The sequence below is a fragment of the Salvelinus namaycush genome, chromosome 13, assembly GCF_016432855.1.
Source record: "Salvelinus namaycush isolate Seneca chromosome 13, SaNama_1.0, whole genome shotgun sequence".
NCBI lineage: Eukaryota > Metazoa > Chordata > Actinopteri > Salmoniformes > Salmonidae > Salvelinus > Salvelinus namaycush.
The window spans coordinates 16,339,183-16,483,361 of NC_052319.1; the positions used below are offsets into that span (position 1 = coordinate 16,339,183).

Below are 144,179 nucleotides of genomic sequence, written 5' to 3' on the forward strand. Positions count from 1 at the left end.
TAGGCGCTACAGTCTGTCTTTGGAGTTGCTTTGGCGGTGAACTCCATCATGATTAAAAAGAGTAAGAATGAGATGCATGGAAAATAAGTGTCTTTGGAATCCTTTCTATGAACCAACCATGTATAACGCATTATTAATCAATGTATAATGCTTTATATCACACACAATGCTATAAGCATTCACTTCATTACATCCTTTATTGGTTAGTATAGGCTACACATGCTTTCATAATATATTACACACATATAAGATTAATTGAATAGGTTACCAAGTGTTTAAAGATATCAAATTATCATTTTTTTCTCTTCAATCCAGCAGTTGTTTTAATGGCATTCTGATTAGAATGGTGTTAGTCTGGTACTAGTATCTGAATTATTTATCTTGCTCCACTTCAGCCAACACATTTTATCATCATGGCCCGTATCGCTGTTACCATGTCCTGGTTTGGCTCCCATCCAGCATGTTTCACAGCTCTACATTAGGCTACCTCTCAGAATGAGGTAAAAGTGCTTTCATTAATCCACAGATGATTACATGATTCATTCTTCTGGTTTTGAGGCAGCACAGTCTGATTATAACTATTATAATTATGGGGATAGGTTACAATTTGCATTTGAATTAGGCCTGCATGGAATCTTAATCATGTCAACAACTGAGAAAGCACCCGTAGCTATCTAACAAAAATAACAAATGTATTTTGTGTATGGCAATATCATGAACAGAAGATGCTATTTGGTTCCTATAATGCCAGTTCAACAACTTGATCCAGTTTGTTAAATGTGATGTTCTAACACTAGAGGGCAGTAAAGATGGTCAAACTGAGGCTTCTCTAAATAGTGTGCCATCCAAAATTGCCACTAGAGTGTAGTAGAGCTTAAGGTGTGAGAGGCATAAACGTCCTACCTGTATACCAGGAGCTAGTTGTTTTTCACGTCCTTGATTATTCTGTTGTTACTACCTTGTAATTACGAGATGATCCAGATCAAGTGATTTCAGAGTTGGACCATTATCCATCTTTTTGTCAAGACCTGTAAAACAAACAACCAAGGGTTTAACCACTGTAGTGGGCACATTACCAACATGATTCCCCATTCACAACAGACACAACAACAACACTCAGATAAGACCCTAAAGGCCATTCAGCTCAGACTCTGTACTTGTCTCCCAAATGACATGAGGGAAGTAAGGATGACTGATAAGGGAAGTAAGGATGACTGATCAGGGGAGTAAGGATGACTGATCAGGGAAGTACGATGTCTGAGAGAGGATGTGAAATGGACAGACATGCCGGATTGAATGTTGTCTCTAAGATTATGATTGAAGCAAACACAAGGGAAATCAGTGAGAAACGCCATCAATGTATCTGAATTTGTCTAACAAATGACTTGTGCATAATATTTCAAAATGCATCACTGGAGGCTTTCTGTGTGTTTCATTCCATGCAACTGCTAAATGATTGCCAATCATGCAAAGTTACTCAAATGCATTCATGGGTTGCTTATTCAAAAGAAGACTATTTATGCAAAGAATATAAATTGTGAGACTGTGTGATATTTGAGATGACTCAGATAGATAGATCAACCTTTTGTGGTTGCGCATGGATGTTGAAAAACGAGCAGTTAGTGTTTTCCATTTCGTATTGCAAAATGCCATTTTCTGTCTGAGATATTGAGAGAGAATACAATATACCAACTGTGGAGTCACCTAGAAAGGACAAGAAAATCCACAATGTAATAAAGTCACCTGGTATATCGTCTTACTCTGAGGTACAGCAATAGCTAGAAGAAAGAGAGAAGTCACACATAAAGAATAGTACATGAATGTCTACACAGGGCCAACAGACAACCACAAGACCAGACTAATGAGCCTTTAGATTTTTCCCTTAAGTCTATAATAAGTCCAGTTAAGCCATTCAATTAGATTTATCTGGCTATAAAAGGCCCCTCACTCTTGCGTTAGTTAAATGGACAAGTGTCCCATTCAGCAGAATCCACCACAACAACGTCCCAGGGATCAGAATCAAATGGTGGGTAGAAAGCATCAATAAGCATGCCCCATTCAAAAAATGTAGAACCAGGAACAGATATAGCCCGTGGTTCACTCCTGACCTGACTGCCCTTGACCAGCACAAAAACATTCTGTGGCGTACTGCATTAGCATCGAATAGCCCCCGCGATATGCAACTTTTCAGGGAAGTTAGGAACCAAAATACACAGGCAGTTAGGAAAGCAAAGGCTAGCTTTTTCAAGCAGAAATTTGCATCCTGCAGCACAAACTCCAAAAAGTTCTGGGACACTGTAAAGTCCATGGAGAATAAGAGCACCTCCTCCCAGCTACCCACTGCACTGAGGCTAGGAAACACTGTCACCACCCATAAATCCACAATAATTGAGAATTTCAATAAGCATTTTTCTACGGCTGGCCATGCTTTCCACCTGGCCACCCCTACCCTGGTCAACAGCCCTGTACCCCCCACAGTAACTTGCCAAAAACTCCCCAGCTTCTCCTTCACCCAAATCCAGAATAGCTGATGTTCTGAAAGAGCTGTAAAATCTGGACCCCTACAAATCAGCAGGGCTAGACAATCTGGGCCCTCTCTTTCTAAAATTATCAGCCGAAATTGTTGCAACAACTATTACTAGCCTGTTCAACCTCTCTTTCGTATCGTCTGAGATCCCCAAAGATTGGAAAGCTGCAGCGGCCATCCCCCTCTTCAAAGGGGGAGACACTCTAGACCCAAACTGCTACAGACCTATATCTATCCTACCCTGCCTTTCTATGGTCTTCGAAAGCCATTTTAACAAACAGATCACCGACCATTTCGAATCCCACCGTACCTTCTCCGCTATGCAATCTGGTTTCAGAGCTGGTCATGGGTGCACCTCAGCCACGCTCAAGGTCCTAAACGATATCATAACCGCCATCGATACGAGACAATACTTTGCAGCTGTATTCATCAACCTGGCCAAGGCTTTCGACTCTGTCTCACCACATTCTTATCGGCAGACTCAACAGCCTTGGTTTCTCAAATGACTGCCTCGCCTGGTTCACCAACTACTTCTCAGACAGAGTTCAGTGTGTCAAATCGGAGGGCCTGTTGTCCGGACCTCTGGCAGTCTCTATGGGGGTGCCACAGGGTCAATTCTCGGGCCGACTCTTTTCTCTGTATACATCAATGATGTCACTCTTGCTGCTGGTGATTCTCTGATCCACCTCTACGCAGATGACACCATTCTGTATACTTCTGGCCATTCTTTGGACACTGTGTTAACTAACCTCCAGACGAGCTTCAATGCCATACAACTCTCCTTCCATGGCCTCCAACTGCTCTTAAATGCAAGTAAAACTAAATGCATGCTCTTCAACCTGGACGGGCACCTGCCTGCCCGTCAAGCACCACTACTCTGGACGGTTCTGACTTAGAATATGTGGACAACTACAAATACCTAGGTGTCTGGTTAGACTGTAAAATCTCCTTCCAGACTCACATTAAGGATCTCCAATCCAAAATTAAATCTAGAATCGGCTTCCTATTTGGCAACAAACCATCCTTCAGTCATGCTGCCAAACATACCCTCGTAAAGCTGAGTATCCTGCCGATCCTTGACTTCGGCGATGTAATTTACAAAATAGCCTCCAACACTCTACTCAGCAAATTGGATGCAATCTATCACAGTGCCATCTGTTTTGTCACCAAAGCACCATATACTACCCACCACTGCGACCTGTATGCTCTCGTTGGCTGGTTCTCGCTTCATATTCGTCGCCAAAACCCACTGGCTCCAGGTCATCTATAGGTCTTTGCTAGGTAAAGCCCTGCCTTATCTCAGCTCACTGGTCACCATAGCAGCACCCACCCGTAGCACGCGCTCCAGCAGGTATATTTCACTGGTCACCCCCAAAGCGAATTCCTCCTTTGGCCGCCTTTCCTTCCAGTTCTCTGCTGCCAATGACTGGAACGAATTGCAAAAATCACTGAAGCTGGAGACTCATATCTCCCTCACTAACTTTAAGCACCAGCGGTCAGAGCAGCTCACAGATCACTACACCTGTACATAGCCCATCTGTAAATAGCCCATCCAACTACCTCATCTCCATACTGTTATTTATTTTTGCTTTTTTTCTATTGTGTTATTGACTGTATGTTTGTTTATTCCATGTTTAACTCTGTGTTGTTGTTTGTGTCTCACTGCTTTGCTTTATCTTGGCCAGGTCGCAGTTGTAAATGAGAACTTGTTCTCAACTAGCCTACCTGGTTAAATAAAGGTCAAATAAAAAATAAAAAAATAAAGAAATCAACACCCTCTGAAGCCTGGCCAAGCTCATTGCAATTAGGACCAATAATTCTCTCAGGGCATTTACCTCAACTGCAGCCAGCAAGCATGGCACTAACTCAGAAGATGGATACGAGGAGGGAAATGCCCACCCAATAGACAGAAGTGGCATGGCCCCTATCGAGCAGGCCCTACTGATTGACCTGAAGAGCACCACACACATCTCTGCTCAACTAGACTGGAGTGAAAGATAGTTACTAATTTTGGCATGCACACACGCACACACCCTTCCGTAGATGAAAATGACACCTGAAGAAAAGTGTACTTTAAATGGTCATGTACTTCATCCTACACAGCCTATTGTTTGCATTGAGATTAACACCATGCAATGTCATTCCATGACATTCCTAGGCTGTGAAGTATGGTTTAATGTAGTTTTCTTCCTGCTTTGTCCACTCCCAAGCCACCAGTATGGCACTTTAATCACTATTTCCCCATTCTTCTCTCATCCTCATGTTCTGCGTCTGGCTGTGGGATCCCTCTTTCTAAATCCTGTATCTTGGCCACCAATCTGACACTTTAATTACACTAAGCTGTCACTGTCACCATGCACGGTGGGATAGCTCTGTTGTTGTTGTTATTGTTGTTATTGTGTTGGTTGGGTTGTTTCTTTGCCTGGCTGGGAGCATATTGGCCTGCTGTGTTCTGCCTGGCTGGGAAACCTACGATTCAGCACAATTGTTTGTACCAAGACATTGGACAAACACATTGTTGGAATAAACTACTTTCACATTATGTTACAATGCAGAACAAGGTTCAAATGCTCAAAGACTTGAGTCAGAGGTTTGAGTGTTAAAACTTCTTTCATCTCCATAAACCAGACTGTTTTCTTGCTCTGATTCTTCCCTGAATGTCTTGAGGTGCCTTAAGGATTGGTTCCATGACAATCTAATCGGCCACCTGTCCCACAGTAACCTTTAGATCTGTGCAAAACATTGTGGTGACTGGTGAGTCTCTCTTTTGACTTTTACACGGTGGTCTATTCCCTCTGAACTTGTCAGGCAAACAGAAGAGAAGGGAGGATGAAGACAAGTGGTTCAAAGCGTTCAAACGATTTTACTTCTCACCAAGACGGGTTCTCAGCCTGGGTCTGGGAACTTCTATTGTCAGGCATTGTCAAAAAGAAATGTCACACCCCCGAAGCCACATGCAGCCTGAGTGTAACTGACATCAAGCCATAGGCTGAATATCGACTCAGTTAGCCCCTTGGCTCCCGTGTCCGTAGCAACAGCCGAGGAGGTAGTTGTCACAGCCTGTTCAGCTTCAGTGGGCTAACATGATTAATCTGAAAGGCCATTTCTTCCACAGCGGGTCAGAGAGAGCATTGAGGAGTGGAGTTAAGATTGAATGCCCTTGTGTACAGTGACTGAGAAGTATACTCTTGTTTGCTATTGTATTCCTATTGATGTCATTTTACATGACCCAAACATCAGGTGTGTATTCATTTTTGTTTGTATTGTATATTTACTGTTGTTTATTACCTTGAAGATGAGGTTTGTAAATAATATGTACTCTTTTCTCCCAATAAGCCTTCTCAGGATGTCTTTTAATAGTGCATTTATTTGTAAGTCAGAAAGTTAACATTTGGCCCAAGAAACCTAACTAAATATTCTGCCACTGTAGAGTCCCACAGATTTGCCACCAATGCTCCTTGTAGGATACATCACTGCACTCTATACTCCTATGTAAACTGGTCATCTCTGTATACCCGTCACAAGACCCACTGGTGGATGCTTATTTATAAACCCTCTTAGGCCTCATTCCCCTTATCTGAGATACCTCATGCAGCCCTCATCCTCCACATACAACATCCATTCTGCCAGTCACACACATCCCTGGGTCGCTCCTCTTTCCAGTTCGCTGCAGCTAGCGACTGGAACGAGCTGCAAAAAAACACTCAAAATCTCTTCATTCAAAGACTCAATCATGGACCCTCTTACTGACAGTTGTGGCTGCTTTGCATGATGAATTGTTTTCTCTACCTTCTTGCCTTTGTTCTGTTGTCTGTGCCCAATAATGTTTGTACCATGTTTTGTGCTGCTACCATGTTGTGCTGCTGCCATGTTGTGTTGCTACCATGTTGTTGTCATGTGGTGTTGCTACCATGTTGTGTTGTCATGTGTTGCTGCCATGCTATGTTGTTGTCTTAGGTCTCTCTTTATGTAATGTTGTGTTGTCTCTCTTGTCGTGATGTGTGTTTTGTCCTATATTTTTATTTTTAATCCCAGCCCCCGTCCCCGCAGGAGGCCTTTTGCCTTTTGGTAGGTCGTCATTGTAAATAAGAATTTGTTCTTAACTTACTTGCCTAGTTAAATAAAGGTTAAATAAAAAATAAATAAATTAAAGACCATGCTTGATCTATAATCACAATCTACTAGCAGGACTTCCCACATATCTCTAACCTTTTCTTTTAAAGCGCTCAGCAAATAGTCCTAATGCCGCTCACTTATCAGGCTTCTCAGTGGTTTGGATAGAGTGCCTGTCTCATTTTGATGACACTCAAATGTGTCTTCTTTGTTGGGCTGATGGCCGTGACTAACTCCATCAGAGTCTGGGAGGGAGAAGAAGGGCCCACCACAGCCAGGATCATAATAATTGGATGTGCATAAGAGCCAATCTGTTTGCAGATGATTGCGGATGTCATTAGCTCTTTCGCTTTTATCACCCAGGCTAAAACTCTTCAGGGTAAACTAAGTGTTTTTAGTAGAATGGAGGATGGAGGAAATAAGAAACGACTCATCTTCTGTATAGAAATAATACATCAATAGGTGTTTATTCTACAAGGAGTACTGTACGTGTGTGTGTGCATGTATTTGCATGTGTCTCCTTGTAGTAGAGGTCCCTGAACAGATCCCGGGCCTGTGAGACTCCTGGAATCGTGAGGAGTTTGAGCTCTTTCCATCTCCCTTGAGAGTGCTTGAACTCCTATTTCCTGAGAGACATGACGCACTTCTGATAGTCCTGTGAGAAGAATTTCAATTATTTTGGCCTTGCTGAGAGCACGGAGATGTCTCATATCACCTCTCACAGTGAGTGTCTTAAGCTATATCCACAAAATGAACAGACTGGGACTGGTGTCGAGGGATGGATACAGACAATGTTAAATTTATACATATGCTTTTACTGCAAGATGAGATTGAACTATCAAGGGTAAACACTGATCTGATGATGCTTCCCCTTGCAGAGTTAACATCCATCAGTATTTCCTTGAAATGTATTATGTCATGTATCAAGCTAAAGTATACCATTCCTATATGAAAGTGTTGTTTATCTGCAACATAAAAATGTGTTAAACCCTTTTGTCCTCACTGTCCTTCATGGTATTTTACAGTAATACCTCCATTACATATCTGTGACAATACCACATTTTTCATTGAAGTACATTACAGACTGAAACTCTTCTAAAATGTACACTATTTTCAGTTAAAACTGAAGAAGTCTATTATCTTTATATTTTCTAAATGTAATAGAAAACAAATTAATTGTCTCCTCTGTGGATTTTGCTGTCATTAAACATAGGTTATTCTTTGTATATTTTCTCCATCTCTGTGGCTGATGAGATGTTTATGGAATGAAACCATTATTTTTCTCTAACTCCCCAAGGTGAGGTTTGATGGCTCTCCATCCTCTTTATGTCCAACACTGAATATAATTTGAATGTGTTTATGCCTTTTTATATTCATGAATTCCCATGTTATCCTCTTGGACCTATTTTATTGAAATTGCAGTGGAGAAGAGTATGGGGATATTTTGGTAAAAAAATTAAAATAAGTCTGACTTCAAATATTTTGTGCAGACAGGCTTTGCTGTATGTTGTTATTCACAGACTATGAATGTTAAGCTACTAGCTAGCTGTAATGATATTGGTTCCTCATCATTGTAAAGAACATCTACTGAAATGTGAAACCAAGCAAACAAATGATATTTCTGTAAGAAATAAACAAGCCAGAGACTGATGAGAGACCTTCTCTTTCACGCTTTGTATTTGTGTGTGGATGTTTTAATATTATTATTATTTGGGGGGTATTTTACTAGGATCCCCATTAGTTGTTGCAAAAGCAGCAGCTACTCTTCCCAGGGTCCATACAAAACATGAAACATAATACAGAATGACATAATACAGAACATCATTAGACAAGAACAGCTCAAGGACAGAACTACATACATTTTGGGTGGTGCTGGTGAGGAGTGCCTCTCAACTAAACCAAGTCCTGATGTTCAATCCAGAATACTGATCAGTTTGGGGATGAGAAAGGAGGTGTGTTTGAGGGGTGGGTGTGTGGGGTTTGCCATTGCTCGCCATGGAAACACAGTCAAAAGAGATCTAGGTGTATGATAAGTTAATTTGGAGATGATATTAAAGCGTTATATCAAATATCCAATAGCTGCATGAGGGACGTCTCAGAAACATTTGCATTTCTAAAACTCGATACTGTGTGAGGAGAAGTGAATGATCAGGACTCCTAAGTGTGTTGACTCTCTCCTTGCTTCATAGGGGGGCATGCAAAGACTTGGGTTTACTCAATCAATATTTAATGTTGTTTTTCAGAATTTCTCCCAATGCAGACATTTTCTTTTCATTGCAAAGCATGAACTGCTTTTATTACCATTTTTTAATTTTTAAAAGTCGCCCAAAATCATCTGATTTAAAGCATGTCGACTGTCTCGCAGACTACTTAGAAGAGAGGACACATAAAGAAGCCTTTGGAGGTTGTAGAATGTTTTACACTGGTGTGTGTGTGTGTGTGTGTGTGTGTGTGTGTGTGTGTGTGTGTGTGTGTGTGTGTGTGTGTGTGTGTGTGTGTGTGTGTGTGTGTGTGTGTGTGTGTGTGTGTGTGTGTGTGTGTGTGTGTGTGTGTGCGCACATGTGTGAGTGTGTGTGGCTAGATATATTTTATTCTACAATACCTTTTAAATGACCTAATTCAATTTGAGTAAACCAGGAAGTGGAGGAATGCATAATGTGTGTTGCTTATCAATGGCTGTGAAGAAATTGGTGTTCCTGTTCTTTGTGTTGCTGCTTCCACCTTTTCTTTCAGAGGTGGTGCAGTAGTTGGCCCTCTTGGGTTGTGCCAAATGTAATCGTTTTTTGAAAGGGCCATGTTTATGGTTGTTTTGAAGGTAAACATTTTCCTGTCTGGCAAAACACATTTTGACCTTTTTAAATGTCCTCAAACTCCGAAAGGCCTGAAATGCTGTTGTGAATAGATTAGTCTGACTGTCTTGCAACAGTTGACCAATTTTACACCAAAAACACATTCATCTGTAAAAGCTCGCTTGGATGATAATAACCGATACTGTAAACAGCTACAAGTCAAAGACTTAGACATGCATGGTGATGACACACCCAGTCTATGCTCCAACATGAGCAAACACCACAACCCACTGTCACGCATAGGAAACATGACACAGCATGTGCTCCTCACTACATTGCGTAATTCTAAATATGTGCCCAACACACGTTGCCCCTCAACAGTCCCACCTACTTGCAAGGATCACAAGACAGCAGTAAATATGTATTACATTTATAATAGACATTGCTTACAACTTTGTTAGTCATGAGGCCTTCATTCCAGTTGCTTACATTTGACTAAATCTGTATCATGGCTTTATACCAAGAGTAGGGGTGTTAACTCCGGTGTCCTGGCTTTATTCCCAATCTGGCCCTCAAACCATCACGGTCACCTAATAATCCCCAGTTTACGATTGGCTCATGCACCCCCCTCCTCTCCCCTGTAACTATTCCCCAGGTCCTTGCTGTAAATGAGAACGTGTTCTCAGTCAACTTACCTGGTAAAATAACGGATAAATAAAGAAATAAATATGTTAAAAAATACCTAATTAATCACACAACTTCTATTAGTTTCATCTGAAATGCAACATGCAACATTTTACTCTGTGAAACAAGACTAAAATCAACGGGATATCAACTTGAATAACACACACTGTCTCTATCAAGGAAGACAGTTGTCTTGCTCCACCCAGAAACGGTTTGATTGAATTGAATTTGGATTGAATTGGGCCCTCCATAGAAATGAAATAATGATATTTATACGCCTCAGACTTTACACAGGCTGCATCACGTGTCTTTCTCTCTGTTCTGTGAGCACAGTGTCATCTTGCTTCATTACCTTATTGCTGCTGACCTGCAACTATTGTATGTCTATGTAACAGCTCTGTCACTCATGATGTAGAATCGAATAGGCAGCCAGGCCCCACTCTCTAAATTGAAACACTGTCTCCCAAAGCCAATAACTCAACACACCCATTACTTATCATCTATCAACCGAGACAACTGATTTAAGGAGTTAATAATGATAATACAGAACACATAAATCAGTTGGTGCCTCACTTTCCATTTTTTTATGAGAATGATTTGAAACTTCTGAAATGACTAACCTGACTTAATTTTCTTGGCCCCCTTGGGAGCATAGGGCATCCACCATGGGTCGATCTCCACCGCACTATCTTCTGTGCGAGGGCTTTTGCTTCTTACCAGGAGATCCCAGGAGATCTTCTGAAATGAACATATGAAATGACATGATACAAGGCATCATGACATGGTACGATATGAAATGATTTGATCCAATATGATTTCATGTGTTACAACTTAAGTCAATAGAACACAGCAATACAATACGCCCACTGTGCAGTTTGATATGAGACACCATACAATAGAATTAGGATTCATAAGCTTGTATGCAATCTTGTTGAAATCATATTATGCTATTCATGCAATTTCTGGAAAATGTCTAGGGCTGTATGTGAACTCTGGTGTAGGCTACACCAGGCACGTTTTTCAAAAGCTTCTGAACCAAATTATGTAAATAGAATTAATTATTTATTTGAGCAATGAAATCAAATAATGATAGAAAATAATTCCGAATATTTACAGTATTTTATAGAACCCTTTTCACCATAATGAAACCTTTAATTATGAATGATAGTTCAGGAGCATTGTGCAAAGACCCATATGAGTGTATCCAATTAGAAATGCCTTTATTACTGCAATTAGAATTTGCATCTTATGGCGGCAAAAACAGACCTAGTAAAGAATGCTTGCCTGACAACTCAAACTGAATTCTTCCGCTGCCCTAATGTTCGCTACATACTTCAGTCTGAGACTTCCATCTTTGAAGTAATTTGTGGTGATGTCAAAATGAGGGGTGTTGTACAAAACCAAGTCATCTGCGATCGAATCATCTCAAACCAATAAGAGTTTCAAACACAGGAGGTTGGTGGCAACTTAATTGGGGGAGAACGGGCTCGCGGCAATGACTGGAGCGGGATTAATGGAATGGTAAAAAATAAAACGCTGCTTTACCCACATGTTTTCTGTCTCTGGCTCAACCCATCTGGTACCAATCAGAATGGTTAGAATGTGCATGCGTTCTAGAAATAGTTGGGGAGGTACTCAGATCCAGACCAAAGATTGTCTATTATATTGACAAGATAGTCAGGTGACCGTTCTAATAATGGAAATGCGTGTCCTCAAAGATGGAAGGCAGGCGGGAGGAGGCGAGATCAGGTGGGACTATTCTAGCCAATGAGAGGGCAGATACGCAAGTGAATGGGCCATAGAGATAGACATTGAACTCATCTTTGTATTTGCGCCATTATAGCTCCTGTGACAGCATGTGCAGTGCCATTGAGGCTATTTCCATTTTAAAGTACTACATTTTCTTCTTCTTCATTGACTGATTGCTCCCAACTCATAGGAATCCCCTCCCAGTTGACTACTTTAAATTTGTGGAAGCCCCATAGCTCCCGAAAACACTTCTCTGTAGGGTTTTCAGCAGTTAGCTTTGCTCACAGTTAGCAGCGTGTGAACTATTCATTCCGCCGCTGTTTTAACATGAAGAAACGTAAAAAAATCATTACTTGCATGTGCTGATATGCCCCTTATATTTCACATCGAGAAAGAATCTTTCAAATCCAAAATGTACACTTACTGTAGGAGTTTTGTACAGATCCATGTGATGTGTGTGCCTCCAGTTGACGAACTACACTTCCTCGCCAGTTACACTTACACACAGGTGTTGGAGCAAACAAGATAGCTAATTAGCACAGGTTGCGACCTCTGTCTTCTGTAAAAAGGCACTGTAACATGGAGATATGGCCGTGTGGGAACACTAACCCTAACCATATTAAAGGTGTGTCGTAATTGAACCTTTTTTTTCTGAAAATTACATCTCGCTGTTATGAAAGATATGATCCTTATGTTTTCAAAACTGTACCGCAAGCGATGTATTTCAACATTCAGAATGAACGTCGGGGCTCTTAACAAAATTCCCCCGGCCAGAAGATACATCGTCAATAGGCACTAAAGGGAGTTAGCATCTATGCATGACTTAGGAAGCCCTCACTGGCAATATCCATGCTAAAATGGGTAACGTCCATGAGTCCTCTATCTATTTTCATGACAAAAGGCACAACTCTGATCTCAAGTTTGGTTTTTCGAAGTTGCCGGAATGCCATTTACATCAGTGCATTCGTAACAACCTAACCTGTTGTGTCATCGGCAAATGTAACACCATCGTTAAATTTTCCGATGACACAACAGTGGTAGGCCTGATCACCGACAACAACGAGACAGCCTATAGGGAGGAGGTCAGAGACCTGGCCATGTGTTGCCAAGACAACAACCTCTCCCTCAACGTGATCAAGACAAAGGAGATGATTGTGGACTACAGGTAAACGAGGACAGAGCACGCCCCCATTCTCATCTACGGGGCTGCAGTGGAGCAGGTTGAGAGCTTCAAATTCCTTGCTGTCCACATCACCAACAAACTAACATGGTCCAAGCACATCATGACAGTCGTGAAGCGGGCACGACAAAACCTATCCCCCCTCAAGAGACTGAAAAGATTTGGCATCGGTCCTCAGATCCTCAAAGAGTTCTACAGCTGCACCATTGAGAGCCTCCTGACTGGCTGCATCACTACCTAGAATGGCAACTGCTCGACCTCCAACCGCAAGGCACTACAGAGGGTAGTGCGAACGGCCCAGTACATCACTGGGGCCAAACTTCCTGCCATCCAGGACCTCTATACAAGGCGGTGTCAGAGGAAGGCCCTAAAAATTGTCAAAGACTCCAGCCACCCTAGTCATAGAGTGTTCTTTCTGCTACCACACGGCAAGCGGTACCGGAGCGCCAAGTCTAGGTCCAAGAGGATTCTAAACAGCTTCTACCCAAAGCCATAAGACTCCTGAACATCTAGTCAAATGGCTACCCAGACTATTTGCATTGCCCCTCTCCTCTCCACACCACTGCCACTCTCTGTTGTCATCTACGCATAATCACTTTAATTAACTCTACCTACATGTATATACTACCTCAACTAACCGATGCCCCTGCACATTGACTCTGTATAGGCATTGTTATTTTATTTATAATTTTTTACTGCTGTTCTTTAATTTCTTGTTACTTGTATCTCTTATTCTTATCTGTACTTTTTTAAGCTGCACTGTTGGTTAGGGGCACGTAAGTAAGCATTTCACTGTAAGGTCTACACCTGTTGTATTCGGCTCATGTGACTAATAACATTTGATTTGATTTGATTTTGAATCATTACGAAACTTCTATTTGATCAAATAAGCCCCACGTAGCAAATTAGAAATTACATTTTTTGGTTGACCAAATTTGACACTCTCACTGACCTCCATACACAAATTCCTCACTTTGTGGGCTTATTTGTGGTAGACAGATTTTGGGCCGAGTAAAACCTCTCGCTTTGCCTCTACCTTTCTGTCCAGACTCAATGAGGACAAGAAACTAACATATGTGGGCATGGAGTAGCATTTGGGGAGCCAGGCAAACAGAATGCACCAAGGTAACAATGAGGGGAGATGGAAGATTGAGCACATTGTACATGAGACATGTAATACTCTTGCTGATTATGTTTAAAGTAATTTTTTGTGTCTGGCAGCATTATTGGCACAAGGAGTAGGAGACGTGTAGCAGCCCTAGAGCTAATGTGGGGGTAACCTCCAAACTGGTCAAGTTAAAATATCATTTTATTCAACAGTATGGTCTGTAGAGGTCATGAGAGGAAACTTTCCTTATTCAAACTGTCATTTATTAATGATGTAGAAGGTTCTTTTTGAATCAGGAAAGTTTCCTATCACGACCTTTACAGGCCAGAATGTTGAAAAAAAAATGATATTTTTACTTTACCAGTAATCGGTGAGGTTGGTCATTTTGCAGGTAGAAATGTGAGACACAGAAGGATGCTGAGGGGAGGACAGCTCATAAGAATGGCCCGGAACGGAGCAAATGGAATGTTTGATGTAATTTATTTTTTTAAATGTACCATTCCATTCCGCTCCAGTATTGCCACGAGCCCGTTTTCCCCAATTAAGGTGCAGCCAACCTCCTGTGATGTGAGACAATATATACACAGGAAAGTATAATTAAATCAACTTTCAAAGCACTGGTAGTGCATTCGGATTTCTATCACCTGAAGCATGCGCAGAACCATGTAAACACATGTACGAGCTTGGCAAGTAAACACGTAGTTGTACTTTCCTGTGCATATCAGTTTCCTTAAACTGTTTAACGACACTCTGAACCTCCACAGGCTGTGTGGCATCCACTGCAATATCTTCAGCTCCACTCGCTCCTTCAGCTACTTCTCGTGCCTCCGTGTAGGAGACCTGCTGTATGTCCCTGACCCTTACCACTTCAAACTTCATTACCCTAAACGGGCACTCAGGGGAATTGGGAATGTGATTTCCAGCACAATTGCAACACCGTACATCCTCAGATTCTTCAACAGCATTCCAGCATAATTGTTAGTGAATCGTACTTTAACCAAAAACCATTTACAACTTTACCCCTTTTTGTTCCATTTTCCTTTATTACCGCCTTCCACTGCTTTTCAGTATATTTGCTCAACACTCCTCAAATTCAAGTTTGTCCATCCACCTTCCATATTCATCCAAACTGTCATCCTTCTCGTCCTCTCGTTGTATCTAGCTAGCTTCTCCATTCCGTCTACCAACCTTGCTGTCTTGACACTTCTCTTTGTGATCTTCGCCCCATTAATTATTAAGCAAATGCAGAGCTTTTGTATGGGGACCAATGAGAGAGTGTTGAATTTATTTAAGATAAAAATGTATTGCAATTTCAATACGTGAGGCTTATTTGATCTAATAGAAGTTTAATTATGCTTAGGTTGTTACGAGTGTACTGATGTAAGTGTGATGTGCGTTGGCCCAGAACAGAGCAGCACGGCTGGCCTGTACACAGAGGGCGAATATCAATAACATGCATGTCAATCTATCCTGGCTCAAAGTAGAGGAGAGATTTACTGCATCACAACTTGTCTTTGTGAGAGGTATTGACATGTTTAAAGCACCAAAGTGTCTGTTCAAACAGGTAACACAGCTCAGACCCCCATATATACCCCACAAGACATGACACCAGGGGTTTCCCAGAGACTGTAGAGCCATAACTACATTGAACTCTATCCACATCAAGTATTATATATGTAGATGCAGTAGCATAATCCACTAGCCCAGGATTCCTGGTTGTAAGGAGTGTATTTTAGATGAGTTCGACAGTGAAGGAGGGGAACAGATGTGTACGGTGCATAATTTGAAGTTTGGGCTGGGCCAATATATTTTGCTACAAGTACACAGAAGTTTATTTTCTTGTAAATACGTTTTTATTTTGTCTTAAACATATGAATGCAGTCGTCAGTCTGGAAATCATCTTTCCTCCTGTGCCTGCCTAGCCCAAGATATACTGCTAAAGGGAGTCAGATGAACTCTTGTATACTATGTTCATGTCTCTGCGTCCAGAAATTTGCAAAGACTGTAAGTCTTTTGGTACAGCCACCCAAAGACTTCCAGTATTTGTGCTATGCTAGCGCTAACGCTAATTACATTGGCTCGCGAAACTACCTCTAACTTCCATCATACTGGACGCAGGGACATAAAAATGGTATCCACAAATTCATAAGACTCTAGGGAAGGATTCACTGACAAAATAACTTCTCCATTAACGTCCAAAGACTAGAGGTAAACTGGCACTGGCAGCCAAAACAGCCAAATACTCCATGTAAACGTGAATCGATTCTCAATTGCAATACGGTTCTAGTAACATAAACCCATCTACTTTCATCACATCAAAATAATTTTAGAAATGCAAATATACAGTACACTGTTTTAACACAGTTGCAGCTGACAGTATTTTTCTGTTATAAGTCCTTCTTCCGTTACACACAGGTTAGGGTTGCAAAGGGAGGGTAGGCCTAGTTCGAAGTTTACCAGCAAACTACCAGAATTTTGGTAACTTTCAAGTTTTGGGGGGAATTATATCACATGACACAGGTGTCTGTAATTATCTCTGGCCCTCTGTGTGGCCTTATCCATAGGGATGTGTATAGATCGCAACATTGTTTCTGTCCCATTATGGTGTCTATGAGCGTACGAGCAGCACTATTGAGGCCATCTCAATTTTGAAGTAGTCAATTTTCTTCATCTACAACATAAATGGGTTTGTCAACAAACTGAAAGGATGCATACTGCCACCTGGAGTGTGTTGTTTGAACAGGTATAAAGCCAAGGTTGGCAATTTACTGCCACCTGTAGTTGTGGAATATTTGCTCACAAGTATAACCCTGTGGCTGATTTCTCGTTAGGGCAAAAGTCCATCCTCCGTCCTCTTTCCTCCGTGACCTGGAAACCGATAAGTGGTCGAGTGGTCGAGGAGTGTGTCAATTTGTTAGTAGGCAAACGGAAGACGGTCCTACCCTCCTCGATAGCCTCCTTTTGGCAAAGAAGCACAATTGTATCCTACCTCGGTTGTTTTGATATCTGCCACACCTCCTTTGAATCAGCTGTATTGTCGGAGGAGAAAACCATGCACACACTTATAAACAATATGCTACTTCTATAAAATGTTGTGCACAACTAACTTAATGTGTTTTTATCACTTTACACATTTATTTTGTGATCCACTCCTGTAAACGTCATTTGATGACGCACGAGTGGAGAAGGAGCTTCTCATTTCATACAAGCGTACTTTCTTCCACATTCACACTCCTCGCTGCCTCTCTACCTTTGACCCTGGATAGAATTATGTGATCCTTCCTTAACCCATAGGAAGTCCCACCCAGTTAACTACTTCAAAATGGTGAAAGTCCTCAAGGGCCCTACCGATGCTAAAACGGGCTTTTGGGCACTAGACTCCTCTATACATCTCCTCTATACATGTAAAATATATCAAATCAAATAAGATGATTTTAAAATAAAAAATTGAATGACATAGTTGTAAAACATTATCCTAAAAATAAACCTTAAACTTGGTGGATACCATTGGTGCTTATTATGAGGGCTTCAGCATGAAATATCATTATATATATTTTTTTATACACTTTTACTTATTTTATCATCTCAATATGTCATTGTTGTAAATATTTTGTCCCCAAAATGGTGGCAGTTTTGAAAAAAGTAAGTAGTTGGAAGAAGTTTGGGGAAATCATTTCATTGTTGATTAGGGGGCAGTCCTTCCCTGAGCAATACATTAAGCACAAGCACAGCCTACATTGCGAACAAATATATATATTTTAGTGTGTGTGTGTGTGTGTGTTATCTGATGGAATTACTTTCAATTATGTTGTAATGTCACATACGTTTACATTGACATTTTCGTCATTTAGTAGTGTACTTTTTCATATATACACAAGTGAAATCAAATTGTTTTTCACATGCGCCAAATACAACTGGTGTAGACTTTACTGTTAAATGATTGCTTACGAGCCCTTCCCTGCGATGTAGAGTTTTAAATTAATCATAAAAATAAAATAGTAACACAGGAATAAAATAAACAAGAATGGAGCTATGTATAGAGAGGACAAGTACCACATCAATGTGCAGAGCAGTTGTGGGAAAAGTACCCAATTGTCATACTTGAGTAAAAGGAAAGATAACTTACTGTCACGACTGCCGCCGAAGTCGGTCCCTCTCCTTGTTCTGGCGGTGTTTGGCGGTCGACGTCACCGGTCTTCTAGCCATCGCTGATCCACCTTTCATTTTCCATTTGTTTTGTCTTTGTTTTCTACACACCTGGTTTTATTCCCCAATGACATGTTCATGTATTTAACCCTCTGTTTCCCCCATGTTTTTGTGCGTGATTGTTTCTTTTTTTTTGAATATTTTATTTTTGCATTTTCCAATTAACAACATTCAAGACAAACGTGAAAAGATATTAGACAACAATAGGACAAAGTGACAGTGACAGATGAGCGTAACAAAGAAAGAAAAAATAAAACAAATTATAATTATATATACAAACATACAATAAAAAAAAATTATAATGAGACATTGGATCATATGGTCACCTGCTGTAGGCTACATATTATACATTACGTGTGAAACATTATATAAGGATAATATAGAGATTCATTCAATGTGATGTGGGGGGAGATTCTCCATATAGTCAATAAAAGGTTGCCAAATTCTGTAAAATGTATTTAACTTATTCCTCAAGCGGTAAGTAATTTTCTCCAGTGGGATACAACTATTAACTTCTGATAGCCACATTGCAACTGGCAGGGGGAATCCAATTTCCATTTCAAGGCGATACATTTCTTGGCAATCGCTAGCAATATTTCTGTTAGCTTTATAGTATGGCTTTGCCTAAGATTGGTGTTAGTAAAGTTGCCCAGTAGACAGACCTCCGGGTCTAAAGGGAATGCAACCCCATGAATTGAGGATATGGTATCGCATACCCCCTGCCAGAAACCGTGTAGTTTTGAACACTGCCAAGTGGAATGGAGGAATGTTCCTTCATCTGAGCCACATCTAAAACATAGGGAGGAGATATCAGGGTTGAACTTGTGCAGTCTAGATGGGGTGATATAGAGCTGATGGAGGAAATTCAACTGGATCAGTCTGTATCTGGAGTTCAATGTGGATGTAACACCATCCCTGCATAGGTCACTCCATAGACCCTCATCAAGATCAATACCCAGATCTTTTTCCCATCTAAGTCGGGGTTTATCTAGCCCAGGCAGTGTTAGTCCTGACATAAGAGCATCGTAAACACGGGAAATGGTCTTGAACAGTGGTTGGTCTGCGTGGCAGAGTTGTTCAATAGGTGACATCTTAGGTAGGTTCCATTGTCCCTTGAGAGACACCCTAATAAAGTTTCGTAGTTGTAGGTAGCTAAAGAAGTCCCTGTTAGGCAAGTGGTATTTCTGTTTCAGCTGATCAAAAGACATAAGAACTCCCTCCTCGTAACAATGTTCCAGAAGAGTGATCCCCTTATCAGACCATGGTCTAAAGTTACTATTCTGGAAAAACATAGGAATCAATCTATTGTTCCATAAAGGGGTTTTAGTGGAAAGTAATCCCCCTCGTCCGAACAGCTCATGCAGTTTGCACCATGCCAGGACAGAATGTATGATTAAAGGGTTGTCTGTGATGGTTTTTATAGATTTTCTGTCCCATTTGTAAAACAATTCTGCCCCAGTGTCATCATTTACCTCAAGCTTTTCAATGTTCAACCATGAGGGAGAGGGACCCTTGTCAAACCTCTGAGCCAGAAACCTAGACTGTGCTGCCCAGTAGTACATTCTAAAATTGGGGAGGTTTAAGCCCCCTTGACTGTAATCCAGGGTCAGTTTATCCAGGCCAACCCTAGGGGTTTTGCCGTGCCAGATAAACCGTCTGGTCATCTTGTCGAGAGAGGAAAAGAATGCTGCGGGAACAGGGATAGGGAGAGATTGAAACCGATATAAAAATCTGGGCAGGACATTCATTTTAATTACATTGATTCTACCCAGTAGAGTGAGAGGTAGGTCCATCCATTTACAAAGGTCACCCTCCACCTTTTGCAACAAACTGGCCAGATTGAGTTTATAGAGGTTGTTCAGGTTACCATCCACCATTATGCCCAAATATGTGAAGCCCATAGGCGACCATCTAAAAGGAAACTTGTGCTTGATGGTATGATGGTCAAAGACAGACAACGGTAAGATTTCGCTTTTATCTAAATTGACCTTATATCCAGAGAAAGAACTATAACACTGTAGTAGGATCTGCAAGTGAGAGAGGGAGTGTTCTGGGTTTGTTAGAAATAAGATAAGGTCGTCCGCAAAGAGTGATAATTTATATGTATGGGGGCCCACCTCAAAGCCATGTATGTCAGGGCACGTTCTAATAGCCTCAGCCAACGGTTCGATGGCGAGGGCAAAGAGGTGGGGGCTAATTGGGCAACCTTGTCTGTTCCCCCTATAGAGAGGGAAAGAGGAGGAAGTAATCCCATTGGTAGCAATCCTAGCTTTAGGAGATTTGTAGAGTGATTTTATCAAATTTACAAACACGGTACCTAAACCAAACTTTTCCAAGACGCGAAAGAGGTATGGCCATTCAACCCTATCAAAGGCCTTTTCAGCGTCGAGGGAGACTGCGACACTAGGTATTTTGTTTTTGTTAGCAAGGTGAATTATATCAAAGAACCTTCTGAGATTATTGGAGGACAATCTATTAATTATGAAGCCAGTCTGATCTGGGTTGACCAACAGGGGAAGACATGACTCCAGTCTCTTAGATAGCATCTTGGTGACCAGTTTACAATCTGTGTTAAGGAGACAGATTGGTCTATATGAGGCGCACGGATATTACTACGTCTGCTCTGGTTCTCCATCTGATCTACCTTGTTTTTGAGGTAGGCATTGTCCTTTTGCAGTTGTATCAAGACCTGGTCATGTCGAGCGATGGTGTCTTCAACTGTGCTAATGCGCAACTCTGCCTCAGTCGTTCTCAAAAGGAGATCATTCATGGAGGATTTCAGGTCGTCAATGGAAGAATGGAGTTCAGCCGTTTTCTTATCGATTTTCATAGAAAGACCTTTGTTACCATCCTGAATTTCCCGGAGGAGAGTAGCCAGCATGTCGGCAGGCTCGCAAGAGGCCGAGAGCAACAGTCTGGAACTGTCGTTTGAGTTATGAGGGCTAATGCTAATCTTGCTAGCTGTAGCGTTATCGTTATCTTGGTTATCAACGACGTTTTGGTCGTCCTTCTTGCCTCTCGGTCGGAGGTCCATGGCTCTTTGGGAAGGTAAGTACTTGACAATTTATCAGCCGATGTTAGAATATTGTTTCAACGTTGTTGTTTAGGTAATAATAGAATAACTTTGAAGAGCTCGGTTTGTCAACGTCTGCTCAGCTCCGCGGCATCACGTGCTCCCCTGCGTGATTGTTTCTATGTTCATTCGGTACGTTATGGCTGGTTTTCGACGGGTGCTGTTTTCACCCGTGCGTAATTGATTACCGTTTATTGTTGGTCAAGTCTATTGTTACCTTGTGCCTTTATTTTGAGTAAAGTACGTTGCTCACTCATTCTGCTCTCCTGCGCCTGACTTCATGCACCAGCTACACCCACCTTCTGACACTTACTCATTACTCAAGTAAAAGTGAAAGTCACCCAGTAAAATACTACTTGAGTAAAAGTCTAAAAGTATTTGATTTTAAATATACTTAAGTATCAAAAGTAAATGTAATTTCAAAAATATACTTAAGTATCAAAAGTGAAAGTATAAATCATAAAGAAATCCTTAAATATGGCAAACCAGACGACACGATTTTCTTGTTTTTTAAATTTACGGATAGTCAGGGGCACACTCCAACAATCAGACATAATTTACAAATGAATTGTATTTAGTGAGTGCCAAATCAGAGGAGGTAGGGATGACCAGGGATGTTCTCTTGATAAGTGTGTGATTTGGACCACTTTCCTGTCCTGTTAAGCATTCAAAATGTAACGAGTACTTTTGGGTGTGTCACGGCCGTCGTATGAAGAGGACCAAAGCGCAACGTGTACAAATTCCTTTTTATTAGGATGACGCCGACAAAAACAATAAACAATACAAAAATGACCGTGAAGCTTAAGGCTATAGAGCCACAAACAAAGACAACTTCCCACCCTGAAAGGAGGGAAAGGGCTACCTAAGTACGGTTCCCAATCAGAGACAACAATAGACAGCTGTCCCTGATTGAGAACCATACCCGGCCAAAACATAGAAATACAAAATCATAGAAAACAAAAACATAGAATGCCCACCCCAAATCACACCCTGACCAAACCAAAATAGAGACATAAAAAGGCTCTCTAAGGTCAGGGCGTGACAGGGTGTCAGGGAAAATGTATGGAGTAAAAAGTACATTATTTTATTTAGTAATGTAGTGGAGTAAAAGTAAAAGTTGTCAAAAATAGAAATAGTAAAGTAAATCAATCAATCAATCAAGTTTATTTTATATAGCCCTTCGTACATCAGCTAATATCTCGAAGTGCTGTACAGAAACCCAGCCTAAAACCCCAAACAGCTAGTAATGCAGGTGTAGAAGCACGGTGGCTAGGAAAAACTCCCTAGAAAAGCCAAAACCTAGGAAGAAACCTAGAGAGGAACCAGGCTATGAGGGGTGGCCAGTCCTCTTCTGGCTGGTAAAGTAAAGTACAGTAAAGTAAAGTACAGATACCCCAAAAAACTACTTAAGTAGTACTTTAAAGTATTTTTACTTAAGTATTTTACACCACTGGTGCAGAGCTACATAATATTTGAAGTAGATACTGTATGTACATGAAGGCAGGGTAAAGTGGCTGCGCATCAGGATAGATAATAATAAGAGTAAAATAAAGAACAGAGTAGCAGCAGAAAATTATGAGTGTAAAAGTGTGTGAGTGTGCGTGTGTAATGTGTATGAATGTGTGTTTGTGTTTTGTCGGTATGCGTATGTGTATAATGAATGTGTGTGGGAGTGTCAATGTAGTGTGTGTGAATGATTGTGTATATGGTGTGTATACATAGTCTATTGATTGTGCGTAGGGTCAGTGCAAGATCGAGTCAGTGCAGACAGATTGAGTACCATTAATTGACTATTTAGCAGTCTGGCTATTTGCAGTCTTATGGCTTGGGGGTAGAAGCTGTCTAGGAGCCTGTTGGTCTGAGAGTCGATGCTCCGGTACCCCCTGTATATAGCCTCGCTATTGTTATTTTACTGGTGCTCTTTAATTATTTGTTACTTTTATTTTTTATTTTTTTATAGATATTTTTCTTCACTGCATTGTTGGTTAAGGGCTTGTAAGTAAGCATTTCACTGTAAGGTGAAATGTTGTATTTGTTGTACCTGTTGTATTTGGCGCATGTGACAAATAAAATTGTATTTGATTTGATTTGTTCAGAGAATACTGGATGAATCAGGCCTTCGTGGTCGAATTTCTGCAAAGAAACCACTACTAAACGACACCAATAAGAAGAAGAGACTTACTTGAGCCAAGAAACAGGAGCAATGGACATTAGACCGGTGGAAATCTGTCCTTTTTGAGACTCAGAGTAGGTCAACAGATGATCTCCGCATGTGTGATTCCCACCTTGAAGCATGGAGGAGGAGGTGTGATGGTGTGGGGCTGGTTTGCTGGTGATACTGTCTGTGATTTATTTAGAATTCAAGGCATTCTGCAGCAATACGCTATCCCATCTGGTTAGCTTTTAGTGGGACTATAATTTGTTTTTCAACAGGACAATGACCCAACACACCTCCAGGCTGAGTAAGTGCTGTTTGACCAAGAAAGAGAGTGGTTTGGGATGAGTTGGACAGCAGAGTGAAGGAAAAGCATCCAACAAGTGCTCAGCATATGTGGGAACTCCTTCAAGACTGTTGGAAAAGCATTCCAGGTGAAGCTGGTTAAGAGAATGCCAAGATTGTGCAAAGGTGTCTAATTTGAAGAATCTCAAATCTAAAATATATTTAGATTTTTTTCACACTTTTTTGGTTACTACGTGATTCCATATGTGCTTTTTAATAGTTTGATGTCCTCACTAGTATTCTACAATGTAGAAAATAGTAAAAATAAAGAAAAAACTGGTACTGTACATATTACATCGACTAACCTGTACCCCACCATGTATATAGCTTCGTTATTGTTATTTTATTATTGCTCTTTTATTTTTTACTTTAGTTTATTTAGTAAATATTTTTCATTGTAAATAAGCATTTCACGGTAAGGTCTACAACTGTTGTATTCGACGTATGTAACAAATAACATTTGATTTGATTTCACACATTTGATTTTCACATCAGTTTGAGAACTCTGCGTATTGACCTTACGTATCTGTTATGCGGTATTTTCAAGCAAGGTTGTAGTATGGTGAGAATGAGAATAGTAGGCCAGCCTATTATCATATTTCTTCTTTATACTAAAGCCAAGACAGTGAAAAGTTCTCACTCCTAATGACATCGTTTCCATATGAAACTCCTCAGATCCTCGACCCTCCCTCTCGCCATGACGTCACCTGGGTCCTGCTCTCGCTCTCTCTTCCCATCGCGAAGTCATTCGCCAAAGACTGTGGACTCACACTAGGCTACAACTGGATAATCGGAGCTCGCAAAACTACGCCCATTTGATGCATTTATTTCAATGGACTTATTCACAGGACTTTTGCCAGGTGAGCTAAGATTGTAAAGTTCTTACATGTTTTCAAATGTTAAACGTATTCTCTCATCCAAACAGAAGTGCTCACGTCGACAAAACCGTTTGCATCATCTAGGTGCGTTCCCGTAATTTATGCCGCGTTCAAAACAACACGGAACTGGAAATTATCTGACTTCAATGTGTTCAAGACAACAGGGAACTCTCGAAAAAACGATACCGATTGGGAAAAAATCGTGTTGAACGGTCATCCAACTCGAAATTCCAAGTTTGAAACTCGGACATCTTTCTAGTGCAACGACTTTCCGACCTGTCTTGAAAGTACAATTAGATTCAGGTTATTACCACATTCTATGAATAACTTTAGATAAATTCAGATTGTGGACCATATAGTTGTAATGCTCTATCAATGGGAATTGTTGTCGTTTTTAATGCTTGGACATTTTTAGGAGCTGTGTTCGGTGAGGGGTAATGCCGCGTTCATAGCTAGTCGGGAACTAGAAAACTCGGTTATTTGAGACTTTCTAACTGGTTGTAGTTATACACGTGCCGCGTTCAACCAGTTATCGAGTGTGAAATGTCCGAGTTACCTAGCTCCGACTATCACATGAACGCAGCATTATTCCCAGAGCAGCCACTTTACTGCGCAAAGGTGGGTGGGCTTTTCTGTCTTTGCGGTCCTAATTTGTAACAATTTATGACTAGCTCTAGCTACATTGTTGCTTATTTTGTTTTTACCAGGACATGCATCCTATACGTTACTAATACAATGTCTGTCTACCACCGCTCAAGTTTAGCTCCCATCAGTTAGAAAACCAGTTTTGCCTTCTTGAGTAGAATTGACTCCACTCAGCATCACCTATTGAACACAACTTACAATGTTTTATGAGTGGTGCATATGCAACATTGATGTAGCTTAATCAAGTCTCTCCCCGCCATGTAAAGTTGGTATAACGGCACTGGGCTTGCATGCGTGACATTCGTTTGCAATTGCCATGGTTTCAAACAATCCAACTCACCCAGATTAAGAGTTTGAACCATGAAGCAGTGATTTTATGTTGTGTGGATATGGTGCGCTTTCTGCTGTTCATGTTACATTTTCCCAAATTGCATTCAATTTCCTTTGTGAGTCACTGAGTTCTATTCTAAAACCTTGATAGCAGAGAAAGCTTCATTGGTCAGAATGTTAATGTGTGCATTGGATGCTAAGAGGGAAATCTCACAACCTTTTTAAACAGCAAGCCTATTTATCTGTTCGTTCCTCTATGCTCTTTTGCCAGTGGTGGAAAAAGTACCCAATTGTCATACTTGCGTAAAAGTAAAGATACCTTAATAGAAAACGACTCAAGTAAAAGTGAAAGGAACCCAGTAAAATACTACTTGAGTAAAAGTCTAAAAGTATTTCGTTTTGAATATACTTAAGTATTAAAAGTAGAAGTATAAATCGTTTCCAATTCCTTATATTAAGCAAAACAGATGGCACAATTAAACAATATATATATTAATATTTACGGATAGCCAGGGGCACACTCCAACACTCAGACATAATTTATAAAGGAAGCTTGTGTTTAGTGAGTACGCCAGAGGCAGTAGGGATGACCAGGGATGTTCTCTTGATACAGTGCATTCGTAAAGTATTCAGACCCCTTGACCTTTTCCACATTTTGTTACGTTACAGCCTTATTCTAAAAAAATATGAAATAGTTTCCCCCCCTTCATCAATCCACACACAATACCTCATAATGACAAAGCAAAAACTGTTTTTTTTTATAAATGTATGCAAATGTATACAAATACTAAACATAAATATCACATTTACATAAGTATTCAGACCATTTACTCAGGACTTTGTTGAAGCACCTTTGGCAGCGATTGGCACACCTCTGCAGATCCTCTCAAGCTCTGTCAGGTTGGATAGGGAGCATCGCTGCACAGCTATTTTCAGCTCTCTCCAGAGATGTTCGATCGGGTTCAAGTCCAGGCTCTGGCTGGGCCACTCAAGGACCTTCAGAGACTTGTCCCAAAGCCACTCCTGCGTTGTTTTAGCTGTGTGCTTAGGGTCGTTGTCCTGTCGGACGCTGAACCTTCGTCCCAGTCTGAGGTCCTGAGCGTTCTGGAGCAGGTTTTCATCAAGGATCTCTGTACTTCGCGCCGTTCATCTTTCCCTCGATCCTGACTAGTATCGCAGTCCCTGCTGCTGAAAAACATCCCCACAGCATTATGCTGCCACCACCATGCTTCACAATAGGGCTGGTGCCAGGTGACACTTGGCATTCAGGCCAAAGAGTTCAATCTTGGTTTCATCAGACCAGAGACTCTTGTTTCTCATGGTCTGAGAGTCCTTCACGTGCGTTTTGTCTACACAATCTCTACTGCACTCCACACTGCCTTTCCCACCTGGACAAAAGGAACACCTATGTGAGAATGCTGTTCATTGACTACAGCTCAGCGTTCAACACCATAGTGCCCACAAAGCTCATCACTAAGCTAAGGACCCTGGGACTAAACACGTCCCTCTGCAGCTGGTTCCGGAACTTCCTGATTGGCCGCCCCCAGGTGGTAAGGGTAGGCAACAACACATTTGCCACGTTGATCCTCAACACGGGGTCTCCTCAGGGGTGCGTACTTAGTCTCCTCCTGTACTCCCTATTCACCCACGACTGCATGACCAAGCACGACTCCAATTCCATCATTTAAGTTTGCTGACAACACAACAGAGGTAGGCCTGATCACTGACAACGATGAGACAGCCTATATGGAGGAGGTCAGAGACCTGGCAGTGTGGTGCCAGGACAACAACTTCTCCCTCAACGTGAGCAAGACAAAGGAGATGATTGTGGATTACAGGAAAAGGAGGACCGAACATGCCCTCATTCACATCGATGGGGCTGTAGTGAAGCGGGTCGAGAGTTTCAAGTTCCTTGGTGTCCATATCATCAACAAACTAACAAACTATCATGGTCCAAACACACCAAGAAAATCATGAAAGGGGCACGACAATGCCTTTTCCTCCTCGAGACTGAAAGGATTTGACATTGGTCCTCAGATCCTCAAACATTTCCAGAGCTGCACAATCAAGAGCATTGTGACTGGTTGCATCACCGCCTGGTATGGCAACTGCTCGGCATCCGATCGTAAGGTGCTACAGAGGGTAGTGCCTACAGCCCAGTACATAATTGGGGCCAAGCTTCTTGCCATCCAGGACCTATATACTAGGCATGTCAGAGGAAGGTCCAAAAAAATTGTCAAAGACTCCAGTCACCCTAGTCATATGTAACAGTTTAACTTTAGTCTGTCCCCTCGCCCCAACCCGGTCGCGAACCAGGGACCCTCTGCACACATCAACAACAGTCACCCACGAAGCATCGTTACCCATCGCTCCACAAAAGCCGCAGCCCTTGCAGAGCAAGGGGAACCACTACTTCAAGGTCTCAGAGCAAGTGACGTCACCGATTGAAAGGCTATTAGCGCGCACCACCGCTAACTAGCTAGCCATTTCACATCCGTTACACATAGACTGTTCTCTCTGCTACCGCACGGCAAGTGGTATCGGAGTGCCAAGTCTTGGTCCAAAAGGCTCCTTAACAGCTTCTACCCCCAAGACATAAGACTGCTGAACATTAATGAAATGGCCACCCGGACTATTTGAATTGACCCCCCCCATTTGTTTTTACATTGCTGCTACTCACTGTTTATTATCTATGCATAGTCACTTTACCCCTACCTACATGTACAAATTACCTCGACTAACATCTACCCCTGCACATTGACTTGGTACCGGTACCGCTGTATATATCCTCATTGATGTTATTTTATTGTGGTATTATTTTTGACTTTAGTTTATTTAGTAAATATTTTCTTAACTGCATTATTGGTTAAGTGCTTGTAAGTAAGCATTTCACGGTAAGGTCTACAGCTATTGTATTCGGTGCATGTGACAAATTCAATTTGATTTGATTTTGGCAAACTCCAAGCGGGCAGTCGTGCCTTTTACTGAGGAGTGGCTTCCGTCTGGTCTCTCTACCATAAATGCCTGATTGGTGGAGTGCTGCAGAGATGGTTGTCTTTCTGGACCATGCAGAGATGGTTGTCTTTCTCCACAGAGGAACTCTGGAGCTCTGTCGGATTGACCATCGGGTTCTTGGTCAAATAAACAAAAAATGTATTGGTCACATACACATGGTTAGCAGATGTTAATGCGAGTGTAGCGAAATGCTTATGCCACTAGTTCTGACAGTGAAGTAATTTAACAAATTCACAACGACTACCTTATACACACAAATGTAAAGGGATGAATAAGAATATGTACATATAAATATATGATTGAGCGATGGCCGTGCAGCATAGGCAAGATGCAGTAGATGGTATAGAATACAGTATATACATATGAGATGAGTAATGTAGGATATGTAAACATCATTAAAGTGGCGTTATTTAAAGTGACTAGTGATACCTTTATTAAATCCATTTATTAAAGTGGCCAGAGATTCGAGTCTGTATGTTGGCAGCAGCCTCATGGCTGTTTAACAGTCTGATGGCCTTGAGATAGGAGCTGTTTTTCACTCTCGGTCCCAGCTTTGATGCACCTGTACTGACCTCGCCTTCTGGATGATAGCAGGGTGAACAGGCAGTGGCTCGGGTGGTTGTTGTCCTTGATGATCTTTTTTGGCCTTCCTGTGACATCGGGTGTTGTAGGTGTCCTGGAGGGCAGGTAATTTGCCCCTGGTGATGCGCTGTGCAGACCGCACTACCCTCTGGAGAGCCTTGCGGTTGAGGGCGGTGCAGTTGCTGTACCAGGCCGTGATACAGCCCGACAGGATGCTCTCGATTGTGCATCTGTAAAAGTGTTTTAGGTGACAAGCCAAATTTCTTCAGCCTCCTGAGGTTGAAGAGGCACTGTTGCACCTTCTTCACCATGCTGTCTGTGTGGGTGGACCATTTCAGTTTGTCCGTGATGTGTACGCCGAGGAACTTATAACTTTCCACCTTCTCAACTATTGTCCTGTCGGGGCGATAGTAATTTAGTTCACCTCCCTTCACCAAGGCCCTTCTCCCCCGATTGCTCAGTTTGGCCAGGGGGCCTGCTCTAGGAAGAGTCTTGGTGGTTCCAAACTTCTTCAATTTAAGAATGGGGACCTTCTATGCTGCACTTTGTCATTATGGGGTATTGTGTGTAGATTAATTTTGGACAAAAAATATTTTATTCATTTTAGAATAAGGCTGTAACGTAACAAAATGTGGAACAGGTCAAGGGGTCTGAGTACTTTCTGAATGCAGTGTAAGTGTGTGAATTAGACAATTATCCTGTCCTGCTAAGCATTCAAAATGTAGTAAGTACTTTTGGGTGTCAGGGAAAATATATGTAGTGAAAAGTACAATATTTTCTTTAGGAATGTAGTGAAGTAAAAGTTGTCACAAATATAAATAGTAAACTACTTAAGTCGTACTTTCAAGTTTTTTTTACTTAAGTACTTTGCACCTCTGTCTTTTGGTCTCTCCTCACTGAGCAAGGCTACAATTGAAGGTGCTACATGTTCAATCGGACGTCTGCATTGTCCGCATTTACGGCGATATGACCTCTGCAGAAGTCATTCATACTTCTTGACCTTCGCCGAGCAGCGCAGAGCTGTTGTGAAAGAAGTTGTCATGGAAATTGGTTTGTGTTCGTACAGGACCTCCCGCCCTCACCTATGGTTAACCAATCATTTCACTGCGGAGCTATATGGAGCCCTCCGCATTGTTATAACATTTGAGAGGCTCACAGCCATGTGGTACAGAGCTCAATTTGGCCTCTGCGTGCCTTGCTTCAAATATCCATATGGTGCCTCCGACCACATTTTGGATCAAGCAAAAATTGGCTCTTACTGTGCTTCTAAACAAGGTATGGTGTGATTCTGCAAACTGGGGTAGATGTTGTCCATTCGTAGATGCTAATAACCTTTGGTGACTATTGACGATAGTATCTTCTGGTCAGGGGAGTTTTGTTAAGAGCCCTGACACTGTCGGTATGGTTTTGGAAACGTAAGGAATTTATCTTCCATATCAGCAAGAAATTAAAAAAGGTAAAATTACTTCACATCTTTTTATAGAGTTCCCACAGAGCCATATTTCCATGTTACAGGGCTTGTTAATGGAAAACAGACGGAAGACAGAGTCGACTATCTGTGCAAATTAGTTATCTGCGTTTCCGAACACCTGTGTGTAAATGGAAGACTGACGCCACAAACGTGTTGTCACTGAAAAATACTGCCGCTGCATCTGTGTTAAAAGCTGGTTAAAACCATGTACAGCAGTGGAGGCTGCTGAGGGAATGGCATCAAACACATGGAAACCATGTGTTTGATGTATTTGATTCCATTCCACTTATTCTGCTCCAGCCATTACCACGAGCCCGTCCTCCCCAATTAAGGTGCCAGCAACCTCCTGTGGTGTACAGTAAGTATATATTTTGCATTTGTGATTTTATTTTAATGTGATATGAAAATAGAGGGCTCTATGTTTCTAGAACCGTACCGCAATTGAGAATCGATTCACGTTTGGATGGAGTATTTAGCTGTTTTGGCTGCCAGAGCCAATTCGCTTCTAAACAGAACATGTATGGTTCTTGGACTATAAGGAGTAACGTTAGCCTCCTTTAGTCCATTATTGGGTTAGGGTAGGCGTAACATGGTAAACAAAAATATGGTACACTCAAATGAGTATGTGTTACATTTGGTATGGTATGTATTAATTTGTGGATGTTCATCATTCATTTCGTGTGATATGTTACGAATTACAATTCGTATGATATGTTACAAATTCCAATTTGTTGTGGCTAATGTTAGCTAGGTGGCTAATGTTAGCTAGGCTAGGAGATAGGGGTAAAGCTTAGGATAAGGAGTTGGGTTAAGGTTATTGGAAGGGTTAGCTAACATGCTATGTAGCTGCAAAGAAGCTAAAAAGTAGTTAACACCCACCCATCCAACCCCACCAACCACCATCATTAGTTTTTTGCCTTAAGTAACCTTCTGTCTTATATAACCATACCAAACAAAACATATACAAATTTGAGTGTCCCGGGTTTTCGATAATACATATCTGCATTAGAGGGACACCTTGGAGAATAATAATCAGTGTGGATAATTCATTTGCCAGGCCTACAGCAATCTAAAATGCTTGCCTTTTCCCATCATAATGTTAGTCACCTTCAAGCTTTATAATTGGAACAAAATCTCTACAAAACTAGTTTACACAGCAGTTTCTTCAAATGACCATTTATAGATAAATAACTTACAACTTTGTGCAACGGGTCCTGTGTGGCTCAGTTGGTAGAGCAGAGCCCTTATAATGCCAGGGTTGTGTGTTCAAGTCCCACAGGTGACCAGTATGGAAATGTATGCACTCACTGCTGTAAAAACATGACTGTAAATTACTAATATGTTGGTAACACTTTACTTGACACCCAGTGTCATAACACATTATGACAGTCATAATATGTCATGACTGTTATATATTTAGACCTTTTGTGACATATATTGCGTTAATTTGTTGCTGGTTAAGACAAATTATATTTTTCCCGGCAAAGAACTTTCCTTTCGTTTGAAAGTTTTTCTTAAATCCTTTGTTGTTGTAATGAATTATTTACAGCCATGTTTTTTTCATCGTATTTTAAATAGCTTGTATAAAATACACCTTATGACACTGTCAGGAAGAATTATGACCATCATAATCACATAAGCCAGATAGGCCTATCATGTACATGCCCTTATATCAGTCATCAGTCTAAAAGAGGGTGTCTTGTCCTGCTCCTGAAATCTGCTCCTGCATTCATCCCAGTCATCAACAAAAGAGCATTGGGTAGGTGCATGTCTGACATCACTGTGTGCGCAATTACAATGATAATTGAATATGGTTAATAATACAAAAATTAGATAACAAACATACTGTTGACAGGTAGGCTATGTTGTAATGGAACGTTTTTCCCTGTGTGGTAGGTTTTGAGGTTTTTGACACTCTTGTGTCATAACCAGCCATAAAATAACGCAATATATGTCAAAACAGGTCTAAATATAAAGCACTCCCAATTGAAATGGTTTGGGATGAGTTGGACCGCAGAGGGAAGAGGGAAGGAGGGAAGGAAAAGCAGCCAACAAGTGCTCAGCATATGTGGGAACTCCTTCAAGACTGTTGGAAAAATCATTCCAGGTGAAGCTGGTTGAGAGAATGTCAAGAGTGTGCAAAGCTGTCATCAAGGCAAAGGGTGGCTACTTTGAAGAATCTCAAATATAAAATATATTTAGATTTTTTCAACACTTTTTTGGTTAATACGTGATTCCATATGTGTTATTTCATAGTTTTGATGTCTTAACTATTATTCTACAATGTAGAAATAGTTAAAATAAATAAAAACCGTTGAATGAGTAGGTGTGTCCAAACTTTTGACTGGTACTGTATGTGTCATGACAGTGGTAAGATCATATTATAACAGGTTATGTTTGATATGACATGGTTATGACTGTGTCATAACGTGTTATGGCATTGGGTGTCAAGTAAAGATATCTGAAGACATGTATCAGTCAACAGACAGACATATTAATATCAATGGAGGCTCCTCGCAGGAGGAAGTGGAGGACCATCCTACTCAGTAATTTAAATATATTCACGTCACCAAATAACTGGTTAAAACACTGTTTTGCAGTGAAGGCCTCCAGAAGCCTCCTCTAGGGTAGCACCATGGTGAAGCCAGGACAGCTATTTTCTTCCTCTGGGATACATTGACTTCATTTTTTAAAACCTTTATTTAACTAGGCAAGCCAGTTAAGAATAAATTCTTATTTACAATTACGGCCTAGGAACAGTGGGTTAACTGCCTTGTTCATGGGCAGAACGACAGATTTTTAACTTGTCAGCTCGGGGATTCAACCTAGCAACCTTTCGGTTACAGGCCCAACGCTCTAACCACTAGGCTACCTGGCACCCCAATGCAAAACCTAGGAGACTGACTCATGGTTCTCACCCCCTTCCATAGACTTACACAATAAATATGATGCGTTCCAGAGGACGTCCACCAATCTATTCAATCTCTTGCAGTATGAACTGACATGTTGTCCAGCCAATCAAAGGATTGGAGAATAAATCTACTGCTGAAAGGAAAAGCTAAAGCTAGCTAGCACTACAGTGCATACAGTGTGGTGAGTAGTTGACTCAGAGAGAGAAAGACAATAGTTCAAAAGTTTTAAACAAAGTAATTTCTTAAATAATGAAATTTGTCGAGTGGTTGAAAAACGAGATTTAATGACTCCAACCTAAGTGTATGTAAACTTCCGACTTCACCTGTATATCCACAGTAAAATGAGTCCTATATTGACGTAACCTGAAAGTCCGCTCAGCAAGGAAGAAGCCACTGCTCCAAAACCACCATAAAAAAGCCAGAATACGGTTTTCAACTGCACATGGGGACAAAGATCGTACTTTTTGGAGAAATGTCAACTGTATATTGTCTAAATATGCAGCCATTGTCAATGGTAGAGGATGTCTGCTTCAAAACCCTAATGACATACAGTTGAAGTCGGAAGTTTACATACACTTGGAGTCATTAAAACTCGTTTTTCAACCACTCCACAAATTTCTTGTTAACAAACTATAGTTTTGGCAAGTCGGTTGGACATCTACTTTGTGCATGACACAAGTAATTTTTCCAACAATTGCTTACAGACAGATTATATAACTTATAATTCACTGTATCACAATTCCAGTGGGTCAGAAGTTTATATTCAATAAGTTGTCTGTGCCTTTAAACAGCTTGGAAAATTCCAGAAAATTATGTCATGGCTTTAGAAGCTTCTGATAGGCTAATTGCCATCATTTGAGTCAATTGGAGGTGTAGTTGTGGATGTATATCAAGGCCTACCTTCAAACGCAGTGCCTCTTTGCTTAACATCATGGGAAAATCAAAAGAAATCAGCCAAGACCTCAGAAAAAAAATGGTAGACTTCCACAAGTCTGGTTCATCCTTGGGAGCAATTTCCAAATGCCTGAAGGTACCACGTTCATCGGTACAAACAATAGTACGCAAGTATAAACACCATGGAACCACGCAGCCGTCATACCGCTCAGGAAGGAGACGCGTTCTGTCTCCGAGAGATGAACGTACTTTGGTGTGAAAAGTGCAAATCAATCCCGGAACAACAGCAAAGGACCTTGTGAAGATGCTGGAGGAAACAGGTACTAAAGTATCTATATCCACAGTAAAACAGGTCCTATATCGACATAAACTGAAAGTCCGCTCAGCAAGGAAGAAGCCACTGCTCCAAAACCGCCATAAAAAAGCCAGACTACGGTTTGCAACTGCACATGGGGTCAAAGATCGTACTTTTTGGAGAAATGTCCTCTGGTCTGATGAAACAAAAATATAACTGCTTGGCCATAATGACCATCGTTATGTTTGGAGGAAAAAGGGGGAGGCTTGCAAGCCAAAGAACACCATTCCAACCGTGAGGCACCAGGGTCGCAGCATCATGTTGTGGCGGTGCTTTGCTGCAGGAGGGACTGGTGCACTTCACAAAATAGATGGCATCATGAGGGAGGAAAATTATGCGGATATATTGAAGCAACATCTCAAGACATCAGTCAAGAAGTTATAGCTTGGTCGCAAATGGGTCTTCCAGATGGACAATGACCCCAAGCATACTTCGAAAGTTGTGGCAAAATGGCTTAAGGACAACAAAGTCAAGGTATTGGAGTGGCCATCACAAAGCCCTGACCTCAATCCTATAGAACATTTGTGGGCAGATCTGAAAAAGCGTGTGCGAGCAAGGAGGCCTACAAACCTGTCTCAGTTACACCAGCTCTGTCAGGAGGAATGGGCCAAAATTCACCCAACTTATTGTGGGAAGCTTGTGGAAGGCTACCCGAAAAGTTTGACCCAAGTTAAACAATTTAAAGGCAATGCTACCAAATCCTAATTGAGTGTATGTGAACTTCTGACCCACTGCGAATGTGATGAAAGAAATAAAAGCTGAAATAAATCGTTCTCTCTACTATTATTCTGACATTTCACATTGTTAAAATAAAGTGGTGATCCTAACTGACCTAAGACAGGGATTTTTTACGAGGATTAAATGTCAGGAATTGTGAAATACTGAGTTTAAATATATTTGGCTACGGTGTATGTAAACTTCTGACTTCAACTTTAGGCCTAAAGGCAGAGACAATAAGAAGACACAGTGGTAGAATAAATTCAACCACACCTTTGTTACATCACAAAACTGGAGAGCAGCATTTGTCCGGTGAAGTCCACAAAGCATATTGCATGTAACAAACAGTTACTTGACCTACATCATGGTCACGCAATTTCCTGTTTCCGACATTGTCGGACCACTAAACAACTATTGATTTAGAACCACATTGAGTTACCGCAAGTCACAAAGAAAACAGGAACTGTGTCAATTATTCCAGCACCATTTCAACTTCAACATTTCAACATCATCAAATCACCAATGCTTTGTCTAATACAGTGATATACCAAAATGTACCAAAAGCTATTTAGTCCAATCAACATTAGCTAAATATGATGTGGCTCTCCATGGTTCTGATTATGTGTGTGCACATTCAAGCAAGTAGAAAAAACATGTTGACTCACCCCACTTGTAGAGAAATGCCAATGCCATCCTCTTTCATTTTGACGAAAAGGTCTATCACTCTGTCATATAGTACATGCTTTTATTTTGTTTTGTCCTAGGCTACCTGGCTAAAATGCTTGCTCACTAGCCTAACTTCCTTTCTACATATAGCTACATATTGAACTTCCATCCTCTCAGGCCAGGGGCACAATGTATGAATTAATGGTTGGATCAGAATTGCCATAATAATTGCTATAATCATTGGCCAGTAGAGAATTAAGTAAAACCACAAGTCCCAATCCCTATTTCCATCCATTGCTAATTACAGAAAGGGACAATTTTAGATAGCTGGCTAGCCAACGGAGGACAACAACACAACGAGATGCAACAATTCAAGTTGTTTCTGTCAATGACGTATGTTCTCAATGCGATTTGATAGGAGTGATGCCAAATCCAAACTGGATTCCCTTGAAACCTTTTTTGGTGCGCCAGGACCATTCACAGTTGAGTTCACTCAGTTTAGCTCAACGCTGATTGGCTATTTATTTAATACTTTTTTTAACAAGAGAGGCCAGATGCTCACTGGCTTCCCTTGCATTCAACGCTACGGTCGGCAACAATGTCATACACTTTTGGACCAGACAGCATCACATAGATGGCCTACAGAGACAGAGGGGCTCTGTTTCACTCACTTGGGTGCTTTCTCTGGTGACGTACATTCAGCCTCTTGCGAATTTAAGGAAAATTATGAAACACAGAGAGACGAAAGATACATTATTTCATATATTTATTTTTGCTTGGTCAATTATTTGGGGTAGCCTGGCTTCCCTTGGCATCCATGAATACACGCCACTGGGAATATGAAAGACTGTAATGGAAATAAGGCCATGCTCATTAACAAAATTGTCCTCCCTAATCTTAAATGGCACTGACCGCCACTGATTGATACACGATATCAATGGCAACATAGTGCAACCAATAATGAGTAGATGAGGACGTTTGTTCTGTATGACATTTGAAATTGTAATCTGGTGATACCATTTAATTTCTGATGGATGGAATTTATCTCCATCTCCCATCTCCCATCTTCAGCCTACTGTCTGATGTTCTGTTCAGGTCATCTGTTTAATGCCAAAGTCTCTGCCCAAGCATAACTTATTTTTCCTTCTCTCAGTTCGCTCTTGAGTGAAATCTGGATTTAAATGGAGTTCATTGTGTGAATGAATGTGCATGTGATTCCAGATAATATGCTCCCACAGTGAGAACGTGCCACAGTCTCTTGGTGTACGTTAGTGCTGAGCCGAGAGTCCAGTTGGTTAGTTACATGCATGCATTACAACATAGAGGGCACACTGGCACAATTGGCATGAGACAGTGCAGCTGCGTTGGCCCCAGGGCACCCTGGCACTCTGACACATTGGACTATAGCCAATTATTACCAGGTGTGACTCATGCTAGAGGTTAGGTTGGCTCATTCTGTATCGTGGGTTTTAAGTGGACGTGTTCTCCCAAGTGTTGAACAGTTTTAATCAACATTGATTGCTGAAGAGGGAGCAGACCAACCTTCCCTGTAGCTTCTGTTTTTTATTTGTTCCAATATTTTGAATGCCCATCTCCACAGGGATTTATAAACTATATTAACTGGAGAACTTTTTCTCTCCGCTTTATTTGTGTAGCCTCTGAAATTCTGGGTCTTTGTGCACAAACAGAGTGTTATCAACCTGGAACATGCAGAGCGGGTTGTTGAAAGTGAGATTAGGAAGAGAAACCAGAGGATACATTTTCCCTTTCATTCCAATGTTTCTATACCGTTTGTCATACTCCATGCATGGCAAGACTGGCGTTGTGATGAGAAGTCCACTGACATGTCTGAAATGACAGTGGGAACACACCCTCTAACCCTGACCTTGTTATTGAAAAAAATATATGTTTTCCCCGACTTCTCCTCTTTACATGATTAAGGCATGGTATATCTTTGAGTCCAGACATTCTTGGCATTCCTTTTCACTTCTTCCCTTGCACAAATGTACAATGATGTGTTTATGTTCAAAGCTTGCAAGTGGATTGAATGAAGTGGAGAGGGATTGCCAAAGCTAACAGGAAACAATGTCCCTCAGTTTTCCACAACCATTTAAGGAATAATGCCAGTTTTAGACTCTGCAATGTAATACACAACCACAACATAGTTTTAATGCATTTTTTGTAAAGTTTTGGAAGGAAATTGTATTACCATGTCTGATTTGCAAGACAGGTGTTTGCATGTAGATAGATGTTGGGCTATTAGTCAAATGATTACCAACCTAGTAAAATCTCTTCACTGTCTGTAAAATTATCTCAGTAGGGTACTAAGGGGTAACTAGCCCCCTCTAAGAACAATGTCTAATTGCTGACACAAAAAAGCAACGTTTGTAGAAAATAAATGCTATGTGGATGAAGGTCATGCTTAGGCGAATAAACTATAAAAGGAAATAAATGGCTACAGTTTACACTTTTTTAGTTATTTCATTAAATTTTGTTTTTTTAGAAAAGGGTGGTTTTTTAAAAGCACCGAGGTAACTCCCAGCAGTCTTTAAAATTACATTCAGGAGCAAAAGGTTTTCAATGGTTGTTTTTTAGTTCCCCCCAAAAAATATGAATTGGAATTGAATATAACTAATAGCATGACATAACATTGGAATATAACATTTGATAAAAATAACTTAACTAATTCATTCAGTGTAACATTGTGACAATTCTCTTATGTTCTGCTATTGCACAATTGTAATTTGTACATAGGTCACAAATAAAGCTATCCCCAGTACATAGGTCACAAATAAAGCTATCCCCAGTACATAGGTCACAAATAAAGCTATCCCCAGTACATAGGTCACAAATAAAGCTATCCCCAGTACATAGGTCACAAATAAAGCTATCCCCAGTAAAATTGGAGTACAACTCATGAGCCCAACTCCTGCACTGCTCACACCTAATCCAGTCCCCACCTTTGAGAGATGCCAATTGAAAAGCTCTCTCTTAAAAATGTCGCTATCTATCTAGCTTCGGGCGGCAGCGTAGCCTAGTGGTTAGAGCGTTGGACTAGTAACCGAAACTAATGACAAATCTGTCATTCTGCCCCTGAACAAGGCAGTTAACCCACTGCTCCTAGGCCATCATTGAAAATAAGAATTTGTTCTTAACTGACTTGCCTAGTTAAATAAAGATTAAATCAAATAGAAAATAAAACATGTTATGTAAAATAGCTAAAAGGCTATAAAGTAACATTAACTGTAACGCTATCAGTCACTAGTGGAAACATTTACAACTGCAATTAAGTTATGTTAAGTTATGTTATCTTTTTTATATATTTTACCATAGACGATCTGGTGGTAAGGTTGCTAGCTAGCACTTCTAGCAGCTTATGCTAACTAGTTAGCTGGCTAGCATTTACTGCTAGTGAAGTTGCTAGCTAGCAAGTTAGCATAAACTAGCTCTAACTGGGCTAGGCATTGTCTAAATGACAGGTAGAAACACATTCATAACCATAAAGGGGTAACTAACCCCCAGGGGCCAGTTACCCCCTCTCTCTAAACAGGTGGATTATTTCTCTTAAGGCCTTCCCACTTGTATATTTTTAAAAACAATTATAGATCTAACGTCATTGGAATATATCTACAACATTTTGAAAATGTCCCAAAAATGGATCAACTTGCCACAAAATCGTTTTGTTGAAGTATCTACACAAGTTGTGATGACACAGACAAAACATTTTGTTGAGCAAGAGCAGTGGGAAAGTGTTCGGAAAATTATTTGGTCACATCTTGTGGTCTTAATGTGAATTACAGAGAGGGGGTGAGGAGGGGGCAGTTACACCAGGTGGCTAGTTACCCCCTATTTCTCTACCATGTAAGACTGAGATGTCACTGAAGAATCCAGATACTGAAGCTGTCAGAGCTCGCAGACAAAATCAGTCAATGTGCACAGTGAGGTGTCTGTTATGGTTCTCATCAACATGTCTTGGATTACATTATCTTTATTAAAGACTTGCCAATGGTCAATATAGCCCCACATAGTACCATGAAGAGTGTATGTCTGTATTGTGTTAGAGCTCTATTTTTCTGCAGACTATAAGGACCACAGGCTGGTTATAAAACTTACAACACAGAGGAGTCTAGACACATACGAAACGTTTACACCTATTCTTTAGTGCATGCTTTTAGTACATTTGAGGCTCAGTGGAAGCCACAGATATTCAGGCCTCAAAGGTAGTAAAATTGTTTACACAACAGCTTATTATTAGCTAAGACTACCCTCAGAACTGATACTGAGGTCTGGTTTTGACCAGCCAGGGTGAGGTGAACAACACTATCTGTTTCCTGGGATATGTGTCATCAGCACTATTTGGTCAATATCATATTCCCGTGAATTTAGCTTATAGGACTGTATCCATTTAATTCCCATATTCCATTGGTTTTTAAAGTGCTTGAATTTCTGTTTAATCACAATAACTGAGTACAATGCACAAGTCAAGAACAAGTCAAGCTGAGTCACAGTTGAAGTTAGGGGATTGGAGGGATGGGAGGGAGGCAGTGGGAGGCATGGGGGATCTTGTTGCCACTCATCAGAAAGGCATTTCCTCCTTGTTGCTGCTCCTCAGGCACTTTCTGTTCACGAACAACCCTCAAACACAGAGGCAAGAACCTCCTCAGTTCCTCTGTACTGTGCGCCAAAGAGAACATGAACCCAAATCTCTCAGCTATCAATGTCCTGCTCTCAACAGGGTGCTAGCATGTACTGTCTGTGTATTTTAGGCCTTGAACACAGATTTACTACAACTGTAATGACAATAACTGTCAGTGTTCGTCCTTTGTTTTTTCATGTACACAGACTGATTAATGTTCTGAGAATGTTTTTCCAGTCTTACATACAGACAGTTAGCCTTCCTCTTGTGTGGAACAGTGTCATTACTCAAAGTGATCTGCAGTACAACAGAAAGGAAATCATAATCTATTTTCATGATATTCAAACTAGCATTTTGAAATTGTTGCTCATTGCTCACTCATTTTTACAGCTGTGATGACAAGTGATGTCAGGCAACTTCATCAAGCCAGCATTGTTCCACACATGTCTGATGTGCACTTTTATTGCCAAAATAGGTCAGCAGTATCTCAAGCCTAGAGTTGAAATGAATAACAACGGCACATAACCAAATATGCTGTATGACATATTTATTACAAATGGGTTGGAACCTAAATTAATTTCCCATCGTTTCGTTCCGAACAGATTCATTATTCTTTTTTGTTCCTCTGTTCCGACCAGCAAAATATAGTTCTGAACCGGTTCGAACACCAAAAAAATTACAGTTTATATCCATCGTTTCTGCACATTTTTTTTAAATGTGCAGAGCGGCACCAGAATGCTTCCGAGGGGGAGGGTCAGGGGCAGATTGCCTACAAAAGCCTTGGCCTAGCCTTGGCCTAGGCTACTGTTGATTACGAAGATGGAGGCCTTTTTCATTGAAGTAAAACACATGTTAGAGGAAAAAAGAGTAGGCCTATGCCTACAGTGAAAAGCCTACAAGAGAAGTGTCCTCCATGTGGACAAGTTTTAATATAGTAGTGGACTAAGATGAGAAGAACTTTGGCGTGGCCAAATGCAGGATACTGTGCAACTCGCTATTAAGGTAGAATGATCATTTGTTTTATCATTATTATTGTATATCATTGTTATTACTGTAAGCCTATTTATTTATCGAAACCAGTTCTTTAAATATGCTAAATTGAAACAATTTTGTTGGCTAAATTAAGGTTGATTTATAAGTAGGCATATAGTACCAAAAATCTCAAATTTGGACTCATCAGACCTAAGAACAGATTTCCACCACTCTAATGTCAATTGCTCGTGTTTCTTGGCCCAAGCAAGTCTATTCTTCTTATTGGTGTCCTTTAGTAGTGATTTCTTTGCAGCAATTCGATCATGAAGGCCTGATTCACCACAGTCCCCTCTGAACAGTAGATGTTGAGATGTGTCTGTTACTTGAACTCTGTGAAGCATTTATTTGGGCTGCCATTTCTGAGGCTGGTAACTCTAATCAACTTATCCTATGCAGCAGAGGTAACTCTGGGTCTTCCTTTCCTGTGGTGGTCCTCATGAGAGCCAGTTTCATCATAGCGCTTGATGGTTTTTGCGACTCCTGAAATTTTCCGTATTGACTGACCTTAATGTCTTAAAGTAATGGTAGACTGTCGTTTCTTTTGCTTATTTAAGCTGTTCTTGCCATGATATTGACTTGGTCGTTTACCAAATAGGGCTATCTTCTGTGATGTTGGCTTTCGCCAACTGGTCGAGCACCGGTACACACTGCCAAGTATCTTGTCACATATACAGTATATATTAGTGATGCACTAATAGTATTATTAGTGATGCACGTCTAAGCCTATAGGCCCTATGCATGCAATGCCTTAATGCATCTAGTGCTCAAATCTGACAGCTGAACCGGGAGGTGGGAAATTATTGCTTTAGGAAAGTAAAAAACAAAACATAAAATAGGCTATAAAGTTTTACATATCCTACACATCAAAATACAAGAAAGTGTTTTTGCAATTTGTTATATGCTGTTTTTAAGGACACGTAAATGTGGCTCATTTGGCCAATATCCCTCGTTTATTGATGGCGCTGGCTGCACCAGATCGGATCTGAATGCATATGGATGTGTCAGGATTTGGCCAGGATTGTTCCGGTTTTGGTCACTAGATGCCCCCATTGTGCTTTTTTGACCCTTTTGTTTTTCCCTTGTTTCCAGTTATTATTTGCACCTGTGCCTCTTTTCCCTTGAATGTATTTAAACCCTTAGTTTTCCTCAGTTCTTTGCTCTGTGTTTGAATGTTAGCACCCAGCCATGCTGTGATCATTTGTTACTCCAGTTGGATTCTCTTGAGGTACTCTGGTTTTGTTCTCGTTTATTTATTTTTTGTTTATTCTTTTGAGGTTGTTTCCCTGCTGTACTTTCCACTTTGTGGATTTACCTTGTGACTTGGAGGATTTACCTTTTTTCTCTTGGAATTACTTTTGACGTTGTGGATTTATATTTTTGCCTGAAGAACTTTCCTTTTTACTTTATTAAAACGCCGTCTCAAGTACTGCTGTGTCTGCCTCATCTTCTGGGTTGTGCCGACTATTAGTGGCTCAGTTTGTTAAGTGACTGTTTCTCACACCGGAGACCTGAGTTCGTAACCGGGTCCTGACAGGATGTTCGGTACATTTCTCAAATGTCTGGTAAATGTAAATCTTCCCGGTCACGTGTCTGGTGATACATTTTCCTTAGGAAACCCTGGCACACACGCTTGCAAAGATTTTCTGGTAGGCAGGCACAAAGTGGAACAGGCGTTTTATTTATTGTGGTACGGGGGAAAAATGTTGGGAACGTAAAAGCACATTATTAACCGGTTCCCATGATTTTAAAAGAATGTTTCTGTTTCACAACATTATAGATCACTTTCGTTCGCGGTTCTGATTCTGTTCCTCGTCAAATTACATTATTTTCAGGTTTTCGGTTCTTTTCCCTGAACCGGTTCCAACCCCTGATTTTAGAAACGCGGTACACACCAGTGAAATCTCATCATAGGACTGCTCGGTCCATCTGGTGTCAGTAAACATTTCAATGTAATTAATCATGCTAGTAAATTTATCAGCTTCATTCTTTAATCAGATCTGGAGTACAATGTGCACAGTCAGTCAGGAATGCAATGCCACTGTCTATAGGGAGACAACACAATGCCCAGTACTGTCCTACAGAGGGACGACTCTACATTGAACATTAATCACATCACCTTGGTGTCTGAGTCCATATCCTGTGTGGAGGATGATGGTGGATTGAGAATATCTTGAAAAAGTAGAGGCAATTAGCAAATGACAGTGGTTTTGATGTAGATGGCTGATAGGGTTCTCATTGTTTTGACTGTTGGAGCTATTACACAATACACAATGTCCTTTGTAGGCATTGTTTTACTTGGGAACTCTTTCCCTTTGAAACTTGAAAGAAGGGTCACTTGAGTTCCACACTAATTCTCAACTTCACACCAAAACAATGAAAACTGTAGAGCCCTTTTTCAATTTTCAAATTCAGCAGATTGTCTGATAACAGAGAGTAGCCAAGATTTTTGCAGTAGAGTGGAGAATAAAGTGCCAATTAAAGAAACACACTTTCTGGGATTATTTTAATTATGCAGCCTGTCTCTTCTTGCACTTGCATGGTAGGACAGATATACTGTACTACTGTTGGGCGGTATACCGTATTTTGAAAAACCCCACAGGAATATTTCAATAAATGTGAATATTTGTAGCAATCTTTTAAGTTAATACCTGCAGTCAACTTGTGCAATACATTAGGCAATAAAGCAGATTGCGTTCTTAATTTCACCTGTCACAAATGTTTTACATTATTAAGCTTACCATAGTGCCCCAGAACAGTTGAGCCAGTCACGTGTTCGCTTTAAAGAGCACAACAAGAGAAGCATGAGCCGGTGAGTCGATAGCGTTCTATTGGAGAATGTCTGTTGTGTGGCAGTAAAGAGGTAATGAGGTTGCACTTGTATGCAATTCACAACTAAATGTTTGCCATCAGATATCTTATATCTGCTTTCTGCCATGTTTTAGAAGTCAGAGAGCTCTGTTAAAGGCACAGCTGCCATTTTTTCCCTGTGCTTCCTACTAGCGTTTTTTCCTCCGTTCTTCTCCCCTGTTCTTGGTGTACACATATGGCTCTTTCTTCAGAAAAGCATGCATCAAAACTTTGTTCATGTGTACAATTTCTCTCATTCACTTTCGCTTGTAAAATGTCCACACTCACCGAAAATGACATTCGTAGCTACTAGATATGCTTGTATAACTTTATGAGCTGGATTTGCCTATCTTAGCAATTATTTAATGTTAGTTTTCGCTTGTTAGCATTTAGCTAACAGTATCTTTGGGATTTTTCTATTACTTGTGCTAATTATTAGCATTTTAGTAATAGAGGCCCAATAGGATTTTTTTGCTGTTTTTAGCACCCCCTTGTGTGCGATGTCAGTGATACCGTAAATCCCGGGGTGGCAGAAGAACGGTATGAAAATCTCAATACCGCCCAAGCCTATTAACTGTACTGTATTTAATTACCAAAGCCCATTCATTTACATTTCAGTGAACATATTGATTGCTTTTGTGTTTTTGCAGGATGTATTTAGTGACATGTTACACCTTAGATGAGGATTATGAGCACATGTATCTGACCTGGACGTAAAAGACAGGTGTAGCATTGTCATCTGCTCCTCTGTAATAAAACCCATTTGCACCAGCCTTCCCCTGGGGGGCCTGAACACAGTAGGAACCAAATCACTGCATATAAGGAGTGGTGTGGATGATAGATTCATTGTGCATTTCCCCTGTAGGGATTTAGAAAAGGGCATTTCGGTTGTTCTGTCATGGCCTCAGCACTCTTTCAGAGTGTGATAGGCTAATCCGCTGACACTGCCTGGTGCTGCAGTTGAGTTACATGCCACCAACTAGCTGCCTGCCTGCATGGTGATGGTAGGCTCCTTGGAGCAGCAGAGGTTGAACTTATAACTGATGTAGTGTTTATATTCATGCTGTGGTGTGTCTATGCCAGGATCTGCGTATGTGGGCAAGTTGCACTAAAATCAGCCTATCCTCTGCTGATTGCACCCCCATCTTTCTCTCTCTCTCTCTCTGCCTCGCTCTCTCTTTCTCTCTCTCTCTCTCTCTGCCTCTCTCTCTCTCTGCCTCACTGTCTCTCTCTCTCTCTGCCTCACTCTGTATCTCTCTCGCTCTCTCTCTGCATCTCTCTTTCTCTCTCTGCCTCTGCCTCTCTCTTTCTCTCTCTGCCTCTCTCTCTCTCTGCCTCTGTCTCTCGCGCTGCCTCTCTCTCGCTACCTCTCTCGCTGCCTCTGTCTGTCTGCCTCTGTCTCTCTCTGCCTCTCTCTCTCTCTCTGCCTCGCTCTGTCTCTGTCTCTTTCTGCCTCGCTCTGTATCTCTCTCGCTCTCTCTCTGCATCTCTCTTTCTCTCTCTGCCTCTTTGCCTCTCTCTTTCTCTCTCTGCCTCTCTCTCTCTCTGCCTCTGTCTCTCGCTCTGCCTCTCTCTCGCTACCTCTCTCGCTGCCTCTGTCTGTCTGCCTCTGTCTCTCTCTGCCGCTCTCTGCCTTGCTCTCTCTCTCTCTTTGCCTGTCTCTCGCTCTGCCTTTCTCTTGCTGCCTCTCTCTCGCTTTCTCTGCCTCTCTGCCTCACGCTCTCTCTCTGCCTCTCTCTCTCTGCCGCTCTCTTTCTCTCTCTGCCTCTCTCTCTCTCTTGCTACATCTCTCTCTCGCTGCCCCTCTCTCTCTCTCCCTCTCTCTCTCTCTGCCTCTCTCTGCCTCCCTGAAGTGGAGAATGCTGACAGGAAGTATGGGTAAAAGTACGAGTCAAATTAGGGCAGCACACAAGGGACCATCTGATTCATATAACCAGCAGCCACGTAGACTAACCAACCCAACCACCCATAATATTATGGCAGTTTGTCACTCATAAATAATTATGTTGTTCATTGTTTCTTTATGTGACTTTAATGATGTAATTAATTTGGCAGGAGAGGTTTAGAAATAGATGGCCTGTAGTAATGGTACTTATCAGGGTTTAATTAAAGGTACCACCTGTAGGTTGATTGATTTGGTTTAACCCGTTTTTAAAGACAGATGAAGAAACCTCATGAATGCAAACCTCACACCCCCATTTGTCATTCATTAGTCTAATGGAACCATCAGCAGTGGCAAAAAATATTTGCTTTTTGTTTGGTTTACATTGGCTTCTTCCACTGTTTTTGAGAGATATTTTCGGTGATAGCAAGACCGTGTTTCCCCCCTTCAACCCCCTTCTGGAAACACATATCTTTATGTTGTCATCCATTTTTCACATGTATTACATTTTACAAAAAAGTTTGCTTTGCTTCGTGTTTTCCTTTTTGCCATGGAAAAAAATGGTGATACTAGTGTCATCACAGCCCTACTGATGATTGTGTAATATCCTGCTAAAGCATCTGTGTTTGTTCGATACCACCAAAAACTAGACACATTTTTGTGGGATTTGCATGGAATTTCATCGATAGAAGGGTCCTTTGGAGGAAGGATAGTTGACAGCTATCTGACATTTGTATCATAAAGCTTAATTGAGAAATAATTAATTGAAGTTGGAACATTTGACATTTTGGTCTTACCAAGGTCTCCTTTAAGACTCCATAATGTTTCATCTGTAGGTGCTACAAAGCAAAATATGGGGTCATATGACGCTTTACACCTTGCTCTATAATATGAGTAGTATTTTTATTTCAATAAAAAACATTCTTACATTTATTTATGAATATGAAAAAATATGAATATTGAAAATAAACCATTTTTAATTTGCCAAATGTTTCAATATATTGTTGAACATAGTATACTCTATGGACATGTCAAAGTTCCAGTGTGGGATCTCTGCTAGTTACTTTATACAGAGAAATTGGCATTATAGGCAATGTACCCAACCACAGCCCTCCTTTTACTTGCATCATTGCACATCCTGCAAATCACCAGCAGAGGTTGATCATTTTGAATACATTTAACTCTGTTGACAATGCTTACAAATTGGATCATAACTCTAAAAGTAGCAGATATCCCACTCTGGAACATTGATATAGAGTGCCTTCGGAAAGTATTCAGACCCCTTGACTTTTTACACATTTTGGTACGTTACAGCCTTATTCTAAAATTGATTAATTTGTTTTTTTCCCTCATCAATCTATACACAATACCCCATAATGACAATGCAGAAACAGGTTTTTAGAAATGTTTTCTAATAAATAAATAAATAATGAAATATCACATTTACATAAGTATTCAGACTCTTTACTCAGTACTTTATTGAAGCACCTTTGGCAGTGATTACAGCCTTGAGTCTTCTTGGGTATGATGCTACAAGCTTGGGACACCTGTATTTGTGGAGGTTCTCCCATTCTTCTCTGCAGATCCTCTCAAGCTCTGTCAGGTTGGATGGGGAGCGTCGCTGCACCGCAATTTTCAGGTCTCTCCAGAGATGTTTGATTGGATTCAAGTCCTTGCTCTGGCTGGCCACTCAAGGACATTCAAAGACTTGTCCCGAAGCCACTCCTGCATTGTCTTGGCTGTGTGCTTAGGGTCGTTGTCCTGTTGGATGGTGAACCGTTGCTCCAGTCTGAGGTCCTGAGCACTCTGGAGCAGGTTTTCTCTGTACTTTGCTCCATTCATCTTTCTTTCTATCCTGACTAGTCTCCCAGTCCCTGCCACTGAAAAACATCTCCACAGAATGATGCTGCCACCAACATGCTTCACCATAGGGATGGTGCTAGGTTTCCTCCAGACGTGACGCTTGGCATTCAGGCCAAAGAGTTCAATCTTGGTTTCATCAGACTAGAGAATCTTGTTTCTCATGGTCTGAGAGTCTTTAGGAGCCTTTTGGCAAACTCCAAGCGGGCTGTCATGTGCCTTTTACTGAGGAGTGGCTTCCGTCTGGCCACTCCACCATAAAAGCCTGATTGGTGGAGTGCTGCAGAAATGATTGTCCTTCTGGAAGATTCTCCCATCTCCACAGAGGAACTCTGGTGCTCTGTCAGAGTGACCATGAGGAGTTGGGGGGTGAGGGGGTTCTTGGTCACCTCCCTGACCAAGGCCCTTCTCCCCCGATTGCTCAGTTTGGCCGGGCGGCCAGCTCTAGGAAGAGTCATGGTTCCAAGCTTCTTCCATTTAACTTCTCTAGGGTACGTGAGACGGTAGCGTCCCACCTCTTCAACAGCCAGTGAAACTGCAGGGCGCTAAATTCAAATACAGAAATACTCATTATAAAAATTCAGAAAACAAAACATATTTTACATAGGTTTAAAGATTAACTTCTTGTGAATCCAACCACGGTGTCAGATTTAAAAAATGCTTTACGGCGAAAGCATACCTTACGATTATTTGAGAACATAGCCCAGCAGACAAATCATTACAAACAGCCAAGTAGAAGAGTTACACAAGTCAGAAATAGAGATAAAATGAATCCCTTACCTTTGATGATCTTCATATGGTTGCACTCAGCAGACATTAATTTACTCAGTAAATGTTCCTTTTGTTCGATAAAGTCTCTTTATATCCAAAAACCTCCGTTTTGTTCGTGCGTTATCTTCAGTAATCCACAGGCTCAAACACAGTCAAAACAGGCAGATAAAAAATCCAAATTGTATCCGTAAAGTTCATAGAAACATGTCAAACGATGTTTATATTCAAACCTCATGTTGTTTTTAGCCTAAATAATCGATAATATTTCAACCGGACAATAACGTTGTCAATATAAAAGGTAAACGAGAAAGGCACTCTCTCGGTCGCACGCATGAAAAAGCTCTGTGACACTTTAGGGTCCACTCATTCAGACTGCTCTTACTTCCTAATTTTTCAGAATACAAGCCTGAAACAATTTCTAAAGACTGTTGACATCTAGTGGAAGGCACAGGAACTGCAATTTGAGTCCTAAGTCAATGGATACTGTAATGGCATTGAATAGAAAACTACAAAACCAACAAAAAAAACGACTTCCTGAATGGATTTTTCTCAGGTTTTCGCCTGCCAAATCAATTCTGTTATACTCACAGACACCATTTTAACAGTTTTGGAAACTTTAGAGTGTTTTCTATCCAAATCTACCAGTTATATGCATATCATATCTTCTGGGCCCGAGTAGCAGGCAGTTTAATTTGGGCATGCTTTTCATACAAAATTCCGAATGCTGCCCCCTACCCTAGAGAAGTTAAGAATGATGGAGGCCACTGTGTTCTTGGGGACCTTCAATGCTGCAGACATTTTTTGGTACCCTTCCCCAGATCTGTGCCTTGACACAATACTGTCTCGGAACTCTAAGGACAATTCCTTTGCCTCATGGCTTGGTTTTAGCTCTGATATGCACTGTCAACGGTGGGACCTTATATAGACAGGCATGTGCCTTTCCAAATCATGTCCAATCAATTGAATTTACCACAGTTGGACTCCAATCAAGTTGTAGAAACATCTCAAGGATGATCGATGGAAACAGGATGCACCTGAGCTCAATTTCAAGTCTCATAGCAAAGGGCCTGAATACTTACGTAAATAAGATATTTCTGTTTTTTATATTTAATGCATTTGCTAATATTTCTAAATACCCATTTTCTCTTTGTCATTAGGGGGCATTGTGTGTAGATTGCTGAGGATTTTTTATTAATTTAATACATTTTAGAGTAAGGCTGTAACGTAACAAAATGTGGAAAATGTCAAGGGGTCTGAATATTTTCTGAAGGCACTGTACATATGTATTTGTAAGGGATAATCAATGAGGGGCTATGCATTCTATGGAAAATAATGAACAACGTGGAAGATGTGTTCCACGATCTGCTAGCGGAGTGGAACCCACCTTCCACGGAGTTGCATTATTTTACTGAGAATGCATAGAGACCTGAGTTCATTATCCCTTTAATAACATGGCTATAATTTAACACATTTTCCGTTAGAAAAGTAGAAATGTGCTCAACATCCACTGAAGTAGCTAGCAAGTTTACTAGATATAGAGTAGTTGCCTTTGTAACCAAACAAATAGACTTGCTAGTTTAGCTAAACAAACTATCAGTCCTAGCTTGCTATTATGAAAATTGAATTCAACAATGCCAATAATGTCGACTTTTGCTTTCAAAGCAGCTCAAACATGTAAGAATGAACTAAAGCTATTGAATGCCGATATACCGTGCGTTCTAGGAAAATAATGCACACTCTAGAATGCCCTTCAAGCCAATCAGAAACGAGTATCCAACAAGGCCATGGTATGAATTATTTTGAACAATATATTGAAAATTATTCCTAATCAAAAATGGTTGATTTTCAATATTCATGTATATATTTGACACTGTTGTATTCGGGCTCATGTGACAAATAAAGTTTGATTTGATTTATAGTATTCATATATAAATGTAAGAAAATTGAAATTGATATCAAAATACTACTCATTACAGAGCAAGCAGCAAAGCTTCATATGACACCAATTTTGTTTGTAGCACCTACAATGCTAGGGCCAAATTGAAATGTTTCTAACTGAACAACTACAAAATGAATATGCATGATTATGGTAGTAATTGAAAGAACACTTAGGAGATTATGGAAAAATGATCAGACCTAAGGTGAGGACACAACAGTTCACCTGACACAAGACTGAATCCAAACATTACAGTGTTGACATTGTGCATTTTACATTTACTGTACTTTTTACTGTACTTTTCAATAACGGAATCTGAAAATACTCTAGAAGCATTCAGTAACAGTAACAATATCAGTAACAATATTCATTTGACATTTTGGAGTAGGTCCAAGATAAGACGAAAAACATCACAATGGTTTGAGTGAGAGGTCTAAGTGGTGTTTCCAAGTGGCCACACACCTCTTCAAACTGTGCACAGTTCCTAAGTCATTTAAATGAAATTTTATTACTCAAGGAAAGACCCGTCAACATTAAGGAACTGAAGCAGCACACTTTTTGTTTTTTATTTGGAACAGAGCCCTGTCTCCCCACCATCACACAATTACTGTTGTTATTTACGCAATCCAAAAACGTTCCATTATAAATCGCAATCTGGGACATTTGAAAGCGTATTCTGTTGTCAACATGTCTATCTATGTTATAAAATACCATCTTACAGTGTCAGGCTTTTAAAAGGCACTTCAGACAAACAGATTGTAATTTTGGTACGCATTGAATGGGGAGTTATGAATGCTTTCAAGCCTGTGGTCCACAGCAAATTTTCTTCACAATACAATACACCTTGGCTCATTCTGTTCAGAACAACCCAGGGTATATATCGCATGTCATCCTTCTAACTGTGGATCAAACAAGCGATCATAAACATTGATGCTCTAAATTACATGAGTTTTCAAATGTGGAAATGTAAAGTGCACATTTTGGACTCATGGGTGTGTGGTTTGCTGTATGACATCAAAGCGGTATGTATTATAATCCTCAATGTCTCATCTTTCAGAACTTACTGACTCCTCTCGATTTACAGCATTTCCCTCACTCAGACAACAAAACATTTCCATAATTAGCGGGAGAGATGGTGGCATCTTCTTGTCGTGAGCGGCGCTCAAGTTTTGTAATGGCTGTCAATTAAAACCCATACAGCGCATAGAACTGGAGAACCTGAGCTCTAACCTCATGTATAGCATGTTACTGTACAGCCACTGGGTTCCAATTTAGGCGCTTATCAATTACAAAATCTGCCATTTTCAACCCGTATGTATACCAATGTTTTCCACAAGCACATGGAGTAGCCAGCCAAAGAGAAAAAGTAGCCAGCCAGGATCCCCCGAATGCCTCTGGGACATTCTAATGCCTTGATTCCTTCAGAAATACACAGCTAAATTATTGAATAGAAACATTTGTTGTGGTATTGATTACAATTGAAATGACTGATTATGTATGAATTCAGTGTATTTTAGGGATATTGTCTATGGATATTGTCCCTTGAGATTGAATTATTTTACTGGATGATATGAATTGCCACAATTATGTTTGTTCTTCAAATTAGGTATTTTATTAAATCAGAAAATTGTTGTAAATAGTCCAAATTAATTTGACAAAATGTTTTAAAGGTTACATTTCAAATCAAACAAATTGTGTGATGGGCACCTTTTCAAATAAAAAAATGGGTCTCTAAAATAAACAGAACAGATGCTCCATTAAGTTCTGGGTCCATACGTGTTAAGAGAAGAGGTCTGTTACATTAGTGAAAGAATTTCAACAAGTGTTTGCAACTCTCTTTTTGAATTGCAGTATATCATCTATTAAAAAAAGACTTGTTTAACAACTGACCCACAGATTTCTTCTTAAAGAATCTTGTAAGAGTCTGCGGACTTCCACAGCCTTCACGCTTCCTTTTAAGAGGCCTTTTCTCAGCAAACTGCAATTCATGTATGATCGAAGAATGAAGCAGGTGTTAATCATGAGCTTTGCTACACAGAAAGCAGCAGTTGACTACTCCGTTGTCAACACGTTGATTAAATCAGTAGACCTATATCATTATATCAAATTAGGGAGACAAATTAAGGTTTCTCTTAACAATGCGATTCAGTATGCTACAGACGAGTCACTCACTTTATAGATACAGTTTGGCAAGTTCTAATGGACTTCATAAAAAAAATACAAACTACATCTTTAGTTTACTTCTCTTGATGCGATACCATGTATGATTTATGAAGGATATACAGTGCCCTGATGCGATACCATGTATGATTTCTGAAGGATATACAGTGCCTTCAGAAAGTATTCATGCCCCTTATTTTTCTCACCCAGCTACACACAATACCCCATCATGACAATGTGAGAACATGTTTTTAGACATTTTAGAAAATATATTGAAAATCAAATACAGAAAAAAGCATTCACATACAGTTGAAGACGGAAGTTGGCTAGGCTGGAGTCATTAAATCTCGTTTTTCAACCACTCCACAAATGTTTTGTTAACAAACTATAGTTTTGGCAAGTCGGTTAGGACATCTACTTTATGCATAACACAAGTCATTTTTCCAACAATTGCTTACAGACAGATTATTTAACTTATAATTCACTGTATCACAATTCCAGTGGGTCAGAAGTTAACATACACTAAGTTGACTGTGCCTTTAAACAGCTTGGAAAATTCCAGAAAATGATGTCATGGCTTTAGAAGCTTCTGATAGGATAATTGACATAATTTGAGTCAATTAGAGGTGTAGCTGTGGATGTATTTCAAGGCTTACTTTCAAACTCAGTGCCTCTTTGCTTGACATCATGGGAAAATCAAAAGAAATCAGCCAAAACCTCAGAAAATAAATTGTAGACTTCCACAAGTCTGGTTCATCCTTGGGAGCAAATTTCAAATGCCTGAAGGTACCACGTTCATCTGTACAAACAATAGTACGCAAGTATAAACACCATGGGACCACGCAGCCGTCATATCGCTCAGGAAGGAGACGGCAAAGGACCTTGTGAAGATGCTAGAGGAAACAGGTACAAAAGTATCTATATCCACAGTAAAAACGAGTCCTATATCGACATAACCTGAAAGGCTGCTCAGCAAGGAAGAAGCCACTGCTCCAAAACTGCCATGAAAAAGCCAAACTACATTTTGCAACTGCACATGGGGACAAAGATCGTACTTTTTGGAGAAATGTCCTCTGGTCTGATGAAACAAGAATAGAACTGTTTGGCCATAATGACCATTGTTATGTGTGGAGGAAAAAGGGGGAGGCTTGCAAGCCGAAGAGCACTATCCCAACCGTGAAGCACAGGGGTGGCAGCATCATGTTTTGGGGGTGCTTTGCTGCAGGAGGGACTGGTGCACTTCACAAAATAGATGGCTTCATGAGGGGGGGAAATGATGTGGCAAAATCTCAAGACATCAGTCAGGAAGTTAAAGCTTGGTCGCAAATGGGTCTTCCAAATGGACAATGACCCCAAGCATACTTCCAAAGTTGTGGCAAAATGGCTTAAGGACAACAAAGTCAAGTTATTGGAGTGGCCATCACAAAGCCCTGACCTCAATCCTATAGAAAATGTGTGGGCAGAACTGAAAGCGTGTGCGAGCAAGGAGGCCTACAAACCTGACTCAGTTACTCCAACTCTGTCAGGAGGAATGGGCCAAAATTCACCCAACTTATTGTGGGAAGCTTGTGGAAGGCTACCCGAAACGTTTGACCCAAGTTAAACAATTTAGAGGCAATGCTACCAAATACTAATCGAGTGTGTGTAAACTTCTGACCCACTGGGAATATGATGAAAGAAATAAAAGCTGAAATAAATCATTCTCCCTACTATTATTCTGACATTTCACATTCTTAAAATAAAGTGGTGATCCTAACTGACCTAAGACAGGGAATTGTTACTAGGATTAAATGTCAGGAATTGTGAATAACGGAGTTAAAATGTATTTGACTAAGGTGTATGTAAACTTCTGACTTCAACTGTAAGTATTTATACACTGAGTCAATACATGTTAGAATCACCTTTGGCAGGGATTTCTGGACATGTCTCTAAGAGCTTTGCACTTAGATTGTACAATATTTGCCCGTTTTTCTTTTCAACATTTTCAAAATTCGCCCCTACCTATTTTTTTACGTTATCCGTGACCAACATATGTATATCTGTATTCCCAGTCATGTGAAATCCATAGATTAGGGTCTAATGAATTTTTTTCAATTGACTGATTTCCTTATTTGAACTGTAACATATTGAATTTTTATTTTTGATCAGTGTAATTATTTTTTAAATTATGATTAAGGATACTCATGTCAAATACAGTGGGATCACTGTATATGTCTACAGTCCTTCCTCCAAAGGAGCCTTCTATGTATTACATTTTGTGAAAACTCACCAAAAATCTTGGCCTTTTGTTCTCGTTTTTGAGGAATCACCCTACTGGAATAAATCCCTGACTAGTTATCTTCCCATTATGTGAACCAACGAGGCAGAGATTATGGCTGAGCAGCTAAGCAGAGCAGAAAGGGCTTCTGAGATGTGAAGTGAGACTCTAAATGACATGCCATTGTTAGTGACGTTGGCTTGAAACCTAATTTAGCTTCCTCTCTCAAAACGCTTTGTTAATGTGCTACTTTTGCATCCAGATTTACATATTGGGTATCAACCTCTCTACAAATTTGATTCTGTGTGTTACATTCCAGATGTAACTTTCCGCTATTGTCCTTCTTGATCTGCTGCTGTGAGGTTAAGTAAGTACTGACTGGTCAGGGTCAGGGGATAGGTCAGAGAGATGTAGACCACCCAGGGGTAGTGTCAAAGCAAATGGTCAAAGTAGAGTAGTCCTGCCTGGAGAGGTGGATATACTCCCAAACGGCCCACCTGGCGAAGGAAAGACTCGCTGTGTGAAAAATTGTAAACTCTGAAAAAAGGTGCAATCTAGAACCTTAAAGGGTTCTTCGGCTGTCCCCATAGGAGAACCCTTTGAATAACCCTTGTTGATTGCAGGCAGAACCCTTTTGGTTCCAGGTAGAACCCTTTTGGGTTCCATGTAGAACCCTTTCTACAGAGGGAGACAGCCGAAGAACCCTTTTTGAACCCTTTTTTCTAAGTGTATCAGAAACGGTGACATACACTCTGAATTACATACAATTATTTATCCCATATTGGTCTTTCACAGTCAGGACAAACCAAGCTGTACTGTGCAAGTACGCTAATAGTAGGCTTACTATTGAAACAGATAAAGGAGGCAGAAATTCATGCACAGGTTTCTGCCAGGTAAGCGCAGGCTATTTTGTAGCTAGTTAACATTTTAATTGCGAAAGTTTTTTGGATGAGGCCTATCATTAGCGTCACTTTATTTTTCCTGTTCCTTAATTGTTTGAAACCTCTTGTTTTACTTCATATTATGAGGGATGTCTTACCTCGCTTCAAAGTAGCCTATAGCCCACCATAGAAACGTGAGGCGATTATTTTATAAAGACGTCCTCATATGCGTTCTCCTGTTCTATTGGTTTTCTTTCATCTTTCTTTCCTTGTCTAGCAGCTGAAGGCATTATCCTAGTCATATTAGCAACCCATGATAGTGGTTGCGTCTTTAGATCTCCCTCTTTCAAAATGTCTAATGGATATATCCTCCTCTGTCATTGAAACCACTGGAATGTGCAAAGAAATAATAGTTTATCAACATTTTAAGCTGAACATTTTGATCTGTTCCGTCAGCCTTATTAATTGATACGGCATATCCCTCCACTACTCTGCTTTGATATCCATTGTGGGGATTTTTATTAATTTAACTATGCAAGTCAGTTAAGAACAAATTCTTATTTACAATGATGGCGGGTGGGGTAACTGCCTTGTTCAGAGGCAGAACAACACATTTCTACCTTGTCAGCTTGGGGATTTGATCTAGCAACCTTTCGGTTATTGGCCCAACGCTCTAACCATTAGGCTACCTGCTGTGGTTAAGAAGTGGGTAAACACAACGCCGACTGAAAAATAAGTGTGCTTACGGCATATACCCTCCACTACACCACTGCATGGACAGCTACATTTGACAATCAAATTCCCCCATACTCTTTATCAATGGCTCGTGTTGGCAGTCTTAAGGACAGAGGAGTTCATCTTCACCACTTTGTGAAGCAATGTTGTATTCCTCACATCATACCTTTTTTTTCTCTTGCTGGTGCCTGGCGGAGCACCCTTAGAATCACTCATGCTCTAGTAAAAACATTTCAGTGGTGTCATAAGACCTTTCCTCCATGAACACCCCTTCCCCAGAACCTATGAAGTTACTGAATTATAGATGAATTGTAGTTGGTTGTGTATCAAGAAACAGTGCTGTGTTCTACTGACCCACATCTGGTTACCAGAATAGGGCAAAAGAGTTGAGATGGTTTATTGTATTCTGCTGCATTTTGACCTCTTCAGTCTGGTTTTTCAAAGAGGTTTTAGAGTTTGGTGTTATTGGTACATCATCTCTTTGTCAGGAGAGCATCTATAATAGTCACAACTGAAAGCCAGTGGTCACCAACCGGTCGACCATTCCTAGTCGATCACCAAACATTTCAGTGGAAAAGCCAACGATAAAGGCTGTGAAAAAGGCTTGCGCTCCTTTTATTTTATCATTCATGTTGCACTGTTGGCGGTAGGTGCACTTGATTCAGAAGCCTTGCGCACCTGGTAAGCAAAGTATTTTCTATTTTGAACCATTGAATTTGTCTGAAAAGAGGAACTCTGCCTACCAGGCGGACCGGAGGATCTGTGGCTAAATCAAGTGCGTCTACTGCGCTGGCCAATCGGATAGCTCAAATCACAGTGCCTACAGAGCTTCTACGACCCCGGCCACAACAAAGTTTGACACTAGCCTAAGTAAGATTTAATAACTTTTAAAACCATGACCACAGAGAGACTGTCTAAGAATACAGCAAAGAGCTGCTGTTTTTATGAGTGAGTTCATGTCAAATTTTTTATTCAGCCTTTTTAAAACCATGACCACAGCGAGACTGTCAAAGAATACAGCAAAGAGCTGCTGTTTTTCTAAGAGAGTTCATGTAAAAACAAATATTCAGCACTGTCAACACTGTTTTTATTCAACACTTTATTTTATTGTTTTATTTATTTATTTGTATTTAACCTTTATTTAAGTAGGCAAGTCAGTTAAGAACAAATTCTTATTTACAATGACGGCCTACCCCGGCCAAACCCTAACCCCAACGACGCTGGGCCATTTGTGCGCAGCCCTATGGGACTCCCAATTCCAAGCTGGATACTCTGGCATCTTTCTAGACCCCTGACTTTCCGACCTGAAGATCACTGACGTCCCAGTTGTCTTGAAAGCACCATGACCATCAGATGAAGGCAAACCAGTAACATAAAAAATCGAATTATTTCAATTCATGATCCGCTGTGCTTTGCAAGTGCTACTCCAACTGATCTATTTTGTAATCAAAGCTCAAGTTTTTAAATATAATATGGTCTGAGAAGAACAATATTGGCAGGCCAGGCATATAGCCAATATGCAGTGATAATATATTAGGCCTACTGCACAAACCTAATTCTTACAGAACTGTTTTTATTAGGTTAATGTTACATCTTTTAAGTCATGTTTAAAAATAATCCTGAGGGGTAGATCTTGACTCAGAAAAGGTTGTTGACCACTGCTCTAAGTCATATTACAGTTCAAATTGTATACTTTGCCACAAGCCTATTTATTTGTCAGAAACCACTGTGTGCTGTTGCCTTCATACTGCACAGGAGAGTAGGCAGGGGGTTTTGGCACTTTACACAAACCACCTCTCCTTGAGTTTGGGAGAAGCAGCAGATGTGACTGTTTTTTTGATGTGTGTTGCCATTGGGTCATCAAAAAAATATGCGGAAAGAGAATGGAGACTAGCTGAGATAAGGTCTGGATTTTCCCATAAGACATCAGCGAGTAGCAACACCTGGTCTGTTGTTTTGTTAAAAGCAGTAATAAATATAAGGCTTCGTGTAGGTTGTCTTGACCAAAACGTTGTTCTTAGCCAAAAAGTATGCTATAATAAAAGTTGTTATGTTGTGATTCACGCCTATTTTGTCAGATTATTTTGGGCTGCAGCTCAAAGTGCTGTCTACTCTCCCGTCTGAAGTATCTGAGTCTGTGGGCTAAAATGTTTACTTGAATTCAAATTGAGCTTTTTGGATATACACTTCATTTATCATTCTGTTTCCGTATGGGTCTTTAGCTACCCCCTTTCTTCCTCCAGGTCCTTTTTGATGGCCCTCAGTGCAGAACTATCCTCTCCAAAGGATGATCAAGGATAAAAAAGTTTCACAGGGAAGGGAATGGATATGGAAATGAGCTCTACACGCTATTTGTAACATACATATTCTAGAAATTGCTTTCACTGATATCTCCTTGATGGTTCGATTTTTTTTCAAAGTACAGGAGAACTAACTGAGTGGAGTGAAACCCACAAACGCTTCAAAGTTAAAACAACATTTGGAGGACCCAAGGGTTTACTATTTCAAGCATAGCGTAATGAAGGGCCCTGCTAACATCAACAGGATCTATTTCAAAGACGAGAGGAGGCAAAAAAAGTTATTAAGCTGTCAGTTGCATTCTGTCAGGGCGACCTGCCTTTGGTATAGTATAACATAATGTAGAATGTCAAGGTTGTAGACCAAAGAGAGATGAGGTTAATACAATTCAGTGTCTATAGGGTTTCACATGAAATTCCAATAATAGCAATGCATACCTTGAAATCTTACGTTGAATGTCCTCTCCACCCACCTCGAGGTAGAGGAATTTGTGTTTTGTGTGTGCAGAAATTACATGGTCAGACCCACCCCCAACCACACACACACAGAGACACTAGGGATTTGTGTTTTTCTTGTAATTGCCACATCCAAAATCCTATCTTCTGGGATGTGGAACTTGTAAATATCTGGGGGATATTTACATTCTGTCACCATTTGGCAATCCATTATTTGTGCCTCTTAATTATATTAGTGAGCAGGTTGCAAGTCTGATATATTGTTCTAATCAGAATGCATCAGGCCCATTTAATGAGATTGTCAAGTGTCGCTAAAAGCTAATTAGATATAAATAAGCCATTAGTTAATCCTGTTTTTTTCTATTTCATCTCCAGAGACTATGAAAGGCTGTTGACGACTAACTCTGCCATTGGCTGAAAGGGAACCCAGGAGAGCAGCCTGAGCACATAGGCTGTGTGTGCAGGGAAAGAACCAACAATGGCCGCCCATCGAATCAGGGCGACCAACAACATTGCACTGCCACGCTGCAAGTCAGAGGGGACACTCATTGATCTCAGTGATGGAGTCTCTGAATCTAACTGCCTCACAGATGTCAAAGGTACGCTAATGAAGTTGATTCATATTTGAGATATTTTGTTGTAGTATAGATTACCTGATAACAGATTGACTTTTTTGGTGTTCTTTTTTTGCAGTGCCTTCTCCCAGTGCCTTAAGACTGGATGCCACTGCCTCCTTTGGCACTGCCAGGGAAGTCATTGCAATTAAGGATTACTGTCCCTCCAGCTTTACCACCCTCAAGTTTTCCAAGGGAGAACATCTCTTTGTGCTGGACACATCGGGTGGAGAGTGGTGGTACGCCCACAACAAAACTGAGATGGGTTACATCCCTGCGGCATACGTCCAATCCATCAACTACCGGGACTCCTCCTTCAGTGACAGCGGTATGATCGACAGCTTAGGAGACTGCTCTGTTGAGGAGGGAGCCAAGGAGCTGGACCTCCTTGAAGATTGGACCGGGGTGATCCTGAAACCCACTGCCCCCCAAAACGGGAACCCCTTTGCCCCCCATCACCAGCCCCTTAGTCGTAGCGCCACCAACCCGTTCCTCAATGGAGCCCTTCAGAGTTCGCTGGATCAGAACAGTAATGAGAACAGTAAGTCAGTGGATCTTCTTCTTTTTGACACAGCACCCTCTGTCCCACCAAACTCCACCAGCAGCACTGTCAACATCAATGGCTTTGGCAGTAGCATCTTTGATCTGAACCACATCAGCCCCAGCCTGGGAGTGGGCCAGACCTTACGCAGGGACAACCCATTCTTCAGGAGCAAGCGATCCTATAGTCTCTCAGAACTTTCCATCCTGCAGGCTCAGAATGACGCCCCAAAGGCATCCTCCAGTTTCTTTGGAGGCCTGAAAGCCCCTGCGCCTGAGCAGTTCCAGAGCCGAGAGGATTTCCGGGAAGCATGGCTCAATCACCGCAAGCAAGCCAGGTCCTGCCATGACCTGGACTCCATGGGCCAGAACCCAGGCTGGGGCCAAACGCAGCCGGTAGAGACCAACATTGTCTGCCGTCTAGACAGTTCTGGAGGAGCTGTCCAGCTACCAGACACCAGCATCAGCATTCACATCCCTGAGGGCCACGTGGCCCCTGGAGACACCCAGCAGATCTCCATGAAGGCCCTGCTGGACCCGCCTCTGGAACTCAACAACGACCGCTGCACCACTGTGAGCCCAGTTGTGGAGATCAAACTCAGCAACATGGAGACCAAAACCACAGTCACCCTTGAGATGAACGTGTCAGTTGTGGTGAAGAAGGAGAGCAGACAGACGACAGAGGTCATGTGTGTGAGGAGTGACTGCAAGGAGGGCCCCTACACACCAATCTCACAGGCGTACATGTATGGGGACACCGTCCAGGTCTGTCTGGATAACCTTGAGCCCTGTATGTATGTGTCTGTTGTGGCCCAGGCACAGTCTGTTGCTCCAGACACCACAGTTTGGGATAACGTGGTGAAAAAGGTCACCCTGGGCGTCTATGGGCCTAAGCACATTCACCCATCCTTTAAGACTGTGGTGGCTATCTTCGGCCATGACTGTGCCCCAAAGACATTACTGGTGAGTGAGGTGGGGAGGCAGGCCCACTCTGCTCCTCCAGTGGCCCTTCAGCTCTGGGGGAAGCACCAGTTTGTCCTGGCTAGACCACAGGATCTTCGGGTCGGGGTTTACTCCAATATGGCCAACTATGAGGTCAAGGACAGTGAGCAGGCCAGGGTGGTCAGGGGGTTCCAGGTCAAACTAGGAAAGGTTAGCCGGCTTGTCTATGTGATCGCCTCACGCACTGCTGACGATGTCTCAGATTTCACATTGCGGGTCCAGGTCAAGGATGACCAGGACTGTATTCTCGCCCAGTTCTGCGTTCAAACACCAACACCTCCACCCAAGACTGGTCCACGGACGTCTGCGCAGAGGCGCTTCCTGAAGAAGAAGGAAGTAGGGAAAATTGTTTTGTCCCCTCTGGCCATCACTAACAAGTACCCTGTGTTCCATGACCGACGAATCCACAACCTGAAGTTTGGTAAATTTATCAAAACAGTCATCCGTCAGACCAAGAACCAATACTTACTGGAGTACAAAAAGGGGGATTACGTTGCCCTTCTGAGCGAGGAGAAAATCAAACTGAAGGGACAGTTGTGGACTAAGGAATGGTACATTGGTTACTATCATGGTAGGACAGGACTTGTCCATGCAAAAAATGTTCTGGTGGTGGGGAAAGTGAAGCCCATTTACTTCAGCGGTGCTGAACTTACCACTACACTCTTACTGGAGCAGATACTTAAGCCCAGCAAGTTCCTGACGTACATCTATGCCTCTGTAAGGACTATACTGATGGAGAACGTAGGAAGCTGGAGGGCGTTTGCTGATGCCCTGGGTTACGTCAACCTACCACTGACACATTTCTGCCGTACAGAGCCCGACAGTGAGCCTGAGAGGGTGGCGTCTGTTCTGGAGAAGCTGAAGGAGGACTGCAACAATGCAGAGGGCAAGGAGAGGAAGTCCTTCCAGAAGGAACTGATGACTGTAAGTAATGGCCTAGGGCAGGGTTCCCCAACTGGAGGCCCGCAAACCGAATTTGGCTCATGAGTGGTGTTATTCCCCCCCTCCACCCCAAAGTTTTCTGAGCAAAAAAATATAAAAATATACAGTACTAGCCAAAAGTTTGGACACGTACTCATTCCAGGGTTTTTCTTTAGTTTTACTATTCATGTGGTAACTAAAAAAGTGTTAAACAAAAAAATATATAGTATCCAACCTTTGCCTTGATGAAGCTTTGCACACTCTTGTCATTCTCTCAACCAGCTTCATGAGGTAGTCACCTGGAATGAATTTCAATGAACAGGTTTCCCTTGTTAAAAGTTAATTTGTGGAATTTCTTTCCTTAATGCGTTTGAGCCAATCAGTTGTGTTTTGACATGGTAGGGGTGGTATACAGAAGATAGCCCTATTAAGTCCATATTATGGCAAGAACAGCTCAAATAAGCAAAGAGACATGACAGTTCATCATTACTTTAAGACATGTAGATCAGTCAATACGGAAAATGTCAAGAACTTTTAAAGTTTCTTCAAGTGCAGTCGCAAAAACCATCAAGTGCTATGATGTAACTGGCTCTCATGAGGAACGCCACAGGAAAGGAAGACTCAGCGTTACCTCTGCTGCAGAGGATAAGTTCATTAGAGTTACCAGCCTCAGAAATTGCAGCCCAAATAAATGCGTCACAGAGTTCAAGTAACAAACACATCTCAACATCAACTATTCAGAGGAGACTATGTGAATCAGGCCTTCATGGTCTAATTGCTGCAAATAAATCACTAGTAAAGGACACCAATAAGAAGAATAGACTTGTTTGGGCCAAGAAACACTTGCAATGGACATTAGAACGGTGGAAATCTATCCTTTGTCTTTGATCTGATGAGTCCAAATTTGAGATTTTTGGTTCCAACCGCCATGCCTTTGCGAGACGCATAGTAGGTGAACGGATGATCTCCACATATGTGGTTCCCACCGTGAAGCATTGAGGAGGAGGTGTGATGGTGTTGGGGGTGCTTTGCTCGTGACACTCTCTGTGATTAAATTTGGAATGTATTTAGAATTCAAGGCACACTTAACCAGCATGCTACCACAACATTCTGCAGCGATACACCATCCCATCTGGTTTGAGCTTAGTGGGACTATCATTGGTTTTTCCACAAAACAATGATTCAACACACCTCTAGGCTGTGTAAGGGCTATTTGACCAAGAAGGAGAGTGATGGAGTGCTGCATCAGATGATCTGGCCTCCACAATTACCTGACCTCAACCCAATTCAGGTGGTTTGGGATGAGTTGGACTGCAGAGTGAAGGAAAAGCAGCCAACAAGTGCTCAGTATGTGTGGGAACTCCTTCAAGACTGTTGGAAAAGCATTCCAGGTGAAGCTAGTTGAGAGAATGCCAAGAGTGTGCAAAACTGTCATCAAGGCAAAGGGTGGCTACTTTGAAGAATCTAAAATCTTAAATATATTTAAATTTGTTTAACACTTTTTTTGGTTACAACATGATTCCATATGTGTTATTTCATAGTTTTCGATGTCTTCACTATTATTCTACAATATAGTACAAATAAAGAAAAATCCCGGAATGAGTAGGTGTTCAAACTTTTGACTGGTACTGTGTGTGTGTGTGTGTGTGTGTGTGTGTGTGTGTGTGTGTGTGTGTGTGTGTGTGTGTGTGTGTGTGTGTGTGTGTGTGTGTGTGTGTGTGTGTGTGTGTGTGTGTGTATGTATGTATGCATGTATGTATGTATGTATATATATACAGTACATACAGTTGATGTCGGAAATTTACATACACCTTAGTCAAATACATTTAAACTCAGTTTTTCATAATTCCCACCATTTAGTCCTAAGAAAAATTCCCTGTCTTACGTCAGTTAGGATCACCACTTTATTTTAAGAATGTGAAATGTCAGAATAATAGTAGAGAGAATTATTTATTTCAACTGTTATTTCTTTCATCACATTCCCAGTGGGTCAGAAGTTTCATACACTCAATTAGTATTTGGTAGCATTGCCTTTAAATTGTTTAACTTGGGTCAAACGTTTCGGGTAGCCTTCCACAAGCTTCCCACAATAAATCGGGTGAATTTTGGCCCATTCCTCCTGACAGAGCTGGTGTAACTGAGTCAGGTTTGTAGGCCTCCTTGCTCGCACATGCTTTTTCAGTTCTGCCCACACATTTTCTATGGGATTGAGGTCAGGGCTTTGTGATGGCCACTCCAATACCTTGACTTTGTTGTCCTTAAGCCATTTTGCCACAACTTTGGAAGTATGCTTGGGGTCATTGTCCATTTGGAAGACCCATTTGCGACCAAGCTTTAACTTCCTGACTGATGTCTTGAGATGTTGCTTCAATATATCCACATAATTTCCCCCCCTCATGATGCCATCTATTTTGTGAAGTGCACCAGTCCCTCCTGCAGCAAAGCACACCCACAAAATGATGCTGCCACCCCTGTGCTTCACGGTTGGGATGGTCTTCTTCGGCTTGCAAGCCTCCCCCTTTTTCCTCCACACATAACGATGGCCATTATGGCCAAACAGTTCTAAAATAAATAAAAGCTGAAATAAATCTCTCTACTATTATTCTGACATTTCACATTCTTAAAATAAAGTGGTGATCCTAACTGACGTAAGACAGGGAATTTTTACTAGGATTACATTTCAGGAATTATGAAAAACCGAGTTTAAATGTATTTGGCTATGGTGTATGTAAACTTTCGACTTCAACTGTATGTAGATATTCCATTAAAAATCAGCCGTTTCCAGCTACAATAGTCATTTACAACATTAATAATGTCTACGCTGTATTTCTGATCAATTTGATGTTATTTTAATGGACAAAAATGTGCTTTTCTTTAAAAAACAAGGACATTTCTAAGTGACCCCAAACTTTTGAATGGTAGTGTATATATTATATATAAATACACACACACAACTTTTTTGTATTATTGTTGGACATAAAATACTTTTAAAAACACCAGCAAATCAGCATTAAGGGATTTACATTTTGGAAATCTGTTCCCAAGTATTCCCACGCATAATAGAGAGACGTGATCATATACGAATGTAAGCAACGTTTGAAATTATTATATTTTAGTTAAATGTTATCTGTTTGGGCTTCAGTCTTAAATGGTTGTCTGTATCTGTCAATCTTTTTTTTGCGTGATTAACTTTTTTGTTTGCTTATAACCAGGTTTCCATCCAACCTTTTTATGCGAGTCAAGTACATGTCTGAAAGAAAAATGTCACAACAGGCCTGATGGAAACAACTAATTTGCCGGTAAACTTTCCAAATGTCAACAACACAAAATACTCTCGTCAAGGTCGAATATTTTTGTGCCGGTAAAATTAATTATACGAGAAATGGTAGTGGTAACGCTTTTATGCTCAAATATTGATAAAATAACCATCATATCAAAGTAAAGTTGGAGTCAAGCAATGATATTGTGTGGTCCTCCCACTACGACTCGGGAAAGCATGCAGTTTATTAGTCTACAGATTAAATAAGTTCTGATGAACTTCACAGGGTGATGAAAGTGCATGGTGAATAGGTTGATGAGTCTTTCAAATAAATATTGAGTGTCTTATTCTGATGACATGATGATTGATGCTTGGCTGCCATTTGACATTAAAAAAATCTTGCTCTATTTGTCCACAAATAATCTCATTATGTAGTCCGGTGTTTCCCAACTCCAGCCCTCAAGTATCCCCAACAGCTCACATTTTTGTTGTTGCCCTCGACAAGCACACCTGATTCAACTTGTCAACTAATCATCAAGCCGTCAATGAGTTGAATCAGGTGAGTTTGTCTGTGGCTACAACAAAAATGTGTGCTGTTGAGAATACTGGAGGACTGGAGTTGGGAAACACAGATGTAGGCTTTACCCACACTGTATCTGCAAGTTGTTGGCTAGAGTGCACGTGCCAAGACCAGAGTGGGCACGTTTGCTATATAACACATTTTTTGGGGACAAAACCATCAGTAGAGTTGAAAATGTGATGGAAACCCATTTAACTAGTATTTGTTATTCCGTACATGGGAATTTAACCACAAAAGTAACTTCATGTGCACTTCATCATCACGCACAGCTTTTTATCCGCAACAAGGCGGTTTGATAAAAACGCTTCGCTGGTGGGAAAATGCGCATATTTATAATATTTACATGAAAATCTGTTGCCAATTGGATGGAAACCTAGGTTATGTGTTTAGCACTTTCGTTTCTTTTGTTTGTTCTAGTGTGCATATTTGTGTCTTGTGTTTGGTCTTGTGTGTGCGCTGTGCCTGCATCTGTCTCTATACTTGTGTGTCTAGCTTAGGTCTTTTTCAGGTCAGTCGTGGCTTTGGCTCCTTATCTACTTACAGCTGCCTGAGGCTATGGTCCAGTGGGCTAATTCTATTGAGTGTGCAGTCAATAAGTGCTGCGTGGGCATCAGGGTCTTATGGGGACTAGGGAGTTGTGGAGAGCAGCAGAATATTTTGGCACAGCACAAACCCACACCTCTGTCTCGAATACATTGAGTTAGAGATACTGTATGTGCTGCATTTGTAAATCTAAATGATGGCTCAGCCTGCGTTGATAATGCTCGGTCTTCATTTCTAGTCATAATGTGTAAATCAAAACCTACAGGAATACAACAATACTGTCCAAAAAATTATGAAAAAGTCCTTGGTTTGATTTTGGAAGTCATAATCAGTGTTTTGACCATTGTAGATGGTGTCGAGCAGTGCCTGCTGAGGCTAGGAAGGCTCATCATAATGGCTGGAATTGAGTGTAATGGCTGGAATGGATTGGATGGAATGGTATCAAACATATTAAAACCATGTGTTTGATACCATTCCATTCACTCCATTATGAGCCGTCCTCACCTCAGCAGCCTCCGCTGGTGTCGAGAATGCTACGTGACATAACATGAGTGTTTCCCCTAGGATGTTTTTCAGCAGCAGTTGCAAAGTTAGCGGGGAGGTCGTGGTAGTGGGCATGGCCAATGGCGTGGTTTTAGAAGCCCTCTTGGACGCAAACACAAAATGTTGCTTTTTTAAAGCTTATTTTCTTGCAATTCTACACATTTTGCTATGGGGTGGAGAGAACATTTTACAGGTTTAAAGCTAATTTCCTACAATTCTACACATTTTACCATGGCTTGCAATGTTCTTATGCTTTCTGAGTGACTCAAACATTATAACAAAAATCAATATGTATCTGCCATGACATTTTTTGAATTTTAGATTCTCCCTGAATGTCTAGTTTTTATTTTGGTGATTGTTAGTTCTTAAAGATGATCTTATTTAAAAAATATATACTGTAGCTCCATTATCTTTTTCTACATCCTTTATATCATGTTTTAGTCGTCCCTGACGCTTTTAGATGAATATAGAGGAAACACTGAACATGATTGAAGAATAGAGCCATAGAAGCATGTCATACTGTATGGATTAGCAGTATATCTGAGGAACATTCTTTACCTCATGTTGCTGAGGGAGTGCAGAGAGTATCACTTTGCTCTCTGTTCTCTTTGATAGGTGAAATTCATGTCACACCGTAACAATGACATTGATATTAAGTGAGACGGTTTCCCCTCAAATGTGTCTGACTGAGACGGAAGAGAGGGCACACACCAGATATAACTTTTGTTGTCATCTTTAAACATCTGCATTATTCAGTCGGCTCTGTCCCCATTGGTGACCCTGGCGTGTCAAGACTCTCATTAACACTGTAGCCTCGCCCCACCCACCAATAGACCAGAAACCATCTGGTTTGGGCCTGACTTGGAAACTTTCCTGCAAACCCAACCCTTGTCTGTCTGTTTCCCTTTCTCACATTATTGTGTGCAAAGATGTTGTCCTCAAGACAGGTTCATTCAGTATTTCCCAGTATTGCTTTTGGCAAAATTGGCAGCAGGCCCTGCAATAAGTTTCTATACAGACCAAAATTGAATTTATTTTTTATATGTAGTCTCTCCTTCATGTTTCAAAGTGTTGACAACCTCTGAGATGTGATGTTGATTTGAAATCATCGATTTTTGTCATCTGCGTGTCAATATCATTCCAAGTTCGAAACAGTATGTGTTGTGTAAGAACGTTCACAAACTTAAAGAGAAAGAATACGCAACGTCAGCCTCACTCGTTGCCTCACTCGCTCTCAGTGCCAATATAATTATTTTCTTTTTTTCAATAACATTCCTTTGTTGAAGTCTCTTAGAGGTCATGGTCATAATAGAACAGGCTCTGAGGTAAGATGGAACATAAGCACTATATAATTTACATCGAGTTGTAAACACCAATTACAACCATTTATAGACATGGGAGAGCTTCAGTGTGGAGAAGAACTATATATAAAGACGAGTCCGTTGTGGATAAAGACATGTCCTCCACAACACTTCCCATTTCTCAGACTCAGTTGTTTGATGTACACTTTGTTATGATGTGATACAATCAGTACTATTAATTGGGTGTGTTTTCCCTTTTCAAATGTACATAGAACATCTTGGCAAATAGGATGCACTTCATTGGATGGACCTTTGGAAGCGATGGTGCAGCAACCAGTAATACTGATATCATTACAGAATTCAAAAGTATTCACAAATGAAGTGGCATACTTAGAGCAAACTCATCCAGCATGCATAGATTGTACCACTCCTGATGAATAACTACCAAAGACATTAACAAACACTCTTTTAGTTTATTTATGGGAAATACTGCTATCTAAACAACTTCACACAAGGTTATTTGGTACTTATGCAACAAGAGTTGAAATGGGCAGTATAAAGTTAGAATCCACTTCCTTCCACTGAGAGGATGTTAGTGTTATTTAAACCTGGCTAAGATATCCTCACATTCCACGGCAGGCTAGAAGGGAACCAACGCATACCGGATGGATAACTGTTAGCAACCAGTGTGTCTACACCAACCCACCTATCCAGCTTCACAAATGAGGAAAGATGTCTAGGTTAGGCTAATCCAATGTAGGTCACCTCTGTTCCTGTCTGCACAACAATAACAAAACAGTTGCTGCTTGTTCACCCTGGTTTTTCTAGAGGAGTTTTGTGTGCTGATTTTTTTTGCAACTGTTTATCCCCCAAACAATAGATTACTTACACTGTGGTGGGCTTCAATTGCGGTCTTCTGGGGCTTAGTATGTGGCTGTCAATTGAATTACCGTCTTCTACGTCTCTCGGCAATTAAGTGTTTTCTCTGACACTGAAAATAATCCCTCCTGATTCGCTTGCATACCATTTGACGGAGAGCTAAGAGTGTATTTTTAGATGCAAAGGAAATCAACAATATTGTGTGCGCCTCAAAGAGGGAGATGACAGCATTTGTGCTTGAGCATCTGAAGGCATGCACATTTTCTCTCATTGTTCAGGAAGAAAGGAATTATCAGCAGTGTTAGGCATGGGCCTATATCCACACATCCCAAATAGAGAGAGATTCCTCTAATTTGCCCCCTCCACATCCCCCTTTTGTCCCTTTCTTAGTTAGTAGAACTGCATTGCCTGTAGTAATTGCCTATTGAGGCATAATCACAATTAATTAACACTTTCTATTTCAAAACAAATATATGGAAAATGATTTTGCATATGGTAATGGTGAACACATTGAACTCTACTGCGAAACCACAAAACAGCAGTGCCCATGTTAAATCCAACTCTAGCAGCGAGCTTGTGAATTGAACTTTGTTTTAATGAAACATGCAATGCCTATGATGTTATCTAATCACCACATATGATAAAGTATGTCTTGTACATTCTGTTAATTGTGCATTTTTATTTCATTCAAGACTCAGCCCTGATATGCTTTTGTGATCTAGCTAATTTGCCCATGACTGATTGTGTAGAAGTTGAGCTATGGATGTATAATTCAGCGCTGGGTTAATCAAGTACTAATTGTAGTTCAGTCTAATCTACATTTGACAACAAAAAAACAGAACAGATTTTGAGCCTGATAATGAAGCCGACCACAACCAGAAAGTATTCTCTTCCTGTTACATACATACAATCCTCTAGGCTTTGGAGAACACGCCTGTAACAGGTGCGTTGGGAGTCGGGAAGCAAGTTCAGGGAGTGAATCATTTAATCAATAAACGAAACATAATAGAAAACAAGAAACACGAACAACGCACAGACATGAAACTGAAACCGAAACAATAACACCTGGGGAAGGAACCAAAGGGAGTGACATATATAGGGAAGGTAATCAGGGAGGTGATGGAGTCCAGATGAGTCTGATGACATGCTGGTGCGCGTAACGATGGTGACGGGTGTCCGCCATAATGAGCAGCCTGGTGACCTAGAGCGCCGGAGAGGGAGTATACTTGACAAAGACCCCAGATTCACAGTAGACTTTGGTGGTGAAATACAGAGCACGCATTCTTATCCAATTCTGAGGTGCATATTGAAGATTTTGGAAGAACTGTCCACATTTACTTTTCGTCAGCCAAAAAGATGAGTAGGCCTAACGAACAGCTAAACCACTAGCCTATGTCAATCTACTATCCCCCATAGTACAAAGGTTGTCCTATTCTATTCTGTGCGAGAAATAGATATTCCAAACATAGTCTGGGACAGTTGTGGTATGGAATTAGTCCCAGATTAATACATCCACTAGCATCAACACCGTTTTTGTGCAAAGTGGCTGACGCAACAGATCAGAACGTTTGTCTTAAAATGTTTATTTGGGTATTTCTTCACATTATAAGCGCAGCAATGCACACATGGTAGTACAGTATAACCGCAAATGTTTCATTAGCGGGAAAAAACATTATCAAAAGTGAACGCAAATGCAATTATGCCTGTAATGCTTTTATTATAAAGGTGCATTTTTATGGTGAAAATTATCTTCCCCAAACTTGAAACTCACGTGCTGCTTATGCATGCCAGTTGGGCTCTACACCCCTTGTAAAGTGGATTAATGTGCTTAAATTTTAAGAAGTTATTTTGCCATTTTAGTTGTGATACAAATCTTATTAAAACATATAGGGCTATAGGCTAGGCTACATGAGGTGTGTGACAATGATTCAAACAAGTCGCAAAAAAAGCCATTGTTTCTTATGCTTGGCATCATTCACAAGGGATAATATATAATTCATAGGCTAGTATTGTTACCCATCAGACTATTCTTGATTTCATCTTGATTTTTCATATACTAAATAATATATGTGTGAAATTTGTTTTGATTCAGAATGGACCGTTATCATGCACCTGTCTCGAAACGGGGGAAGCGGGAAAAAATACATGTCATCTATGCACTTAAATAGCGAATGGGAGACGCTTTTCCCGGTGGTTTATTTTCATGCCAGCCAGGTAGACTATACTCCTGTTGTAAATATAAGCAATGTGCTTAATATTACGTAAGTTGAGAAAAAAATATGCAGTGTATTCGGAAAGTATTCAGACCCCTTGACTTTTTCCATGTTTTGTTACGTTACAGCCTTATTCTAAAATGGATTAAATAGTTTTTCCCCCTCGTCAATCTACACACAAAACTCCCTAATGAAAAAAACTAAATTTATAAAAACAAAAAAACTGAAATCGCATATACATAAGTATTCAGAACCTTTACTCAGTACTTTGTTGAAGCACCTTTGGCAGGGATTACAGCCTCAAATCTTCTTGGGTATGACACTACAAGCTTGGCACACCTGTATTTGGGGAGTTTCTCCCATTCTCTGCAGATCCTATCAAGCTATTTTCAGGTCCCTCAAGAGATGTTAAATCGGGTTCAACTCCAGGTTCTGGCTGGGCCACTCAAGGACATTCAGAGACTTGCCCCGAAGCCACTCCTGCATTTTCTTGGCTGTGTGCTTAGGGTCGTTGTCCTGTTGGATGGTGAACCGTTGCCCCAGTCTGAGGTCCTGAGCGCTCTGGAGTAGGTTTTCATCAAGGATCGCTCTGTACTTTGCTCCGTTCCTCTTTCCTTCTATCTTCACTAGTCTCCCTGTCGCTGAAAAACATCCCCACAGCATAATGCTACCATCACCATGCTTTACCGTAGGGATGGTGCCAGGTGTCCTCCAGACGTGACGCTTGGCATTCAGGCCAAAGAGTTCAATATTGGTTTCATCAGACCAGATCATTTTGTTTCTCATGATCTAAGAGTCTTTAGGTGTCTTTGCGAAACTCCAAGCGTTCTGTCATGTTCCTTTTACTGAGGAGTGACTTCCGTCAAGCCACTCTACCATAAAGGCCTGATTGGTGGAGTGCTGCAGAGATGGTTGTCCATCTGGAAGATTCTCCCATCTCCACAGAGGAACTCTGGAGCCATGTCAGAGTGACCATCGGGTTCTTGGTTACCTCCCTGACCAAGGCCCTTCTCCCCCGATTGTTCAGTTTGGCCGGGCAGCCAGGTCTAGGAAGAGTCTTGGTGGTTCCAAACTTCTTCCATTTAAGGTGGATGGCGGCCACTGTGTTCTTGGGGACCTTTAATACTGCAGAAATGTTTTGGTACCCTTCCTACGTACAATTCCTTAAACCTCATGGCTGGGTCTTTGCTCTGACATGCACTGTCAATTTTAGAACAAGGCTGTAATGTAACAAAATGTGGACAAAGTCAAGGGGTCTGAATACTTTCCGAATGCACTGTAATAGGCCTAGCCTAAAGAAAGCTCATCCTCCTCTTTTTAGTAGAGGCCATCACTCTGTTATCTCGCGCAATTGCATAGCATATTGAAATGTTGCGCAGCATTAAGTGTTTAATTAGATGTTAGAGTACATTTGTATTGATGTCAAAGTGATTAGAGGGACAATAGAGTGCTGAGTACCATGAAGTTACCAAGTTTGGTAGGCTACTAATGACCGTCAGCAGCATCAGAGCTTGGAGAAGCCTAATTACCGTGACTAAACGGTCACGTGGAATTTGACTGCCTTCATAACTCGTGACCACCGCTGTGGCGGTAATACGGTCACCACAACAGCCCTAGCCACTGCTTTTTGCACATATTTGCGTGTCTGGCTGTGTGCATAGTGAATGTGTGTGTGTATGTAGGCACCTGCTGTAACCCAGTCTAAGTTCATATTTGTGCCCTGCTTTTAACAATGTATTGTATTCCTTTCGCTGTGTAATTTGTTATATTACTGACTCACACATAGGAAGGAAATGACAAAGCCTCTAAATCAGTTTACTAACCTGTCCCTTATCCCCCTCATCCTTGTAAGGTTTAAGGCCCTTGTAAGTCCTAACATTATGGAAGCATTTAAACTGCACATGCATCCTGTGTTTACAAAGAGGCCACTTGCATAGTATGTGTGCAATAATCACCACATTAACGCTTGGCGGTCAGTGAGCTCTATTGATTTCACCATTTCAGCCAAATGCACTTGAGTCTAGATGAAATGAAATGTCACGGCCGTCGTTGGAAGGAGACCAAGGTGCAGCGTGGTGAGCGTACATTTTCTTTTATTACAGTAAATGTCGCCAACAAAATAAGAAAACAAAGAAACAACCGTGAAGCTTAACAGGGCATTAGTGCCACTAACAAAGATAACTACCGACAAACACCAAAGGAAAAAAGGCTGCCTAAGTATGATTCCCAATCAGAGACAATGATAGACAGCTGTCCCTGATTGAGAACCATACCCGGCCAAACATAGAAATGCAAAACATAGAAATAAAGAACATAGAATGCCCACCCAAATCACACCCTGACCAAACCAAATAGAGACATAAAAAGGCTCTCTAAGGTCAGGGCGTGACAGTACCCCCCCCCCCCCCCCCAAGGTGCGGACTCCGGCCGCAAAACCTGAACCTATAGGGGAGGGTCCGAGTGGCCATCTATCCGCGGTGGCGGCTCTGGTGCGGGGACCTTAGTCGCCGACCCTGGACTGGGGACCCTCGCTGCAGGCCCCGGACTGGGAACCCTCGCTGGAGGCTCCTGACTGGATGCCGTCGTTGGAGGCTCCGGACTGGGGACCGTCGCTGGAGGCTCCGGACTGGAGACCGTCGCTGGAGGCTCCAGACTGGAGACCGTCGCTGGAGGCTCCGGACTGGGGGCCGTCGCTGAATGCTCCGAACTGGGGAACGTCGCTGGAGGCCCCGGACTGGAGGCCATCGTTGGAGGCTTCGTGCCATGACTCATCACTGGAGGCTTCGTGCCATGGATCATAACTGGAGGCTTCGTGCCATGGATCATCACTGGAGACTTCGTGCCATGGATCATCACTGGAGGCTTCGTGCCATGGATCATCACTGGAGGCTTCGTGCCATGGATCATCACTGGAGGCTTGGAGAGCAGAGCTGGCACAACCCGTCCTGGCTGGATGCTCACCCTAGCCCGGCAACTGCGGGGCGTTGGCACAGGACGCACTGGGCTGTGAGAGCGCACCGGAGACACTGTGCATAGAGCCGGCGCAGGATATACTGGGCCGAGGAGGCGCACTGGAGGTCTGGAGCGTAGAGCCGGCACCACCCTTCCTGGCTGGATGCTCACCCTAGCCCGGCAGCTGCGGGGTGCTGTCACAGGACGTACTGGGCTGTGAACACTCACCGGAGACACAGTGCGCAGAGCCGGCGCAGGATATCCTGGACCGAAGAGACGCACTGGAGGCCAGATGCGCTGAGCCGGCACCATCCGTCCTGGCTGGATGCCCACTCTAGCCCGGCCGATGCGGGGATATGGAATATAGCGCACCGGGCTATGAGTGCGCACTGGAGACACTCTGCGCAGAGCCGCATAACATGGGGCCTGACTAGTCACACTCTCCCCACGGTAAGCACGAGGAGTTGGCTCAAGTCTCCAACCTGACTCAGCCAATCTCCTCGTGTGCCCCCCAAAATGTTTTTGGGGGAGTGGCTTCTCGGGCTTCCGTGCTAGCCGTGTCCCCTCGTAACGCTGGGCCCCCTTTCTAGCTGCCTCCGTCTTCCTTGCTGCTTCCACCTGTTCCCATGGGAGGCGATCCCTTCCGGCCAGGATCTCCTCCCACGTCCAGGATCCTTTGCCGTCCAGGATGTCCTCCCATATCCAGTCCTCCTTACCACGCTGCTTGGTTTGTTTGTGGTGGGTAGTTCTGTCACCGCCGTCGTTGGAAGGAGACCAAGGTGCAGCGTGGTGAGCGTACATTTTCTTTTATTATAGTAAATGTCGCCAACAAAACAAGAAAACAAAGAAACGACCGTGAAGCTTAACAGGGCATTAGTGCCACTAACAAAGATAACTACCCACAAACACCAAAGGAAAAAAGGCTGCCTAAGTATGATTCCCAATCAGAGACAACGATAGACAGCTGTCCCTGATTGAGAACCAAAACATAGAAATAAAGAACATAGAATGCCCACCCAAATCACACCCTGACCAAACCAAATAGAGACATAAAAAGGCTCTCTAAGGTCAGGGCGTGACATTAAAACTGTAAATTGTCCTCAGCATTAAGCTTCTTCAGCTATGTCTCCCAACATTTTTAACATTCAGGGCAGGACAAGATCATCAGCACAATAATAATCCCTAAACAATTCCCAAGGGTTGACTTGACACATACTCTCTTTTGCTTTGTTTTGTCTGGCAGTTTTATGTAATCCCAAATAGAAAGAACCCAATATTCTGTGAGATAGAGAGATGGAGGTTCTCACTCATACTTTGTCAGACCTGCCTTACTGTATGTATGAAATCAAGCCCCAGCTTTGGAATCTCTGCTCTGACATCAAACATCCAGCCCTGTCACTGACTGAGAGACTAAAATAAGCAGAAACACCATATTGTTGTTTATTGTGTGTATTGAGTCTTTTAGACTCTTAGTGGGATTGTATCAACCCCAGTCTGAGGACTACAGGTCTGTGTGTAATGGCCGTCGCGTTTGGCGTCTGATGGATGTGGGCAAAGACATGTCTCTGTGGAGGATCATTGCCCCACAGATGTTTCCTATCTCATTGTTGAGACTAAACAGAAGTGCCAGTTATGGACCAAGAGGCGCCTGCATTCCACACCACCTCCCCTTGCCCCTCACATAGCCCCTCTACCTCAACTCAGCTATGACCAGACAACTATGCAGAAACACTCTACAGAGCTGCCTGTTCTGTCTGGTGTTGTTGGGCCGTGAGTGTGCTATGTACTGTGTTGTGTATATATACTGACTTAAGTTTTAAGATGGGTTCTGAGCCACCATTGCACCCATTCCTCAAATAGGATTTGGAAAAAGAGGAAAAATCTGGAGGAGGTTCTAAAGTGCGCGGGTGGGCACCCCACTGTGTCCTGCACTAAGAGGGATTTAGTTCGCACTCACGCACACAACTCTGTAGCAGACCCTCCCGAGTCCTAATCCTCATCCTACGCTTTGAATTATTTGCGGAGAGAGAGAGCGAGAGATCCCTGCAGTTGATAGCACTTGGGAGTAATAATAACAATCTATTTCTGGAAGATGACTTTGAAAGCGGCCATCGGGATGATCATGTGCAGTTAGCTCTGTGTTGCCATTTTTTAACACAGACCCCGTTTTTTTTTTTGCATCCCTAGACTCCTTCATCTTCTGTTCTTCACTTCCTGCTCAACACTCTCCCTTCCTCCTTCCTTCAGCAGTAGGGTGTGGCCAACTGCTGTGCTGGTACAGTTGACAGCACTACATATCTGTCTCTCTCTGGAGACACGTTGTTTGTGTGTTTTTCGTCTTCTGCCAGTCTGGGTAGAATGGGCGAGGCTCACACAGAGGGCGGATTGTCACGAAAAGAACCCAGAATTCTCTCATCTCAGCTCAGCAGACTGTTTGGTTGAGGGTATAAAGGCGATCAGGTGGATTTGTGTATCCAGAACAGGAAAACAGTAAGAGTAGCACACGTTGAAAGGGAAAAGTAGAACTTAGTAGAGCAGGGGTTCTCAAACTTTTTGGGTCCGGGGACCCCTTTTGTAATAGCTAATTCACCAGGGACCCCCTCATAACTCCAGTGAGAAAGAAATAGCATACAAGGAGTTTTACTATGACTTTGGCAGTGCATGGCAGGACAAACCAAGTCTTGGGCGCTGCGAAGGAACATTTTAATGGCCCACCTCTTGGCATTGGAGTTAACATTTAGCAGTTTAAGCTAATTCTACACGCCTCTGTTTTGAAAAAAGCTGAGGGATGGGCCTGGAGAAATGTAACCACTCTCAAATTCATAGACAGGGTTATGGATGCAAGGACTGACCATCCATAATATCAAAATTATAGTTTTAGCAATGTTTCAGGTATTGCTAAATGTTATTGTTTGTTTACATTTACATTGTTTACAAACATTGGGTTATATTTTTGGTTCTGCTTAGGGGGTTCTGATTGGGTAGGACAGTTGAACTAAGCTCATGAGGCATTTATAAATCATGTTCTTCAAGAATAAATGGGCTATATCATGGTATGCCATACCAAAAATGGATGTAGCAACTAAGGATTCTAGCTTTAAATTACAGTGCATTTAGGTAAAAAAATATCTAATAACTGGTTGAAAAATGTATAATTGGTGAAGAACTGTGGATACCAATATCCCATGTGACCCTCCCAGTCCCATGTTTCCCAAGGTTAAGAGTATATGAGTAGATTAATAATATTACATTGTATTTCATTGTATTTTATTACAACCTCAAATTATTCTACGGATCCTTTAGCCAAAATGTGTTTCGTCTGTTGGTAGAATAGATATGAAATGTTATTTTGAGATCTGGCCGCGGACCCCTGCAGTAGAACCCCTGAAGTAGAGGGCAAGACTGTGACTGAGATACAGATTAGAGTGAGTGGCTAAGATGGGAAGAGCGACACGGGAACCTTTCAGACATAAATGGAGATGGAGAGCGAGATGATAGAAGAGAGGGGGAAAAGATGGAAGTATAGAGAAAGCCAAGGAATGGGAGGATGAGGAGGCTGGAGAGACAATATATTGCTATTCTTCAAGAAGCATCACATTTATCAAATGAACTCCCTCAGTTCTCAGCCTGACAATGATCACTCTGAGCTATCCTTAGATCTTGCTTTCATACACTTTGTTTTCAGCTAGAAGACGATACCTCGAAGACTGATTCACACTGTGTAAAGACGCACACCGCAGAGATCCAACCCCGCACGCCCGCCCCTTTCAGAAATATGCCTGACAGAGTTGCATTCTCACTTTGACAGTGAGATGATTTATGGAGTTGAGAAGATGCAGTGTCTCTATGCACTGATGTCTGCATTGATGTCTTTGTGACATTTAGCTAAACCAGTCGCATGCAGACACACCCACACACACAAACACCAATCCCTTGTGCCTCAGTGACATTTTGAGAATAAAAGCACAGCATATACACTGAGTATACCAAACACTGGGAACACTTTCCTAATTTTGAGTCGCGCCACTCCCCCTTTACCCTCAGAACAGCCTCAATTCGTCGGGCATGGACTCTACAAGGTGTCGAAAGTGTTCCACAGGGATGCTGGCCCATGTTGACTCCAATGCTTCCCACAGTTGTGTCAAGTTGACTGGATATCCTTTGGGTGGTGGACCAGTCTTGATACACACGGGAAACTGTTGAGAGTAAAAAAAATAACAGCAGTATTGCAGTTCTTGACACAAACGGGTGCGCATGGCACGTACTACCATACCCCTTTCAAAGGCACTTAAATTTGTTGTCTTGCCCATTCACCCTCTTTTTATTTTATTTAACTAGGCAAGTCAGTTAAGAACAAATTCTTATTTACAATGATGGCCTATCCAAACCCGGACGACGCTGGGCCAATTGTGCACCGCCCCGTAGTGACACCTCTAGTACTGAGATGCAGTGCCTTAGACCGCTGTGCCACCGCTGTGGAGCCCTCTGAATGGCACACATACACAATCCGTCTCAAGGCTTAGGAATCCTTCTTTAACCTGTCATTTCCTCTTAATCTACACTGATTTGAAGTGGATTTAAATAGTAATACCAATTAGGGACCATAGCTTTCAACTGAATTCACCTGGTCAGTCTATGTCATGAATCAAGTTTTGTTCATATTTTGTATACTCAGTGTGTAATTAAGCAATATGGCACGAGGGGGTGTGGTATATGGCCAATATACCACAGCTAAGGGCTGTTCTTATGCACGACGCAATGCAGAGTACCTGGACACAGCCCTTAGCCGTGGTATATTGGCCATATATCACAAACCCCCGAGGTGCCTTATTGCTATTATAAACTGGTTACCAACGTAATTAGAGCAGTAAAAATAGATGTTTTGTCATACCCGTGGTATATGGTCTCATATACCACAGCTGTCAGCCAATCAGCATTCAGGGCTCGAACCACCCAGTTTATAATTCCTCTTCAGCTGTCTGTGATGGTCTTTGGCCTAAAGCTGTGTAAATGGCAGTTAGCTCAAACTTCCTTGAATCCGGTCACAATGCCGACGTGGTTATCATACGACTCCTGACAGCATGAATTTATGACATGTCAAGTGTCTCATGCGTCATTACAGTAGTAACACTGCGTCTCCTATTCAGTCTTAAAGCCTTTTTCTATATTCATTATATTCTGTGATCATAAACGCTCACCCCACATCCATGCAGCCCCTCACCCCTCAACAGTGGACATATTGACGACTACATCCAACCCTTAGTGTGAATAGATGTCATTTCTGGATCTCCACTCTTGCCCTCATAATCTTTGGTAATACTTGGCAGCAGCCTTCACAGTTCAGCACCAAGTCACAGTGAAGGGGAGGGATCAGGCACAGATTACCCTGTAATTTGACTGGAGCTTGCAGTATTAACAGTGCGAGGTGAACAAAGAGGCACATGGGAGCGGAGAATGGTGGAATGGGCTTACTGGCTCTGTCAATGATTTATCCATCTCTCAGTTCTAACAAGGACGAGCGACGTGTTTATAATGTGATGGCGCAGTTGTGTGGCGGGAGTTCAACTCACGAATATAAACCTAATAAGAATGTCATTAAGAATGTTTGTTTTGTTCCTGACTGTTTCCTTAATGAACCAGTAACAGGCTGTTAGCTTTGTGGTCAGAAGAGGGCCTTCACCTAGATCTTAAGAAGTATTTGCTTTTGTCAACCCAGGCAGACAGTGTAGTAGGTCAGCACTGAACTACTCTCTGTGTGCGCTGTTTGTACAGTCAACTGGTTTTATATGTGGAGCATTGTCTGTCTGTCTGTTAGCACGACTCCTAGCTGTGTCGGGATCTAACTGGAGGTGACATGGGAAGTACTCTCCTTGATTTCTGCAGGGAGTTCCTGTTGCTGTTATCCGGAGAGGAAGCAGGTGCTTGTCTGAAGCCTTATCTTTCAGTAGGACTCTTCCTTCCACAACATACACAAGCACACAGAAACACAAGTACGGAAATACATACTAACAAATGCACACAGATGGGATCGTTCAATGTCCTTATTCTAAATCATTCTGCATAAGAATGTCTGCATAGTTACTAAAATGGAAATTAACTCCATGTTGCTTTAGCAGAAATAATCAGATTATATAATGTAGTCTGGGCTGAAGTGGAAATCCCCTCTGCTTTTTTACTCTGATCTGGGCCGAAACGGTGCATTCCTGGCTAACTGTTAACAGGAGCTCCAGGCATCCAGCACACTATCTCATCCTCCTGTGTATGTGTGCGCATGTGTGTGCGCACGCATGTGTGTGTGTGTGTATGTGTGTATGTGTAAGAGAGACAAGCATCACCACATTCCTTCACCTCCTCAACCCCCCTCCCTGCCCGTTTCCTGTCATTCCATGCATTCCCTGCCCATGGAACTAAAGCCCCAATCAGAGCTTTAGTTGGCTGCACTTTAATATCCCATTTATTCTCCCTGGCTCTGTTGAGTCTGCTAGTCAGAGAGAAGCTCACTGTGTTTATCCATGTATTCTGTGGTTGCCGAGTATCATTTACGGGAAGGCTCTTTGGTATGCGCATGGGTTTGTTGTGAGTTCATGTATTTGCATTTGTTTGTGTGGCTGCATTTGACTTTGCAAATGTACACGTGTGCAGCACTTCAGTCCTGCCCTATGATTCTCTTCATTTTCAATGTAAGGTTGTGCTTACATTGAAAATATTCCATAGTGTTTTCAGATTCAATGAGCACACAGGCATAGTTTAGTTTCACTCCAACTTGACAAGACATGGTGGGGGGGGGGGGTTAAAGGTTGAAGGATTGGTCTGGATGACACTCCAAACAAACTAGACATACAGAAACATAAGCCACACGAGCCAGTCAAATGTCTCTCTTTCTCCTTTTGAAGTAGTGTAGTTTTGGTTCCCTGCTGTTAGCTGTGCTCCATAATGGCACGTAGTCCCCTGCTCAGCTCCCCTGCCTATCGCTGAGTTAATCAAACAGCTAGCTAGCTGGAGCCAGAGAGTTGGAGCCTGCATGGCCTTGGAATGCTGTAGCACTCCTGGTGAGGTGGTGCTTAGCGGCTCAGTTCCCGTCAGGCCTTCTAGAATACGTCTGAAGAAATGACACAGACTTGAGATTATGGAAAATAGGATGTTTTGGGAACCATGTGAAGCATAGCCAAGAAACAAAATGCAGAGGAGAAAGTCATGGAATTTCATGGGCTCTTATTCTTGTGTTCTTGTGTGTTTGTTTATGTGGGTTTTGTATGTTATCCTGTCCTGACCAGCGTCTCCTTGTCTAGGAGCCAGTCATTTCATGGAATTGTATTGACAAGAATGTACAGTGTGTTTATTTTTTTATCCTGACCAGTCTGTCTCTCTGTCTTCCTTCTCAGGCATTGCTGAAGATGGACTGCCAGGGCCTGGTGGCCAGGCTGGTGATGGACTTTGTCCTGCTGACCACAGCAGTGGAGGTGGCTGGTCGATGGAGGGAGCTGGCTGAGAGGTTGGCCAAGGTGTCCCGTCTGCAGATGGATGCATATGAGGCACCCCACAGAAACAAGAATGGAGTAGTGGACAATGAGGTAAGTGGTTTGGCTGGCACGATCCTACTGAAACTTTGTTGGCAACCAAATTGAAAAATGGAACACTAGACATAGCTGTTTGAAATTATATTACCTGCGATCTATAGATAGTGACATGCTTATTCATTTTTTAATTATACTTTTGGAATGATATACAGTGAATGTCAGCCATATAACCATGACCATTGTAAATTAAACTGTCAGAACATGGCATGAGATTTATTGTCACACTGTTCAATACGTTGTCTTCAATTGCCACCCCTCATTCTCCTCTGACCTTATCTCTCCCTGTACTGTGTGTTCTACAACGGGTTGGTCAAAACAAGCATTGTGATTGGTTGAGACGTGTTCTAAACCATACAAAAAAATCTGTTTAGTACGAGTAGGCCTATGACGCAAAAATGTTTTCTGTTCCATCTGAGAAATCCCTGCGCAGCTATTGTCCCATCAGCCCTGCCAGTCAATTCATTATCTTGATCTACACTGTAAAAAGCATCTACACATTATTTCCCCTTGCGTCTAGCCTAACATTTGGTTTGCAACAACGGGGGGGTTGTACAAACGATGCTGTCTGTCTCTCGACATTTGCATCATTGTTTCAATATTGACATTCGATCTCCACTGTCCTATTGAGAATGAATGTCAGGACGAGACGGACATCTTTTCTCATCCAGTCGAAATCATGAATCAGCATACTTTTTATGGATATATACAAATAAATGTCAATAGAAAAACAGGTCAAATGACATGAAATGCAGCTAGTTTGCTGTCTTACCAGTTTCAGTTTGAAGTGATTGCGTTAGCTTTGTAGCTGGCTAGCTCCTCTGAACAGTGTCCCGACGAGAGGCGAAATCGCGCATCATTAGCTCGTTGTTATACATGTATCCAAAACAGCTTCAACAAACGCAAATGCAGCTACTTTGCGGTTATTCTAGCTGTTTGACCTAACCATAGTTAGCTAGCTAGCAAGGGATAAGAGCATTGCCCGCCAGCATGGCAATGGAACATTTAGAATGAACGACTGGATATAGAACAAAAAATACTTTACGACTGGGTCAAGTCTTTGGCAACCTAACCTATAGAATGAAAGGCCAGCTAGCAACCATAGATGTGTCGGGACTAGGCCTATATTTTCATTGAGCTGTTTAGCAAGCTCTCTCATGTGCAATTGCTTTACTTTAACCTTTATTTAACTTGGCAAGTCAGTTAAGAACAAATTCTTATTTTCAATGACGGACTAGGAACAGTGGGTTAACTGCCTTGTTCAGGGGCAGAACGACACATATTTTTGTTTTTTTACCTTGTCAGCTCAGGGATTTGATCTTGCAACCTTTTGGTTACAAGTTCAACACTCTAACCACTAGGCTATACGCCAACAACATAATTATGACCATAGAAACATCAGGAAACAGCATGGAAGTCCCATGTGATCTACTTTCAGTTAAATATGCTCGCTTCAATCTCCACCTCTTTCTGTTTCACTCTCTCCCTGTGTAGGCCATGTGGAAGCCAGCCTATGACTTCCTGCTGACGTGGGCGGCCCAAATCGGGGACAGCTACCGGGACGTGATCCAGGAGCTGCACATGGGCCTAGACAAGATGAAGAGCCCCATCACCAAGCGCTGGAAACACCTGACGGGCACGCTCATCCTCGTCAACTGCTTGGATATGCTCCGGAGCTCCGCCTTCAGCTCCGCCTCTCAGGACGACTGTGCCATCTAGACCAAACTGGCCATCATCATCACCATCGTCATCCCTCACAGGTTGCAACTTGTCTCCTCCCCTTTCAATCTCTTTCCCATCAGTATAGATAAAAGAACGAGGAAGAGAGAAAGCCCCTTTATACTGTTGAGTTGGACCTATAGACTCCGTCTTCTGCTGTCCTTCCAACGTCGATCACAATCCTAACCCAACCCCTGACCCCACCCCTCTGGATCATTTTGCATATCTACCTAAAATGTAGAACATACCTTATTCCCTGTTTGTATTGGAGATTATGCACAACAGCTGCCTGTCTGTCTGCTCTCTCTGTGTCCTGCTTCCTCCGAATCTGCCTTCAGTCTCTCACCCCCAGGAGGACGAGAGCACTAGACTGCCCCCCTCACTTCGTATTGCCACCAGCCAAACTACACAATGCTACAGTCTCAGTATTCACAAATACTATTTTAATTGTCACTGCCTGGCATAGTATGTATTTTTTTACTCTAAATATGGCACCACATTTTTTTAAGACTCTTTGACACCTTCCGTTCATAACTGTGGACTCGACCCATTACTAAGAGAATAAACTTTTGAAATGGTATCCGTGTTCTTTAGTCTTGTCACGTGTGTCAAACAAGCTGAATATGTTTATTTATAAAGCTTTGTAATTGTTAAGATGAACGTGCACTCTTATTGTTCAGGGTTTCCTCCAGCTGTGGTCCATTTTTTTATTTCAACTCATTTGTTTGAGAACTGTGTATATTTCAAATAGTCTTTCTGCTTCTTCTCTCACCTCTTTATCACCTCTTTAACGCTCTTTTAAAAGGAACCTTAAATGCCTGCCGTTGTTTTTTTTTACTCCTTTTTTAAGATATTTTGTACCAAAGCTTGTCAGCAGTTAATATGGATCTACATATAGCTACTGTAGATGGCCTCATTCAATGTCCAACCACTGTTGTGCAATGCTAACTCTATGTTAAAGATTATGTATATGTTTTGACCCCTGTATGTGTTATGTTCAGTGATGAGTACTGTATAGCTAGCTTCATGTTCATCCACATTTTGCATCCGTTTTGACTGCATACTTTTGTGGAGAATAATATGAATAAAATGTAAATATTTATACACAATTCATTATGCTGATTTCTGAATAATTGGATTTATTACCGCAGTATCCATATTTTATCTTCATGTCAGATTTGTTTGCATTTTTTTATTTACATTTTGCCTTACAAGCACGCAAATAATGTTAAAGAGACAGAAAATTACAAGAAAGGTATGTGACAGGTTCTGTTTAGTTTCTAATCAGCATTCAGTTTGCGCAGACCACCCAACAACATCCCAGAGAATACAGCATGTTCTGCTGAGAACAAAATAAATGTACTGGTACACAGGGAGATCATTTCTCACCTCATCTTCCCTTTGTCTAATGGCTAACTGGGTGATACAAAACGCTGTGCGTTTTGTTGCTGTGCGTTTTGTTGCCAACCTTACTTTGCTAGGTGACAACTTTACGTTTTTTTCTTTTTACTTTTTAATTATCGTTTATATTTTTAGTTTTTCCATCACAACTTTTTTCCCTCATTCAACTTTTTCACTCCGGACGCTTTATCTGGACATGGTTCGTCAGTACTTTCAACAGCCGAAGCTAAGTAGTAACATTAACATGATGTCTTTTAATTGCAGTCGCTGTACTCATAATATACAGGAGAACGATCGCCTTATGGCGAGGATAGCTGTGCTACAAGCCCAGCTTCAGACGCAATCGTTAGGCAAGGGTAATTTCAGTGTAGGAAAGGAAGAAACAGCGTCTGTGCCACCAGTAAGTACAGATACTAACGTTAGTATAAACCCCCCCGCACGGTCCCCGCAGCCGGACAACTTTCTCATGGCTTCTGGAGGGAAATGCTGTAGGAATGCTCAACTGGTGTCGCTCATTCAGCCGACAGAAACTTTAAACCGGTTTTCCCCATTAAGTAGCGAGTCGGAGTCTGAGGCCGAGTCTTCTCTTGTCTCTACTCCTCCCGTTACGGGGTCTGAGACGCCGAAGGCTCCCACCATTAGCTCTGACAAATTGAAAACCCTAGTCATTGGCGACTCCATTACCCGCAGTATTAGACTTAAAACGAATCACCCAGCGATCATACACTGTTTACCAGGGGGCAGGGCTACCGACGTTAAGGCTAATCTGAAGATGGTGCTGGCTAAAGCTAAAACTGGCGAGTGTAGAGAGTATAGAGATATTGTTATCCACGTCGGCACCAACGATGTTAGGATGAAACAGTCAGAGGTCACCAAGCGCAACATAGCTTCAGCGTGTAAATCAGCTAGAAAGATGTGTCGGCATCGAGTAATTGTCTCTGGCCTCCTCCCAGTTAGGGGGAGTGACGAGCTCTACAGCAGAGTCTCACAACTCAATCGCTGGTTGAAAACTGTTTTCTGCCCCTCCCAAAAGATAGAATTTGTAGATAATTGGCCCTCTTTCTGGGACTCACCCACAAACAGGACCAAGCCTGACCTGCTGAGGAGTGACGGACTCCATCCTAGCTGGAGGGGTGCTCTCATCTTATCTACCAACATAGACAGGGCTCTAACTCCACAATGAAATAGGGTGCAGGCCAGGCAGCAGGCTGTTAGCCAACCTGCCAGCTTAGTGGAGTCTGACACTAGCATAGTGAGTGTAGTCAGCTCAGCCATCCCCATTGAGACTGTGTCTGTGCCTCGACCTAGGTTGGGCAAAACTAAACATGGCGGTGTTCGCCTTAGCAATCTCATTAGGATAAAGTCCTCCTCCATTCCTGCCATTATTGAAAGAGATCGTGATACCTCACATCTCAAAATAGGGTTACTTAATGTTAGATCCCTCACTTCAAAGGCAGTTATAGTCAATGAACTAATCACTGATGACAATCTTGATGTGATTGGCCTGACTGAAACATGGCTTAAGCCTGATGAATTTACTGTGTTAAATGAGGCCTCACCTCCTGGTTACACTAGTGACCATATCCCCCGTGCATCCCGCAAAGGCGGAGGTGTTGCTAACATTTACGATAGCAAATTTCAATTTACAAAAAAGAAAATGACGTTTTCGTCTTTTGAGCTTCTAGTCATGAAATCTATGCAGCCTACTCAATCACTTTTTATAGCTACTGTTTACAGGCCTCCTGGGCCATATACAGCGTTCCTCTCTGAGTTCCCTGAATTCCTATCGGACCTTGTAGTCATAGCAGATAATATTCTAATTTTTGGTGATTTTAATATTCATATGGAAAAGTCCACAGACCCACTCCAAAAGGCTTTCGGAGCCATCATCGACTCAGTGGGTTTTGTCCAACATGTCTCTGGACCTACTCACTGCCACAGTCATACTCTGGACCTAGTTTTGTCCCATGGAATAAATGTTGTAGATCTTAATGTTTTTCCTCATAATCCTGGACTATCGGACCACCATTTTATTACGTTTGAAATCGCAACAAATAATCTGCTCAGACTCCAACCAAGGAGCATCAAAAGTCGTGCTATAAATTCTCAGACAACACAAAAATTCCTTGATGCCCTTCCAGACTCCTTCTGCCTACCCAAGGACGTCAGAGGACAAAAATCAGTTAACCACCTAACTGAGGAACTCAATTTAACCTTGCGCAATACCCTAGATGCAGTTGCACCCCTAAAAACAAAAAACATTTGTCATAAGAAACTAGCTCCCTGGTATACAGAAAATACCCGAGCTCTGAAGCAAGCTTCCAGAAAATTGGAACGGAAATGGCGCCACACCAAACTGGAAGTCTTCCGACTAGCTTGGAAAGACAGTACCGTGCAGTATCGAAGAGCCCTCACTGCTGCTCGATCATCCCACTTTTCCAACTTAATTGAGGAAAATAAGAACAATCCAAAATTTCTTTTTGATACTGTTGCAAAGCTAACTAAAAAGCAGCATTCCCCAAGAGAGGATGGCTTTCACTTCAGCAGTAATAAATTCATGAACTTCTTTGAGGAAAAGATCATGATCATTAGAAAGCAAATTACGGACTCCTCTTTAAATCTGCGTATTCCTCCAGGGCTTAGCTGTCCTGGATCTGCACAGCTCTGCCAGGGCCTGGGATCGGGAGAGACACTTAAGTGTTTTAGTACTATATCTCTTGACACAATGATGAAAATAATCATGGCCTCTAAACCTTCAAGCTGCATACTGGATCCTATTCCTACTAAACTACTGAAAGAGCTGCTTCCTGTGCTTGGCCCTCTTATGTTGAACATAATAAACGTCTCTCTATCCACCGGATGTGTACCAAACTCACTAAAAGTGGCAGTAATAAAGCCTCTCTTGAAAAAGCCAAACCTTGACCCGGAAAATATAAAAAACTATCGGCCTATATCGAATCTTCCATTCCTCTCAAAATTTTTAGAAAAAGCTGTTGCGCAGCAACTCACTGCCTTCCTGAAGACAAACAATGTATACGAAATGCTTCAGTCTGGTTTTAGACCCCATCATAGCACTGAGACTGCACTTGTGAAGGTGGTAAATGACCTTTTAATGGCGTCAGACCGAGGCTCTGCATCTGTCCTCGTGCTACTAGACCTTAGTGCTGCCTTTGACACCATCGATCACCACATTCTTTTGGAGAGACTGGAAACACAAATTGGTCTACACGGACAAGTTCTGGCCTGGTTTAGATCTTATCTGTCGGAAAGATATCAGTTTGTCTCTGTGAATGGTTTGTCCTCTGACAAATCAACTGTACATTTCGGTGTTCCTCAAGGTTCCGTTTTAGGACCACTATTGTTTTCACTATATATTTTACCTCTTGGGGATGTTATTCGAAAACATAATGTTAACTTTCACTGCTATGCGGATGACACACAGCTGTACATTTCAATGAAACATGGTGAAGCCCCAAAATTGCCCTCACTAGAAGCCTGTGTTTCAGACATAAGGAAGTGGATGGCTGAAAACGTTCTACTTTTAAACTCGGACAAAACAGAGATGCTTGTTCTAGGTCCCAAGAAACAAAGAGATCTTCTGTTAAATCTGACAATTCATCTTGATGGTTGTAAAGTCGTCTCAAATAAAACTGTGAAGGACCTCGGTGTTACTCTTGACCCTGATCTCTCTTTTGACGAACATATCAAGACTGTTTCAAGGACAGCTTTTTTCCATCTACGTAACATTGCAAAAATCAGAAATTTTCTGTCCAAAAATGATGCAGTAAAATTAATCCATGCATTTGTTACTTCTAGGCTAGACTACTGCAATGCTCTACTTTCTGGCTACCCGGATAGAGCACTAAATAAACTTCAGTTAGTGCTAAATACGGCTGCTAGAATCCTGACTAGAACCAAGAAATTTGATCATATTACTCCAGTGCTAGCTTCCCTACACTGGCTTCCTGTTAAGGCAAGGGCTGATTTCAAGGTTTTACTGTTAACCTATAAAGCGTTATATGGGCTTGCTCCTACCTATCTTTCCGAGTTGGTCCTGCCGTACATACCTACACGTACGCTACGGTCACAAGACGCAGGCCTCCTAATTGTCCCTAGAATTTCTAAGCAAACAGCTGGAGGCAGGGCTTTCTCCTATAGATCTCCATTTTTATGGAATGGTCTGCCTACCCATGTGAGAGACGCAGACTCGGTCTCAACCTTTAAGTCTTTACTGAAGACTTATCTCTTCAGTAGGTCATATGATTGAGTGTAGTCTGGCCCAGGAGTGTGAAGGTGAACGGAAAGGCTCTGGAGCAACGAACCGCCCTTGCTGTCTCTGCCTGGCCGGTTCCCCTCCACTGGGATTCTCTACCTCTAACCCTATTACAGGGGCTGAGTCACTGGCTTACTGGTGCTCTTTCATGCCGTCCCTAGGAGGGGTGTGTCACTTGAGTGGGTTGAGTTACTGACGTGATCTTCCTGTCTGGGTTGGCGCCCCCCCTTGGTTTGTGCTGTGGTGGAGATCTTTGTGGGCTATACCCGGCCTTGTCTCAGGATTGTAAGTTGGTGGCTGAAGATATCCCTCTAGTGGTGCGGGGGCTGTGCTTTGGCAAAGTGGGTGGGGTTATATCCTTCCTGTTTGGCCCTGTCCGGGGGTATCATCGGATGGGGCCACAGTGTCTCCTGACCCCTCCTGTCTCAGCCTCCAGTATTTATGCTGCAGTAGTTTGTGTCGGGGGGCTAGGGCCAGTTGGTTATATCTGGAGTACTTCTCCAGTCTTATCCAGTGTCCTGTGTGAATTTAAGTATGCTCTCTCTAATTCTCTCCTTCTCTCTTTCTTTCTCTCTCTCGGAGGACCTGGGCCCTAGGACCATACGTCAGGACTACTGGGCATGATGACTCCTTGCTGTCCCCAGTCCACCTGGCCTTGCTGCTGTTCCAGTTTCAACTGTTCTGCCTGCAGTTATGGAACCCCTACCTGTCCCAGACCTGCTGTTTTCAACTCTTAATGATCGGCTATGAAAAGCCAACTGACATTTATTCCTGATTATTATTTGACCATGCTTGTCATTTATGAACATTTTGAACATCTTGGCTCTCTCTAATTCTCTCCTTCTCTCTTTCTTTCTCTCTCTCGGAGGAACTGAGCCCTAGGACCATACGTCAGGACTACCGGGCATGATGACTCCTTGCTGTCCCCAGTCCACCTGGCCTTGCTGCTGTCCCAGTTTCAACTGTTCTGCCTGCGGTTATGGAACCCCTACCTGTCCCAGACCTGCTGTTTTCAACTCTTAATTATCGGCTATGAAAAGCCAACTGACATTTATTCCTGATTATTATTTGACTATGCTTGTCATTTATGAACATTTTGAACATCTTGGCCATGTTCTGTTATAATCTCCACCCGGCACAGCCAGAAGAGGACTGGCCACCCCTCATAGCCTGGTTCCTCTCTAGGTTTCTTCCTAGGTTTTGGCCTTTCTAGGGAGTTTTTCCTAGCCACCGTGCTTCTACACCTGCATTGCTTGCTGTTTGGGGTTTTAGGCTGGGTTTCTGTACAGCACGGTGGCTAGAGATATTAGCTGATGTACGAAGGGCTATATAAAATAAACTTGATTGATACAGACGGTGTGAAAGAGAGGTCAAAATACACCAGAGGAGGATAGATAGACTCCCATGAAAGAGAGGAAGATGTAGAGATAGAGACACGTATGGAAAAGAGGAGGAAGGGGGATGTTTCAGTCTGGATGACCTCCAGCAGCCGGTTTGCTTATCTAACTTTCTGCTTTGCCAAGCATTCCCATCACTCGATACGTCTGATGTTGAAGCAACCATGAAACCGTTTACAGCTCCAGCAAAACGGTTCCGAGGGGTGTCTCTCCGTGTCCCATAAAAGCAAGGAGGGCCTTAATTAAATACACAGATTAATGGAGGAGAAAAAAAGCCAAAAGGACTGGAATTAATTACGACAGAATATGGGCAGACATGCATCAAAACCCTGCTTTGAGGGTGGGTAATGAGCTCCCCCGGGCAATGGCAGGGAAAATACACTTTTCCACTTCGCATAGCACAGCCAACTTTCTGTATGCACTTTCTAAATGTGTGTTTAATCTTGGATAATCCATAAAATGATGTGAGTTCCTGGTGTGCCACTGGGAGTCAAGTTTAAGCTTGTCTTGGTGTTTTGAAATGACTCTTGTCCAACTTGGTGTTGAGTTGTTATTAGTCAGTTGCCTGTGATTTAGCTCCTCATGCTAATGTTTAGCATAGCATTTATTTTGCTTAGTATGGAGATTGCTCAGTTTTAGACGTGTCTTGGGTCTAACCAGTGACTCTGGACATAAATGTTAAGCTTTTAGTCTGAGCTGATGGAGTAATGGAAATGCATAGATCATTACTGTCTTGGGCGCTAAAGATCTGAGGGATGAAAACATAATTCCTTACTTCTTACACACACCCATATACTCTCTTCTCATTTGAGAGGGATAAGTGTGATCCCTTATTAATTCCACCCCTGCTACTATCTCTCGCTCACTCTCTCTCTCTGTATATTTCTCTCCCTGTCTCTCACCCTCTCTCATAGCTCTGATCTAAATGTGGCCCTTTGTGGTGACCAGACAGGAAACACATCCAATCAAAGTGCAGATTTTATGGGGCTTGCAGTGTCATCTATATGTTGCTTGAGGTGGCAGGTAATTGAGTGTAAGGACTAACAGTGGGATAAAGGGATACACCGAGATGGAACAGAGAAGTGAAGGTGAGAAGAAGAGCTAAAGCAATACAATTGATGATAGCTTCCCTCTGTCATTATTACCTCTTTCCTATTTAGACGTTATCCATCGAACAACATATATATATTTCCAAGAAATACGTCTGATCTCTGTAGACAGCCTAGTTTTAATCTTAACAGATCTGTTGTCACATTTTATGAGGGGAAAAAACAGAAGGAACACAGTTGGGTTGTGAAAATAAAGCTAAGAAAGATCCGACTTTGTTTGGGCTGCCAGTGACATTTCCACCCCGCATCGCTATTCCTTACACACTCACACTGTGTTCGAAGACTTCTAAAGAACCACAGAAATGAATGAAGATACAGTGTCTGCACACAAAATAATAGCACCGATTAAAAAGTAAAACATTAGTACTCAACTTAATCTTCTAACTCAGTCATGAATGATTTGCAATGAGCAGGAATACACAGCCTCCATGGACATCTAAATCATTTGGCTCAAGGCTGTAAACCAGAACCAGACCATAGAGGAAAGTCTACTTTATAAAAGGAAAAGCACAGTATATTTTTGTCTGAGTCCATTTTTTTGATCATTCTGTCGTTATATTTTGGCAGCTGTCAGGAGAACCAAATAAAGGTCAGCCCCTGGATGATCCTCTCAAACTGAGCACACTGAGGGCGTCTCAGACAGGTAATGGGACTATTTCATTTTACGCTTGAAAAAATGGTACATAGAAAGGCGTCACATGCCCTCAAATCATTGCTTATGCACTTTATCCTTTCCATCATCTTTGCAAGGAAATATTAAAGTATGAAGAATATCTTTGTTCATTTTGACATCTGACGCAGGCTGAGATAGCCACTCACTTGTTATTGACCGAGATTAGTGTGCTTGGAAGCGGAATGGTTCTTTCTATAATCCCCCTGCTGGCAATTAAGTGTATGCGGCTGAATTTCACGGGTAAGACTTGTTATTGACTCCTCATTCCATCCTGACCATCATTCACCCAATCAACCTAACAAAGTAAGTAAACACCCTTTCACCTATATATAATGGCACAGCTCTACTTGGGCATTGCAATCACACCTACTGTCTGCTTATCCAAATGACATATGATTCAGAGATCATTGCTAAAGCCAAATATAACCTGTTCCTTTAATGTGTCGATGTAGGTCCAACTGCCTGGCTTTGAACAATAGGGTGAGCCAGTGATAGCAAGCAGAACTCAGCTGTGGTGAGTGTGATTATATTTTCTCTTTCTCCCAGAGGCTTTAAAATGGCTGTTGATTGAGACAGAGCGATATAGACTCATCCATTTCACAGTGGGTCAGCCGCTGACATTTTCCAGACATTTTCCCAGACAGGTTCCCCTTGAATTTTTATTTTTAATTTAATCTGACATTAGGTGAACAATAGGTTATTTGTTCTCTCTCTCTCTCACTCTGTGTGTGTGTGTGTGTGTGTGTGTGTGTGTGTGTGTGTGTGTGTGTGTGTGTGTGTGTGTGTGTGTGTGTGTGTGTGTGTGTGTGTGTGTGTGTTTCAAAAGGTGAGCAAGATCGAAACCTTGCCCTGCTCCTTATCGAAACCTTGTCCTGTGTACATAAGACACTGTGTAGACCCCCCTTTTGGCATCGCCTTAGTGTGATGGCAATGGACCCGCTTAACCCTTTCTATGGTCTTTCAAAGAGAGATTAACAATATTTCTAATCGATAGACCATCTAACCATCTAACCTGTGCAACAGTTTCGAGTGAAAAGGATTTTGGTTTCACACTTTAAAAGAGCTAGGTTTAGAGGTGAGAGACATGCTAAAAGGCTTTGGCTTTGTATTCCTTCAAATCCTATGTGTCATTGTCAGTTTCACCACAGCTGACTCCTCTCCACCCGAAGGCCAGTCAAATGTCAATTTTTCAGTCCTTAGATGACAGAAATGGCATAATACGATGTAGGGGTGAATTGTTGGTCTCCAAGGAAACAGCTCTAATGTTATTGGCTACAGGGAGAAAGAACAGTGAGAGTGTGTGAGAGAGATGCTCCTGAAATTTCCACTACATAATAAATGTAGGTTCTATTCTACCCTACCCACACAATAGTCAGACAAACTGCCACACTACTTGGTTAAAGTGCCATGTTCCTGTGGAGACGATTCATATATTTACCTGATCAGACTTCATTAACACTTCCTTGATACTTCAATGCCCATTTTTCCAACACACGTTTACCTCAATCACTTAATTTCAAGTCAAACTCTTAAGTATTTATTTTTCATTAAAGACGGATTATAAAAGGGATGTAAAGGGCATAGGACAGAATTAAGTAACAATGGAAAAAAAATATTGGAAAAACTGATGATTAGGATGAGCAGAGAGGGTAGAGTCTTTTCTCACTGTGTCATTATCTGTGAATATGGGGTAATGGTCTGAGAGAGGCTGGATTTCACCGGGTTCAGATGGCTGCTTCTTCTCTCTCTCCCTCTCTCTCTCTTTCTCCCTCCCTCCCTCTCTCCCTCTCTCTCCCTCCCTCTCTCTCTCTCTCTCTCTCTCTCCCTCCCTCCCTCCCTCCCTCTCTCCCTCCCTCCCTCCCTCTCCCTCTCTCTCCCCTTTTCTCTCTCTCCCTCTTTCTCTCTCTCTCTCTGTCTTCTCCTGCAGAGACATCCTCTTTACTACCTGCTCTTCCCTTTAATTTATCCCAAGACAGAGGTATCCAGCCATGAAAAAAGTAATATCCTTGATAGCCTGGTATCATATCTAGATCTCTCTGGAAAAATACACTTTGTCTCAATAGGCAAAAATATGAAGTAAAATAGAAAATGGTGACTACATTTAATATACACTGCTCAAAAAAATAAAGGGAACACTTAAACAACACAATGTAACTCCAAGTCAATCACACTTCTGTGAAATCAAACTGTCCACTTAGGAAGCAACACTGATTGACAATAAATTTCACATGCTGTTGTGCAAATGGAATAGACAAAAGGTGGAAATTATAGGCAATTAACAAGACACCCCCAAAAAAGGAGTGATTCTGCAGGTGGTGACCACAGACCACTTCTCAGTTCCTATGCTTACTGGCTGATGTTTTGGTCACTTTTGAATGCTGGCGGTGCTCTCACTCTAGTGGTAGCATGAGACGGAGTCTACAACCCACACAAGTGGCTCAGGTAGTGCAGTTCATCCAGGATGGCACATCAATGCGAGCTGTGGCAAAAAGGTTTGCTGTGTCTGTCAGCGTAGTGTCCAGAGCATGGAGGCGCTACCAGGAGACAGGCCAGTACATCAGGAGACGTGGAGGAGGCCGTAGGAGGGCAACAACCCAGCAGCAGGACCGCTACCTCCGCCTTTGTGCAAGGAGGTGCACTGCCAGCGCCCTGCAAAATGACCTCCAGCAGGCCACAAATGTGCATGTGTCTGCTCAAACGGTCAGAAACAGACTCCATGAGGGTGGTATGAGGGCCCGACGTCCACAGGTGGGGGTTGTGCTTACAGCCCAACACCGTGCAGGACGTTTGGCATTTGCCAGAGAACACCAAGATTGGCAAATTCGCCACTGGCGCCCTGTGCTCTTCACAGATGAAAGCAGGTTCACACTGAGCACATGAGCACATGTGACAGACGTGACAAAGTCTGGAGACGCCGTGGAGAACGTTCTGCTGCCTGCAACATCCTCCAGCATGACCGGTTTGGAGGTGGGTCAGTCATGGTGTGGGGTGGCATTTCTTTGTGGGGCCGCACAGCCCTCCATGTGCCCGCCAGAGGTAGCCTGACTGCCATTAGGTACCGAGATGAGATCCTCAGACCCCTTGTGAGACCATATGCTGACACATGCACATTTGTGGCCTGCTGGAGGTCATTTTGCAGGGCTCTGGCAGTGCACCTCCTTGCACAAAGGCGGAGGTAGCGGTCCTGCTGCTGGGTTGTTGCCCTCCTACGGCCTCCTCCACGTCTCCTGATGTACTGGCCTGTCTCCTGGTAGCGCCTCCATGCTCTGGACACTACGCTGACAGACACAGCAAACCTTTTTGCCACAGCTCGCATTGATGTGCCATCCTGGATGAGCTGCACTACCTGAGCCACTTGTGTGGGTTGTAGACTCCGTCTCATGCTACCACTAGAGTGAAAGCACCGCCAGCATTCAAAAGTGACCAAAACATCAGCCAGGAAGCATAGGAACTGAGAAGTGGTGTGTGGTCACCACCTGCAGAACCATTCCTTTTTTGGGGGTGTCTTACTAATTGCCTATAATTTCCACCTTTTGTCTATTCCATTTGCACAACAGCACGTGAAATTTATTGTCAATCAGTGTTGCTTCCTAAGTGGACAGTTTGATTTCACAGAAGTGTGATTGACTTGGAGTTACATTGTGTTTTTTAAGTGTTCCCTTTATTTTTTTGAGCAGTGTATTACTTGCAAATTATCATCTCCAAACATTAGTGAAAGGGGAAAATAACTGTGTTGTGTGGCAGTGACATTTGCTTTATCTCAGGATAAAGGAGGTAGATTGTTGCCACATAAGGCCAAGGAGAGAGGACCCTGTCTTGTTTCTGCCTCATGAATTCTTATGGGGCCTGTAGCTTAGGCCTCAGTCCAGCTTTGAAGTTGTTTGGTGTGAGTCTGATGATTGTCTGGAGCAGGAGCTGGAGAATGGAAGGAATCTATGTGTATTGTCATGTGTTTCTCTCTCTTTCTTTCTGCCGTTCTTTTTGACACTGTCTTTCTGTATCTCTCTCTCGTTATCTCTCTCTCTCGTTATCTCTCTAACTCTCTCTCTCTTGTTATCTCTCTAACTCTCTCTCTCTCTCTCTCGTTATCTCGCTAACTCTAACTCTCTCTCTCTCGTTATCTCTCTAACTCTATCTAACTCCCTCTTGTTATCTCTCTAACTCTCTCTAACTCTAACTCTCTCTCGTTATCTCTCATCTCTCTCTCTCTAACGCTCTCTAGTTATCTCTCTAACTCTCTCTTTAACTCATTATCTCTCTCTCGTTATCTCTCTAACTCTCTTTCGTTATCTCTCGTTATCTCTCGAACTCTCTCTAGCTCTAACTCTCTCTCTCTTGTTATCTCTGTAACTCTCTCTAACTCTAACTCTCTCTCTCTCATTATCTCTCTAACTCTCTCTAACTCTAACTCTCTCTCTCGTTATCTCTCTAACTCACTCTAACTCTAACTCTTTCTCTATCTCGTTATCTCTCTAAGCCTATCTAAGTCTCTCTCTCTCTCGTTATCTCTCTAAGTCTCTCTAACTCTCTCTCGTTATCTCTCGTTATCTCTCAAACTCAAACGCTTTCTCATTATCTCTCTAACTCTCTCTCTTTCTCATTATCTCTCTAACTCTCTCTCTCATTATCTCTCTAACTCTCTCTAACTCTCTCTCTCTCTTTATCTCTCTAATTCTCTCTAACTCTAACTCTCTCTCTAACTCTCTCTCTCTCGTTATCTCTCTAACAATCTCTCTCGTTATCTCTCTAACTCTAACTCTCTCTAGTTATCTCTCTAACTCTCTCTCTAGCTCTCTAACTCTCTCTCTCTCTCTAACTCTCTAACTTTCTCTAACTACCTCTCTAACTCTCTATCTCTCTCTTGTTATCTCTCTAACTCGCTCTAACTCTCTATCGTTATCTCCTTAACTCTAACTCTCTCTCTCTTGTATATATCTAACTCCCTCTAACTCTAACCCTCTCTCTCTCGTTATCTCTCTAACTCTAACTCTCTCTAACTGTCATTATCTCTCTAACTCTCTCTAACTCTCTCTCATTATCTCTCTAACTCTATCTAACTCTCTCTAGTTATCTCTCTCGTTATCTCTCTAACTCTCTCTAACTGTCATTATCTCTCTAACTTTCTCTTTTATTTCTCTAACTCTCTCTAACTCTAGTTATCTCTCTCGTTATCTCTCTAACTCTCTCTAACTGTCATTATCTCTCTAACTTTCTCTTTTATTTCTCTAACTCTCTCTAACTCTCTATCGTTATCTCGCTAACTCTAACTATCTCTCGTTATCTCTCTAACTCTCGTTATCTCTCTAACTCTCTCTAACTCTCTCTCATTTTTTTGTGTTATCTCTCTAACTCTAACTCTCTCTCATTATCTCTCTAACTCTCTCTAACCCTCTCTAGTTATCTCTCTCTAGTTATCTCTCTCTAAATCACTCTCTCTCGCTCATTATCTCTCTAACTCTCTCTCGCTCATTATCTCTCTAACTCTCTCTCATTATCTCTCTAACTTTCTCTAACTCTCTCTAGTTATCTCTCTCTAGTTATCTCTCTCTATAACTCTAACTCTCTCTAGTTATCTCTATCTATCTATCTATCTATCTATCTATCTATCTATCTATCTGTCTGTCTGTCTGTCTGTCTGTCTGTCTGTCTGTCTGTCTGTCTGTCTGTCTGTCTGTCTGTCTGTCTGTCTGTCTGTCTGTCTGTCTGTCTGTCTGTCTGTCTGTCTGTCTGTCTGTCTGTCTGTCTGTCTCTCTCTCTCTCTCTCTCTCTCTCTCTCTCTCTCTCTCTCTCTCTCTCTCTCTCTCTCTCTCTCTCTCTCTCTCTCTCTCTCTCTCTCTCTCTCTCTCTCTCTCTCTCTCTCTCTCTCTCTCTCTCTCTCTCTCTCTCTCTCTCTCTCTCTCTCCTATGTCTAATGTGGTGTATCATCTATATGTTGCTTGAGGTGGCAGGTAATTGAGTGTAAGGACTAACAGTGGGATGAAGGGATACACAGAGATGGAACAGAGAAGTGAAGGTGAGAAGAAGAGCTAAAGCAATACAATTGATGATAGCTTCCCTCTGTCATTATTACCTCTTTCCTATTTAGACGTTATCCATCGAACAACAACTATATTGTTGCTGTAGATGGAGATGCAATCAGAGGACATGAAAACCAATCTTCTTTTCTCTCCCCTGCTACTAGAGGCAGGGGGACTGGAGAGACCACCTATTAAAGGAAACACAGTTATTGTGCTCCTAGTAAACACTGATGCCATGGCAACCCCCAGAATGCACTAGCAAATCTCCCTAGCCTTTGTGTTGAAGAGTCTGTGTGTTTGTGAGTGCTTGGTGAGAGAGATGGGGAAAGGGATAGAGAGAAGAGGAGAGAGAGAGAAGGGAGTGCAATATTTACTCTTAAATTTGATTCGTTTTTGTTAATTTTGTTTTGTGTCTTCTAACTTTTGTTTATTGTGTATTTCACTTGCTTTGGCAATGTAAACACATGTTTCCCATTCCAATAAAGCCCTTGAATTGAGGGAGAGAAGAGAGCGAGAGAGAGAGAGAGAGAGAGAGAGAGAGAGAGAGAGAGAGAGAGAGAGAGAGAGAGAGAAAGAGAGACAGCAGGATAGAGGAAAATAGAGAGGGAAGTATGGGGTGCTATATGCTGTTCCTAGCGTCAGAATCTGAGAATGCAAATGAAAACTATAGGATTTATTACTATCAAAAACCACCAGTGACTGATGTATTCAATTACTAGCATTTGTGATACAAAGTGCACAAACAGCTTTACTGAACAACAACAATGTACCAGTAAACTAAAATATCTAAACAATGAGTGATGGGGTTTGTTAGAGCATGAATGTTCATTATTAGTTGGCATCACAGACACCATTAACTGACACTATTAACGCTGCATCCAAAAAAATTTGCCCCTCCATTTATTTATACGCAACATGGTATGTAAATGAAATCAGCAAACTGTGGCTCTGAGATGGCTTAGCATATTCACGTTAATAGAGGAGTAGTATTTGCCTATTAGATTGGCGTCTCTGCAGACAGTTGTGTGGAAGGGTAAAATCAGCTGTAAATTTGTCGCATCCTGAGGCAGAGTCTATTATTATGTCCCCCAGTTTGAGTGACGGCTACAGATAGACATACATTAGATGACAATCAAAATCTTGGGAGCACTCACATTCAAATCTTGTTATCCTGAAGTCCGCTGACCGGTGCGCTCACATTATCCACGTTTTCTCACATTGCGACCTGTCTAGACCCCTCTCCTTTCCTGGGATTTCCAGATGTGTCGTGGCCCTGGAGCTATAGATCGCTATCAAAAAAACGTCACAATATGGTGCAGAGCGTTCGATTTGGCATGTTAACTATTTGCTTTTAATATCCTCACCTTTTAAATCGCATAGTCAGAACAACACATATACGATTATTCCACATTTAGTTCTATCATCAGAGTTATACAGCAAGTAACTGCCTGCTTTTCATGATCAATAAACATCCATTGATCATGCAAATTCAGATACATGAGGGTAACCTATTCATTTGGCATGTAGCTAGCTAGCTAAGCAAACAACATGTGCCATTTAGCTTGTTTCATCAGAGATCAGGCTTTTGGAAAGAGCTTGACACCGTCAAGTCCTCATCCTGGTAAAGTTGTCTGTTGGACTACTGTCATCACCACTATAGATGGCAAGCAAGATGGCATGCAAATCAAGCAATATTTGGACATAGCCATCTAATTTATCCCCTGAAAGTTAACTTGTTAGCTAGCCATATTGACGTGATCTGTTATTAGCCAACTAGCCAATTTGACGTGGTCCATCAATCAATGTGGCCTATCATGTCTGTCAGCATCAGTTGTGTTTAAACACTCAAAAACAATGTTGAAAAGAGGATGTTAGGTAACTTCGCTGGGTAAGCCTACATTGTTTGGAGAAAAAAGTACAATCGGTCTACTTACCACTATGTTTAGCCAACTGTACAAAGTTTCTGCTGAGCTTGCAAAGCAAACATGATCAGCTAACAGTAGGCTACATCGGCAAATGTGCCCTTCTGCTAATTTACAAGGATGGGAAGTTAACCTAAACCACTCATATTTGTCAGGTATAGTTCACTTTTATTTTATATCACTCAAATATCCAATTAATGGTGGCCAATATTGAGTGATATCGTGAGCCTACCCCACCAATCTGAATTTACATGATCAATTGATGTTAACTTATCATGAAAGCATGCAGTTACTTGCTGTATGACTGGTGATAGAGCTAAATGTGCGCAATTGTTTTGCACGGAATAATCAAACATTTGTAGTTCTGACTATCCTCTTGAAGAGGTGATGATATTACAACCAAATAGTTCAAATGAATTTAACAATCCCTTGAAAACGACACGCAGTTGTCAATGGTTTTTAGCGTAGCTGGGAGTTTCCTTACCCCCCCAGCAGGCAAATCGAACGCTCTGCACCGTATTGTGACATTTTTATTGATAACGACCTATACAATATATGAATGCCCATGGCTTTAAGAAGTGTCCCCTTCTACCTCTTCTACTCTGTGGTTGCAGCCAAGCAAAGGAGCACAAGTTGCATTGTAGCAGCTTCCTCACTACACACATTACGAAAATGGCTAGCATGTCAGAAAAACTATCGGGACCTAAGATGCGGATCGGGAGAGAGCAAAAACCATATTGCACATCTTTCATCCACTCACATTATGTGACCTACGACATCTTGGTCAGAGCCTACGACTATACAATTCACCAGGGATCCCAGGAGTTGCTTGTGGATCCCAAATTGTTTCAAAATCGCAGTTTAAAATGGTGTAATGTGTGGGCAGCTTATGTTGATTCGGCTGGCATACATTTGGAAAGGCTGATGGCTTCGAATACCAGGGTCATTTTCTTTGTGGAAACTTGAATTTCTTATCTCTGCATTGAGATGATATTACTCTGCTTGAAGTGTGTAAGTGCAGGGCAGAAAATTACAAATGGCATCCTACTCCTGTATCCAAACCAAACCATGATCATAATGGATATTACAACCTTCCCAGAATGCTCTCTGGTAGGCCAGCCCATGTCAAACAGAAGCCAGCTCCGTTCCCATGCAGCCCCTCTCTGACAAGACCCTGGTGAATCAGCTGATTGTCTGCCGCCGTGCCGCTCGTAAAACATTTACCATGTCAACATGGGGAAATAGACCACAGCCTGAATGGATGCCATCATCCCAGAGTCTCTTTGGCACAGCTTCCCTTTCAGCTACTACTGTATTTTTCTGTGCAATGGGATGGGAGGTTGATGAACTAGGGCAAGCTTTGATATCAACAGCAGTAACCTAGTGGCTACCCTCCCAAACATGAACCCTAACTCACCATATCAGTAATCTCTTTCTCTGTAGAAAGATGAGAATTGTATCTGTCACAGTTGGGACTCAACTACCTTCACCGGTTTTCCCATCCTCCAGCCTATTGGATTTGCAGATGGCTCTCATTGTAAGAGCGAGGTAGTATAATTTATTAAAAGCCACTTTATGGGCTGTTTGGCTTTGTGCATAGGCCTACAGGCTCTCCATGTCATAGTGATGTCTGCTCTACTTTCTCAGATCATGTAATGCCATAACATCAACTCTCCACAACGTCTACACTACTGCCATACATTGGGTAGCTTTTTCGCACATCTTACCTCCTCTGCCTTGTCTCTGTTGAACGTACAATGTGCGAGTACACAAACTACGAGCACAATGTGTGAGTACACACACACGCACTCTACATCCTCCATCCTCCACCTTTCCATCAAAGCATTTCAATGCTTTTGTTGATACATGAAGCATGAAAGTGGGATTTCATTCAATCTTCCTATCCTCCATAGATCCACTTTCACTCTCTCTCAACCCCCAGAAAGCACTCTCATGCTCCACCTGAGGATTGAAGACAGGATGCTTCTCTTCAGTGATGCAAGCTGGGGATGTCTGCTACCATTATCCCCCATTACAGCTTATGGCGAGGTGTATCTACCATGACATAACCCAGGCTTTTATCTCCAACTGTCAGCCTCAGAATAATATCAACATGGACCTCTTTTAAAGTCAGCATGGGTGGGTGGTCCTGTGTGCCTGTCATAAGGTAGCAACCTAAGCATGTGTAGAAGTCTATGGATATCCATTCAGATGCAGAATTGTTGTTCCTCTTGTTCAATGTGTAAGAATGTATAATGTGTGTTGTTTAATGGGTGGGGTAAACATGGGTGGTAGTTGTCTATGAATGAGGAAGCTCATGAAAATGGAGCCTATATGAATCTGGAGGACTACACGCTAAACGTCCATAGTTACATCAGAAGTAATTTCAGTGTATTATAGATACGATCTCACTTGTATTAATTTCAACCTCAGCAGGTCCATTTCAACCCCAGCAATAGTAGTGAATGATGAAAAAGATGGACATTAAAAGGCGCATAGGCTAACATGGCAGCTTGAGAACTTCTTCAAAGAGCATTGGTTGAAAGAAGTCTCAGGTATGCCTTATTGAATATCAGTAGACATTTCAAGAGATAAATGATGCACTGTACAGTGCGTTGTGTGTGTGTGTGTGTGTGTGTGTGTGTGTGTGTGTGTGTGTGTGTGTGTGTGCGTGCGTGCGTACGTGTGTGTGTTGTGTTGTGTATCTGACAAGATAACTGCGTAAACTGGCTATAGATTACCAGGACCTACAACCTGCCACCCTATTATCAGTACTGAACATGATGTCTTTTTGTCCTCGAAAATCTAGTCATTAATATTCTCATTATCTTTTCCTCCTACATCTATTCATAAATTATAGCTTGTTGTAAACCTGGTGTTACTGGTTCTAGATGGTGGAAAACCTGGTGTGTTGGTATTGGATCTAGATTGTGGATAACCTGTTGTGCTGGTACTGGTTCTAGATGGTGGAAAACCTGGTGTGTTTTATTAGTTATGGAGGAAGTACAGTAGTTACCAGAGCTACAAAAATGGTACTTGTAGCAGTGGGGTGAAGTACTTAAGTAAAAAATACCATAAAGTACTACTTACTGTAAGTAGTTTTTTGGAGTATTTGTACTTTGCTATTTATAGTTTTGACAACTTTTAGTTCACTACATTCCTTAAGTAATGTACGTTTTACTCCATACATTTCCCTGACACCCAAAAGCACTCGTTACATTTGAATGCTTCGCAGGACAGAAAAATTGTCAAATTCACATACTTATCAAGAGTCCACTGCCTCTGATCTGGCTGACTCACTAAACACACATGCTTCATTTGTAAAGGATGTCTGAGTGTTGGAGTGTGCCCCTTGATATCCATAAATAAAATTGAAAAAATGGAGCAGTCTGGTTCTCTAATTTGAAATTATTTATTATTTTACTTTTACTTTTGATAGTTAAGTATATTTGAGCAATTAGGCCTACATTTACTTCCAATACTTAAGAATATATAAAACCAAATACTTTTTTACTTTTACTCAAGTAGTATTTTACTGTATGACTTTCACTTTTACTTGAGTCATTTTCTATTAAGGTATCTTTACTTTTCCTCGTGACAATTGGGTAGTTTTTCCAGCACTGGCCATTGGTTTGTACCATGGCACACCGTTCAATGTGCCCTAGTTCTATTCATTTAATTCATGAATGTTTAATATCTTGTCTTTGCATCACAACGATACCATGTTTAGACATGATGAGCTGCAACATAGCATGAAATTTGCACAAGTCAATGTAGTAACTGGAGTGTAGACTAAAACGATTTAACCACACCTTGTGCTGTACTCTAAAGACTTGGGCTGACCGAAACTAACAAAAAACATGTCCAAGCACAGTCCAAATATTTGGGGTAAGGCTCACTCCCACACAAAGAAAAACCTTAAAAACGAAATGCTTGGTGAAATGAATAAATCACGTAAGAAAATGCTAGTTTTTATTACTCTCATTGGAAATTGTAGGATTTACTCCAAAAGCACTCAATGATTGCAGGTTCTTGAAATGAAACTTTAATGAATCTTTAAGAGGTCTTATCAAAAGCAGGAGGAGCGGAGGTAACTAAAAGGAGATGGATTATTACTGACAGCACATCTGCTGGGTCTCCTCTAAGACTCCAGGTTGAAAAGAAAACTCTTCCTCCCACACCTGGGAGTATGTGTGTGTGCGCTCGTTGGTACGTCCGTGCGTGCGTGTGTGCGAGAGAGAGAGGGTGGTGCAATGTTTCTGCAGTGACTGGCACACCGAGGAATAGTGATAAAGAGTCGTACCTGTGGGGAGTGTGAGTGTTAGCATGAGAGTGTGTTTTTGCTGCTTTGACTGATGTTACATGGCACGGTGGTTGACTTTGGAGTGTGTATGCATGCGTGTGTGTTCTGCTGTGGCTGTGAAAATACAGATGGTATTAAACCATCCATATATTTCAGTTGTGAACTAGACCTGACCCTAACCTCTGATCCTGGCTAGTGTAAATTGTGTGAGAAGATGGCGAGAATTTGATGCAGGGGTTTTGTGTCAGAGTCTGCCATCTAGTGGACAAATATTCAAATGTATTTGGGGTTCTGTTCTTTGAGCATTAAAGTTTCAGTGAAGTGATGAAGTGCTAAAACATTACTGCCTTCATAAATGTATGAAGTTATTACCACCCAACCTAATGTCACATTGCTGATCTCCACCATAAACCTGAAGCATAATGTACTAAAACCCTTACAATTTCACCCTGATAAGGCAGTGATAATGAGTTGTGAACTAAAACATCTTCAGTCCTTCACAAAAGCCTTTAAATCTTGAAACGTAGAGAAAAAACATTCCAATATACTCCCACGATAATGAGCCATCTTCTAGGTAACCTGTTCCTCCCCGTGCCTCTCAGTGGGGGATTGTGTGTCCATTAGCAGGCTTGAAGCATCATGCCAGGCGTGCAGGCTGGAGCTCAGAGAACCATTCCATTTGGCAGGGTCAGCAGAGGGGAGGCCCAGAGAGATGAGATATTAACCAGTGCCCATTACCACAGTGAGAGTAGAGGCTGCATAGGTTGAGGGAGACTAGGGCTGTCCGATTTCGTTATTAAGAGCTCCTCGTGACTTCAGGAGGAGAGGAATGTGTGTGTGTGTGGGAGGGGGATGAGGAGAAGAAAGTGTGTGTGTGTGTGCGTGTATGTGTGTGTGTTTGTTTAGAAGACCTCACAAGCATAGTAAAACAAGGAAAATTCGGACAAGTGTGGACATTTTGCCGGTCCCCACGAGGAAGAATACTATTTTAGGCTTAGGGGTTAGGTTCAGGGTTATAGTTAGGGTTAAAATTAAGGTTAGGGTTAGGGGTTAGGGTTAGAATTAGGGTTAGGGAAAATATAATTGTGGATGGGAATCAATTATTTGGTTCCCACAAGGATAGCGGTACAAAACTGTGTGTGTGTGTGTGCGCACATGCAAACATGTCTGCTGGGAGAAAGGGAAATGGAGGGCGAGGACTGAAGAGGGAAAACAGAGTGAGGCCCCCTCCCCTCCAGTCATCAATCAGAGTGAGCACTCCTCTGTTGCTACTTCATTAGATTATATAAAACAAGGCCTGTGGAGGACAGAGAAATTCTGATGAAATGATAAAGTGGTTAACGAGGATCCCTTTAACATTAATATAAATCTGGGTTCATAGCAACTCTGCTAATGGCAATTAACAATCACTTCCGTATTCCCATATGTTCACAATGAAATAAATCAAACATCAATTGCTGAAATTGAATATGAGTAGGCTATTTTATGTTTTTATTAGGGTCAAGTGGAGCATTAATTTGTATAGCCTATGCCCTTTCATGCCCTCTGCTAATTTTTTACATTTCAGACCCAACCAGGAACATATGGGATGGGGCAGCTATCAGATACAGTATGTGCATGTGTTCTGTTCTGTTAAGTTACTAGAATACAACAGGATTACAGTTGGTTTTCTGGGGCTTTTTATGGTCAGAGTGAATGACGATACCAATGTTTTTCAAACTGTTTTTGACAGTTTCATGTATTCTAAGCCTATCAGTTCTAAATGTGAAAAATCGAATAAAAGTTTATTGGTCAAGTATACCAGTTAACAGATGTCATAGCATGTGCAGAGAAATGCTTATGTTACTAACTCCTAACAATGCAGTAAAATGTCAAACACGTACACAAATAATCAATTGAAAAACAGAAAGAGCAACAAGAAATCAAGAAATGTCGGAACAAATCCAATTAACAAGCCAAATAGCACTGTAATAGCAATCCACATGCAATCAAAACACGTCTACACCGAATGAATTTACACAGGATATTCTAGGAATTATATGTACAGTAGTAGATATATTAGCGTGAGCTATGTCAAGAATCCTGTATATAAATAAATGTGCGGTGTGTATAAACAGTGTAAGTAAAATGCACTGTACAGTAGTATAAACATTAGAATAAGCTATGTCGAGAATACAGTATACACAGAGCATTCAGAAAGTATTCAGACCCCTTGACGTGTTCCACATTTTGTTACGTTACAGCCTAATTCGAAAATGTATTTTTGTTTAAGTCCCCTCAGCAATCTACACACAATACAACCATAATGACAAAGTGGAAAAAGGTTTTTTGAAATGTTTGCAAATTTATAAAAAATAAAACCTAGAAAAATACCTTATTTACATAAGTATTCAGACCATTTGCTATGAGACTCGAAATTGAGCTCAGGTGCATCCTGTTTCCATTGATCATCCTTGAGATGTTTATACAACTTGATTGGAGTCCACCTGTGGTAAATTCAATTGATTGGACATGATTTGGAAAGGCACACACCTCTCTATATAAGGTCTCACAGTTGACAGCGCATGTCAGAGCAAAAACCAAGCCATGAGGTCAAAGGAATTGTCTGTAGAGCTCAGAGACAGGGTTGTGTCGAGGCACAGATCTGGGGAATGGTACCAAAAAATGTCTGCAGCATTGAAGGTCCCCAAAAACACAGTGGCCTCCATCATTCTTAAATGGAAGAAGTTTGGAATTACCAAGACTCCTGGATCTGGCCGCCAAACAAAACTTAGCAACCAGGGGACAAATGCCTTAGTCAGGGAGGTGACCAAGAACTCAATGGTCACTCTGACATGGCTCCAGAGTTCCTCTGTGGAGATGGGAGAATCTTCCAGAAGGACAACCATCTCTGCAGGACTCCACCAATCAGGCGTTCATGGTAGAGTGGTCAGACAGAAGACTCTCCTCAGTAAAATGCACATGACAGCCTGCATGGAGTTTGCCAAAAGGCACCTAAAGGACTCTCAGACCATGAGAAACAAGATTATTAATATCCAAAACAAAATACTTTCAGACTTTTACTCAAGTAGTATTTTACTGGGGTACTTTCACTTTTACTTGAGTAACTTTGTATTAAGGTATCTATAATTTTACTCAAGTATGACAATTGGGTACATTTTCCACCAGTGCCACGCAGTCATGAGTGAACAGGGAGTACAGGAGGGGGCTGAGCACGCACACCTATATGGGGCCCTGTGTTGAGGATCAGCGTGGCAGAGGTGTTGTTCCCTTTCTTCACCACTTGGGGTTGGCGTGTCAGGAAGTCCAGGACCCAGTTGCACAGGAAGGGGTTCAGACCCAGTATGTATTATGTACCCAAATGTATATGGGTGTGTAAGTGGGTTATTATTGTGTGGAATCAGGCCAAAAGCAGCTACCGTATCCCTACTACACCTATATAGGACATCCTCTACATCTACAACACAGCTTTCACACTTGCTTTTTCAACACTGTCCACAGTTCTAAATCACCGTCTGGATACCTGGATTTCTATGGTTTGAAATAGTAAACCCAGTCCCATAACACTCAATAATCTGTGTTTTTTTCAGGGGCCGAATTGAGAATGACAACCAAAACCTAGAACAGCATGTTTGGAGTGTTGCTGAGGGGATGGATGCTTTTCACATGAGGTAGGTGCAGTCCTGCTAGTGCCCTGCTGTAATTTATGTCACCTCAAATTCCTGTATCATGGTTAGTAAACGAATGCTCTAGTAGCTTGGATTAGTAAACCAGGTTTAACCAACACAAAGGCAAATGCTTTACCCTTTCTGAACATAAACCTATTCTATCATATAGGTTAGGGGAGGCTTATCACATGACTGGATTTGTTTATGAACCTATTTAAACATGACATGATAGAGGTGTCATTGAAATGTCCCCAGTCCCCACAAAATAGCATGCGCTTGCGTTAGACAACAAGCGCGCATGCGCTTAAGCGGCAAGGCATGCTTCTATTTATTTACGGTCTGTTGTTTCTGGGCTTCGACAGAAGGTGGCGTCGTCCTCCGTGTATTGACTTCTTTCAAAAAACCTCTTTACCCTTATGAAAATGTTGCATTATAATCTCAGAAGGGAATTCTGAAATTGTTAAGCCTATACAAATGCTCTCTACTGAATATAGGTCAGTTATAGTTAATCGTTTAATTGTGCATGTATTTAGGATATTAGGCATATTACTAGAACCAGTTCAATTGTTTTTACGTTATAATAATGTTATGCACATAAAGTGACACCGAAATAGTCATTCGTAGCCAATACCTACAATAAGTTGCTCATTCTCAATATTAAAACACCTACTTATGTATTAACTAATAGCATTCTAATTGATCAATAGCTTGCACAGCTGCATAGGCGTATGCTTTAATCCACAGGCCTATTGGTGAATCGAATCAAATTAGAAATACGCAAAGGGGTAGGCTATTTATTACGCATATACATTTCGTTCTATATGGATTTCGATATGCATGTCGATAAGCACGACCATAGCAACGTACATGTTGCCATAGCAACGTGCATGTGGCCACAATAATAAAAAGAAATGTGCACTTTGTTTGGCATGGCCCGAATGGGTGGAGCGTATGTTATGGTAGGCAGGCTACTGCGCTGTTTTGCTTTCTGCTCCCTCGTCAGTGTGTATGCTGCGGCCGCAGTGGTAGTAGTCCGACCGCATGTGCCGTCACGTAGCCTACCATAGAGCTCATAACATCAACCCAAATTCATAGCTGCAATAATTGTCATTTTGTTTATGGACGCAGTGTAGCCATTTCTCGCGATAATTTGGACTCATTCCCGAATCGCAGGTGAATTTTTCTTTTTCTTCATTCCCGGAACGGAGGGTCGTTTTTTGGACAGCCAACGTGCCTATAGAGGAGACGTGGGGACGGGAGACAAGTGCGCCGTGCTCACGGAGAAAACAGTAGAGAGAGACAGCAAGCAGTGTGTTTGTTGTAACCCACCAGGATCGTCCTTTAGCTGTGTGGGGAGTTCGACAGTTCCAAAATGAAATGAATGTTAACTGGAGTGTGGAGAAGAATTCTAATGAACCCCGCGCTGCGTCCTACAGAGGAGGACACTGTTCCCCAAAGCTTCTGAGGGGGAAACGAGGATGAACCATCCAAAGCGCACGTCGGGCCTGTAAACACATTGACTTTACGTTTGTTGATAGGCTATCATTGTTGTGGATTCATCGACGAGCCCATTGAACATTGAAACGCAGTTTTAGGTCATCACATAGGTTCTGTAGAGAAGCTAGACGTTCCTTTCACCTGCTATTGAAAATGGGCAACAGTTTCTCCAACATATCTGCTTTCCAATCCCTTCACATTGTGATGCTGGGGTTGGATTCGGCTGGCAAAACGACTGTTCTTTATCGTCTGAAATTCAACGAATTCGTAAACACGGTGCCAACAATTGGATTCAACACTGAGAAAATCAAACTCAGTAATGGTACGGCAAAGGGGATCAGCTGTCACTTCTGGGACGTCGGAGGCCAGGAGAAGCTCCGACCCCTATGGAAATCCTACAGTCGGTGCACGGACGGCATCATCTATGTGGTGGACTCGGTAGACGTTGATCGGTTGGAGGAGGCTAAAACGGAACTGCATAAAGTTACCAAATTCGCGGAGAACCAGGGGACACCGCTGCTGGTGATAGCAAACAAGCAGGACCTGCCCAAATCTCTTCCAGTCGCGGACATTGAAAAACAGCTGGCTCTCCACGAGCTCACCCCATCCACCACATACCACGTTCAACCTTGCTGCGCCATAATTGGCGAGGGACTCCACGAGGGTATGGACAAATTATATGAGATGATAGTAAAGCGGAGAAAGTCTTTAAAGCAAAAGAAGAAACGATGACGACCGCCTATGGGTCGTAGCCTATGGATCATGCATTAACCTAAACCTACGCAACATTACTGTATCTAAATGCTGTTTGGGTATGCCAATGTTGCCCTAAAATGACATTTACTTTGCTGTGATTGTTGTATTTCCTTTCATTGGGTTGTAAAAGTTGCTGACGCTGTGAATCCTATAGCTGAATGATGCTTTTGCACGCAAGAGGGTGATCCTATTGGTGCAAGATATTTACTAAGGTTAACCTAAACAAACTTGATATTACTTTTATCATAGGAACAAAAGCATTGATAAATGAATGAGGGCTGGCCCGTCATTTGCTGCTTTACCATGGACTATAAATCTGTAGCTCAACATGTTATTTTGAAGAAGCATCCCATACAGTATAGACCTATACTGTGATGGACTATGGACATTCTGACGGAATGCTTCTTTGGACAGCAAGTTTTACTTTGCACGTTAAGTGGATGTGGGTCACAATGAAATGGACCCTGTTCATTCAGAGAGAAGAAATAAACTGAAACCAAGATATCTGTATTATGAAAGTCACACCTCAGTCCCTGTATGGGTTTATTAATGCAGAAGTTAACAAGGCTTTGGAGCGTTGAAGTTTACTATGCTGGTGGACTGAGGATAACATTGTCTGCAACGTGGTCCACTACTTTGCACTTTTAATTTCCTAACAAAATAGTAGAGTACTACACTGTATAGCAAAAAAACGGGCTGTGTATGTACCAAAAAGCCAAAATTGAATTATTTTTGGAATATTAAAATATATACAAAATGCATTGTGACTGATTACTTTTATTTCCATGATGTGATATAGGAATGTCAATGTAATCTACAGTAAGAGGATAATGTCAACAGCTGGCCAAGATGATGGTGGTCAACAGGAGATGTATTTTAAACCTGGTGAACTATTGACCTGAACACATGGACTGGTTTGTCTCTACATCTCCCCTGAGAGACCCTCACATTTCAAAGGTGTGTATCAGGGAGGGAAGAGGAAGACAGGAGGGTTGGTCACAGTCTATCAATGAACTAATGGGAATCTATTCAATGTTGTCACTTGATCTCCCAAAATGTCTCTATTTAACACATGCTCATACCCATCGTGGTTTGTGAGTTGGTGTTAGAATGTAGAGGTTTTGGATAGGCCTACCTGTTGGTGTTGGATGAGTCTCAACATTCTTTTGTATTCACAGTCCAACATCAAGCAAAGCAAGGGTTCATGTGTGTGTCATTTTTAGAGCTGCAATGCGTTGTCATATGTATTCGTGCACAGACCTTGTTAGGAGAGGTCATTCATTTTCCTGTTGGGTAGCAGTAACTATCTTTGTGTGTACCAGAGTTTTGAAACGTGAGTTTCCTAGCATGCTGTATCACTCTCACTCACTCAATCACTCTCAGCTATGGCACGCACATACGCACACAGCAGTCTTTCTCCATCTTTGGCACTCATACACGTGCATGTGCTCTCTCTCAAACACATGCACGCACACACACACACACACCTCCTCATCCCCTCTCCCTGTTAGTGATTAGGATATCCATTGGAGTGTGAGAGAAGAAAAGAGATTCTTTGGGACGGGTTTTGACTAGATGTGATACAGCTATAGTCAAATTTGACATTTTGTTGCAGGTTAGGAGAACTTATACAACAGTGTTGGATAATTGACATAGCAGGTTAGGATAATTAGGTTAAGGTTAGGAAAAGGGTTAGATAAAATAGATCAAATGCAAAAACGTTTGACGTTAATTGGACAAAAGCTGTATCCCTTCTAGCCATGACCCTAGGTAGGTGAACATTCCCCCTGAGTCAGAAAGGTAACAGTACCTGTACTTTGTGTGTGTGACCCAGCCAGCCATACCCTGGTAGTGTATTTGCTCTATAGGTCAGGTCACAGGAGTGGATGCTTACCTGATGTTGGCAAGACAGTTTGATCAGTCAATCTGTGTGTAACTATGTTCCTACTATACAATCATTATTGCCATGTGTGTATGTATGTATGTATGTATGTATGTATGTATGTATGTATGTATGTATGTATGTATGTATGTATGTATGTATGTATGTATGTATGTATGTATGTATGTATGTATGTATTGACCATGGCACTGCCATATTCTGACCATTAACACTATGAAAATAGTTTTCTTAGTCATGACTCATGGGGATGGGGATAGTAACCAGCGGTTCTTACTACAGTATATTCCCTCACTCAAAGGCCGTGTGGTGTTTTTCCATAAGTTGACCCGACTTGCGTGAAGTACAGAGGGAGAGAGTGTGTGTGCATGTCCTTTTGATGTTATTTAGTCTTCACTGTAGATACAGCACATGTTTGCCTGTTGGGTAAACGGGCTCTGACAGATGACTCAATAGTAACTGGTGTATTCCCAGAAAGAGAGAGACCACACTGAGCAAAGGAAGCCATTGTGAAAGCACAGCTAGAGGCGGTTTTCTTAGGACATCCAAGTTCTATGGTAACAACAGCAATGGGCAAACCCTCAGTGGTTTTAGAGACCTGGCCATTTTGTTAACTCTTTGGTTTGGTTGTAACTTCATACCAAAAAATAGTTTTGTAACTATTGTTCACTATTAAAAATACACATTTTATTATCAGTTTCCTCATCTAAATCCTAGTCTAAATGTGTGGCCTTTGAGTGTTTACCGGAGTTTGATCATCATAAATGGATTGTATATGCAAAGGTTATTTGTCAGGTGATAGATTTTACACTCAGTTGAACAGATGTGAGTGCTAATGATAGGGAAGGTCAGAGGTGACAGGAGCGAACCCAATACCCATTTGTCTCCTCACACTTAATGCCTGCTAATGAACTACTGCTGTTTCCTTCTGTTTTATGTTGTCTCTCACTTTTCTGTCAATTAATGATAAACAATGAGAGTCAACGACATTCTTTTGCCAAAACATACCAAGAATATGCAAATGTTAATAAAAGGAAATTAGCTGATATCATATCTCCAGCCATCTGCAATTCAGAAAGAGGACCTGCTGTACATTTGAGCCTAGACAACAATGTGACCTCCAAAAGTGCTTGTTTTGTCCCTTCTTTAAGCTAGTTTCTGTTGATAAGGACGTAGTTAAACTGTTAGAAAGACTTTTCACGGGTCAAGAGAGACAATGGCAAGGCAGTAGTGTACAGTTACTCCACCCCACCAGTATAGCAGATGGTTCCCTATTTCACAGGGCCTGTTCTCCAACTGGGCGCTAATGAAGTGCTAAATGTATTAGTTTGTTATTATTTGCTTAGCTTGAGTCTTCTTTGCTCTAATAATTATTCTCCATTCATTTGACACAGAAGGAGAGAGAAAAAAATCAGTGAAATCCACATTACCATTTTGGGAGGCACAGTTGTGTCAATAGCTCGCTGTTGCCGGGGAGACGGTTACCAAAATACCTACGGTAACAACAAACATCTATTAATAAAGGGATTATTATTTAATGAACTGTGTATAATTGTTGAGGAGTGTGAGGGGCTCACCTCAGCCTCTTGTCTGATACTGGAGAAGAGGGTTAGAGGTGGATGGTGGCCCCTGGCCTAAACTTGATGGAAATTCAATTTGAATGGTAATCCATTTTAAAAGTTACTCTTCAATTAGACAAGGAAAGATGGTAATGCTGAGGTAGTGGGGGAAGAGGGATATGTCAGTACAACAACATCGTATGCTGCAATCCAAAGACAATGTTTCACAACCCACTCTACTGTGACGATGATCATGAACGTTTCGCAATTTCGAATTATTTATAATTTTACTCGTTCTTGTTTTCCTTCAATAGCCTATATGGTGGCTGACATACAGGACACATATTCAGCATACCTTCTCACCTGGACAATGGGTTAGTTTATACAGGATGCAAAGAAGCCAGACATCCCGAGACATTTGACATGGTTGTTTTATTACCTTGTGTCTAAATATACAAGGGAAGGTTAATAAGGCTAATAAGCAGTTAGTTGTACACGTCTAACAGTTGGATACACATGCTCCCCATGCACATTCCCAATTTGAACTCCCATATTTAAAAGGATATCTGAGGGGGAAGTCCAGGATGTTAATAGTTAGGATGTTTGTGTAAAAGACACTCCTTAACCTCCTGGTATAATAAACCTTATGAAGCAAAGATCATGCTGATGGAGATGTAAAGTTAGGCCAACAATAACATCTAGTGAGGGGAGAGGACACTGGAGACTAGAGGGTTCAATACAAAAACAAACACGGTGTACACTCATTTCTGTCATGACATAGTGTTCTTATAAAGTAGCTATTTTCTCTTATGTGCCCCAGGCATGTTTGTGCAGGACATAGCACTCCCCTTGCAGATACTGTTTTATTATTTCAAGGACGGTATGTACAATTGTACAATATTCAGATGGGGTCAGAAGAACTAAGTTGGTGACCATATTAGAAACATTTAATCTTTGTTAGCTACAGCACAACTATATAATTTTGCCTCTAACTCTGCTCTCCTTCTTCTTTGTTTCTTTTTCTGCCTCCTCCCTTCTTTGTTGTTTTCCGCTAGCTCTCTAATTGTCCACTTACAGCAATAGGAGTCGTCGTGTCAGGGCAAAAGAAACCGCCTCAACAGGCGTGAAGAGGATAAACACGCTGCATAACTATCCAGCAACATGACAGTCTTTCTCTTCCTGTTTTGCTTGCTGTGTTGTTCTTATTGTTCATAGAAATGTGCTTACATTTCTAAGAAAAAGTAAGGCTAACATGCCGCTTGTGTTATTCCAGATTCCTAAATGTAATCTTTTGTACTCACCCTGCAATCAATACCACTGAATCTTTCACTGTTGATAATTCCCATGGGTTCAGTTGACTGTTATGAACCATAAGCAACAACTGATTGCATTTATATAGCACCTTTCCATCTACATAAATGCACAAAGCACTTTACATAGTAAGGGGAGAAACTCATCACTAATGTGTAGCACCCACTTGGATGATGCACAGCAACTATTTTATGCCAGAACACTCACCATACATTAGCTATCATGTTGGAGATATAAGAAGTGATATATATGTAAATGGGATGTTTAATGACCACAGAGAGTCAGGACACCCATTTAACATCTCATCCAAATGACAGTACCTTAAGCAGGGCTACGTCCCCTTCCCTGCCCTGGGGCATTGGGCTTTCCTTAGACCAGAGGGAAGAGAGACCCTTACTGCCCCTACAACACCACTTCCAGCAGCATCTGGTTTCCCATCCAGGGACTGACCAGGACCATCCCTGCTTAGCCCCAGAGGCAAGCCAGCAGTGGGATGCAGGGTGGTATGCTGCTGGCTGGGAGCATTCCGTCATTGCCTCATTCCTTTGTTCCTCAATTGCATTACTTCATTCAGATTTTTTTTCCCCATGACCCTGTCTGATAGCACATGGAAAACCATTATCCCTGGTGTGTGTGTACTGTAGATATGTGGCTATGTGACTGTGCCAACACAACGAATCTTGTGACTGCATGTTTTCTCAGTTGCATTATGTCCTGCAGGGGTGATAAAACACGTATTGTTTGGGTTGTCCCTGCATGGTACAGTGGGGCAAAAAAGTATTTAGTCAGCCACCAATTGTGCAAGTTCTCCCACTTAAAAAGATGAGAGAGGCCTGTAATTTTCATCATAGGTACACTTCAACTATGACAGACAAAATGAGAAAAAAAATTCCAGAAAATCACATTGTAGGATTTTTTATGAATTTATTTGCAAATTATGGTGGAAAATAAGTATTTGGTCACCTACAAACAAGCAAGATTTCTGGCTCTCACAGACCTGTAACTTCTTCTTTAAGAGGCTCCTCTGTACTCCACTCGTTACCTGTATTAATGGCACCTGTTTGAACTTGTTATCAGTATAAAAGACACCTGTCCACAACCTCAAACAGTCACACTCCAAACTCCACTATGGCCAAGACCAAAAAGCTGTCAAAGGACACCAGAAACAAAATTGTAGACCTGCACCAGGCTGGGAAGACTGAATCTGCAATAGGTAAGCAGCTTGGTTTGAAGAAATCAATTGTGGGAGCAATTATTAGGAAATGGAAGACATACAAGACCACTGATAATCTCCCTCGATCTGGGGCTCCACGCAAGATCTCACCCTGTGGGGTCAAAATGATCACAAGAACGGTGAGCAAAAATCCCAGAACCACACGGGGGGACCTAGTGAATGACCTGCAGAGAGCTGGGACCAAAGTAACAAAGCCTACCATCAGTAAAACACTACGCCGCCAGGGACTCAAATCCTGCAGTGCCAGACGTGTCCCCCTGCTTAAGCCAGTACATGTCCAGGCCCGTCTGAAGTTTGCTAGAGAGCATTTGGATGATCCAGAAGAAGATTGGGAGAATGTCATATGGTCAGATGAAACCAAAATATAACTTTTTGGTAAAAACTCAACTCGTCGTGTTTGGAGGACAAAGTATGCTGAGTTGCATCGAAAGAACACCATACCTACTGTGAAGCATGGGGGTGGAAACATCATGCTTTGGGGCTGTTTTTCTGCAAAGGGACCAGGACGACTGATCCGTGTAAAGGAAAGAATGACTGGGGCCATGTATCGTGAGATTTTGAGTGAAAACCTCCTTCCATCAGCAAGGGCATTGAAGATGAAACGTGGCTGGGTCTTTCAGCATGACAATGATCCCAAACACACCGCCCGGGCAACGAAGGAGTGGCTTCGTAAGAAGCATTTCAAGGTCCTGGAGTGGCCTAGCCAGTCTCCAGATCTCAACCCCATAGAAAATCTTTGGAGTGAGTTGAAAGTCCGTGTTGCCCAGCAACAGCCCCAAAACATCACTGCTCTAGAGGAGATCTGCATGGAGGAATGGGCCAAAATACCAGCAACAGTGTGTGAAAACCTTGTGAAGACTTACAGAAGACGTTTGACCTCTGTTATATACCCTTTGTTGGCAATGACAAAGTATTGAGATAAACTTTTGTTATTGACCAAATACTTATTTTCCACCATAATTTGCAAATAAATTCATTAAAAATCCTCCAATGTGATTTTCTGGGAAAAAAAATCTAATTTTGTCTGTCATAGTTGAAGTGTACCTATGATGAAAATTAAAGGCCTCTCTCATATTTTTAAGTTGGAGAACTTGCACAATTGGTGGCTGACTAAATACTTTTTTGCCCCACTGTATATGTAGGTCAGTGTGTGTGTGTGTGTGTGTGTGTGTGTGTGTGTGTTCGGCAGCCTATATAAACACTGTATGATGTATGCATGCACACATATTTACGTGTGTGTGTGTGTGTGTGTGTGTGTGTGTGTGTGTGTGTGTGTGTGTGTGTGTGTGTGTGTGTGTGTGTGTGTGTGTGTGTGTGTGTGTGTGTGTGTGTGTGTGTGTGTGGAGAGAATTACAGGAAATTTACTAAAAAAACAAATATCTCTGCCGTCAAGAAGGGGTCCACCAAATCTTGCTTAGGACCCCCAAAAAGCTAGGGACGGCCCTGGTTAAGTACACACTATTAGTATGGACACTGGTAAGGGAAATATATCTGTTGAACTAGATGTGGTGTGATGTTTGAATGCTAAGTTATTTTACTGAGCTGGACTGGTGTAGTTTTAACTTGCCGTTGACCAACTGAAGACTAAATGGTGTTTAGATTGGTAGTAATCACTAACATTAGTTTGTAATATTCGGTAAACTGCTGAGTTGACTCAGGTAACAGGTAATGAATGTAGACAAAGACAATGGATAGATTGAATGCACACGCACTCACACACACACCACCATGCACAACCACACGGCCTCCTCAATTAAAATACTAATGTGCTGGTGCAGGCAGAACAGCCAGCGAAACTGACAGAGGCTGAGAACACTTTGGGTGAAATTAGCATTTGGAGCAAATGGGCACAGCAAAGGGGGATGGGGAGGGGTGAGAAGGGGTGAGGTGGCCGGGATACAGCCAGCTGGGTGTTTAAGCAAACATCATCTGTCAAGGCCCAGCGACCACTAGTCTTCTCACCAGTTAATTTGTCCATGACCTTTTCAGGTCTGACAGATAGCTGCTGAGTCACACGGTACGAATGGTCATGCAGGCAGCACCATCTCTCTCTTTCTCTCTCTCTCTGTTTCTCCACCCCTTTCTTCCCCCCATCTCTCTCTCTCTCTCTCTCTCTCTCTCTCTCTCTCTCTCTCTCTCTCTCTCTCTCTCTCTCTCTCTCTCTCTCTCTCTCTCTCTCTCTCTCTCTCTCTCTCTCTCTCTCTCTCTCTCTCTCTCTCTCTCTCTCTCTCTCTCTCTCTCTCTCTCTCTCTCTCTCTCTCTCCTCACAACATGGCTGACTGCAGTGAAGGCTGCTGAGGGGAGGACGACTCATAATAATGTCTGGAACGGAGTATAATGGCTGGAATGGAGTGAATTGAATGGTATCAAACCAGCAGCCTCCACTGGCTTACAGCCTGCACACTCCCAGACATGGCCAAGGGCATCTAGTCTAGTCTGTCAAGGCTGGAGGTACAAGTCACGCCGAGCCACAGGGGGAGGATGAAGTGTTTACAGAGCCCTGACTGCAAGTCTTGGGTAAACTCTACGGCACCCCCACTCTACTGTTTAATCCTCTTGATTGGCATCAGGATTAGTGGGAAATGCTGTGTGTGTGGTATACGTGTGTGTGTGGGGGGGAGAAACATACATGCCAAATATAGACCATATTGTGTTCTTACAGATTATAGAAAAGAGCAGAAGCACTGAATTACATGTTTAGACCCCAGTCCTACCTACCTACCTACCTACCTACCTACCTACCTACCTACCTACCTACCTACCTACCTACCTACCTACCTACCTACCTACCTACCTACCTACCTACCTACCTACCTACCTACCTACCTACCTACCTACCTACAGTGCCTTGGAAAATATTCAGACCCTTTGATTCCCTTTCCACATTTTGTAAGGTTACAGCCTTATTTTAAAATGGATTCACTTGTTTTTTCCACTCATCAATCTGCACAGCATACACAGTACTTTGTTGAAGCACTTTTGGCAGTGATTACAGCATCTAGTCTTCTTGGGTATGATGCTACAAGCTTGGCACACCTGTATTTGGAGAGTTTCTCCCATTCACCTCTGCAGATCCTCTCAAGCTCTGTCAAGATGGATGGGGAGCGTTGCTGCACACCTATTTTCAGGTCTCTCCAGAGACGTTAGATTGGTTTCAAGTCCGGGCTCTAGCTGGGCCACCCAAGGACATTCAGAGACTTGTCCTGAAGCAACTCCTGTTGTAAGGTGAATCTTCACCCCAGTCTGAGGTCCTAAGCGCTCTGGAGCAGGTTTTTATGAAGGATCTCTCTGTTCTTTGCTCCGTTCATCTTTGCCTCACCCCTGACTAGTCTCCCAGTCCTTGCCGCTGAAAAACATCTCAACAGCATGATGCTGCCACCACCATGCTTCACCGTAGGGATGGTGCAAGGTTTCCTCCAGCCGTGACGCTTGGCATTCAGGCCAACGAGTTCAATCTTGGTTCATCAGACCAGAGAATCTTGTTTCTCATGGCCTGAAAGTCTTTAGGTGCCTTTTGGCAAACTCCAAGCAGGCTGTCATGTGCCTTCTACTGAGGAGTGGCTTCCGTCTGGCTACTTTACCATAAAGGCCTGATTGGTGGAGTGCTGCAGAGATCGTTGTCCTTCTGGAAGGTTCTCCTATCCCCATAGAGGAACTCTAGAGCTCTGTCAGAGTGAACATTGGGTTCTTGGTCACCTCCCTGACCAAGGTCCTTCTCCCCCGATTGTTTGGCCGGGCGGCCAGGTCTAGGAAGAGTCTCGTTGGTTCCAAACTTCTTCCATTTAAGAATGATGGAGGCCACTGTGTTCTTGGGGATCTTCAATGCTGCAGACATTTTTTGGTACCATTCCCCAGATCTGTGCCACGACACAATCCTGTCTCTGAGCTCTACGGACAATTCCTTTAACCTCATGGCTTGTATTTTTCTCTGACAGGCACTGACAACTGTTGGACCTTATATAGACAGGTGTGTGCCTTTCCAAATCATGTCCAATCAATTGAATTTACCACAGGTGGACTCCAATCAAGTTGTAGAAACATCTCAAGAATGATCAATGGAAACAGGATGCACCTGAGTTCAATTTCGAGTCTGAATACTTATGTAAATAAGATGTTTCTTGTTTTATTTATCTTTATAGATTTGCAAAAATTTAGAAAAACCTGTTTTTGCTTTGTCATTATGGGGCATTGTGTGTAGATTGCTGAGGAAATTGTTTAATTTAATCCATTTTAGAATAAGGCTGTAACATAACAAAATGTGGAAAAAGTCAATGGGTCTGAATACTTTCTGAAGGCACTGTACCTACAGGTTATGGAAAATGTGCTCTTTTGGTATTTCTCCAGTAGATTTCCTAAAGGAGAAGCCTCTACTTCTGTGTCAAAAATAATAAAACAAAAACATATCAAATACTACAGTAATGTCCGCAAAACCACTACAGTGAATGCTATAGTATGTAAATATAGTAATACTACAGTATTTAGACCAATGTATAATATAGTACTTTTTTATATGGGCATGTATGTGTGCGTATGTGTGCATTCATATAAGACTACATGCATGTTTTTCACTCTCCTTCTACTTGGAGATCCCACTGCAGTGTTTTTAGTGAGGAGAGTGAATGATGTTTTCTGCTGGTGTACAGTTTAGTCTGTCAGAGAGTTGTGCACAAAGCTGTGCTCTGGGAATCATGCCTCTTTATATGGTGAGAGAAGAGGCTTCTGGGACATGTGCTAACACAGGCAAGCATTACAGCCCATTCATCTTAGCACCTTGTGCTAACACTACGCTATGGACAAAAGCTAGCATTACAGCCCATTCATCTTAGCACCTTCTGCTAACTACGCTATGGACAAAAGCTAGCATTACAACCCATTCATCTTAGCACCTTGTGCTAACACTACGCTATGGACAAAAGCTAGCATTACAGCACATCCATCTTAGCACCAACACTCTCCTCTCAACCCCCCACACACACACTGGGAAATCAGGATCTATTCTGCTCCTGTCCTTCCCTCTGGGCCAATGTGTGGATGAATAATACATTGAATCTGGTGACAAAAAGGACCCTGTCAAACGTTGAATAAGGAAGCGGCCGATCAACATGGCTGACTGGGAACATCAGTCATCGGCTGGGCCAGAGGCTGGTCACTCAGCTAAAGTGCACACTGAAAACCTACAAATGAAACGTACAAGAAGGAGAGGGGAGGATTCTCCTTTATGGTTGTGTTGTCAATGTGTTTTGGTGTGTTCGGATATGTATGTGTGGGTACAGAACAGGTTAAAGTGCTCATACTGCTGCACTTTCTGCACCCGGTAGACAAGCTAAGCAGCTTAATACATTTCAATCGGACTTCTTGCATTTGCTGGGTGAAAATACGAGCCACACTTTGTCATCTGAAGTGTCCTGTTTCCTCAATTTATTCTACCGCCTTCACCTCCTATTGGGAAAGCCTGAGAGTGCCTTATATTGGAATTGAAATTGTATTGACCAGTCTTATGAGGTGGTTGGTAGTGATAAGGATGACTGCATTGGAGACAGAGGGGAATGAGTGGGTGGGTATGAATGGTTGGGTTGGTGCAACAGGAGGAGGATTTTGGAGTAGTGTGTGTGTGTGTGTGTGGGGGGGGGGGGGGGGGGGGGATACACACCCCAGTAGTGTCGTGCCCTGCCTCATTTCTCACTGAGTAAGCGCCCAGCAACAGCTGAGGCAAAAATGATTTCCTTCCATGAGTCTTGCTGGGCCAAGCAGGGAAACTTCTTTCACATGGAAATGAAGCAGTCTCTTTGTTGCCACTGTTTTCTCCCGCTTCACTTCTCCCACTCACTCTGTCTCGCTCTCTCACTTTCCTGATTTATTTCAGTCCTTCCTCATTCTTCCTCAGACTGGTACAGATGTGTATTGTCTATTGTTATCTCTGTTGACTTATCCACACTTCTTACCAACAGAATATTCAAGTGTTTTGGTTTCAAATCACTGTTTTCCTCTGTTACTTCTACTACAAGAAAACAAAATGTTTATTTTTCTCTAGTTTGCTAAGGGCTGATGGTGTCCTTTACATCTTGATGAAAGACATGGAGCTTTCTTGTGGAATGGTCTCAGTTGAAATGAAAGCCTTTATAGAGGAATCACATTTTCATGATGGTGTCACGGCCGATGCTGGAAGAAGACCAAGGTGCAGCGTGGTGAGCATACATATTCCTTTTTTATTTGAATGTCGCCAACAAAACAATAAACAATACAAACCGACCGTGAGGCTTAACAGGGCTAAGAAGCCTCTAACAAAGTTAACTACCCACACTGAAAGGAGGGAAAAGGGCTACCTAAGTATGATTCCCAATCAGAGACAACGATAGACAGCTGTCCCTGATTGAGAACCATACCCGGCCAAAACATAGAAATAAAGAAACATAGAAAACAAAGCATAGAATGCCCACTCCAAATCACACCCTGACCAAACAAAATAGAGACATAAAAAGGCTCTCTAAGGTCAGGGCGTGACAGATGGTCTGCGCAGCAAGCAAGCAGCAAGCACCTATTAATTAATTGAAATGGACACATATCCTATCTGGTCAACTTTCTTATGCTTGGCCAGTTTAGTTGATACTCTACTATAGTCTACTAGCTTCACTAATTGTAAAATGGATTTGGTTTATATAAGGATTTACAGTATCACCTCATTTTAGCATAACTTGTCAGAGAAACAATGGTAGTTCATCTCAAATAAGAAAACATTTGTCCATTTAAATTTTCTGTGAATGTGTATCAAATACACCTTAATACACTGCACCACTTTCTCTTTCCCTGTCTTTCGCCTCTCTTCCTAATCTCTGCTCAGATGACATAGATGTGACTGCAAGATAAGCAGCAGATTGGGTTAAACATAACTGGTCATGAATGACAGCAGTGTTCCCATCTGTAACAGCCAAGGTGTACACAGATGGAGAGGCCTCAATTGGTATGGATTCTCCGGTAGTCTATCTGAAAGAAGATACAGTAGTTTATAATATTCTTGTGTTTACACACTTATTAATGTTGTTTGCCTTATCTTTGATAATCTTTGACAATTTTGTCTTCCCAACATGGAGTGATGTCCTTTCCTCCTCTGACCTGTAGCTCCATCTACGTACTGTACATGACCTATGACCAGATTTCCCTTTGATGTGTACAGTATGACTTCATCCATGTCCCTGTGGAACAACCTGCAACATAGTTTGAAACGTGGCAGACAGACTTAGAACATTGTGGCGAATTGTGTTTGGAGCAGGTCACCCAGAGGCAAGGTGACGTGAGGTCCAGCCCATTGGCTGGAACTGCAGCAGTCACAGTGGGTTGGTTCATGTCTGTAGCCACTCTCTGTTTTGCGTGGTTTACTGACTTTCACAAGCAGACAAGCTGTCTACTGCTGCAGAAAGTACACCTACTCACCGGCTATGATACATACACACGCAGGCACGCAGGCACACACACACACACACACATCAACACACAGCACGTTTGTTCGTAAATCTGTCCAGTCTGATAGGTTTATTGCCTTATTGTCTCACACCTGGGCCTGAACTCTAGTGCTTTGATCAGTTGCCTTGCCAGGTGTGTGGTTTACAACAGGAGCCTTTGTACTAAGGTATTTTCTCTCCTGACTGAATGAAAGAGCTATTTCTGAACGAGCTTCACTGACCTCACTATAGTCTTAAATCTAAGCCAGACTCACTTTAGTACATTGGATCCGTTTACATAGACAAACCATTGCTAAACAATTGTTCCACTTCTAGAAAATGTTCTGTAAGGACAGTCCCTGCCCCTTTATTTCTTATAGCACTTTTCAAACAAATTTTCATCACACATTTTAAACAATTTTTGTTCCCAATGTCAATTTTCTGCTGAGCAGTTATTTCTTATGGAAAAATGGCATGTTTAGCATTTAGGTTATGACAGACATTGAAACATTTCCCCACGTGTAACCAAAGTGTGTTGAAATGGCTCCACAAAGACTAAACTGTCATAATCTCATGATGTACGCTGAGTTTGAAGTGATGTGTTTGCATCAAAGCCTGTGTGACCTTAATATAATGCAATATAATGCAATCTTCGCTCACTTTGTTTCTATTGTTCAAAGCCAAGCTGCAAACACAAAAATACCTTTTAAACCATGTTTTTACTGTTTTTAAGACTTTATCCAAATAATTTAAGCTGAGCTCTGGTCTCCCCTCAGTCCATTCTGACTTGTTGCATAACATAGCGACTATAATGAACAGCACTATCTTGTGACCTTGCACTTTCTCTGAGTAACTCATTTGTCCTTGTCTCTGCTGTCTCTGCCGGAACTCCCTCCCTGGGAGCCGTGTGCTAAATGCCACACTCAGTTCATTCTGTGGGGAACATGGTGAAAAATTCCTATTGGAGGAGAGGTCAGGGTTCACCTTTCAGAATGTGCCGGCTGGTGAAAAGTAATGTGGCAGGATTCCACAGGCCCTGACCAGAGTCCTTCTGGAGAAGTGCTTTTCAGTCGGGGGTGGGTAATGGTCAGGGGTTAGAGGACAGAGGTGAGAGGTCATTGAGGACCTGTTTGAGCTGGGTAAACAAACAACATTTGGCCATGCTGAACCCCACCAACCTTTAGAGATTTAGAGGGTCGCTGGTGCTTGGCAACTTGAAGAATAACCCTAAACTGTTTCACTTGTTTGTTAGAGTTCTCTTAGAGTTGATATACCATTCTAATGTTATCACGGTGTTGCAACTTCCTGTGAGTTCTTGTTTGCTTTACATTAAAATGTATAGCAATAGGTTGATATATTTACATTCACAAACAAATGCTTTCCTTTTTCAGTGAGAGGTTTTCTCCGGTGGTAGATCTTCTCAGGTGTTCATGAGGAGAGGAGTTTAAATCCTACGCAATAATCGATGGGCCAAGAAACAGGATAAGCTGGAACAGTTCAAATCTGCAGCTTGAATGTATCCAATTAAGACCCTCCTTTAAGTAGTCACATAACAAATATGTTAACTGGGATTCATTACCAGTGTGATTAATGTGGTTGTTGTCAAGTTATTTTCATTAGCAGACATGAAAGCTGCAGAACAGAATGAGGGCCGTTTAACAATTGGCTGTGACATGCCCTTCTCTTCCGGTTATCAAATGCAGAGATACAGGCGGTCGGTGCCAAAATAACTTGGACGCTCCATTTAATGCAGCACTTGAGTAGAGACAGAGAGTTGTAACAAGGTCCATTAAACACAAGGTTAAACCATGAAGGGGAGGGATTGGGTGGAAGGGATGGATTTGGACACTAACCCCAAATAATTGACTTTGCTCTCTGTCAGTCTGTTACTGTGAAAAAGAATGATTGTAGCATTTCTGTGGGAGATGTAGTTTAGTGAAACCGGTGTGAAAGATGATGATATTCAAACCAAGGAATGACTGTGGAATAGAATGAAATGGATCAGCTGTGAAAACAATGTTCTGATGCTCTCACGCTACCCTTTCTTGTAAATTAGATGGTGTAGTGTAGATTCTGATACACGTTTTGTTTCCTCTTACTTTCCTATTGAGAGGTCTGGTTCCAGATTAGTAGATTTAATGTAACTAGTTTGTCAGAGTTGAAATTAGATTAACATGAGAGTGAGTCCCTCTATATATGTCCCAGAGGAGTCCGTGGGTGTGGTTTTGTGTGTGTGTAGACTTTGAACAACATTTGTGAAAAAGCTGAAAGTATCTGTTGTTGTAGTGGCAGGACCAGAGCCCCCGACCTTTCACACTAGTGTGGGGGAGAGGTCAAAGCTAGCATGGAGGAGAGTGTCCATCACAGTACAGAATTGGAGGCACATGTAGGCTTTGGAAGCACTTGTCTAGATGGTGGAAACCCATTTGTGATGGCAGGCAGCGGGATCGCACACTAGACAGCACAATAACATCCATTATTAATATTGAACCACATGTTACATGTCACATGTAAGTCATCCGTCTCTGACAGAGACAAGGGGATGTAATGGCAGTGAAATGAACCCAGAATGTGTTTTTAACCTTTAACCCCTAGAGATCACACCCTGACCCTTCTGACTGGTCCAATCTCTTACTTATAACCCTGAACTACATTGTAGTGAAATTAATTAACATTATTTACATATAAATGAAATAACAATCATTATACATTCTTATGATACTGTGAAGGCATGGTTCAACAAACAACAATGCACATCATAATAGATATCAAGATGTCAAATGTGTTCATGAGTTGTCTCACATCTGTTGAAGTGGCCATCTGTTTTAATTCCATCCTGACCAACCTTGATTTTCAAAGAAATACCATAATACCTGGCCATAATACCAGACCAGGCAGAGCAGTAGAGAAGTTGAGTGGAAAGCTTTTACAGGCCAGTGTGTTTACGGAAGGACCAACAGATGCGTCGTGCTGGCTTGCTGGTGAGACAAATGAAAACATCTCAGGGTTTTGTTTGGTCTGAGAAAATGTAGCGTTGTCTTTGGAGAGCTAGTCACTGTGTGCAGTAAGTGTATGTGAGTGTCTGTGTGGGCAGGAGCTTGTGGCTTGTCATGATGACCCTTGGCTAGGATCTGGGACACCCATGTTCGGTTCAAAATGGCACCCTATTTCCTACAGAGTGCACTATTTTTGGCACAATATACTTTTTGCACTATGCATACCATTTCCAATTGGCCCCAGATTGAAAAATTGAGCTCTACTGTGATAACCAATTGGCAAGGATTTGAAACTTCCAGATTGAACTGCTGTCCTAAAGCTTTTTTGTTCACCCTCTGGGGTCTGACCACTGATGGACCAGAGGAGTGAAATGTATGCCCAGTATGTCAGATGCATAATTGATGATTACACTAGGATTGGTCTTCTTGTATATCTCTCATATAAATCCCTCTCAGGACCTCATGCTGGTGTGCAAATTGAGCAAAAAGCGGTCATTACGTTCTTATAGAAAAGACACTGATTCAAACAGAAGCCTTTGATTTTCCAAGAATGAGAAACGGATGGTCTGGGAGTTTTATATCCATATCCACACGCTTTACAATTTACGCAGACATGGGGCTTCTTGAGCAGCGTACATATTGGACTTCAGTTTGTTTTCCCAATTCACTGGCTGGCTGTTATATTTCCATCCCCACAGTGTGTGTTTCCCTAATCTTAGTTAAGTCTTTGTTTTTTGCTGACAGCAGGCGGTTGTCGTGGATATGTGGAGAGTGGAAAAAGAAGCCAACGTGTAAAGAAAAGATATCAACAGTTCGGAAGTGCGATTACCAGAATCGCACCTCCCATGTGCGAGATGAGGATATCAAGAAGAAGTCATTATCACTTCTCGGCAGGGAAGAAAAAAAATATGCAGAGAGAATTTCTTATATTTGTCTGTCTTTTCAAGGAAACATAGAGCAATTATAGTATTGTATTGTGGCAATGCAAGACTGATGTTAGTGCTCCAGCACTTCTATAACCAGCCTCTGAAGAGTAGTGAGGAGTAATGCTAGATATAGCCCTCTATCGATTTCCTTTCTCTGTCTGGCGAGTGGATCAGCAGAGTTGTTTCCCCAGCAGCCAGACCAACAGAGAGGTTTGGGATAGAGCAGAAAGAATGTAAATGAAAGCAAGGAGTTTGTCTAATTGTCAGTTAGTTTGGGTCTGTAGAGATGTCATTACCTTGTTGTAGAAAGTGGAGAATTGTATTTGGAATTGTATAATGATACAATTCATGACTGGTGTGAGCAGAACTACAGCTCAAAAACATCTAAAAAGTCTGGGCCCTTAGGGATTGGATTAAAGGGGAATTGTTGTGGTCAGCCCGATTTGTTTCAGGATGAAAGGGTGCAAGAGGTTGACATAGCAACCAGTCAGCTGGTCTTAGTCCAGCTGTCTATGGGTGTAGGGGTGTTTAGGAGAGGCTATGCAGCCGTCGGAATGCAGCGGATTACTAGTGAATAGAGTTCAGTGCCCTGGCGGGGCTCCCTCTCTCTCTCTCTCTCTCTCTCTCTCTCTCTCTCTCTCTCTCTCTCTCTCTCTCTCTCTCTCTCTCTCTCTCTCTCTCTCTCTCTCTCTCTCTCTCTCTCTCTCTCTCTCTCTCTCTCTCTCTCTCTCTCTCTCTCTCTCTCTCTCTCTCTCTCTCTCTCTCTCTCTCTCTCTCTCTCGCTCTCTCGCTCTCTCGCTCTCTCTCTCACATATTTCAATTTAAGTGCTTTATTAGCATGGGAAACATATGTTAACATTGCCAAAGCAAGTATACTACACTGCTCAAAAAAATAAAGGGAACACTTAAACAACACAATGTAACTCCAAGTCAATCACACTTCTATGAAATCAAACTGTCCACTTAGGAAGCAACACTGATTGACAATAAATTTCACATGCTGTTGTGCAAATGGAATAGACAAAAGGTGGAAATTATAGGCAATTAGCAAGACACCCCCAAAAAAGGAGTGATTCTGCAGGTGGTGACCACAGACCACTTCTCAGTTCCTATGCTTCCTGGCTGATGTTTTGGTCACTTTTGAATGCTGGCGGTGCTCTCACTCTAGTGGTAGCATGAGACGGAGTCTACAACCCACACAAGTGGCTCAGGTAGTGCAGTTCATCCAGGATGGCACATCAATGCGAGCTGTGGCAAAAAGGTTTGCTGTGTCTGTCAGCGTAGTGTCCAGAGCATGGAGGCGCTACCAGGAGACAGGCCAGTACATCAGGAGACGTGGAGGAGGCCGTAGGAGGGCAACAACCCAGCAGCAGGACCGCTACCTCCGCCTTTGTGCAAGGAGGTGCACTGCCAGAGCCCTGCAAAATGACCTCCAGCAGGCCACAAATGTGCATGTGTCAGCATATGGTCTCACAAGGGGTCTGAGGATCTCATCTCGGTACCTATTGGCAGTCAGGCTACCTCTGGCGAGCACATGGAGGGCTGTGCGGCCCCACAAAGAAATGCCACCCCACACCATGACTGACCCATCGCCAAACCGGTCATGCTGGAGGATGTTGCAGGCAGCAGAACGTTCTCCACGGCGTCTCCAGACTCTGTCACGTCTGTCACATGTGCTCATGTGCGCAGTGTGAACCTGCTTTCATCTGTGAAGAGCACAGGGCGCCAGTGGCGAATTTGCCAATCTTGGTGTTCTCTGGCAAATGCCAAACGTCCTGCACGGTGTTGGGCTGTAAGCACAACCCCCACCTGTGGACGTCGGGCCCTCATACCACCCTCATGGAGTCTGTTTCTGACCGTTTGAGCAGACACATGCACATTTGTGGCCTGCTGGAGGTCATTTTGCAGGGCTCTGGCAGTGCACCTCCTTGCACAAAGGCGGAGGTAGCGGTCCTGCTGCTGGGTTGTTGCCCTCCTACGGCCTCCTCCACGTCTCCTGATGTACTGGCCTGTCTCCTGGTAGCGCCTCCATGCTCTGGACACTACGCTGACAGACACAGCAAACCTTTTTGCCACAGCTCGCATTGATGTGCCATCCTGGATGAACTGCACTACCTGAGCCACTTGTGTGGGTTGTAGACTCCGTCTCATGCTACCACTAGAGTGAGAGCACCGCCAGCATTCAAAAGTGACCAAAACATCAGCCAGGAAGCATAGGAACTGAGAAGTGGTCTGTGGTCACCACCTGCAGAATCACTCCTTTTTTGGGGGTGTCTTGCTAATTGCCTATAATTTCCACCTTTTGTCTATTCCATTTGCACAACAGCATGTGAAATTTATTGTCAATCAGTGTTGCTTCCTAAGTGGACAGTTTGATTTCACAGAAGTGTGATTGACTTGGAGTTACATTGTGTTGTTTAAGTGTTCCCTTTATTTTTTTGAGCAGTGTAGATATTAACCAAAAGTGAAATAAACAATAAAAATAAACAGCAGTGTCATATTATGTCTACATACAGTGTTGTAACGATGTGCAAATTTTACTGCTTTGATGGCACCCTGTGGTATTTCACCAAGTAGATATCCTCTATGGGATCGGTGTCCCTATACCGGGATGGTTGATGCTAACGTGCGCTACTGTGACTAGAATGACGTTGTAAGTAACAGCAAACTTTCCAGGACGTAGACATATCTTATATGGGCAGAAAGCTTCAATTCTTGTTCATCTAACTGCACTGTCCAATTTACAGTAGTTATTACAGTGAAAAAATACCATGCTATTATAATTCTCTCACCAGGCTCGAATTTGACTCTCACGATATTAACTTACGTAGAATATCTCAACAGCATGGGATGTTAGGTGAGAAGGACAACTCCAATAAGAATTCCTATTGTAAACTATCTAGGGTGATGACAATAGGTTATTAACTTCAGATGAAATGATTATAGGTGTCATGCCCTGACCTTAGAGAGCCTTTTTATGTCTCTATTTGGTTTGGTCAGGGTGTGATTTGGGGTGGGCATTCTATGTTTTTGTTTTCTATGATTTTGTATATATATGTTTTGGCCGGGTATGGTTCTCAATCAGGGACAGCTGTCTATCGTTGTCTCTGAGAAATATACTTAGGTAGCCCTTTTCCCTCCTTTCAGTGTGGGAAGTTGACTTTGTTTATGGCACATAGCCTTTAGCTTCACGGTTGTTTTGTATTGTTTATTGTTTTTTGTTGGCATCACCTAAATAAAAGGAATATGTACGCTGACCACGCTGCGCTTTGGTCCACTTCCTTTGACGGCCGTGACAATAGGTTTCTGTTATTGTATCAGGATAGGCTATCCCATGCATTAAATTAGATTTGAAACATAAAATGACTCCACCAAGGCAACATACATAAGGTTCAATATGTGTATTATTACATTTTCATAGCACAACATCAAAAGAAATAAAAACCATTAACCCCAATGAGTCGTGCACAACCCATGTCCAAATTCGTTAAAGCTTGCTTAATAACCCGTTGGTGCACGTTGGCGCTCCCAAAAAATTACGACACACATAAAGTCCAGAAGCACCTCACGTTGTGGTTACTCACTACGTGTAGATATTCCTTCAGCGAAGTATGGCAGTTCCTTGCAGGTTTCCTCACAAGATCCACAGCAAGCATCGCTATCAATACTCCTTAGCCATAAACGATATCCCATGGGAACATGAACTCGTTAAGCTTTCCCAAGCAATTCTCTCTCTGTGTTACACGATGCTAGGCTAACCTCAAGGCTGGCAAATACCTCCACGATGAGACGGTAGCTTCAGTCTTTACTAAGTCTTAACAAAATTATAACAACTCTCTTATAAAATAAAAATCGGTATTTCCCTTCATGTCTTAGTAGGTATGGGTTCTGTTCTAGTTTTGTCGTCTTCTTTTATCATTTTTCTTCACCAACGGTCCTAATGTAAAAGTCCATCCTTTTCTCAATGTCTCTCTCCCTGTCACGCCCTGGCCTTAGTTATCTTTGATTTCTTTATTATTTTGGTTAGGTCAGGGTGTGACATGGGGGATTTATGTGTTTTGTCTTGTCTAGGAGTTTTGTATGTTTATGGGGTGTTATCTAGTCTAGGTGTTTGTATGTCTATGGTTGCCTAGATTGGTTCTCAATTAGAGGCAGCTGTTTATCATTGTCTCTGATTGGGAACCATATTTAGGCAGCCATATTCTTTAGGGATTTCGTGGGTTATTGTCTATGTATTGGTTGCTTGTGTCTGCACTTTATATATATAGCTTCACGTTCGTTTTGTTGTTTTGATTAGTTTGTTTAAGTGTTCTTCGTTTCGTGTTAAATAAATAGAAGAATGTATTCGTATCACGCTGTGCCTTGGTCCTCCTCTCTTCCACATTACGACGAACGTGACACTCCCTCTCTTTTTTCCTTTCCCAGACCTCCCGTTAACCAGGTCAACTCTCCCATTGGCCACAGCTTAACAAGCAACCCTATTGGTCAAAACTTAAACTTAAACGTAAACCAACTTATTCACTTATACATTAAATAAATATTTCTTCAAAAGAAATGCATTAACATTACAATTTAGGAGCAATTCAATCACCTGTTAAATATAATACCAATTAATTATAACAAATAAACTCAATACTTGGTTCTAACAAGAATAAACTCAATACCTAGTTCAAACAAGGGTATTACACTATTGTTTGAGGAGAGTGCATAACAACAAAACACTTTTATCACGGCAACTGGTTTGATACATCCACTTCTGAAGGTAAATAATGTACTTACATTCAGTAATCTTGCTCTGATTTGTCATCCTGAGGGTCCCAGAGATAAAATGTAGCATAGTTTTGATAAAATCAATTTTTATATTCAAATGTAGGAACTGGTTTCTACAGTTTGAACCCCTGCTGTCGTCGGCTCAACACCCACCCCGTCCAGCCATCTAGATGTGTGAAAGTTAGTGTATAAGCTAATGATCCATCATGTATGACATTCCTGGGACTGTATAAACTTACATTTTGTATTCCTATTTTTGTATGTTCTCTATAGTTATGTACTTGAAAATGTATCAATTGACCAATCCGGCACATTTGGGCAGACTTGATACAAAATACTGTGCAGTATTGCAACGCTTCACTGGACTTTACACACACACATACACACACACACACACTGCTGCCATCTAATGGCCAAAATCTAAATTGCGCCTAAACTGCAATATTATATTATGGCCTCTTGCATTTCAAAGATGATGGAACAAAAAAATAATATAGAAAACGCATGTTCTTTTGTTTGTATTATCTTTTACCATATCTAATGTGTTATATTCTCCCACATTAATTTCACATTTCCACAAACTTCAGTGTTTCCTTTCAAATTGAATCAATAATATGCATATCCTTGCTTTAGGTCCCGAGCTACCATCAGTTAGATTTGGGTATACCATTTTAGGCGAAAATGTTATTAAAAAGGGTCCGATCCTTAAGAGGATATGGGAGTTATTTGTGGATCTGTGTAATCTGAGGGAAATATGTGTCTCTAATATGGTCATACACTTGGCAGGAGGTTAGGAAGTGCTGCTCAGTTTCCACCTCATTTTGTGGGCAGCGTGCACATAGCCAGTCTTCTCTTGAGAGCCAGGTCTGCCTATGGCAACCTTTCTCGATCAGAAGGCTGTGCTGTCTCTCTCTCTCTCTCACACTCTCTCTCACTCTCTTTCTCTCTCTCTCGCTCACTGTTTCTCTCTCTCCTTCTGTCTCTGTGGTTCTCTCTCTGTGGGTGTGTCTCTCTTTCTCTATCTCCATAGTGGCATCTCCAGTTTAGTGAGCCAATCAGCCCCACTGCACTCAGTCATCAGACAAAGCCCAACACCAAGAAGTACAACTGTGTACAAACTGTTTGGAGTGGACTGCCCCCACATAGGATCCGGAACGTTTGCACTTGCTTTTCTTCTAAGAAGGGCGTGATAGACGACATTTTTACTTTTCATTAGTCCAATCGCCAAAAGGAAATTTTGTAAATAAGACATACCAAATGACCAACCAAGGCATAGCTTGGCCTATAGGCTTTTACATGCAAAAGGACATTCCCTTACTAGCTGTAAGCTTATAGTTTAGTAGAGGTTGAATGAAATGGCACATCTGACACAACAGATCTTATTCGACAGGGATATCCCTATTCCTCTGTGGTGGAGCATTTCTAAAAGTGGAGGGGTGGAGGGTACATCATTAGTGCTTGTGTCCTTGACTGATTTCTGGACTCTCATTATGAATTTAATTACGGTGGCAGAGCTGATCTCTCCTGGAGCCGTGGTTGGGTCTGGATATCTCTCTCACTAAGCCGCACCAAGCTAATTAATGAAAAGAGATTTGAAAGAGAGAGAGAAATGAAGGATTAGAAAGTGAGACTTGCATAGTAGTTTTAACATCCACCTAATCTTAACTCTTTAAGAATTAACTGTCCTTTTCGCTATATTTCAAATGGGGATAGTATTTATTACGATCCCCATTAGAAGCTTGGGGTGGCAGGTAGCCTAGTGGTTAGAGCGTTGGACTAGTAACTGAAAGGTTGCAAGATTGAATCCCTGAGCTGACAAGGTAAAAATCTGTTGTTCTGCCCCTGAACAAGGCAGTTAACCCACTGTTCCTAGGCCATCATTGAAAAGAAGAATTTGTTCTTAACTGACTTGCCTAGTTAAATAAAGGTTAAAAAAATAAAAATACTCTTCCTGAGGTCCAAACAGGGTTAAAACAATTACATCACAACAAAACACAAAAACAGAGTATATCAAACAATAAATAGACACTATTATTCAAAATGTACAATATAACACTTACAATACCACAACATTACAATGTGTGTGTGTTTGTCTTTTCAGAGTCCGCATTGTTCCATGTGGTCATGGCTCTATGTAGTACTGCACGTTTCCCCAGAGTCTGTTCTGGACTTGGGGGACTGTGTTGAGCCATCTGGTGGCATGTCTTGTGGGGTATGTCTGGGTGTCTGAGCTGTGTGATAGCTGTTTGAACAGACAGTTCAGTGCTTTCAACATGTCAACACTTCTTACAAAGACACGTTGCGATGTGGTCAATCTCTCCTGTACTTTGAGCCAGGAGATGTTGACATTCATGTTATTGATATTGGCCCATCCTGTACATGTAAGGGCCAACCGTGCTGCTCTGTTCTAGGCCGACTGTAAATTGCCTATGTTCTTCTTTGTGGTACTTGAGCATATAACTGGGCACTAGTCCAAGTGTGATAAAACTAGGGTCTGTATGACTTGTTTGGTTGATTGGGATGTCAAGAAACCAGAGCAGTGCTTTATCAAGGACAGACCTCTCCTCATTTTAGCTACCGTTGCATCAATATGTTTTGACCAGGTCAGTTTACAATCTAGGATTACACCAAGCAGTTTAGTCTTCTCAACTTGCTCAGTTGCCACAGTATGCGTTACAATATTTAGATGAGGTTTAGGGTTTAGCAAATGATTTGTCCCAAACACAACGCTTTTAGTTTTTGATATGTTTAGGACTACGTTTATTACTTCACACCCGTTCTGGAACTGACTGCAGCTCTTTGTTTTTTTTATTTTGTTAAGTGATTTTTTGCAGGGATAGATTGTGTAAGGAAAATCCCTTACATCATATGCTGCAGCTCTCTGATCCAGTCTGCTTTTAAAGGATTAGGGCCTCTTTACACTACACTACTTTGACGACACAAACTAGGTCCAGGGGAGATACTTGTGTAGTGTAAAGATACGGATCTAGATTCAAATCTCTCTTGAAGAGATGTCTCCAACACTACCTCCGGAGGTAGTGTGGTAGATGTCTGCACCAAATACCCCCCGCTGAGTGGTGCCGTGTATGGACACCACATGTTCCTGCCAGAATTACCTTCATTCCCGTAATACCATAAGACTGAATCTTTGCTCTATTAGACCAGGACCAGGATGTCTTCCTCCCAGACAGACTAAACAACGTCTTTGCCCGCTTTGAGGACAATACAGTGCCACTGACACGGCCCGCTACCAAAACCTGCGGACTCTCCTTCACTGCAGCCGTCGTGAGTAAAACATTTAAACGTGTTAACCCTCACAAGGCTGCAGGCCCAGACGGCATCCCCAGCCGCATCCTCAGAGCATGCGCAGACCAGCTGCTGAGCTAAATGACTACCGCCCCGTAGCACTCACTTCCGTCATCATGAAGTGCTTTGAGAGACTAGTCAAGGACCATATCACCTCCACCCTACCTGACACCCTAGACCCAATCCAGTTTGCTTACCACCCCAATAGGTCCACAGACGACACTACAGTGGTAGGCTTGATTACCAACAACGATGAGACGGCCTACAGGGAGGATGTGAGGGCCCTCGGAGTGTGGTGTCAGGAAAATAACCTCACACTCAACGTTAACAAAACAAAGGAGATGATCGTGGACTTCAGGAAACAGCAGAGGGAGCACCCCCCTATCCACATTGACGGGACAGTAGTGGAGAAGGTAGTAAGTTTTAAGTTCCTCGGCGTACACATCACGGACAAACTGAATTTGTCCACCCACACAGCGCAGCAGCGCCTCTTCAACCCCAAGAGGCTGAAGAAATTCGGTTTGTCACCAAAAGCACTCATAAACTTTTACAGATGCACAATCGAGAGCATCCTGTCGGGCTGTATCACCGCCTGGTACGGCAACTGCTCTGCCCACAACCGTAAGACTCTCCAGAGGGTAGTGTGGTCTGCACAAAGCATCACCGCGGGCAAACTACCTGCCCTCCAGGACACCTACAGCACCTGATGTCACAGGAAGGCCATAAAGATCATCAAGGACAACAACCACCCGAGCCACTGCCTGTTCACCCAGAAGGTGAGGTCAGTACAGGTGCATCAAAGCAGGGACCGAGAGACTGAAAAACAGCTTCTATCTCAAGGCCATCAGACTGTTAAACAGCCACCACTAACATTGAGTGGCTGCTGCCAACATACTGACTCAACTCCAGCCACTTTAACAATGTAAAAATTGATGAAAAAAATGTATCACTAGCCACTTTAAACAATGCCACTTTTATATGTTTACATACCCTACATTACTCATCTCATATGTATATACTGTACTCGATACCATCTACTGCATCTTGCCTATGCCGTTCTGTACCATCACTCATTCATATATTTTTATGTACATATTCTTCATTCCTTTACACTTGTGTGTATAAGGTAGTTGTTGTGAAATTGTTAGGTTAGATTACTCGTTGGGTAAGATTACTCGTTACTCGCTCAAGCATTTCGCTACACTCGCATTAACATCTGCTAACCATGTGTATGTGACAAATAACATTTGATTTGATTTGATTTTGATTTGATACTATGGTATTTACGGTATGCTAATAGCTGCACTCACACATGAAGCAGGAATGTGGCTTTAGTCACACCACATCCAAGGCTAGTGTAAACAGAAAAGTAGCAAATCTGATGTAGAAGAGAGATAGAACTCACTAGACATATTTTACTAATGTAAAACGTACCCAATTGTCATACTTGAGTAAAAGTAAAGATACCTTAATGTAAAATGACTCAAGTCAAGTGAAAGTCACCCAGTAGAATACTACTTCAGTAAAAGTAAAAATATTTGGTTTTAAATATACTTACATAAGTACCAAAAGTAAATGTAATTGCTAAAACATACTTAAGTATCAAAAGTACAAGTATAAATCATTTCAAATCCCTTGTATTAAGCAAAAAAGATGGCACCATTTTCTTGTTTTTTAATTTACGTATAGCCAAGGGCACACTCCAACACTCAGACATAATTTACAAATGAGGCATTTGTGCTTATTGAGTTCGCCAGATCAGAGGCAGTAGGGATGACCAGGGATGTTCTCTTGATAAGTGTGTGCATTGGACCATTTTCCAGTCCTGCTAAGCGTTCAAAATGTAACAAGACACCCCCAAAAAACGACGTAAGTACTTTACACCACTGTCTATAGTTCTGCCTTTTCTCCATCCGAGAATCCCAGATAGACAGAGGTCAGGGTTACAGACAGGAAAACACCCCTAAATGCTCACAAGGTCTCTGTGCGTAGAGGGAAAGGGGAGGTGACCGAACAGTGGTGTCATGGTTTCTCCTGAGGCATTGGTGATCCATCGTCCAGCCTCACCCTGTAAAATAATGTTTATAGAAGCCCCCTCCCTGGCCCTGGCCAGCCAGGCTGACTTAGTACATGTTGGTTAATCATCCAGCCAGTTCAAAGAGCACTGCTGTGATCCTATAGAGCAGTGGTTCTTAAACTGTGGGTCGTGGTCCAGATGGGTCGCCGGATGGCATTTTTTATGCATAGAAAACCATTTAAAAACTTTTTAGAAATAAACATTTTGGGATGGAAAAACACTTTGAGTGTAAACTTAAATGATTAATACAAATATAAAGTATATACTGTATAAAAGATAATGGACAAACAGGTTTTTAGAAATGTTTGCAAATTAAGTAAACATAAAAAACAGAAATACCTTATTTACATAAGTATTCAGACCCTTTGCTATGAGGCTCGAAATTGTCCTCTGGTGCATCCTGTTTCCATCTATTATCCTTGAGATGTTTCTTCAACTATATTGGAGTCCACCTGTGGTAAATTCAATTGATTGGACATAATTTGGAAAGGCTGTGTGCCTTTCATCAAGAAAATTACAGTGGTGTCCACCAGGATATTCAGCATGTAACCTCTAAAGCAACTCTTCCCCTCTTCCCCTCTTCCTGACAATAGAGCATTGGTGGAGGATCATAAACTGTGTAAAAACTGTAAAAACAGCCAAATTTGCTGGGTCTATATCTAGTGTGGCTGAGAACGTTTTTGCTTTGCTTCTTCTCCACTGCAGTATATTTATGGAGGCTAGAACTGGAAATATATTGTGCACAATAACTGGTTGGATAGCCAGCCAGTCATGAAAATGGCTGCTAAGGAAAGTTACTACTAGTAGCTAGCCAATATTGACTAGACAAAACCAAAAAGAGGAATATTTTTCAAGTGTCATAATTCATGCATGCTATGTATACCTAACTAGGCAAGGCAGAAGCAGTACCACTCTTCATCAGCATAAATCCCAAAATAGTTATGAGAAAACGACATCACCACTTTGTGCATTTCAATGACCCGAGCCAGCTAGTTGTCGTCGATGACAGATCAGGTTTGAATAACCTAAATGTGTTTTATGTTTGGCCTGCACGGCCGAAAGTGAGTGATCAAGCTACTGCTAGCTGTTGAGCATTTTGAACGTTACAACTTTCAAGCAACCCAAAGACAGCGAACTATCTAGCTAGCTAACTATTTTTGAATTAGGCATTAGTCTCATAGCACATCTAGTTAAGTTTGCAAGCTATCTTTATCTTGCGTGCATAATACTTTTTGCTTTGTTTGTCGATCTGTAATGTTAGCTAGCTAGCTATGCAGTTCCAACCTGCCTAGCTGCCCATCCAACCAGCTAGAAATAGGCAGCTAGCTAGACAAATATTTATTGTACAAGATATTTTTCAAGTCTAAGTTGGATATTATCAGTACTGTAGTAAAGGATCTATTATACAGGCAGTTAAGATGGCATGAAATATGATTTAATCCCAAAAATATAGCATGTTAATTCCAAGCAAAACACATGTAAGTGAATTGGTTATCCAACATTCTGAAGGTTTCTTTACCCTTACAGGTCTTTGCTAAGCTTAACAACGGACCTCACGTCATTGATGACACAAACCTGTCTTCAATAAACCCTTTATTTTACTCTGCATCTCTGCCTTCATCTTGAGAAAGAATGATATACAGTGAGTGGACATGATGCAATCCATGACATCATAATCATTCACTGTAAGTCCTCTGGGATTGTTTGGTTAAGTTTATTATGAATCACAGTTGGTTTATGACTTTTAATTGATTATGTAAGTATTTTATTGTCCTGGATTTAATCCTGGCTTGTATAGTAAATTTAATTGCTAGTCTATGACTCATTGGTGCAGTACACTAGCTCAGGCTGGCCTTCCGTTTACCCGTGAGGTTAACTTTAGGGGGGGAAACTGTTTCATCGCCAACAGCCAACTGCACAAGACTTAGGGGAGATAAAATATATATGGATTTGGTTTAGCAGCGATTTGCTTTGGCATTTAAGGGTGGATAAGGTAGAGAAATCAGTCAGTCACAGCTGTTGTCTTCTGGACCAAGAAGTATCCACTGGCTCTTAGTCATGCTTCTGGTAAGTGTGCAGTCCTCTCATGAGAATAGAGGGTTGGGAAATTGGCACAAGAATCACTCTCCCATATGGTTATGATCCTCCACCAATGCTCTATTGTCAGGAAGAGGGGAAGAGTTGCTTTAGAGGTTACATGCTGAATATCCTGGTGGACACCACTGTAATTTTCTTGATTAAAGGTACTAATCTACCTCAGAAGTATTGTCATTATGGTCATCTGACTCACCCTGTTCTAAAAAATCCGTTGTGAGTAATGGAAATGAGGAGGGAAGTACAGTAGCCAGTACTTCAATCGACATGAGAAGAGATGCAGACGAAAATCACACGCATCGAAGAGAAAAATAGACGTGACTCTCGCTGACAATTAAAGCTAATGGTTTTATTTTTACTTAGACTAGGGACTGGAGGCAATTTTCCTCCCCAAAGCCAGAGCCTGCTGTCTGCTGGTGTCTCGTCTGGTGAAATGATGTCTAGTTTGTCTGGTGAAATGAGGGGGTGATAAATACCCTCCACCCTCCTCTGGGGACACGCTACATTCACTTCAGGAGGCACAGAGGCATGATCTCATTCTCAAAGTAAATTATTGATGTGAAAATTGATTATTTGAAACTGGCCTAATGGCAGTAATCTGATCAATTTCACATAATTTACGCTAACAGAGCTCCTGTCACATGACTAATGAGGAATGGATGTCCATGTGATGTATAAAATAATATCTTTGTCCAGTCTATATGGTGTTGTGCTTCTACACCTGCATTGCTTGCTGTTTGGGGTTTTAGGCTGGGTCTCTGTACTGCACTTTGAGATATCAGCTGATGTAAGAAGGGCTATATAAATACATTTGATTTGATTTAATTTGTTGTCAGTGTCCTTTTACTATTATATTCATACCACAAATGGACAATTTAAATGTTCTTCCAAATTATTGTGATGTACATTGATGATGTCACAACTGCATCCAATATTTTTATTGGTTGCCACTGTTGCTAACCCTGGGACACCCCCAGCATGGCAATATCAGGAGGTGCGTGCAATTTGATGTCACACAGTGGCAACGGCACAATAGTAGTTGGGATTATGGGAGTAGTAGGGATATTTCCGGTTCAAAGTCAGGGGGAACACATTCATAAAGCCCACCCTTGAATTATTGAATGAGCTCTGCTCCATGAATCATTGAGAAATTTCACAAGAACTCCACCTTTTCCCCCCGACCCACTCTGCCAGAAGCTTCCTCTACCCTACCCACCTTCCTCTACCCTACCCACCCAGCTGTGAGATGGGCCTTAAATGCCGGCGGCTGAGAGTATAAATTATTCAACTACTAGAGATGCCTCTGACGCTACCTGGAAAACAACAACAGAGGAACACATGGAGATTCCATGCCAATGGAAACCAACTGATGGAAGTCGGTTAAAGCCCCCACCAAAGTTCTGTTGTTGTACTGTTCCTATGCCTTTAATGCTACACGAGACCAGAGGCTTGTGGGAGGAGCTATAGGAGGACGAGCTCATTGTAATAGCTGGAATGGAATCAATGGAATGGTACCAAACACATCAAACACATGGAAACTGTCACGTTCCTGACCTGTTTTCTGTTGTTTGGTATGTGTTTAATTGGTCAGGGCGTGAGTTTTGGGTGGGTAGTCTATGTTATGTGTTTTCTATGTTGGGTTAATGGGTTGCCTGGTATGGCTCTCAATTAGAGGCAGGTGTTTGGCGTTTCCTCTGATTGAGAGTCATATTAAGGTAGGTTGTTTCACATTGTTTGTTGTGGGTGGTTGTCTCCTGTGTCTGTGTTATGTTACGCCACATGGGACTGTTTCGGTTTTGTACGTTCGTTCTTTTATGTAGTCAGTTTTCCTGTTCATGCGTTCTTCGTGTTTCATGTGAGTTCGTCGTTCAGGTCTGTCTACGTCGTTTATTGTTTTGTAACTATTCAAGTGTTCGTTCGTGTTTTCTGTTTTGTTAATTAAAAATCATGTCATTTCACAACGCTGCGTTTTGGTCGAATCCCTGCTCCTCCTCTTCGGATGAAGAGGAGGAGGAAAGCCGTTACAGAACCACCCACCAAACCCAGATCAAGCAGCGGGTTAACGGACAGCAACGACAGCAGCAGTGGGTCAAGGAGGATTGGACATGGGAAGAGATTCTGGACGGAGAAGGACCCTGGGCAGAGCCAGAGGAGTGTCGCCGTCCCAAGGCGGAGCTGGAGGCATCTAAAGCGGAGAGGCGACGATATGAGGAGGCAGCACGGAAGCAAGGCTGGAAGCCCGCAAGTACAACCCAAACATTTCTTGGGGGGGGGGCTAAAGGGTAGTGTGGCGAAGTCAGGTAGGAGACCTGCGCCAACTTCCCGGGCTTACCGTGGAGAGCGAGAGTACGGGCAGACACCGTGTTACGCAGTAGAGCGCACGGTGTCTCCTGTACGTGTTCATAGCCCGGTGCGGGTTATTCCACCTCCCCGCACTGGTAGGGCTAGATTGGGCATTGAGCCAAATGTCATGAAGCCGGCCCTACATATCTGGCCACCAGTACGTCTCCTCGGGCCGGCTTACATGGCACCAGCCTTACGCATGGTGTCCCCGGTTCGCCTACATAGCCCGGTGCGGGTTATTCCACCTCCCCGCACTGGTCAGGCGACGGGGAGCATACAACCAGGTAAGGTTGGGCAGGTTCAGTGTTCAAGGGAGCCAGTACGCCTACACGGTCCGGTATATCCGGCGCCACCTTCCCGCCCCAGCTCAGTACCACCAGTGCCTACACCACGCACCAGGCTTCCAGTGCGTCTCCAGAGTCCTGTT

At 42.0% G+C, this 144,179-nt stretch overlaps 2 protein-coding genes across 2 annotated transcripts; both read left to right on the top strand.

The window, feature by feature from the left end:
- Positions 1-24,675: 24,675 nt before the first annotated feature.
- Positions 24,676-85,882, top strand: LOC120058288 (SH3 domain-binding protein 4-like). The gene is made up of 5 exons (XM_039006836.1): positions 24,676-24,789; positions 60,520-60,743; positions 60,838-63,224; positions 82,874-83,062; positions 84,560-85,882. Exons 2-5 carry the CDS (start codon positions 60,623-60,625, stop codon positions 84,782-84,784), a joined length of 2,922 nt encoding a protein of 973 aa, XP_038862764.1. The 5' UTR covers positions 24,676-24,789; positions 60,520-60,622; the 3' UTR covers positions 84,785-85,882.
- A 24,659-nt stretch (positions 85,883-110,541) lies between these two features.
- On the top strand, positions 110,542-112,561 carry LOC120058289 (ADP-ribosylation factor-like protein 4C). Its single transcript, XM_039006838.1, has one exon. It carries the CDS (start codon positions 111,198-111,200, stop codon positions 111,774-111,776), a length of 579 nt encoding a protein of 192 aa, XP_038862766.1. The 5' UTR covers positions 110,542-111,197; the 3' UTR covers positions 111,777-112,561.
- The last annotated feature ends 31,618 nt before the right edge of the window (positions 112,562-144,179 follow it).

Bases quoted from the DNA above. Each gene is read 5' to 3' on its own strand.
- LOC120058288 (XM_039006836.1), top strand. From the start codon at position 60,623: ATGGCCGCCCATCGAATCAGGGCGACCAACAACATTGCACTGCCACGC. The intron at 60,744-60,837 runs GTACGCTAATGA...CTTTTTTTGCAG, and splicing joins CTGCCTCACAGATGTCAAAG to TGCCTTCTCCCAGTGCCTTA. The intron at 63,225-82,873 runs GTAAGTAATGGC...CTTCCTTCTCAG, and splicing joins TCCAGAAGGAACTGATGACT to GCATTGCTGAAGATGGACTG.
- LOC120058289 (XM_039006838.1), top strand. From the start codon at position 111,198: ATGGGCAACAGTTTCTCCAACATATCTGCTTTCCAATCCCTTCACATT.